General features: G+C 43.5%; 2 protein-coding genes across 6 annotated transcripts; both read right to left on the bottom strand.

The window, feature by feature from the left end:
• Positions 1-21,494: 21,494 nt before the first annotated feature.
• On the bottom strand, positions 21,495-81,909 carry LOC140471094 (uncharacterized). Of its 4 annotated transcripts, none has more exons than XM_072566955.1 (6): positions 79,212-81,909; positions 77,660-77,926; positions 48,176-48,262; positions 27,664-27,834; positions 25,027-25,116; positions 21,495-23,183 (listed from the first exon to the last, which is right to left on the bottom strand). In XM_072566955.1, exons 2-6 carry the CDS (start codon positions 77,744-77,746, stop codon positions 21,690-21,692), a joined length of 1,929 nt encoding a protein of 642 aa, XP_072423056.1. In that variant the 5' UTR covers positions 77,747-77,926; positions 79,212-81,909; the 3' UTR covers positions 21,495-21,689. The 4 variants fall into 4 exon arrangements, with proteins under 4 accessions (XP_072423056.1, XP_072423057.1, XP_072423059.1 ...); XM_072566956.1 differs by lacking the exon at positions 79,212-81,909 and adding an exon at positions 78,424-78,965; XM_072566958.1 differs by lacking the exon at positions 79,212-81,909 and adding an exon at positions 50,452-50,540 and having other exon boundaries at positions 77,660-77,676.
• Positions 81,910-83,853: 1,944 nt separating this feature from the next.
• LOC140471095 (ras-related protein Rab-5B) lies at positions 83,854-97,070 on the bottom strand. Of its 2 annotated transcripts, XM_072566959.1 has the most exons (6): positions 96,961-97,070; positions 91,468-91,715; positions 89,441-89,592; positions 88,381-88,503; positions 88,200-88,293; positions 83,854-86,436 (listed from the first exon to the last, which is right to left on the bottom strand). In XM_072566959.1, the coding sequence occupies exons 2-6, from the start codon at positions 91,628-91,630 to the stop codon at positions 86,321-86,323; spliced, it is 648 nt and encodes a 215-aa protein (XP_072423060.1). In that variant the 5' UTR covers positions 91,631-91,715; positions 96,961-97,070; the 3' UTR covers positions 83,854-86,320. The 2 variants fall into 2 exon arrangements, with proteins under 2 accessions (XP_072423060.1, XP_072423061.1); XM_072566960.1 differs by lacking the exon at positions 88,200-88,293.
• Between the last annotated feature and the right edge of the window lie 8,465 nt (positions 97,071-105,535).

The following is a 105,535-nucleotide window of genomic DNA, read 5'->3' as shown; positions in this document are numbered from 1 at the left end:
ATGTTCTTTGTATCAAACCTATTGCTTCTTTGCACTGAATGTCATCTGCCACCTATTTGCCCATTCTACCAATGTGTCAATATCCTTTTGAAGTTCTACACTGTTCTCCTCTGTTTACAATTCTTCCAGGTTTTCTGTTGTCCACAAACTTGGAAATTTTGCTGGACAATACTTTCAGGGATATGGAGTGAATGAGCTAAGATACAGACATTCATATACCTAACACTCAGGAGGAAAATGGTGGACAGCCTTAAATTTCAGAATTAATTCCTCATTAGTTTATTTTTAATCTAAAAATAGTTTGTGTTCAATATTTGCTTTGATTCTGCAGGGCTTTTGCCCGAAACGTCGATTTTACTGCTCCTCGGATGCTGCCTGAACTGCTGTGCTCTTCCAGCACCACTAATCCGGAATTTTATGGTCAAGTAATATTCTGACATTGCAGTAAGTTTGTGTGCAGCATATCATAAAATATATGCATTCTTCTTGTGTTTCACTTTGGATTAATAGGTTAAGAAGTCATTTCTTATGGAATGTACTTTATTACCTTCAATGTCCTCAGTTCCATTTGGCATGGACTCAAACGATTGTGGTTCCAAGCTTTGTTGCAGAACTTCACCCTGACACTTCATAAATTATTTAATGAGTGCTGCAGTGTTAGAGATTCTAACTTCGGTTGAGATTTTTAAAGCAAAGGCTTCATGTATCTGTTCTGCGAGATGTAAAAGATCCCATAGTCTAACTTGAAGAATGACAGGGTGTCTGACCCACCACTGTCCCTTAAAACTTAAAATCAGGCAGACTGTTCTAACTAATTACATTAACTGTGTACTGCATTTTTCAAGACATTGAAAGCAATTGATTAGTTATAATGCATCTTGGAACTTCTAGAGGATGGTGACACAAGAACATAGGAACAGGAGTAGGCTATTCAACCCCTACAGCCTAGGCAAAAGTGAGGACTGCAGATGCTGGAAATCAGAGTCTAGATTAGAGTGGTGCTGGAAAAGCACAGCAGGTCAGGCAGCATCCAAGGAGCAGGAAAATCCATGGTTCGAGCAAAAGCCCTTCTTCAGTCCTGATGAAGGGCTTTTGCCTGAACCATCGATTTTCCTGCTCCTCGGATGGTGCCTGACCTGCTGTGCTTTTCTAGCCCCTACAGCCTGTTCCACCATTCAATGAGAATGTGGTGCTCAGTAAATAATCACATACAGGAAGAAAGTAAATATATGGCCAAACCAGCAACAGTGCATTTTAATGTCCTAATTTAAAGCTTCCACAAGAGTAGTAATTTGGTCAGGTCACCTGGGTGTGTGCACAACTCTTTTAAATCTAAGGAGAGAGGCAGGCAGCTGTCTTAATTGCAGAAGTGCATTTCCCTACCAAAAATTAATTAGGCTACATTTTAGGGGGGGGGGGGGAAACTTGCAAGCGGTGGTATTCCTTTGTGCCTGCCAGCCTTGTCCTTCCAAACAGAAGTGGCCTATGCTAATGTCTACAGTGCTTCTCGTGGATGGTACACACTGCTGTTACTGTGTGTCAGTAATTCAGGGAGTGAGTGTGGATGTGGTGCCAATCAAGTAACTGCTTTGTCCTGGATGGTTTCAAGCTTCTTGAGTGTTGTTGGAGCTGCACTAACCGAGGTAAGTGGGGATTATTCAATTGCACTCCTGACCTGTGCTTTGTAGATGGTGGACAGGTTCTGGGGAGTCAGGAGGTGAGTTTCTCGCTGCAGGATTCCTAACCTCTGACCTGCTCTCTGGAGGAGGCCAAGATGGACTCAGCACTTCTGGCTGAAGATTATTCAAATGCTTCAGCCTTGTTTTTTGCACTGATGTGCTGGCATCCCCCATCATTGAGGATAGGATTATTCATGGACCCTCCTCCTCTAGTGAGTTGTTTACAAATTCACAACTGGAAATGGCAGGACTGCAGTGTAGATCTGATCCACTGCCTGTGGAACTACTTAGCCTTGTCTGTCACTTGTAGCTTATGCTGTTTGGCATACAAATATTGTAGTCCTGTTTTGTAGCTTCACTTTTAGGTATGCCTGGTGTTGCTGCTGGCTTGATGGTTATGTTAGAATAGGGGATATGCCTGATCATGAGGTTTCAGATTGTGTTGGGAGTACAATTTTGCAGCTGCTAATGGCCCACAATGCCTCATGGATGCCCAGCCTTGATCTGTTCAAAGCCTGTTCCGTTTTTCATTGTGACAGTGCCACATAACACAATGGAGAGTATCCTTATTGTGAAGACGAGACTTTGTCTCCATGACAACTGTGCACCCTTACTATTGCTGTCATGGACAAATGAATTTGCAGAAGCAGAGTGGTGAAGATAAGATTATCTGTTTTGTCTGAACACTGCCACAGATTGAGTTTAGCAGTTATGTCCTTTAATCAATAGCAGCGCTGCCAAATCACTCTTGGTGTTGAACATTGAAGTTTTCCACCCAAGGTACATTCTGGCCTTTGCCAGAAGTGGTAATGAACATATAGGAGCACTGATTCATCAGCTGAGAGGGGATGGGGTACATAATTATCAGGAGGCCTTGCATTGCCCATGCTTGCCATCAGAGTTCATGGGGTCTACAGTCCTTGAGAAATCCTTGGGCAAATCCATCCTAACTATATATTAGCATCTTTCCACCTTTATTGGGTTTGCCTTGCCAGTGGGACAGGACATACAGAGGGATAGTGATGGTGTTGTCCAGGATATTAACTATAAGGTATGATTCCATGAGTATTGCTATTTCAGGCTGTTGCTTGACTAGTCTCTGACAGCTCTCCTAATTTTGGCATCAGCCCCCAGATGTTGAGAAGGAGGACTTTGCAGCGTCAACAAGGCTGAGTTTGCCATTGTTATTTCTGGTGCCTTCATCGAAGCCTGATGGTCCATCCTGTATCATTCCTTTTTGAGCCTTTTTAGTGGTTTATACAACTAAATGGCAAGCTAGGCAAAATCAAGTAAGGACAGATTTTCTTGCCTGAAGGACATTACTGAATCAGAGAGATTTTTAACACAATTGACAATGGTTTAATGATCATTATTCACCTTTAATTTCCAGATTTTTATTAAATTCAAATTCCACCATGTGCAATGGTGGAGTATCTGGAGTTGAAAACAGTGCTGAACAATTGTCAGAGAACATCCCTATTTCTGATCTTATGATGGAAGGTTCAAGACCCAAGATATTTGAGGTAACAAACAAGCCCAATTACAAAATCAAACCTTTCATTTGTTCAGATTTGTGTTTGCCTCAATTCCTGACCCCACACAGGTTAGGTAGACTATGAGGGTCATAAACCTGTTCTACTCAACAATTGCTTCATAGATTTGATAGAGAACAATTGGCTAGATTAGCTGAGTAAAATAGATTAGATGCAAATAAAGAAAACAATGTAGATCTTTGTGGCAGTGTAACATATGTGATGGCAGGTTGTTGGCCTGTCTCTTCTCTGGTCTCATTTTATATTTTTTATCCACCCTGAAATGTTTATGCTCTTCTGAAATGGTAGACTTGTCATTGCACTGCATAGGCACAGTTATGACAAGGTCCAAAAATGTGTTGTGCTTTTTCTGTACTTTCATGCAGTGTAATTTCCTCCAGTCAAGTGCTAATAACAGATAGAGAGGCTTTTTACACCTGTGTTACTCTGCAACCGGCCATTAATCCGAGATGGATTCTTAGAACAGCTGGTGCTGGAGCCTACCAGGGAGAAGGCAATTCTGGATCTGGTATTGTGCAACTAACCAGAATTGATCAGGGACCTCGAAGTGAAGGAGCCATTGGGAAATAGTGACCATTGGGAAATAGTGGGAAATAGTCTACAGGTGTTAGACTTGGAGGTAGGTGAGCACTTCGGGAACAGTGACTACAACTCGGTGACTTTTACTCTAGTGATGGAGAGGGATAAGTGTGCACTGCAGGGCAGGAGTTATAGCTGGGGGCAGGGAAATTATGATGCGGTGAGGCATGACTTAGGATGTGTGGATTAGAAAAATAGGCTTCAAGGGAAGGACACAAATCATATGTGGAGCTTGTTCAAGGAGCAGCTATTGGGTGTCCTTGATAAGTATGTACCAGTCAGGCAGGGAGGAAAGGGTCTTGTGAGGGAGCTGTGGTTTAATAAGGAATTGGAATCCCTTGTAAAAGGGAAGAGGGCGGCCTATGTAAAGATGAGGCGTGAAGGTTCAGTTGGGGCGATTGAGAGTTATAAGGTAGCCAGGAAGGATCTGAAGAGAGAGCTAAGAGCAGCGAGAAGGGGACATGAAAAGTCTTTGGTTGGTAGGATTAGGGAAAACCCTAAGGCTTTCTATAGGTACGTCAGGAATAAAAGGATGACTAGGGTAGGTATCGGTTCAGTCAAGGATAGTAGTGGGAAGTTGTGCTTGGAGGCAGAGGAGATTGGTGAGACACTAAATCAATACTTTTCGTCAGTATTCACTCAGGAACAGGACAGTGATTAGAATGGATGGCTTTGAGGTATGTAGGGAAGAGGTCCGGGGAATACTGGAAAGGGTGAAAATAGATAAGTCCCCTGGGCCTGATGGCATTTATCCTAAGATCCTCTGGGAAGCTAGGGAAGAGATAGTGGAGCCATTGGCCTTGATTTTTATGTCGTCGTTGTCTACAGGAATAGTGCCAGAGGACTGGAGGATAGCGAATGTGGTCCCCTTGTTCAAGAAAGGGAGTAAGGACAGCCCTAGTAACTATAGGCCAGTGAGTCTCACTTCTGTTGTGGGCAAAGTCTTAGAGACAATTGTAAGGGATAGGATTTATGAACATCTGGATAGAAATAATGTGATCAAGGATAGTCAGCATGGTTTTGTGAAGGGCAGGTCGTGCCTCACAAACCTTATTGAGTTCTTTGAGAAGGTGACTAAGGAAGTGGACGAGGGTAAAGCAGTAGATGTGGTGTATATGGATTTTAGCAAGGCGTTCGATAAGGTACCCCATGGTAGGCTACTGCAAAAATTACGGAGGTATGGCATTGAGGGTGCATTAGAGGTTTGGATTAGGAATTGGCTGGCTGGAAGGAGATAGAGGGTAGTAGTTGATGGTAAAGGTTCATCTTGGAGTGCAGTTACTAGCGGTGTTCCACAAGGATCTGTTTTGGGACCATTGCTGTTTGTCATTTTTATAAATGACCTGGAGGAGGGGCTTGAAGGCTGGGTGAGCAAGTTTGCGGATGATACGAAAGTCGGGGGAGTGGTGGACAGCGAAGAAGGATGTGACAGGTTACAGCGGGATATAGATAAGTTGCAGAGCTGGGCAGAAAGGTGGCAAATGGAGTTCAATGTAGCTAAGTGTGAAGTCATTCACTTGGTAGGAGTAACAAGAAGATGGATTACTGGGCTAATGGTAGACTACTTGGTAGTGTGGATGAGCAGAGGGATCTTGGTGTCCATGTACACAGATCTCTGAAAGTTGCCACCCAGGTAAATAGTGCTGTGAAGAAGGCATATGGTGTACTGGGCTTTATTGGTAGAGGAATTGAGTTCCAGAGTCCTGAGGTCATGTTGCAGTTGTATAAGACTCTGGTGCGGCCTTATCTGGAGTATTGTGTGCAGTTTTGGTCGCCATACTATAGGAAGAATGTGGAGGCACTGGAACGGGTGCAGAGGAGGTTTACCAGGATGTTGCCTGGCATGGTAGGAAGATCGTATGAGGAGAGGCTGAGGCACTTGGGGCTGTTCTCATTGGAGAAAAGAAGGTTTAGGGGAGATTTGATAGAGGTGTACAAGCTGATTAGGGGTTTAGATAGGGTTGACAGTGAGAACCTTTTTCTGTGTATGGAGTCAGCTGTTACTAGGGGACACAGCTTTAAATTAAGGGGAGGTTGGGATAGGACAGATGTTAGGGGTAGATTCTTTACTCAGCGGGTTGTGAATTCATGGAATGCCCTGCCAGTATCAGTGGTGGACTCTCCCTCTTTATGGTCATTTAAGCGGGCATTGGATAAGCATATGGAGGTTATTGGGCTAGTGTAGGTTAGGTAGGCTTCGGTCGGCGCAACATCGAGGGCCGAAGGGCCTGTACTGCGCTGTATTTTTCTATGTTCTATGTTCTATAATACAATAAGCTTCCATCTGCAATTTGAGAGGGAGAGGGTACAATCGGAAGTGACAATATTTCTGTTGAATAAAGGGAACTATGGAGCTATGAGGGAGGAGCTGGCCAACGTTCAATGGTGCAATACCTTAGTAGGGATGACAGTGGAGGAACAATGGCAGATATTTCTGTGTATAATGCAGAAGATGCAGGATCAGTTCATTCCAAAAAGGAAGAAAGATCCTAGGAGGAGGCATGGGTGGGCGTGGCTGACGAGGGAAGTTAAGAAACATAAAAAGTTAAAAGAGAAAAAGTATAACATAGCAAAGATAAGTGGGAAAACGGAGGACTGGAGAGCTTTTAAAGAACAACAGAGGATTACGAAGAAGGAAATACGCAGAGAAAAAATGAGGTACGAAGGAAAACTGGCCAAAAATATAAAGGAGGATAGTAAATGCTTTTTTAGGTATGTGAGAGGCAAAAAAATGGTTAAGACTAAAATTGGGCCCTTGAAGACAGAAACAGGGGAATATATTACAGGGAACAAAGAAATGGCAGAAGAATTGAATTGATACTTCAGATCTGTGTTCACTGGGGAAGACACAAGCAATCTCCCTGAGGTAACAGTGGCTGAAGGACCTGAACTTAAGCGAATTTATATTTGCCAGGAATTGGTGTTGGAGAGACAGTTAGGTCTGAAAGTTGATAAGTCCCCGGGGTCTGATGGTCTACATCCCAGGGTACTGAAAGAGGTAGCTCGAGAAATCGTGGATGCGTTGGTGATTATTTTCCAGAGTTCAATATATTTGGGATCAGTTCTTGCGGATTGGAGGGTGGCTAATGTTGTACCACGTTTTAAGAAAGGAGGGAGAGAGAAAGCAGGAAATTATAGACCAGTTAGTCTGACCTCAGTAGTGGGAAAGATACTGGAGTCTATTATAAAGGATGAAATTACGATACATCTGTATAGTAGTAACAGGATAGGTCAGAGTCAGCATGGATTTATGAAGGGAAATCATGCTTGACTAATCTTCTGGAATTTGTTGAGGATGTAACTCTGAAGATAGACGAGGGAGATCCAGTAGATGTAGTGTACCTGGACTTTCAGAAAGCTTTTGATAAAGTCCCACAAAGGAGGTTCGTGAGCAAAATTAGGGCGCATGGTATTGGGGGCAAAGTACTAACTTGGATTGAAAGTTGGTTGGCTGACAGGAAACAAAGAGTAGTGATAAACGGCTCCATTTCGGAATGGCAGGCAGTGACCAGTGGGGTACCGCAGGGATCAGTGCTGGGACCGCAGCTTTTTACAATATATGTTAATGATATAGAAGATGGTATTGGTAATAACATTAGCAAATTTGCTGATGATACTAAGCTGGGTGAAATGTGAGGAGGATGTCAGGAGATTACAGGGTGACCTGGACAGGTTAGGTGAGTGGTCAGATGCATGGCAGATGCAGTTTAATGTGGATAAATGTATGGTTATCCACTTTGGTGGCAAGAACAGGAAGGCAGATTACTACCTAAATTGAATCAATTTAGGTAAAGGGGCAGTACAAAGAGGTCTGGGTGTTCTTGTACACCAGTCAATGAAGGTAAGCATGCAGATACAGCAGGTAGTGAAGAAGGCTAATAGCATGCTGGCCTTCATAACAAGAGGGATTGCGTATAGAAGCAAATAGGTTCTTCTGCAGCTGTACAGGGCCCTGGTGAGACCACACCTCGAGTACTGTGTGCCGTTCTGGTCTCCAAATTTGAGGAAAGACATTCTGGCTATTGAGGGAGTGCAGCGTAGGTTCACAAGGTCAATTCCTGGAATGGCGGGACTACCTTACGCTGAAAGACTGGAGCGACTGGGCTTGTATACCCTTGAGTTTAGAAGACTGAGAGGGGATCTGATTGAGACATATAAGATTATTATAGGATTGGACACTCTGGAGGTAGGAAACATGTTTCCGCTGATGGGTGAGTGCCGAACCAGAGGACACAGCTTAAAAATACGGAGTAGACCATTTAGGACAGAGATGAGGAGAAACGTCTTCACCCAGAGAGTGGTGGCTGTGTGGAATGCTCTGCCCCAGAGGGCAGTGGAGGCCCAGTCTCTGGATTCATTTAAGAAAGAGTTGGATAGAGCTCTCAAGGATAGTGGAATCAAGGGTTATGGAGATAAGGCAGGAACAGGATACTGATTAAGGATGATCAGCCATGATCATATTGAATGGTGGTGCAGGCTCGAAGGGCAGAATGGCCTACTCCTGCACCTATTGTCTATTGTCTATTAAATCTGACTATTTGAGAGAATGATCAAAGTTGCCTCTGAATGAGAAAGGGTTGGCTTCCAAAGATATCCCACAACAGCAAGGCTGAGATTAGTGGCTCCCGTGGTAGGGAATCACATCATTTTTTTTAACATTGTGCCTTTAATACAAATGTTAGCATTGAAATTTCTGTTGTTGATGTCAACAGCTGATCAATGAATATGTCCATCCTGACAAAGTTGCTCTGTATCAAAGTTGCCTTATCAACTACATGGAGCATTTCATGCCATGACCTACTGAGTCATGTGATGAGACAGCTCAATGTCTCCTGGGGAGGATACAGAGAAGTCACATAATCAAACTCAGAGGAACACAGGGATCTTGGGGTGTGTTTTTCTATGGCAGAATTAATCTCCATTTGGAGAAGCAAGGTTTGACCAGGGATAGGGAGCATGACTTTGTCAGAGAGGGAGGTCAGGCCTAACAAATTGATTGAATTTTTCAAGAAGGCGACCCGGTGTGAAAATTAGGGTAGTGTAAGTGGATGTAGTTTATGTGGGTTTCAGAAAAGCCTTTGACAAGGTCCCACATGGGAGACTGATAAAGAAGGTAAAAGCACATGGGATCCAGAGTAACTTGGCAAGTTGGATCCAAAATTTGCTTAGTGGTAGGAGACAGAGAATAATGGTAGAAGGCTGTTTGTGTGACTGGGTGTGACTGGATGCCAGTGTCCAGTGGCATACCATAGGGATTAATGCTGGGTCCCAAAATGATTTTGAAAGAAATGTGTGTGTGTGTGTGTGTGTCTGTGTCTGGATGGGTGGATGGCGGGGGGAGGTGGGGCAGCGACTAGCGGTGATGATATGTGAGACTGCAGATGATGCAAAGATTGAATTGAACTGAATTTATTGTCACGCGTACTGAGGCACAGTGAAAAGCTTTGTCTTGCAAACAATACAGGCAGATCACAGAGTTAAGTAGCATAGATAAGTAAATAATAGGCAAACAGCGGCAAAAACAAAAACACAGGTACAGGCAAATGCTGAGAGTTTGTGAGTCCATTCAGTATTCTAACAACAGTAGGGTAGAAACTGTTTTGAAACCGGCTGGTGTGTGTGCTCAGGCTTCTGTACCTTCTCCCCGATGGTAGAGGTTGGAAAAAACATTACCAGGGTGGGATGGATCTTTGAGAATGCTGGCAGCCCTTCCTTGACAGTGGGCCTGGTAGATGGATTCTATAGATGGGAGGTTGGCCTTTGTGATTGTCTGGGCCGAGTTCATCCCTCTCTGTAACTGTCTCCGATCTTGAATGGTACAGTTGCCATACCAGATAGTGATACATCCAGACAGAATGCTCTCGATGGTGCACCTATAAAAGTTGGCAAGGGTATTCTCTGTCATGCCAAATTTCTTCAGCTGCCTGAGGAAGAAGAGACATTGTTGGGCCTTGTAACCAGTGCGTCCACATGAAGAGTCCAAGAAAGCTTATTGTTGATGACCACTCCCAGGAGCCTGACACTCTCGACCTGTTCCACCTCTGTGCTGTTAATGTGTAGGGGGGCATGAGTAACATCCCGCCAAAAGTCAATAATGAGTTCTTCGGTTTTGCTGGCATTGAGAGCTAGGTTGTTCTCAGTGCACCATTTTTCCAGGTCGTCTATCTCCTGTCTGTAGTCTGTTTGTTGCCATCTGAGATTTGACCGACTATGGTGATATCAACAGGAAATTGGAAAAGGCATTAATCTGGTGTTTGGCGACGCAGTCATGCATAGACAGTGAGTACAGTAGGGGGCTGAGTACGCACCCCTCGGGGGCTCCAGTGTTGAGTGTTAGTGAGGATAAAATAATATCCCCAATCTTCACTGATTGTGGCCTATAGGTCAGGAAACTCAGAATCCAGTTGCAGAGAGTGGGGCTTAGTCCGAGATCACTAAGTATAGTAATCAGTGTCACGGGGATAATAGAGTGTTGAAGGCTGAACTGCAGTCAATGAGTAGGATTCTTACGTAGCTGTTCTTGGTGTCAAGGTGTTCGAGGAAGGAGTGAAGGGCAAGTGATATGACATCTGACGTGGATCTGTTGGTCCGATAGGCAAATTGGAGTGGGTCAAGAGTAGTGAGGAGGCTGGACTTGATTAATACCATGACCAGTCTTTCAAAGAACTTCATGACCACCGAAGTTAGGGCCACTGGGCGGTAGTCATTGAGACATGCTGCATGAGCCTTCTTAGGCACAGGGATGATGTTGGCCCTCTTGAAACAGGCAGGGACAGTAGTCTGCTGCAGGGAGATGTTGAAGATGTCCAAGAAGACCTCTGCCAGTTGATCTGAGCATGCTCTGAGTGCACGGCCTGGTACTCTGTCTGGTCCCATCGCTTTCCTTGAATTCATATGAAGGAAAACTGATCTGACCTCTGATGCAATGACTGTTAGGATAGATTTGTCAGGACTTGTCGGAATAGGCGTTACCACTCCGCTGAAATTCTACTCAAAGCGAGCATAGAAGACGTTGAGACGATCTGGGAGGGATGTGTCATCGTCTGCTATCTTGCACTGTCTCTTTTTAGAACCTGTGATGTCATTCAGTCCTTTTCATAGTCGCCGTGTGTCTTTCTGGGTCTCGAGTTTGGATCGGTATTGGTCCTTGGCTTTCTTAATAGCTCTGCGAAGGTCACACTTGGATTTCTTTTAATTGAGTGGGTCTCCTTTTCTGAAGAGAAAGTGAGGACTGCAGATGTTGGAGATCAGAGCTGAAAATGTGTTGCTGGAAAAGCGCAACAGGTCAGGCAGCATCCAAGGAGCAGGAGAATCGACGTTTTGGGCATGAACCCTTCTTCAGGAATGAGGAAAGTGTGTCCAGCAGGCTAAGATAAAAGGTAGGGAGGAGGGACTTGGGGGAGGGGGGTTGGAAATGCGATAGGTGGAAGGAGGTCAAGGTGAGGGTGATAGGCCGGAGTGGGGGTGGGGGCGGAAAGGTCAGGAAGAAGATTGCAGGTTAGGAAGGCGGTGCTGAGTTCAAGGGATATGACTGAGACAAGGTGGGGGGAGGGGAAATTAGGAAACTGGAGAAATCTGAGTTCATCCCTTGTGGTTGGAGGGTTCCAAGGCGGAAGATGAGGCGCTCTTCTTCCAACCGTCGTGTTGCTATGGTCTGGCGATGGAGGAGTCCAAGGACCTGCATGTCCTTGGTAGAGTGGGAGGGGGAGTTGAAGTGTTGAGCCATGGGGTGGTTGGGTTGGTTGGTCCGGGTGTCCCAGAGGTGTTCTCTGAAACGTTCCGCAAGTAGGCGGCCTGTCTCTCCAATATAGAGGAAGCCACATCGTGTGCAGCGGATGCAATAAATGATGTGTGTGGAGGTGCAGGTGAGTTTGTGGCGGATATGGAAGGATCCCTTGGGGCCTTGGAGGGAAGTACGGGGAGACGCTTGGGCGCAAGTTTTGCATTTCTTGCGGTTGCAGGGGAAGGTGCCGGGAGTGGAGGTTGGGTTGGTGGGGGGTGTGGACCTGACGAGGGAGTCACGGAGGAAGCGGTCTTTTCGGAACGCTGATAGGGGAGGGGAGGGAAATATATCCCTGGTGGTGGGGTCTGTTTGGAGGTGGTGGAAATGATGACGGATGCGCCCACACCTCCCCCCTTACTTCCCTCCAAGGCCCCAAGGGATCCTTCCATATCCGCCACAAATTCACCTGCACCTCCACACACATCATTTACTGCATCCGCTGCACCCGATGTGGCCTCCTCTATATTGGGGAGACAGGCCGCCTACTTGCGGAACGTTTCAGAGAACACCTCTGGGACACCCGGACCAACCAACCCAACCACCCTGTGGCTCAACACTTCAACTCCCCCTCCCACTCTACCAAGGACATGCAGGTCCTTGGACTCCTCCATCGCCAGACCATAGCAACACGACGGTTGGAGGAAGAGCGCCTCATCTTCCGCCTAGGAACCCTCCAACCACAAGGGATGAACTCAGATTTCTCCAGTTTCCTAATTTCCCCTCCCCCCACCTTGTCTCAGTCATATCCCTCGAACTCAGCACCGCCTTCCTAACCTGCAATCTTCTTCCTGACCTCTCCGCCCCCACCCCCACTCCAGCCTATCTCCCTCACCTTGACCTCCTTCCACCTATCGTATTTGCAATGCCCCTCCCCGAAGTCCCTCCTCCCTACCTTTTATCTTAGCCTGCTGGACACACTTTCCTCATTCCTGAAGAAGGGCTCATGCCCGAAACGTCGATTATCCTGCTCCTTGGATGCTATCTGACCTGCTGCGCTTTTCCAGCAACACATTTTCAGCTCCTTTTCTGAAGGCCTCACACACTGGTTTTTAGTAGGTTCTGTATATCCTGATTCATCCAGGGTTTCCTGTTGGGGAACATCTGGGTTGACTTCCTCGGTATGCAGTCCTCCACATAATTGCTGATAAAGTCCGTGACAGTGGTGGTGTACACGTCCAAGGTACCTGTGGACTTTTTGAACATCGCCCAATCAGCCGATTCCAGAAAGCACTGGAGTTGATCCTCTGCTTCCTCTGACCAGCACTGAACCTGTATCTGTGAGGGGGTCTTTTGCTTGTAGGCCAAGAGAAGAAACACAGCATTGTGGTCAGTGTTCCCAAAATGAGACTGGGGGAATGGAGCGGTAGGCATCTTTCACAGTGGTGTCACAGTGGTCTAAAATGTTCAAGCTGCTGGTGGGGCAGGTAATGTTCTGGTGGTACTTGGGCAACACCTTCCTTAGGTTGTGGCTTGATTGAAGTCACCAGTTACAATAAACAGGGCCTCGGGGTGTTCCATCTCCAGGGTGGTTAGTGGTAGAGTACAGCACATCCAGAGCTTCCTCAACCTTTGCTTGTGGTGGTATGTACACAGCAGTTAGTATGGCAGTGAAAAATTCCCGTGGTAGATAGAAGGGGTGACATTTGATAGTGTGCAATTCAAGATTTGGGGAGCAATGGCTGTCCAGGGTTGCAATGTCCATGTACCACAAGTTGTTGATTAAAAAGCAAATCCTTCTGCCCATTGTCTTACACGAGGACACTACGGTCCATACGATGGATAGAAAAACCATCAGCCTGAAGTGCACAGTCAAAAATGGATGGGTTGAGCCAGGTTTCTGTGAAGCAGAGTGTGCAGCAGTCCATGCTGGAAGCTGAGCAGTGATCTGAGTTTGTCCATCTTGTTCTCCAGAGATTGTACATTTGCTAGGAGTAAGCTCAGAAGGTGGGGGTGGGGTCTTGAAACTGCATAGTCTCAGTCTTATTACTAGCTGGCCGGCACTCTTACCCCGCTTCCTCACAGGTTTCTTACATTTGAGTGGTCCGGTGGTCTGGTGGAGTGGATTGTGACTGCTTCCAGTTAAGTGATCCTTCCTCAGACCCTGTGGAGCAGCTAGGTTGTAGTTTAGTGTATTTTTGCAGAGGGTCTGCTTAGGACCCAGTATAGTAGGCAATTTACTGTGTGTGTTTTTTTTAGCCGGAGGGAGTTTGCTTAGGACCCAGTGGAGAAGTTCTTGGGTTTAGTTGCTGCCGATTTCCTGGTCCAGGTCCAGCCATGTATTTTGCAGAAGTGTTTGAGCTGCTCTCCAGATAAGTTTGATAGATTTTATGTCTTATGGGGCCAGAAGCATTTTGTGTCGGTTCTCCTTCCTGGGGCAGGTCTCTCGGGTCCCTCCATTTTCTGACAGGCCCCAAGCATGGGGCTCGCGTAGGCTGCGTTATGCTGGCCTGGCCTTCTTCTGGGGTGGTCGAATGGATCGGCCAGATTGGCCAGATAGTTAACAGTGAGGAAAAACATCTAAGGTTACACGAGGATATAGATGGATTAGTCGGACGGGCAGATCAGTGGCTGATGGAATTTAACATTGAAAAGTGTGAGGTGATGTACTTTGAAAGAAGTAACAAGGCCAAAGAGTACTCAGTGAATGGCAGGACACCAGGAAACTCAGAAGAACACAAGAAATCTTGGGGTGTTTGCCCATAGATCTCTGAAGGCAGCAGGATAGGTAATAGGGTAGTTAAGAAAGCAAATGGGACACTTGCCTTCATCAGTCGTGGCATAGATTATAAGAGCAGGTCATGTTGGAGCTGTACAAAACTTTGGCTGTGCCACAGCTGGAATACTGTGTACAGTTCCAGTCACTGCACTATAGGATTGATGTGATCACACTGGAGGGATGCAGAGGAGACTCAGCAGGACGTTGCCTGGGATGGGGCATTTCAGCGACGAAGAGAGGCTGGAGAAGGTGGATTTTTTTTGGAGTAGAGAAAGCTGAGAGGTGTATAAGATAATGATGGGCATGGGCAGGGTGGAAAGGAAGCAGTTGGTCCTCTAAGCTGATCAATAACAAGGGGGCATCGTTTTAAAGTGAAGGGGGTTTAGAGGGGATTTCAGATTTTTTCACCCAGAGGGTGGTGGGAGTCTGGAATGTACTGCCTGGGAGGGCAGTTACAGCTGGGAACAGTAATTGAATGAGCACGTGACATGTCATAACATTCAATGCTATGGGCCAAGTTCTGGAAAGACTGACTCATGCAGATTTAGAGTAGATTTTTTGCAAGTGCAGACCTGATGAGGCTTTTCGTGATTCATGTTCTGGATCATTTGTTGTGTCACTGTGGTCTTACTAGACCATAGGGGCTGCTCTTATTAGAGAGGAGGTGATTTAACCAGAGGGCTACCAGACCTCAGGCAAGGGAAGAGGTTGAGAAGGACAGTCCTTCACAGTCACCTCAAACCGGCGATGGGAATTGAACCCATGCTGTTGGCATTACACTGCTCTGTAAACCAACAATCCAGCCAACTGAGCTAAACCGATTCCCTTTGCGTCATTAATGTAGGTTCAAAATCCATTTCAAAGAAGTGCCATTGGACTTGAAACATTAGCTCTGTTTCTCTCTCCACATCTGCCAGATCTGCTAAGTTTTTTCCAGTGTTTTCTGCCTTTATTTCAGATCTCCGGCACTGCAGCATTTTGCTTTTAAATTATAGCAAGTATTGTGGTTGAAAGATCAAATTGCAAAAGTCAACACGTAATTTAGATATGCTAAGTAAACTGTGTAAGCATGAGATTAACTTTCCACATTCACATCATAATTCAAAATATATTGATTTTTTTTGGGAGTTACCCTTTACACCCATTTTACAGAAAAAGATATAAGAAAGTAAAAATAGCAATTGAGCAAGTTCAAACACTCAACAAGTCAGGCAATGCCTGTGCAGAGGGGTTGAGCTTTTGGGTGCAGACTGTGGATATGTTTAACTCCTTTAATAATGAATAGATCGGTGAAATCCTTCTATTATTGTGCCTGCAAGACCAAAGTTCTAAACAATTTTTGATCAAGGCTCCACACCCAAAATTAAAACCCTCCTCTCTCCAAATGTACTGGACTGTAGCCTGCCGCTTGTGCCCAGAGCACGTTGGAAGAAATTCTTCTTCTTCTTCAGGTGGGAATAGTGTTGAGGCTATGACATCTGCCATGTCCATCTCATCCTCAGAGGTTTCTTTGATGCTAGGCGGAGGGGGAGAACCCATGGGTTTTGACACTCCTGCTGGATGTTCTGCTCCTGCCCCATCTATGAGGTTACAACTTTCATGTGGTCAATGTGCTTGTTCAGACCACCTTTCCTACCCAAACTTTGTAGGTCACAGGACCTGACCTCTCTTCAACCATACCTCATACCCATGCAGAGCCATTCTCATGATTTTAACACCAAACCTTATTCCCTGAAGTAAACTGTCGCTCTCATTTAGAGGTGTCTTGTTTCCATTCCCTCCCTCCTTCCTAGGTCTAGGATTTAACCTGGTGTGGAGTCTTACCCCCCATTAGAAGCTCTACTGGAGCTGTCATTTAAGTTGTGTGATGGGTAGTCCTATAATCAAATAGGAACTGAGACAATTCAAGTGAATCTGTAGGCTGTTTCTTTAAGCCTGCCTTCAAAATTTGGATTGCTCTTTCCACTAGACAGTTGGACGATGGATGGTATGGAGCCCACTTGCTGAATTTGACCTGACCAGTGATGCGTGGCACATCCCTGTCCTCCTTAAGTAGCCCTAGCAGCAGGTTGTGTTCTTTTACCGTAAAGGTATTTGTGGAACTTTCTCACAGCAACGCTTGGTATCATAGTGTGCCAATATCTTCAATGGTGATAGCTACTTTTTCACTTCCTTCAAGGCTATGTCTTAGCTACAAGACCAGTTCTAAGGCTGCCCCCTTTTCAATAGCAGATGTAAGGGTTCCAGGATGGAGACCAGGTTGTATATGAACATTCTGTAATAATTCACCAATCTAAAGAAAGACCTAAGCTTTGGAACACACATTTTTCCCTTCTAAGGTATACGGCTGCCTTGGAGAAATATTTAAGGACTATGTGTAAGTTCTCTAAGTACTCCATATTGGTCTTCCTTGTTATTAGCACAACATCCAGATAAATGGTGACCTGGGGTAGACCTTGTAAAATGTTCTCCATCGTCCATTGAAAAATGGCATAGGCTGGCAATACCCCAAATGGCAGTCTCGTGTATTGATACAAACCCTTATCGGTATTCATTGTAGCATACCACTGGAAATCATAATCTATCCACAATTGCAGGTACACATGGCTCATGTCCAGCTTCGTGAAGGATAGCTCCCCAGCCAGCATTGTGTATAAATCCTCTGTGCAAGGCATTGGGTATTTACCCAGTTGTGAGAAGCGGTTTACCAGTTGTTTAAAATCCTCACAAAGGCGAACCGACCATTGGGCTGCGCAATCGGTATGTCTGGTGCTGCCCATTCCACAAACTGGACTGGTTTGATGGTTCCTTTTCTTTACAGCCTCCTGATCTCTGTCTCCACTTTTGCACATAAGGGAAATAGCACTGGACGGCCTTGCAGAATTGTGGAATTGCTTCCTGGTCAGCATGCAAGGTGGCCTGGCTGCTTTGATAGTCTCTAGGCCATGCTGAAAAAACCTCCAGGTATTTAATTAGGACTTCACTCAGGCAGCATTTACTATTTGAAAAATGTTGGGCCAATCAAGCTGAATCTTTCTCAGCCATTTGTGCTCCATCAGGCTTGGGCCTAAGCCTTTTACTACTGTAATGATTGGAAGGAGGGCCAAGTGGATTGCATTGAGTATGAGATCGCTGAGTGGATTGTAAACCTAGTCCAATCAGGGAGCCCTGGCTGACGGATATAAACAGGACTCTCAGGAATTCCCTTCATTCTTGGGACGGGCTCTAAGCTAGCTGGTCAGAGTGCACTTACTGTGCTCATATACATCAAGGGTGACTTGGTGACAGGATACCGACCTCCGTGGAGTTGTTTCAACTACAATCAATGGTAACAGAACCAGCTGCTCCTCATACAAGACCGGAATTGAAGTTATACCTTTAATCTATAAAAGTTCCCCAGTAAAGGTTCTCATTCTAGCTGAGGTCTTATGCAAAGTCCAGAGCGAATTTTGTTAAAGACTTGTTCTGCAATCACTGGTACAGGTGCGCTGGTATCAACGTCCATTAGAACCAGGTGACCATTTAACCAGATGCTGATGTTGATTACTTCGCAATATCCAAATTAGAACCGATTTAAATATTCCAAACCAGATGTAGATGCACTTTCCTGGAAACCGGACTATGAAGTCTCTTACTCAATTCAGTGGGACTCTTTTGCTGTCTCGAGTCCACATACCAGCAGTAACTACAATGGTTTGCTGGTCAGGATGCTGAAGAAAATGTTAACCATTTGGCCAAGGCTTGGCTTTGTTTTGGGGTTTTGCTGTGGGCTGATCTAGAGTCCCTCTGTTCAGGATATGTCCTGAGTGAGGCTATGCATTTGCCTTCACTCAAGTGGTGTTCCCCAAGCTTGGGGGGGCCTTGCAAGGGTGTCCACTTCCATTGGCATCCCTTGTAACTTATATACTCCACTTGCCAATTTTCTAACAACAAAGCCAGTTATACTGCCTGTTTGAAGTGAAAGGATAAGTCTTCGATAAAAGTTAAAATTTTTATTTGGAGTAAGGCAAATTTTAATGATATCAGAGAAGAACTTTCAAAAGTTGTTTGGAGTAGACTTCGCAGGTGAAGGGATGTGTAACAAGTGAGAGGCTTTCAAAAGTGTGACAAAGAGTCTTCAGAGGCATTATGTTCCTGTTCGAGTGAAAGGTTCAGCTGGTAGGATTAGGGGACAATGGTTGAGTAAAGATATTGAAGTTCTAGTCAAGAATAAAAAAAGAATCACATATTAGATGCAGGCAACTGAGTTCAAATGAATTTTTTGAACAGTATAAAGAATGCAGGGGCATTCTTAAGAGTTAAATCAGGAAGGCAAAGCAGGTATGTGAGATCACATTGGCAGATAAGGTTAAGGATAATCCAAAGCAATTCTACATGTACATTAAGAGTAAGAGAGCGACTAGAGAGAGTAGGGCCCCTTAAAGATCAATGAGATCATCTTTGTGTTGAACCTCATGAGAGGGAAGAGATATTAAATAAATATTTTGTGCCAGTTTTTACTGTGGAGAAAGGAATGGAGGCCAGGGAAATAAATATGGATGTTTTAAAAACAGTTCACGTTATAGAAGATGATATGCTGGAGGTCTGAGAAAATATAAAGGCCAATAAATCTCTGGGACCTAATCTAGTATATCCCAGGACGTTATGGGAAGTCAGGGAGGAACTTGCAGGGCCCCTTTCAGAAATATTTGTATCATTTATAACTACGGGTGAGGTGCAGATGACTGGAGGATGGCTGATGTTGTACCTTTGTTTAAAAAGGGATAAGGAGAGATCTGGAAAGTATCGATCTGTGACTCTGGCTTCAGTGGTCGTTAAGTTATTGGAGGTGATTCTAAAAGAGAGGATTTATATGCAATTGGAGAAGCAAAGTATGATTAGGGATAGTCAGCATGGTTTTGTGTGAGGAAAATAATGTTTCACAAAACTTGATTGAATGTTTTGAGGAAATAACCAAAACAACTGATAACGGCAAAGCAGTAGAGATTGTTTACTTGGACGTTAGTACAGCCTTTGATAAGGTTCTGCATGGTAGACTAATTAGCAAAGTTAGATCACATAGGATTCAGGGTGAGTTTGCCAATTGGATACAAAATTGGCTTTATGGCAGGAGACGTGGTGGTGGAGGGTTGTTTTTCAGACTGGAGGCCTGTGATCAGCAATGTTCCACAGGGATCAGTGCTGGGTCCACATTTGTTTGTCATTTATATAAATAATTTAGATAAGAATATAGAAGGCATGGTTAGTAAATTTGCAGATGACACCAAAATTGGTGGGAGAGTGGACAGTGAAGAAGGTTCTGGAAGTAGGTTTGCTCACTGAGCTGGAAGGTTCATTTCCAGACGTTTCTTCACCATACTAGGTAACATGTTCAGTGAGCCTACGAATAAAGCACTGGTGGTATAGCCTGCTTTCTATTTATACTTTTGGGTTTCCTTGGGTTAGTGATATCATTTCCTGTGGTGGCATCATTTCCTATGGTGATGTCATTTCCTGTTATTTTTCTGAGGGGGTGGTAAATGGGATCCAAGTCTATGTGTTTGTTGACAACATTTAAATAGAAAGCAGGCTACACCACCAGTGCTTCATTCGGAGGCGCACTGAAGATATTACCTAGAATGGTGACGAAACGTCTGGAAATGAACCTTCCAGCTCAGCGAGCAAACCTACATCCAGAACCTAAACCTGAGCTACAAATCTTCTCAAAACTTGCTAGTGAGGAAGGTTATCGAAGATCACAAAGAGATCTTGATCGATTCGGTTAATGGACTAAGTGGCAGATGGCATTTAATTTGGATAAATGCAAAATATTGCACTTTGGTAAAATAACAAAGGGCAGGACTTATACAACTACAAGTAGGGCCTCAGGTAGTGTTGTAGGTTCCCCATGGGAGACTGGTTAGCAAGGTTAGATCTCATGGAACACAAGGAGACCTAGTGATTTGGATACAGAACTGGCTCAAAGGTAGAAGACAGAGGGTGGTGGTGGAGGATTGCTTTTCAGACTGAAGGCTTGTGACCAGTGTGAACTACAAGGATTGGTGCTGGGTCCACTACTTTTCGCCATTTATATAAATGATCTGGATGTGAGCATAAGAGGTATTGTTAGTAAATTTGCAGATGACACCAAAATTGGAGGTGTAGTGGACAGCGAAGAAGGTTGCCTCAGAGTACAACAGGATCTTGATCAGATGGGCCAATGGGCTGAGGAGTGGCCGATGGAGTTTAATTTAGATAAATGCGAGGTGCTGCATTTTGGAAAAGCAAATCAGAGCAGGACTTATACACTTAATGGTAAGGTCCTGAACAAAGAGACCTTGGAGTGCAGGTTCATAGCTCCTTGAAAGTGGAGTCGCAGGTAGATAGGATAGTGAAGAAGGCGTTTGGTATGCTTTCCTTTATTGGTCAGAGCATTGAGTATAGGAGTTGGGAGGTCATGTTGCAGCTCCACAGGACATTGGTCAGGCCACTTTTGGAATACTGCATGCAATTCTGGTCTCCTTCCTTTTGGAAGTATGTTGTGAAACTTGAAAGGGTTCAGAAAAGATTTACAAGGATGTTGCCAGGATTGGAAGATTTGAGCTATAAGGAGAGGTTGATCAGGCTGGGACTGTTTTCCCTGGAGCGTCGGAGGCTGAGGGGTGACCTCATAGAGGTTTATAAAATCATGAGGAGCAAGGATAGGATAAATATTTCATGGATAGGGGAATCCAAAACTAGAAGGCATAGGTTTAAGGTGAGAGGAGAAAGATTTATAAGGGGAAATATTTTTATGCTGAGGGTGGTGCACGTATGGAATGAACTGCCAGAGGAAGTGATGGAGGCTGGTGCAATTACAACATTTAAAAGGCATCTGGATGGGTATATGAATAGGAAGGATTTAGAGGGATATGGGCCAAATGCTGGCAAATGGGACTAGATTAATTTAGGATATCCGGTTGGCATGAACATGTTGGACCAACGAGTCTGTTTCCATGCTGTAAAATGGATTCAAGGTTTGCTCATGACTAGGTATTTTTGTTCATTATCCAATGAGATACATTACACAGACTATTCTATAACAGATAAAGTAGCCTAGTAACATTACACTTTATAATGAATATTGGATGCATACTTAACTATTCCTTTGCCAATTAAACTTACAAACCTGAGACAAAGTATCAGAGAAACAAAAATAAAACTGTTTCCACATAATTTGGGTCTCTTTACTTTTATTAAGTGTGATTTAGCTTTCAAATAAAAATGGCTTTTAAAAGTGAAAGACTTGACATTAAGACGATTTAAAGATACCATTCAAACTTGTGCATAGTTCATGTCACCTTGAAGAAGCTTTTCCCCTATGCTGGGCTTCAATATGTTGGAGGTGAGAAACCAGAGTCTTATGAAACCAGGCAGGTATCACTGTGTTTAAGATGTCGCTTGATGCTCTCACTGGCGTTTAAATTTCTCAACTCTACGTCATCACTAGTTGTTGTGTTTTCAGGGTCTTGTTCATTCTTTGTTTTGCTTTCTTGACTGTATGTTTCCATTTTTTGTTCAGATATAGTACTTTCTACTGAATTGTGTATTTCCTCATTGGATAGATCCGTCACAAGTTGTGCAGCTTCATCAATGAGTTCTGTCATTGCCTCCTTTCTTTCAGGGATCAACAGCTCATGTCCACCATTGGCTAGCTCTTTCCGACACAACTCATTAGTTTCCTCCTCAATCTCAACACTTATTGATTCTCTCCCTTTGTTCTCATTCCCCCTGTACTGTGCTTGCTTTGCAAGGACATATTCTTCATCCTGTTCTTTTATTTCATCTCCTCTTTCTCCACTAATTTCATCCTTGGGACTATCAATATAATTCTCCTTGTTCATTTGCCTCTCACTGTCTGACAAACTCTTCTGTCGTATCACTACTTTTTTAAACAGTTGCTCCAACATTTCAAATGCTCCTTTTTCCTTCCCACCAGTGTTTTGTTCAGCACCACCCCCATTCTGTGTTTCTTCCCCATCTCCGTGTACTTGCCCATCAGTTACAGTTTGCTGCTTTCTCATGTCTAAATTTGAATTTGTCTCACTTCTGTCTTTATTGTCCTTTTGTGTTAGACTTTCTCTTGCATTTACTTCTTCTTTAATACCCTGTTCCTCTCTTGTTCTGCTGTCCTCTCTTTCATTTACCTTATTCACAGATAAATGTAGCCCACGGTCAATTTCTTCATTCTTTACAAGATGTTCATTGTCTAGTTCTTTCTCCTCTCTTTGACTCTGAGCTTCATATGCAAATTGCTTTCTTTCACCACCTTCCATCCCATTACTCAAAAACCCTTCATTGGATATTTCCTCTTTTGTTCTATCCTCATTTCCCTCACTTTTCTCTTCATTAATTTTCCCTTTGTGTACCGCTTCCCCTGAAGTAACTTCACTTACTTCCACTATTAACTTGTTCTGTTCTTTCTCCTTGCAGTCGTTGCTGTCCTGATATTCTGGGTCCTTTTCTTTACTCAGCAACTCCAACTGTTCTAAAGTTTCACTTCTATAGCCTTCCAGAGCTTTTTCACTATCCTGAACGAGATCATTAGATTCTTCCACATGGGTATCATCTGCACCCTGTTGTATGAATATGTTCATAATTCCCTCTTGATCATTTCCATTGGAGATGTCTTCAATAATTTTCATACTTTGCTGTTTGTTGGATTTGGTTTCAAAGTCATCATCAACTAAGAGTTTGAACTCTATATCTTGAAGGGTTACTGCTGAGCCCTGAAGTTTCTCCACACAGTGTTTCCTCATTTTGTCTGATTTAAATTCCATTTTCTTTGCATCCTTATGTTGGAGGTTACTCTGAATATTTTTATCTGTATTCTCTATAGCAATAATTTCAGTGCCCTGTTGAAAAATAAAAAATAGTTATAGTACATATTAGGTATATCAGTTGCAGTTATATTATAAAATTAGTTGTAATTAAATTTAAATATGCAATGTTGTTATGGACCAAACCAGACCCCCTCAAAATATATTAAGAAGATTAGCTTAGATTGCCTACAGTGTGGAAACAGGCCCTTTGGCCCAACAAGTCCACACCGACCCTCCGAAGGGTAACCCACCCAGACCCATTTCCCTCTGACTAATGCACCTAACACTATGGGCAATTTAGCATGGCCAATTCACCTGACCGGCACATCTTTGGACTATGGGGGAACACCGGAGCACCGGGAGGAAACCCACGCAGACACGGGGAGAAGGTAGCCTAGACCCTAACTTTTTTCTTATTTTGAAGGTAAGTGTGAGATGTTGTGTTGGAGATGCAATTTGATTGGTCAAACTACTTGAAGTTAAGCAAAACAATTTATTTAAACACTATATTAAAATAGAACAAAAGAAAGGAACTTGGAATAACTTAACTCAATTGGCAAACTTAACAGAATAATAAGATTATTTTATTACTAACAGTAATTGTTCCGATATAGTAACAACCCATAAAGACACCCTTGGCAAATGGCAAATTCAGAAAACAGAATTGTCTCACAAGCAACTAAAACATCCAGAGAAAACTCAGCAAGAGAATGTAACAGCGAAGAGAAATCCGCCTTCCAACCCTCCTGAGATGCAGCAACAACTGCTGCTAAAAGAAAACCTAAAAATTCTGGTTCTGTGAGAGCTCAACCCCACCCATTCAGGCTGGTTCTACTGTTCCAACTTTTAAAAAAAACCAAGGCCTCACAAGCTGTTTACTCTAGTGGTTTTGTTGACTACTATGTACCTCTGCTTTAAAACCTCTCCAAACAAAAAGGACAAAATAACCTGTTAAAGCCACAGCATCATCACAATATTGATGGCCTTAATTGCACATAACTAACATTTGTTTCTGACTGTACAAATGATCACCTACTGTCCAGTTCAGGTACCTGTCTCTATTTGGTAGGAAGTAGGTGGATGATGAGAAGGGTTAAGCCACAGACAGTACTTTCCCTCAGAGCAATACTGAAGAGCACTTTTCTCATAATAAGGACTAGGTTAGTTGGCTAGATTGCAAGCACACAGTTCAGAATAATGGCAACACAGAGGTTCAGTTCCTGTTCTGGCCAAGATAGACTTGGATTCTGCCTCATTGCCTTCAGACTAAAAGGCAATGGAAAACTAACAAGAAGAAAAAAAATCCAAAGGGAACAAGGCAGGATGAGGCATCACAAGACTTTGAATCAAGGACATGTCATTGGACATCTGCCATTTTTCCCCTGCAGTTTAGGTCATTGCAATACAAGAGAACAGCTATGGCGACACAGCCCCCAAACTGGGCATGTGGGAAGTAGTGTGGGAACCAACAAAAAGAAAAACCTATTAGAACTTGTCTCCGCCAATCATGGATTCCTGAAGAAGGGCTTATGCCCGAAACATCGATTCTCCTGCTCCTTGGATGCTGCCTGACCTGCTGCGCTTTTCCAGCAACACATTTTTCACTAATCATGTCATAGATGCATCTTTGCATGACACTACAGGCAGGAGTGACTAACTCATTCTGTATGAAGGTGAAATCCCATCTTCACGCTAAGCATACCTGAATGGTGTTGTGTCCCCAAAGGAAAATTTGGGTGAGTAGTAGGGGAAGAAAAAGTAAAAGACATTTTGGTTACATCCAGAAGTTCCAAGAGTGATGATTCCATTACCAAGTGCAATTTCCCTTAGACTCCGGGCACAGCATAAAGCAAACCTTTGTTTTAATTACTCTTACGTGGCTCTCCTGTCTCTCCTCCAGCTGCTCCTGCATGCAAGTAATCTTTTGCTGCAATAAGTGCTTGGCAACTTTCTCTGTCTCCAGTTCCTGTTGATGCAATTAAGAAAACAACAATTACTCAACAACTTTCATGTCAAACTATTTCCATTTTTATTTACTGCTTTTTTGTCCTCAGAAGTGGAGGGATGACGCTGCTTGGAAAGGAATTGTTTTTGTTCCTTTTTGTATTCAACACTTCCAGGTGACACACAAGTGTAAAGTTAGTTCTATACTGTCCCAACAATGGGCATTAACACCTACTTTCCGCAGTGCACCCTTATTCCTCCAGTGACAGGAGTCACTATTTTAATTTGTCTTATGTGTGATGTCAGTGCTGAACTGGTAAGGCCATTGGAGTGTTAATAAAGAACGTAGGACTATATGATGTAGGAGCAGTAGGCCATTCAGCCCAATGTGTCTGCTCTGCCATTCAATGAGATCATGGCTGATCCGACAATCCTCAACTCCACTTTCCTGTCTTATCCTTGTGACCCTTGATTCCTTTATTGATTAAAAATCTATATTTAATGACCCAGCTTCAACAGTCCTCCTCAGTAAAGAATTCCACAAATTTACTCCCCTCTGAGAGAAAGAAAATCCTCCTCATCTCTGTCTTAAATGCACAATTCTTTATTGTGAGATTATACCATCTGGTCCTAGATTCTCCCACAAGGGGAAACAACCTTTCTGCAAGTTGTCTCTCATTTTTCTAAATTCCAATGAGGACAAGCCCAATCTACTAAACGTCTCCTCATTAGACAGTCCCTCTGTACTTAGTATCTGGTATCAACTGAGTGAACTGCCTCAGGATTGCCTGCAATACCAGTATATCTTTTCTTAGATAAGGGACGCAAAACTGTTCACAGATTCCAGCTGTAGACCAACCAGTGCCTTGCATAGTAATAGCAAAACCTCCCTTTTTTTTCCCATTCATTCCATTTGCCTTCCTTAGTACCCACTGAACTTGGATGCTAGCTTTTTGTGATTCATGGATGAGGTCTTCCAAATCCTTCTGTTCTGTAGCTTTCTGCAGATTTCCTACATTTGAATAATATTCAGCTCCTCTATTATTCCTGTCAAAGTGCATAGCCTCACATTTCCCCATTTTTTTTTCATCTGCTAAGTTTTTGCCCACTCCATTAACCTGTCTATATTCCCTATGCAGAGTCTTTATGTCAGCCTCACCACTTGCCTTCCCATCTATCATCCGCTATCTTGGCTACAGTACAATCACTTTCCTCATCCAAGTCAATAATATATATTGTAAATAATTGTGGCCCCAGCATTGATCTCTGTGGCACACAGTTAGTTACAGTTTGCCAAGCTGAAAATGCATTCCCTCCACACCCTTGTCCAAACTCTGTCATTAATTAGTTAGCTAATCCTTGATCCACGCTAATGTAGCACCTCCACCACCATGGGCTCTTATATTATAAAGTAGCCAGATATGTGGCACTTTATTAAAAGCCTTCTGAGAATCCAAATATATCACATTTACTGTTTCACCTTTATTTATTCTGCTTGTTACCACCTCAAAAGAATTCTAGTAAATTTGTCAGGCATGACTTCCCCTTCATGAAGCTATGCTAACTCTCCTTAATCTCCATGTCTTTGTAAATGCTCTATTATTACATACTTTATCACAGACTCTAACATTTTCCCAATAACAGACATTAAGCTAACTGTCCTATGGTTACCTTTTCTTCATGTCTCCTTCCCTTTTCAAATAAAGGTGTTACATTGGCAGTTTTCTAATCCTCTCGCATTTCTCCAGAATCTAAGGATTGTGACTATCCCAATATAGAAGATGATTAAAATGTCATCCATGATTAACATACATAAGACACAGGAGCAAAAGTAGGCCATTCAAGGCTGCTCTGCCACTCATTGAGATCATGACTAATTTTCTGCTTCAACACCACTTTCCTGGACTTTCCTTGTATCCCTTGATGTTGTTAATATGTAGAAATCTATCAATCTCAGTCTGGAACATAATCAATGACTGAGCCTCTGCAATCCTGTAAGACAGCAAATTCGAAAGATTCACCACAATCTCTCCTTAGTCTGAGAGGCTGAGTCATTTGGATCTAGAACCCTTCCCACCCAACATAGGAACATAGAAAATAGGAGCCAGGCTGTCCTTCAAGCCTGCTCTGCCATTCATTATACCAACAGCCCAGCTTAATAGCCTGTTCTTGCTTTTCCTCCATATCCTTTGATCCCCTTAGCCCCAAGTGCTATATCCAACTCCTTCTTGAAATCACAATGGTTCGGCCTCGACTGCTTACTATGGTAGTGAATTCCACAGGCTTACACTCTCTGGGTGAAGACCTTTCTCATCTCAGTCCTAAATGGTTTATCCTGTATCCTTAGACTGTGATCCTGGTTATGGACTTCCCCTAGATTTGTTCCTAGGGGAAGTATCCTTCTCGCATCTGCTCTGTTGATCCTCGTAAAGAAAGAATGGGACAGGATTCCCAGCTTTCCATAATAAACAGCATTTTAATTATGGTTATTGTCTTGAAGACATATTGACTCTTTGGAGCTCCTTTCAACTGCAAGTAAAATTGAAAATTAAGATACAAATTATATTACCTTGTGCATTTGTGTGTGTTTCCTCTGAAGTTCTGCCAGCTCCTCCTCTGTGCTCTCTAGAATGTCCCTCAGTCGCTCCACCTCATACACAAGTAAAGTCTTCTCAGTTTCCAAAAGATCAATTGATTGAACTGCATCCATGTACTTGTCTTCAAGGTCTCCATGGATGTTCTAAACAAAAATCAATAAAGTAACTGCATTCTTTCATGAGGTTTACATTTTTTTTTATTCATTTGACGGATTTGGCTTTGCTGGCTGGGCCAGCACTTCTTGTCTATTCCTAATTGACCTTGAGAGGGTGTTGGTGAGCAACCTTCTTGAACTGCTGAAGTCCATGTGGTGCAGGTACATCTACAGTGCTATGAGGGAGGCAGTTCTAAGATTTTGATCGAGTGACATTGAAGGAACAACAATATATTTCCAAGTCAGGATAGTTAATATCTGTGTATCTTGTAGATGGTACACACTGCTGTTGCTGAGCATCAGTGGTGTAGGGGGCAAATGTTTGTGGAGATGGTGCCAATCAAAGTGGGCTGCTCTATCCTGGATGCTGCCAAGCTTCTTGAATGCTGTTGGAGCTGCACTCATCCAGCAAGTGGGGAGTACTCCATCACGCATCTGACTTGTGTCTTGTCGATGTTTTTTAATAGAATTCCCACAGTGTGGAAACATATCATTTGGCCCAAGAGGTCCACACCAACCCTCTGAAGAACATTCCCCTACCCTATCTCTATAACCCTGCATTTCCCATGGCTAATGCATCTAACCCACACAGCCCTGAATACTGTGGGCAGTCTAGCATGGCCAATCCACCTAATTTGCATATTTTTGGATGATGAACAGGCACTGAAGACACAAAAGGTGAGTTAGTTGCTGCAGGAGCTCTAGCCTCTGACATGCTCTGGTCAATGGTAACAGTGAGGATGTTGATAGTGGGGGATTTAGTGATAGTATCAAAACTTGAATGTCAAGGGACAGGGATAAATTTTCTCTTATTCGAGATGGTCATTGCTTGGCACTTGTGTGGTGTGAATGTTGCTTGTCATTTATCAGTCCAAGAATGGATATTGGATGTGGACTGCTTCAGTACGTGAGAAGTCACAAATGGTGCCGGACATTGTGCAATCAATCAGCGAATATCCCAACTTCTGACCTTATGATGGAGGGAAGGTCATTGTTGGAGCAGCTGAAGATGTTTGGAGCAAAGACGTACACAGAGGATCATAAAGGCTCTTGTGGTGCAGTGGTAGTGTCCCTACCTCTGAAGCAGGAGGCCCAGGTTGAAATCTCACAGCTCCAGAGGTGTGTAATAACGTTTTTGAACAGGTCAATCAGAAAATATCTTAAAACAGGCCATTGTAGAATTCACGGAATTCTAAGAGTCAAAACTTTTAAGATCTCAAAGGGCTCTTGTGGTGCGCTGGTAGTGGTAACATCTTTGAACAGGTTGATTAGAAATATCTACCCTGAGGAACTCCTGAAGAGATGCCCTGGAGCTGAGATGACTGACTTCCAACAACTGCAATCATCTTCCTTTGTGGCAGGTATTTCTCCAAACAGTGGACATATTACCTCTTCATATCCATTTACTCCACAGTTTTGCTTGGGCTACTGATATCATACTCAGTCAAATGTGGCCTTGATATCAATTGCAGTCCCTCTCACCTTATCCCTGGAATTCAGCTCTTTTGTCCATGTTTGAACCAAGGCTATAATGAAGTCATGAGCTGTGTGGTCCTGGCAGAACTCAAACTGACTATCAGTGAGCAGATTATTGTTAAGCATCCCATTCCCATCCACTTTACTGATGATCAAAAGTATAATGATAGGGTGGTAATTGGCTGGATTGGATTCTTTCCTACTTTTGCGCAATTTTCCATATTGATAAATAGATGCCAATGTTGTAAATGTATTGAAATAGCTAGGGGCCTGGTAAACTTTGTAGCACATGTCTTCAGTGTCGGGGCCCAGAGCCTTATCCAGTGCCATTTACTGCTATCAAGTGGAGTGAATTGAATTGGCTGAAGATTGCCATCTGTGCTGCTGGGAATCTCTGAAGGAAGATGAGATGGATTATCCACTTGGCATTTCTAGCTGAAAAATGCCACAAATGCTTCAGCTTTATATTTTGCACTAAAGTGCTGGGCTCCCTTATCATTTAGGATGGGGAGATTTGTGGAACTACCTCCTTCAGTGAGATATTTAGTTGTCCACCACAATTCACAAATGGACAGGACCGCAGAGTTTAGATCTGAACCATTGGTTGTTGAATCGCTTAGCTTGATCAATTGCAGCTTATACTGTTCGGCACACAAGTAGTTATGTTTAGGTATACTTGGTGCCGTTCTCTTGCTCCCTTGAATCAGGGTTGATCCCTTTGCTTGATGGTCATAGTAGAGTGGGGGAACATGTTGGGTCATGAGGTTGCAGATCAGATTGCAGTCCAATTCTGCTGCTGCCCCACAGTGCCTCATGGATGCTCAGTCTTTAGTTGCTTGATCTATTTGAAATCTACCCCATTTAGCATGGTGGTATTGCCGCACAACATGATGGACGGTATTCTCAATGTGAAGTTGAAACATTTTCTTCATAAGGACCGTCTGGTTGAGCTAAGTGTAAGATGAAAAGCTTTAGGAACCTGTCTCTCTTTTCAGTAAAATCCAAATAACAAGGAAATGGATAACATCGAATTCAGTAAATTTGTTGAAATAAGTTTTAGGAATGTGGGACAAGTGGATACAAATTCAGAATTTTGGAAATGCCTGAAGTGCATCACTGTACCCAAGAACATGCATGGATTTCAACCCTGCACATATTACTCATGTATAAATCAATCTGATGTTTTGCCTAAACACGTGCACGTATGGGCACTTCACTTACTTCAATGAAGTTAAATGTCTCAGTGGACTCTCACAAAGTAACACGTCTGCTAAAGCTTCCGAGAAAATTCAATAGTGCCAGTTAACTGCCCTTTAAAAGAAAGCTAAAGAAATATCTGGCTAAGGACTGAATTAAAACTTGTCTGTCACTATTTAAGTGCCACTGAAGGATATCAGAAATGGATTACCATTGACCAGAAACTTAACAGGACTCATCATATATATAAAACAAAGAACTGAGAATGCTGGAGATCTGAAACAAAAACAGGAATTGCTGGAGATAGTCAGCAGGTCTGGCACTATCTGTGGGAAGAAAGCAGAGTTAACATTTCGAGTTGGGTGGCTGAAAAAGAGTCACTGGACTCAAAACATTAACTCTGCTTTCTTCCCACAGATGCTGCTAGACCTGCTGAGTTTCTCCACAATTTCTGTTTTTGCCATATAAATACTGTGGCTATGAGAGCGGTTCGGAGGCTAGGAATCCTGCAGCAAGTAACTCACCTCCTGACTCCCAAAGCCTGTCCACCAGCAACAACGCACAAGTAAAGAATATGATGGAATACTCTCATTTGCCTGGATGGGTACAGCTCCACCAACACTCAAGAAGCTTGATACCATCCAAGACAAAGCAGCGCATTTGATTGGCACCACATCCACAAACATTTACTCCCCCCCGCTACTGATGCACTGTAGCAGCAGTGTGTACTATCTACAAGATGCACTGCAGAAATTCATCAAGACTTTGCAGACAGCACCTTCCAAACCCACAATCACCACCATCTAGAAGGACAAGAACAGCAGATACATGGGAACACTACCACCGGTAAGTTCCTCTCCAAACCACTCACCATCCTGACATGAAAATATATTACCGTTCCTTCACTGGTGCTGAGTGAAAATCCTGGAATTCCCACTTGAACAGTATTGTGCACGAAATTACACCAAGTGGATTATAGTAGTTCAAGAAGATAGTTCACCATCACCTTCTCAAGAGCAACTAGGACTCAGCCAGCAATGCCCACATCTCATGAGCAAAAAAAAAGTTCTGTGTGGAATAGCAATGGTCATAGATGAAGCATTTAGGCTGCAATAATAAAATTACCAGCTGGAATTTTCACAAAAGTATCTTCAAGGACCAAGGAGAAATTATAGAGAGTGTAATATTTGTGGAAATTATCTAACAGTTGGTGAATTTTCGTAATTAAGTCACAATAGCATAAATGTCCTTGGGAGGAATGGAAAGCTTAATGTCCTTCTCAAATCTAATATTTTCTTCATTCTTTAATAATTTAAGCCATGCATTATACCAATTACAATCAACAGATGTGTTCACTTTTCTTACAGAACTGACAGAACTATAAAACAAGGCATTAAAAATAGATTTGCATAGGACAGACAGCCTATAGTTTGTAATTAAATGGTCACATTAGTGTCCCATGTGATTCTCAAGGACTCCAGTAACTTGTAATAACAGGATAGTTTTTAGGAGAAAGTGAGGACTGCAGATGCTGGAGATCAGAGTTAAAAAGCGTGGCACTGGAAAAGCACAGCAGGTCAGACAACATCTGAAGAGCAGGAGAGTCAACATTTCGGGCATAAGTTTGTTGCCCAAACTCAAACTTTGTGATATCTGAGTTTTTTTTCTGAATGACAGGAACTGAAATTAATCACCTAGTATCTGTTACTGAATCCCAGGATACCCAATACTCTTGAAAGACCTCAAATAGTAATACACCTACCAGATTAGCTGGTTGTTTTTCCAATAACTCGTCAACTTGTGAAATAAATAAAGAAACAAATTACTGTATGCTTATTCAAGAACACATCTTATGTGACCAAGGCATGTTTCAAAGTAAATCCATTCATTCATATTAAGGCTTTCTCCTAGTCATTCACTTCAATTGACACAATAACTCTTCCCCTAAAGTCTCCATTTTGTTCCAATCCACAGAATTTGTGATGAGGAGGACAATGATATCAAAATAAGATTCATCCTTCTTTCATTTATCCAGAGTTTCTATAGAAGTTACAGCTGAAGATCAAGAAAACCTTGCAGAAATGTTATTCTGTTGTGTTTAACTATGTGACAAGTTGTGCTGTATCTTTTACAAAGTTGCTAGGCCACAGCAGTCTAGTGACACAGAGTGCAGAACTATTCCTGCAAATCCAGACAAAGTATGTTTACAATCTGTGTTGGGGCATGAATAGACAGTGAGAAGATGAACCTCTGCCACAGCAGGGGCATCAACCTGAGCTTCTCTCCCAGGGCCCTAAGGCATTGCACAAATTTGTGGGAAGAGAGTTGGTGACTTAAAACATTTTGAGGACATATGAAAGCAAAGGTACATTTGTTCAAGGAGCAATTATATATTCTAGAAGTTGCCGCCTCTTTAAAGTATTTGACTCACGAGCATCTGTCCCTTGCAATATTTACAAGTACACCAGGTAATAAATACTTCAAAGAGATACAAGGCTGTGGGGAAAGAGCAGGGGAGTGCAATTTATCAGAAAGCTCTGCCAAAGAGTTGATATAAGCACAATAATTTCCTTCTGTGCTGTAACATTCTGTGTTCCTGACTTCAACATGTTTGTTCCCCCTCAACCCATTATGGCTTGGCTTTGAGAGGCTTTTAAGCCTCACTGAGTGAGGGAATTGAATTGGCACACAACTGAAATGGCAATTTATTGGAAGACCAGAGTCATTTCTGCAGATTATGCAGCTTCCTCATACTCTCCTTGTTAACTCCAAATGATTGAAATGGACCTACTCTTTGAGCTTGACTTCAACCTAAGTTCAACTCAGAGCAAAGGTCAGTGAATATCCCTCCTTGCTGATAAGGTCTTGATCACATGTTTGGTCAATGTCTGTTATCTGTAGCTTTGAAACTCTTTAAGAGAAAGAGAAGTGGGTGGTTCAACAACATAACTAGATAGCTAGCTAAAAATATTGCAGTTACATTTCTATCCAACCCATGATAATCATCAATTTAATTCACTAAAATAAAACAATAAAATCGTAGAATCTTATTGCACCACAGAGGTCTTATCACAACTATGCCAGCTCTTCGAATGGACCACACACCCTAGCTTTTTTCCTTACCCTACAAAGGAGAAATCTGGCACAAATTATTCAAATTTTGAATTTTACTTTTATTGCAAATTCATTTTCTTTTCAGAGTTGTTTTCTTTATAATAACAAAAACATGCAGTCAACGAAATTCCAATCACAGTCGTCTTTCTGTCATTTAATATCAATCTGTACATAGATTATTGAGCAAGTGGGAGTTATTTAGGTTCACATTAAGGTACACTTTCAGAGCCAATTATTTCAGAGAACTCAATGATCAACAGAAAGATGGCTATCAGAAATGATAACTGGATAGACTGTAATCAAATGATTTTCCCAACTTCTCAGCAGAGACAATGAAGTTAGTTATCTCTTTCAGCTGAATTTTAAATTCAGACCTGACAGACAATAAGGAAGGAGACAATACCAATGCTGTATCTGGTTATCCTTCCCTGGCATTCAACAGTTGTGTCTTGTTGGTAGCATTTTTGCTTCTGCGTCAGATTGGTGGGAACTCAAACCCTGCTCCAGAGACATCAGCGCATAATCCAGGCCAACTGAGGGAGTGCTACACTTTCAACACTGCTGTCTTTTGGATGAGACTCAAAACTGAAGGACTGCCTGCCTTTTCAGTTGAATACAAAAGATCCCTATGTAAAGAAACACAACAGAGTTCACCTTGGCTAATATTTATCCCTCGATCACATAATCACTAGAAAAGAAAACCTAGAAGTAAGAGTCGACTGATAACCATGAAACCATTGTCAATTGTCAGAAAAACCCATCTGGTTCACGAATGTCCTTTAGGGAAGGAAATCTGCCATCCTTACCTGGTCTGGCCTATATCTGACTCCAGAGCCACAGCAATGTGGTTGACTCTCAACTGTCCCCTGAAATGGCCAAGCAGGCCACTCAGTTGTATGAATTGCTAGAAAGTCATAATAAAGAAGTGAAACCTGACAGACCACCTGGCATCGACCTTGGAACAGGAAAAGACAATGGCAAAAACACAAACAGGCCTGTCGAGCGTGCAGAGTCCTCCTTACCAACATCTGGGGGCTAGTGCTGAAATTGGGAGAGCTGTTTCACAGACTAGTCAAGCAACAGTCTGACATAGTCATTCTTACCGAATCATACCTTACAGATAACTCCCCAGACACCACCATTACCATCCCTGTCCCACTGGCAGGACAGACCCAGCTGAGGTGGCAGCACAGCGGTATACAATCAGGAGGAATTGCCCTGGGAGTCTTTGATATGGAGTCCGGACCCCATGAAGTCTCATGGCTTCAGGTTAAACATGGGCAAGGAAACTTCTTACAGGTTACCACATACCATCCTCCTTCGGCTATGAATCAGTACTCCTCCATGTTGAACAACACTCGGAGGAAGCACTGAGGGTGGTAAGGATGCAAGATATACTCTGGGTCTGAGATTTCAACGTCCACAACCAAGAGTGGCTCGGCAGCAGTATTACTGATCGAGCTGGTTGGGTCCTAAAGGATATAACTGCTAGACTGGATCTGTGGCAGGTGGTGAAGGAACCAACAAGAGGGGAAACCATATGTGACCTCATCCTTACTAATCTGCTGGCTGCAGAAGCATCTGTCCATGACAGTATAGGTAAAAGTGGCCACTGTACTGTCCTTGTGGAGACGAAGTCCTGCTTTCACATTGAGAACACCCTCCATTGTGTTGTGTGACACTATCACTGTGCTAAATGGGACAGACTTTGAACCAATCTAGCAACTCAAGACTGAGCATCAACAGCAGCAGAATTGCACTCCAGCACAATCTGCAACCTCATGGCCTCACTCAACTATTACCATCAAGCCAGGGGATCATCAACCCTGGTTCAATGGAGAGTGCAGGAGGGCATACCTAAAAATGAGGTGTCAACCTGGTGAAGCTACCAAACAGGACTACTTGCATGCCAAATGACAAAAACAGCCAGTGATAGACAGAGCTAAGTGATCCCACAACCAACGGATTAGATCTAAGCTCTGCAGTCCTTCCACATCCAGTTGTAAATGGTGGTGAACAGTTAAACAACTCACTGGAGGAGGCAGCTCCACAAATATCCCCATCCTCAATGATGGAAGAGCCCAGCACATCAGCGCAAAAGATAAGGCTAATGCATTCACAACAATCTTCAGTCAGAAGTGCTGAGTGGATGATCCATCTTGGACTCCTCCAGTGGTTCTCAGCATCACGGATAACAGTCTCCAGCCAAATCAATTCACTCCACGTGATATCAAGAAACCGCTGGAGGCACTGGATACTGCAAAGGCAATGGGCCCTGATAACATTCTGGCAATAGTACTGAAGACTTGTGCTCCAGAACTTGCTGCTTCCTTAGCCAAGCTCTTCCAGTACAGTTACAACACTGGCATCTACCTGACAATGTGGAAAATTGCCCAGGTATGTCCTGTAGATAAAAAAACAGGACAAATTCCACCCAGCCAATTATCACCCAATCAGTCTACTCTCCATCATCAGTAAAGTGGTGGAAGGGGTCATCAGCGGCGCTATCAAGCAGCACCTGCTCAGTGATGCCCAGTTTGGGTTTCGCCAGGGTTACTCAGCTCCTGACCTCATTACAGTCTTGGTTCAAACATGCACAAAAGAGCTGAATTCCAGAGGGGAGGCAAGAATGACAGCCCTTGACAGCATTTGACCGAGTATGGTATCAAGGAGCCCTGTCAAAACTGGAATCAATGGGGATCGGGGGTAAACACTCCATTGGTTAGAGTAATACCTGGCACAAAGGAAGATGGTTGTGATTGTGGAGGGTCAGTCATCTCAGGTTTAGGATATCTCTGCAGGAGCCCCTTAGGGTAGTGTCCTAGGCCCAACAATCTTCAGCTGCTTCACCAATGACCTTCCCTCTGTCATAAGATCAGAAGTGGAGATGTTCACCAATAACTGCATAGTATTCAGCACCATTCACGACTCCTCAAATACTGAAGCAGTGCGTGCATAAATACAAGATCTGGACAACATCCAAGCTTGGGCCGAAAAGTGGCAAGTGACATTTTCGCTACACAAATGCCAAGCAATGACCATCACCAATAAGAGACACTCTAACCACCACTCCTTGACATTCAACAGTATTACCATCACTGAATTCCCGACTGTCAACATTCTTGGGGTTACCATTGACCAGAAACTCAAAAGAACTCACCACATAAACACAGTGGCTACAAGGACAGGTCAGAGACTAGGGATAACGCACCTCCTAACACCCCAAAATCTGTCCACTAAATACAAGGCACAAGTCAGGAGTGTGATGGAATACTCCCCACTTGCCTGCATGAGTGCAGCTCTAACAACACTCAAGAAGCTTGACACTGTCCAGGACAAAGCAACTGGCTTGATTGGCACCACATCAACAAACATTCAATCCCTCCACCACCAGCGATCAGCACAGCAGTGTGTACTATCCACAAGATGCACTGCAGAAATTCACCAAAGATCCTTAGACAGTTTCCAAACCCATGACAACTTCCATCTAGAAGAACAAGGACAGCAGGTACTTGGGAACACACCACCAACTGCATGTTCCCCTCCAAGCCACTCATCACCCTGACTTGGAAATATACCGCTGTTCCTTCACAGTCGTTGGGTCAAAATCCTGGAACTCCCTCCCAACTGGTATTGTGGGTCAACCCACAGCAAGTGGACTTGAGCGGTTCAAGAAGGAAGCTCACCACTACCTTCTCAAGGGTGCAAGCGGGCATCAGAGCCGCCCTGCATTTGTCACGGGACTATGCCTACATCGGTAAAACTATAGGAATTCATTTTGTGTTTTAAATGGCAGCCGCAGCTTAAACCCACAGAACTCAGCAGCTGCCGGTCTGCCCACGTGACTGGGAGATGGGAGCCAGAGGACAGATCAAATCCACACTAGGCCAGACACTAACTGTGACTCATAGACCGAAACTCCGGAGCTAATTAATACGGAGACCCATCTCCTAATCAAATCAAGAGACTGACTGAAACACACCCATATTCATCAATACCGAACCATCCTGACACAAAGGACAGGCATCCACCAGACAGGAACGAACAGACTAATACACACCAGCACCCCAAGGGAACAAAGGGGGGTGCTAGCCTCCAGCCCTCACAGAGAGAGACAAGCAGATAGGAACCGTTTACATAATCCAATTAGCACCCTATTGTGTGTACACTGCAACTCTCCTGGGACAGCAGGAAACCCACCATTTGCACCTACACCAGCGATGATGGGGAACTATCATCCCATTCATACTCAAAATCCTCACATCCTGACAAAGAAAGGTATATAATGTGTAGCAGCGCACGGGAACAGCAGAACAGCCGAGATTCGGACCGCGGTTGGTCTCCGCCAGTGTTATTGTATCAATAAACGTTACCGATTGTTGAACTGCACTCTGGGCTCGGACTGATATCATTTCATCCACGCTAACAATTGGGGGCTTGTCCGGGATAACGACGGCTGCTGGATCCCTGCGACAGCACTGGGTGAGTATCTTTACTCTTTTACTTCTCGCATAAAAGTCTCCCAGTGCCCCGCAAGGGACTTCACTGCCGGCCGTTATCTGAACCTGTGAACAGAGTGAGTCCGGCAGCCGTGTAACAGTAGAGTACTCTTTAAAAGTGTGTGTGTGTGTGTGTGTGTGTGTGTGATCCTTCGCGGGCGGGCGATTGGGGTCGCGGAACACTAGTAAATGTGTGCATGATTATTATTATTGTCGTTTATTGTTAATGTGCTACTGTGATTGACAGACTATCCTTGGACCGACGACTTTAGGTACGAGACCCCGACAGATTGACCCCCCCCGTTTAAAAACCGACCAAACAAGCCTTCCTGGTTGACCTCTGCAGTGGGAGATAGGGGACCCCATTGTACGTTGAGCCCGGTTTTTGCGCCTTCCTTGCGTACGCGGTAGAGGCTGGGAGGTCTACGCGCTACAAGAAGGGAAGTCCTCCAAACCAGCCCGAGACGCGGAGCCTCTGGGCCAAGCGACGGTTATGCGCTCTGCCCATTGACTTTGCGGTCCCGAGGTGTTGGCCTCTGCAGGATCAGGCGCGGTTAGGTCTGCGTTCACACCCCCCCCCCTTGCACTCGGGCCCCTGGTTCACGCCCAGTGTTTGCGGGGTACACACGGCCGCTGAACATCAGGCGGTGAGAGAGAGACTCACGGTAACCCGGGGTCACACGCTCAGGAATCGACATGCGCCCCATCTGTAACTATCCCCACCCCTGCCCAGGTTGACCCGCGGGGCTAGGATTCGACTAACAGGGAGTGGGCTCCCCGACTGGGAGATTAATAAGCTTAGTGCCAGCGACATCCCTTAGCACGCCTGCTAGCTTTACTGTAGTTTAACTTCTGTCAAGTTACACCCGCTGCGCCCCTACCATGGGTGGAAGCGCGGCTGAAGACCTAGATTGGGGGCCAGAGAGTTCCCTTACCCGTTTTATAGCCGACGAGAATAAAAATGTTATTAAGGCTATGCTTCGTTCAGGCTGGCAACCCGCTGACCTGCTGGATGTACAGTGCGAGTGGTGGGCCCGCCAGAAGAAAGATAGGTACAAGAAAGCTTGCGTCCTGGTGCTACAGGCACACGTTAGGCTTGCTGGCAAGGTTCAGCTTTATGTCCAAGACAAGAAAAAGCTGGCCACAGAGCACCAAGAAGCCCAGGCATTTGCTGCCCGTACGGTTTTACCAACCTTATCCAATGTGCCCAGCGCCCCGCCGTCCCCCACCTGGGACTGGGAGGGGCTCACAGACAATCCGGACCCCCAGGAATCGCGCACGGGCTATGCCCGTGCAGTCCCGGTGAAAGTTGAATATACCCCCGGGGGAGGGGAGAGGGGACGGGCCACGACCCTTGCCCATAACCCCCACCTTAAGATGACCTACGTCTCCCTGACCCCGGGCAACACCATGAAACTCCTGGACAGGCTCCCCACCCTCAAGCCCCGCCACAATAACGCTGAATTTTGGCAGCGGTTTAGGGAGATGCAGATCTGCCACAACCTTCACAATATGGACGTGGCCGGTCTGGTCCAGACCAAACTCCCAGAGAACCTGTGGTCCAGGCTCCAGCCCACGCACCAGAATGGGTCTTGGTGCACTGACCTCAGCGACAGCCGTCGCGAACAGGAGGGTGCCCCCGCCGACTTCAAGGCTGATGTCAACGAGGCGCTCGGCCATACACCGGTCGACTGGATCTCCATTGTGGGTATCACTCAGAAACCTGGGGAGGGCGCCCAGGAATATGGGGTCCACAAGTTTGAGGCGTTCCGAGCACACAGCGGGGTTCCCGACGCTGATAGGCAGAACCTCGCATTCGTCCAATTATACAAAGACGGCCTGAGCCCCGCACATCAGGCAGTCCTACGGACGGGCCTGGTGCCCTATGTCACCTTTGTGGTGCTTGAGGACTGGGCCATGTCCCTTGACAACCGAGCGGCGCCCGCCGTCGCAGCAGTTTCGACGGACGAACCAGACGTTTGCTTCCGCTGCAACCGGACGGGGCACCGCAAAGCCCAATGCCCGCTCTCTTTCCGACGCCCCTGGGGTCCAGGTCCATAGGGGGACCAGCCACCTTCACAGCCGCACTCCTCGCACCCCCACGACCAGGATCGCCCCAGACAAGGGGTCAACAGCGACCCCAGCCCCCACAAACCCCACAGCCCAAGCCCGAAACCCACCACCCCCGACTGGGATCAATTCAGTCGGGACCAGCTGCTCGAGCTTTTACAGCTGCTCGCCCGACGCAAAGACTGAGTAGCGTCGGCCCCCGTCCCAGGAGCCGACCCCCATATCTGGGTTTCCGCATCGCTAGGGGGCCGCCAATTTTGATTGATACGGGGGCATCGGTCTCCTTCACCGACCTCGACCTTCCCTCAACCCACCACTCCATTTCCATTAAAGGGGTTGGGGGAAGCTCGGTTACTGCACGCCGAAGCGAGGCCGTCCTCCTAGAGGTAGACAACATTTTACTCCCCGTGCATTTCTGGGTTTGCCCAAACTCGGAGGGGACGATTATGGGTATCGACCTTCTGGGCGAACTGGGGGCGATGGTGGACACGTCCCACTGCTGCATCCTGTGGTCATCCCGCAAATTTCACAAGAGTGCCCACAAGGGTAGATGGGTGCCCACTAAATCCGTCACTGCGATTGCCCCCAGTGTGCCCATCGCCCGGGACTGGGCCAAGGACGGTGCCTTCGGGGCCGTCTGCCAACTAGTCCCGGAAGTGTGGGCCACGAGCAAGCAGTACTGCGGCCTCGTCCGCTCCCCTCCTGAGCGGATACCCGGTCCCATACACGCCCCGCACCGACAATACCCGATTAAACCCGAGGTGCTGCGTGCCACTGAGGCAATCGTTGCCGAGCTCACCCGGCACGGCGTCCTGCTCCCCATGGTGTCCACCACCAACTCCCCTATATGGCCAGTCCAGAAGCCGGATGGGAGCTACAGGCTCACCATCGACTACACGACACTCAATAGGGTCACCCCCAAAGAGCACCCTATCTTAGCCAGCCCGACCACCATCTTCAATGGCCTCGAACCCTCACACCGGATCTTTACTGTCCGGTGGCGAATGGCTTTTGGTCCATTCCCCTACACCGTGACTCACAGGACAAGTTTGCCTTCACGCTCTGGGACAGACAGTATACATGGACCCGCCTGCCGCAGGGCTTCCACAACAGCCCTAACATTTTTCATGGGGTCACGAGCCGGATCTTGGAGGGGTGTGACCTCTCCCCCTTCTCGAGCACCCTCCTACAGTATGTAGACTACCTTTTGATCGCGTCCACGGACGCGCGCCACCACCTGGGAGCCCTGGCTTCCGTCCTGCGGACCCTCGGCCGGGCAGGATTCAAAATAAGCCCCACGAAGGCCCAGGTCGGACTGGCTAAAGTCCGGTACCTGGGACACGACATCAGCCAGGGAAGCAAGACCCAACCCCCCGACCGCAAGTCGGCCATCGCTGACATGCCGCGGCTGGACACAGTCAGGGGAATCCGCCGTGTCTTGGGGCTTTTTAACTACTGCCGCTCTTTCATTGCACATTTCGCCACTATTGCCGAACCCATCCAGCGCCTGGTGAAGGGGGGGCAGGCCAGGAGCGGACAGGGTGGTATGGGGACCCGAACAGGATGACGCTTATTCGAAGTTAAAGTCCCATCTCCTCAGCGCCTCGGCCCTGCGGCTCCCCGACCTATCAAAGCCCTTCCACATCTTTTACGACCTCGAAGGGGGGTTTTACAGCGCTGTTGTCACCCAAACCTCAGGCGACCACATGAGACCAGTGGGTTACTACTCCACAAAGGAGTCTCTGGTCGTGAAGGGCATGCACCGCTGCGTGGCGGCGCTGGATTGCGCTGCATGGGCGGACCGGGTGTGTGAGCCAGTCACCATGTCTGGCCAGATAATGTTACACACTAGACACACGATAGTCAAACTCCTGAATACGGGCCGCCTCCGGACGGTCTCAGATGCCCGCAGGGCAACTAGGGAGGCCGTTCTCCTCCCTTGGGACCAGTCCATTCAGATCGTTAGGGACACAGGGCCAAACCCCGCCGACGGGATTATCGCGGTAGGGGAGCCCCACCATTGCCAGGCCACCAGCGACTTGGCAGAGGGGAACTGTGTGGCCGACAGCCTGGTCCCTGATCCCGACCTGACCTTGTATGTGGACGGCTCACATAGGCTTGTCGAGGGGTCCTACCAAATGGGATGGGCAGTGGTTGACCATACCGGGGCCACCCGAGCACAGGGAACGATGGGGGGGGGGGGTGGGGGGGGGCGACACTTCCGCCCAGGTCGCAGAGCTGGTCGCTCTCACCACCGCACTCTGCCTGGGAACAGACAAGCGGGTAAACATCTTTACCGACAGCCGGTACTCTTTCGGGGTGGTCCATGATTACATGGCAGCGTGGAGCCGCCGGGTCTTTATTACGGCCGGGGGTGGCCAGATTAAACATGAAAATACGGTCCGCGACCTGGTGGCGGCCGCACGCCTCCCCCTGCTCGCCGCGGTGGTGAAAATCAAAGCACATCAGCGGGCCACCACAGCTGAACAGTTAGGGAATCATTGGGCCGATCTGGCCGCCAAGGCCGCCGCGGGCGCGGTGCAACCACCTGCACATGCAGCACCGGCTACTGAGGTCCGGGACGTGAACATTCTGGATGTCCAGAATTGCGCACAGCCCGGAGAGGTAGAGGATTGGCTGGCAAAGGGCGCAGCCCGCGACCCCGATGGAGTGTGGCGGCACAGCGGCAGGGTGGTGGCCCCCGCGACCATCAGAACGACCTTGATGCAACTACACCACGAGCCAGACCACGCGGGCCGCGACGGAATGCTTGCTAGGCTCCAGACCGACTGGTGGTGGCCTGGCCTCGGCCGCGACGTGGCCAAACACTGCCGCCGATGCGTTGTCTACGCCCAGCACAACCCGGGGCAGCCCCTACGCATTCCCCTGGCGCACCAGCCACGGCCCAAGGGGCCCTGGGAGTATTGCCTGGTGGTCATTGACCATTTCACGCGCTGGGTAGAAGCCTTCCCTACACTGGACTGTACATCCGCCACCGTGACCAGGGTGCTGGCCTTCGACATCTTCCCGCGCTGGGGGGTCCCCCTCCAGATTGACTCAGGCCAGGGCATGCACTTCACCGGGCGCGCAATGAAACTGGCCTGCCGCCTCCTAGGCGTCAGACAGCGCTTCCACGTCCCGTTCAATCCCCAGAGCTCCGGGATGGTCGAGCGCATGAACCAGACCCTCAAAGCGGTGATCGCGAAGGCGATCATCGAAACAGGGCAGGGCTGGGTGGACGTTCTGCCCTGCATACTGATGCGCTTAAGGGCCACCCCAGGCCGCTCCACTGGCCTCACCCCCTTCGAGCTCATGACGGGGAGGGCCATGCGACTACCAGAGAATGTCATGGTCGGGGGGGAAGACATGGCCCCCCCTGAGGGACAGGATGACGCGCTATATCAGGCAGCTGGACGCTCAGCTGCGGGCCCTTAGACAAACTGCGTGCGACCAGTAGGACATTAGGGACCAGACAAAACTGCAACCGCATCTGCCCGCCCAACCCCTCCCGGCATTGGGGACAAAGTCCTGGTCAGGGCTGTCCCCGACCGGCCCGGCTTCACCCCCCGGTGGCTGGGACCGCACGAAATCATCCTCACCAGTGACACTTGTGCCTGTGTCGACATGAAAGGAAAGGGCAGATGGAAACACTGGTCCTAGCTTAAACCCTTCCCTTAAGCCCCGACTGGACAGACATTTCCCCCCCCCCCCACCCCCCTCCCCCTTTGACTTGACTCTAACCGCCTCCTTTCTCTCCTTACAGCGCGACGGGCGGACTGGTCCGGGGAGGCCTGCTCCTACACACACTAACCCTACACCCTTGGTAAGGATGCCTCTCTCTCTCTCTCTCTTCCCACAGATCATGCTTCACTGGTGCACCGCTCTCCTCCCTGCTCTCCTCTTCGCCCTACAACTGAGGCCTTCTTTCCCAGAGATATATGACAACTTCTACCGCCACAGTGTTGCCTTCAACGCGTCCGACGCCATCTGTATTTCCTGCAAGGGACAAGCCCGACGAGATTGACGCGTTCTATGACGCCAGGCTGGAGTCCTCCCGGGCGTACAGACACTCTGTTTATTCTGCACGTCGGAGCGCGACCCGCGGCCGACCTGTCTCCGGCGTGCTGAGGCGATGGACTTGGGGGGGGTTGCATGTTCAGGACAATGTGTGCCATGCTGGAGGACCTCGCCTCTGCCCCAGCCTTTGATGCTTTTACTTTACAGTATCTGTATGTTTCCAGGTATTATGAGCCCACCAATGCCGTGGTAATCTCCTTGTATTTGTGCTTTCCACCCACCCCAACCACACCACCCCCGACCACGACTCCCGAGATATTACCATGCCCCTCTCTGAGGCCGGGGTCCACGGGGGGACTGGTATTGTGGGATGAGGGAGAGGCCCTTTATGACAACGTCCGACATGAGGTCGTGCCCGTGCTGGTCAATATATCGGGCATCCGGGTACCGGACTATTGCACAGCACAGGTACGCAACCTATACGCCATGATGGGGAAGGAGGTAATAGAGAGGGCCATAGACGCCATGGGGGCAACCCACTACCGGACCGACATACACAACACACACACACAATGACACAGTGGGACATAGTCAACGATGCTCTCACAGGACTCAACACGGGGATATCCGTAGTAAACTCCCTAGACATCCAGGGCCTTAACGAAAAGATCGAGCAACTAAAAGGGGTAATGAGGGACCTGCTACAAAGGTCTCTCACAAATCAGGCAGACCAGGCACTCCTGGGGTAAGAGGGAGCATACATCCAGCTCGATGGCATTGCAGTCCTGGAAACACACGCCCACACCATTAACCGCCTTATAGACCGGGAAAGAGAAAACACGGCCCATATCCACGAGGGGCAGCTGTGCCATGCGTATGGCCTGTGGATGGTAGCCCAGATCCGGCATAATCTTGACCAGGTCCAAAGGGGGGAGGTGCCCGACTGGATCGACAGCGCCAAACTGGCCTCACTCGCGGGGCGCTCCGGGCCGCTCAACAGCCGGACTCTGAAGGGTATGACCAGAGTATACCCAGTGATTCCCGACTGTGAGGTCAGTGAGGCGATAGGAGTCGGGATTGTCCTCCTGATTCCCGTGGTCACCCCAGGGTCGGGGCCATTTGCCCTGTTTCACATTGAGAACATCGGAGTCATACGGGAAAACGCTTCCCTCAAATATCGTTTAGCTCACCACACAGCCATATCTCGAAACGGCGCTGTGTACAGGGTGCTGCTTACAGGCTGCAAGCGGCGGGGGGCAATTACCATCTGCCCTCACCCCTTGCGAAGGAGTGAAACAGCGGAATGTGGGTTCAACCGGACACAGGGCTGCACCCAGGAGATCGAACCCACGGGCCCCCACAGAACTCAGCAGCTGCCGATCCGCCCACGTGACCAGGAGATGGGAGCCAGAGGACAGATCAAATCCACACTAGGCCAGACACTAACCGTGACTCATAGACCGAAACTCCGGAGCTAATTAATACGGAGACCCATCTCCTAATCAAATCAAGAGACTGACTGAAACACACCCATATTCATCAATACAGAACCATCCTGACACAAAGGACAGGCATCCACCAGACAGGAACGAACAGACTAATACACACCAGCACCCCAAGGGAACAAAGGGGGGTGCTAGGCTCCAGCCCTCACAGAGAGAGACAAGCAGATAGTACCCGGACCCGTTTACATAATCCAATTAGCACCCTATTGTGTGTACACTGCAACTCTCCTGGGACAGCAGGAAACCCACCATTTGCACCTACTCCAGCGATGATGAGGAACGATCATCCCATTCATACTCAAAATCCTCACACCCTGACAAAGAAAGGTATATAAAGTGTAGCAGCGCACGGGAACAGCAGAACAGCAGAGATTCGGACCTCGGTTGGTCTCCGCCGGTGTTACTGTATCAATAAACGTTACCGATTGTTGAACCACACTCTGGGCTCGGACTGATATCATTTCATCCGTGCTAACAAGGGTAAATAGGGATGGGCTATCAATGCTGGCCAGCCAACGACACTCAATTCCCACAAATGAATTTTTTTAAAAAACTAGATCACTGAATTTCCATGCTTCCTTAAATTATAACAGTGGATTACAACATTATAATACTTCAAAAAGATACTTCATTAACTGCAAAGCACTTTGATGTCCTGAAGTTATGAGTGAGACTGGAAACATGTATGGCTGTTTTCAACATAATAGTAAGTTAGTACACTCAAAGTTTGTTTAAACTCGAATCTAACTGTTGAAACTGTGACACTTTATATACATTCTTGCCTTCTTGTACAAATTGCAATTTAAAAAGTGCAAACTTTCTGTCAATTGCATGAGTTCACTGGGTGACCACTTATTCAAGAAAGGAATAGCCATTTAATTAGTAGCAGTTTAATTATCCAGTCACGTTTCCCAGAATTCTGAGCTTGTGCCCACTTGTCCTACATTCCTGGAACTTACTTCAACAAATAGAGTCATAGAGATGTACAGCATGGAAACAGACCCTTCGGTCCAACCTGTCCATGCCAACCAGATATCCCAACCCAATCTAGTCCCACCTGCCAGCACCCGGCCCATATGCCTCCAAACTGTTCCTATTCATATACCCATCCAAAAGCCTCTTAAAGGTTGCAATTGTACTAGCCTCCACCACTTCCTCTGGCAGTTCATTCCATACACATACCACCCTCTGTGTGAAAAAGTTGCCCCTTAGGTCTCTTTTATATCTTTCCCCTCTAACCCTAAACCTATACCCTCTAGTTCTAGACTCCCTGACCCCAGGGAAAAGACTTTGCCTATTTATCCTATCCATGCCCCTCATAATTTTGTAAACGTCTATGAGGTCACCCCTTAGCCTGTATTGAATTCTACTTTATCCATTTTCTTATTAATTGAATTTTACTGAAAAGAGAGGCAGGTTGCTGAAACTTTTCATCTTGCACTCACCAGGACAAACACAAGAGTGACAAATTTTAACTCTGGTGCTGAATGGATTACAAGATAATTTTGATTGGTTGAGGCCTGGCCATGGAGGAAGAATTGGAGAAATAAAAGTTCCACAAGTTTCTTGGTAATTCAAAAAAGGCACAAGGCTTGAACATGTTCCTTTTTTTGGCAGGGAATGGGTCCCTATGTATGAATACATGCCGCTTAAAGCAAGCATAAGTGATCCATGTTAAAACCATGACTGATTATCCTAAACCAGACATGTAGTTATTAGTGCACTCAGGGTTGTTCAGCAACAGTGGATGTTTTTGTCTTGGGTTTTGCAAGCGAGTGTGGTTGAGTCCAGTCTGTACTCCATTTATTGCAAACAACATAAAGAAAATGCTGTTTGATTCAATCAGCTAACTGCTGAGATGTACAGGCCAAATCCCTGGCATCTCAGCGACACTGAAATTCATACACATTCATATTGCTCAATCATGTGCTATTATTTGGACACTGAGTTATATCTCTTCTCAATTTTGCTTTTGAATATCAATCTATCTTCATATCACAACAAAGTTCTTCAGCATGATATGGGATTTATTTTGGAATAAATGAATATCAGATCACAATTTAACACATTTCATATTTTAGTTACTGTGCTGTTTTGTTCAGGGAGATTAACACTGGGCAGTGGAACACTCTTGTGCCCAATGGGAGCATCATGCTTGGAGGTAAAAGTCGAGATCTAGTCTAGACTCTGATTTCCAGCATCTGCAGTCCTCACTTTTGCTGAGTTGAAGGTAAAACTGTCTATCCTATTAAAAGAAGTGCTAGCAAGGGATTCTTTCAATGTCCTGTGACTCAATCCAAAGACTTATTTTTAACTATGTGCTTTTATATCATTATTGTCCAAGCATTTGTCTCAACAGAAATTAACAACAACTGCCATTTATTTTGACAGAAACATCCTTTTGTTGATGAAGACAAAGATTTAACTGTGTGCCTTGATCTTATGTATTACCTCTTGCTGCTGTTGCACCAGTTTCTTTGTACAGGCCTCTTTGGCTTCAGCAAATGAAACCCTCCTGGCATTGAATTTTGCATCTGCCTAAGGAGAAACAGGAGAGGAGTGAACCAGATCATCTACATCGGTCAACAAAAAATCAATAGCAGAAAGATTGAAGCGATTGGTCAATCTTGGTATCAGCACTAGCAGCAACAAACCACCAGCTTATTAACAAGTCTTTTTGGGCTACCCAAAATTGAAATTCTACCAGCAGCAATGCTATCTTGTATGCATCTTCCTTCAGCATAGTTATTATAATGATCAACAGGCTGCATTCCCTTTTGCCAACAGGAGGCAGTGGCATAGTGGCGATATCATCAAAGACACCTCCCACCCCAGTAATGTTCTCCGACAACCTCTTCTGTCATGTTGAAGATGCAGAAGCTTGAACACACGCTCCAACAGGTTCAAGAATAGCTTCTTCCCTAACATTACTAGACTGTTGAATGGAATCACTAACTTCAAAAAGTGTTGATCTTGCTAATATTGATCTGTTAATCTTGCTTCACGCACCTCCTGTGCAGTGTAACCCTGTACGCCTCGATCGATGTAAGCACCCTTTTATATGTATGTCCTTGTTTGCTATGATCTGCCTTTTTCGCAAAACAAAGCTTTTCACTGTACCTAGGTATCTGTGACTACAATAAATCAAATCAAGTCAAATGTCACTGGACTTGTAAACCAGAACCCCAGGTTAACATTCTGGGGATAAGGGTTTGAATCATACCATGGATGATGGTGAAATCTGAACTCAACAGAAAACTCTGGAATAAAAAGCGTGCATCGTGATAACCAGATAACTGATGTCGATTGTTGTGAAAACCCATCTTGTTCAATAATGTCCTTTCAGGAAGGAAATCTACCATCCTGATCTGATCTGGCCTACATGTGACTCTAGACTCAAGCAATGTAGTTGACTCTGAACTGCCCTCTGGTAATTAGGAATGGGCAATAAATGCAAGCCTAGCCAGTGATGACTGCACTCCATGAATGAACAATTTTTTAAAAATCCATTCTCAGACGAATTTGCTGTTGGGTTACACTAAAAGCTGGATTTCTTTTAGACAATAGACAATAGACAATAGACAATAGACAATAGATGCAGGAGTAGGCCATTCTGCCCTTCGAGCCTGCACCGCCATTCAATATGATCATGGCTGATCATTCCTAATTAGTATCCTGTTCCAGCCTTATCTCCATACCCCTTGACTCCACTATCTTTAAGAGCTCTATCCAATTCTTTCTTAAAAGAATCCAGAGACTGGGCCTCCACTGCCCTCTGGGGCAGAGCATTCCACACAGCCACCACTCTCTGTGTGAAGTAGTTTCTCCTCATCTCTGTCCTAAATGGTCTACCCCGTATTTTTAAGTTGTGTCCTCTGGTTCGGCACTCCCCCATCAACGGAAATATGTTCCCTCCTGCCAGAGTGTCCAATCCTTTCATAAGCCTATACGTTTCAATCAGATCCCCTCTCAGTCTTCTAAACTCAAGGGTATACAAGCCCAGTCGCTTCAGTCTTTCCGTGTAAGGCAATCCTGCCATTCCAGGAATTGACCTCGTGAACCTACGCTGCACTCCCTCAATAGCCAGAATGTCTTTCCTCAAATTTGGAGACCAGAACTGTACACAGTACTCCAGGTGTGGTCTCACCAGGGCCCTGTACAGCTGCAGAAGCACCTCTTTGCTTCTATACTCAATCCCTCTTGTTACGAAGGCCAGCATGCTATTAGCCTTCTTCACGACCTGCTGTACCTGCATGCTTGCCTTCATTGACTGGTGTACAAGAACACCCAGATCTCTCTGAACAGCCCCTTTACCTAATTTGATACCATTGAGGTAGTAATCTGCCTTCCTGTTCTTGCCACCAAAGTGGATAACCAGACATTTATCCACATTAAACTGCATCTGCCATGCATCTGCCCACTCACCTAACTTGTCCAGGTCACCCTGTAATCCCCTAACATCCTCATCACATTTCACCCTACCACCTAGCTTTGTGTCATCAGCAAATTTGCTAATGTTATTGCTGATACCATCTTCTATATCATTTACATATATTGTAAAAAGCTGCGGTCCCAGCACGGATCCCTGTGGTACCCCACTGGTCACTGCCTGCCATTTCGAAATGGAGCCGTTAATCACTACCCTTTGTTTCCTATTAGCCAACCAATTCTCTATCCAATCTAGTACTTTGCCCCCAATCCCGTGCGCCCTAATTTTACTCACTAACCTCTTGTGTGGGACTTTATCAAAAGCTTTCTGAAAGTCCAGGTACAGTACATCCACTGGATCTCCCTCATCCATCTTCCGAGTTACATCCTCAAAAAATTCAAGAAGATTAGTCAAGCATGATTTCCCCTTCATAAATCCATGCTGACTCTGTCCTATCCTGTTACTATTATCCAGATGTGCCGTAATTTCATCCTTTATAATAGACTCCAGCATCTTTCCCACCACTGAGGTCAGACTAACTGGTCTATAATTTCCTGCTTTCTCCCGCCCACCCTTCTTAAAAAGTGGCACAACATTAGCCGCCCTCCAATCCTCAGGAACCAACCCCGATTCTATTGAACTCTGGAAAATAATCACCAGCGCATCCACGATTTCCCGAGCCACCTCCTTCAGTACCCTGGGATGCAGGCCATCAGGTCCCGGAGACTTATCAACCTTCAGACCTAACAGTCTCTCCAACACCAAATCCTGGCAAATAGAAATTCCCTTAAGTTCAGGTCCTTCAGCCACTGTTACCTCAGGGAGATTGCTTGTGTCTTCCCCAGTGAACACAGATCTGAAGTACCCATTTAATTCCTCTGCCATTTCTTCGTTCCCAGTAATATATTCCCCTGCTTCTGTCTTCAAGGGCCCAATTTTTGTCCTAACCATTTTTTTGCCTTGGACATACCTAAAAAAGCTTTTACTATCCTCCTTTATATTCTTGGCCAGTTTACCTTCGTACCTCATTTTTTCTCTGCGTATTTCCTTCTTACTAATCCTCTGTTGTTCTTTAAAAGCTTCCCAGTCCTCCGTTTTCCCGCTTATCTTCGCTAAGTTATACTTTTTCTCTTTTAACCTTATATGTTTCTTTACTTCCCTTGTCAGCCACGGCCGCCCATGTCTCCTCCTGGGATCTTTCTTCCTTTTAGGAATGAACTGATCCTGCATCTTCTGCATTATACACAGACCAGACCAGTGGTGCTTTTTTTCAGCTGACTGATGTTTTACCTTAAGGAGGTGTGTTAGCAGCTCTGCTGAGAACAAATGAAATTGATCTTTCTTTCTGTAGGCCCCTTGTTAATCATTCAACCAAAATGCTACATGATATGATTGCACAGCTGGCATCAAGCTGTACTCAAACTAGCCAGCAAGGTGACTATTGAAATGCGACAGTGATCCAGACACATTTTTAGTGGTGCATATAGTCAAACTGAGATTTGTGTAAAATTTCCAATAAAGAGAAAAGCAAGCACATAGTTTTTTAAAATTTTCACAACAGTTCTTGAAATCTGGTTGGGCTAAGTTTCTGATGTTAAATATTCACTATGCAAAGTGCTTATGGGGAACATTCATTATGCAATATGAAATGGCTCTTAGCCAATTAAATGCTGTCCCCCTTGGAAAAAATGAAACGATGTAGCTACTTCACAGTTTTGATATCCCTACAATACAAACATCTACCTATATTCTTCAATTCTTCACACTCTATTCTCTCGCTCACTTTACTAGACAAATCCCCTTCTCCATCGTGTATAACCTCTGAGTCCAAAGTGGCTAACTTTTAAAGTTGCTGTTTATTTGCCTTGAAGCACACGCAGATTGTTTCATGTAGTTAAGTAATCTTTTCGTGCCACATTTTCATGGTGCAACCAAGCTTATCTTCCAAAATTATCAATGTTCATTTTAACAAGGGTCAGGGAAAGGTCTTTGAAACCATTTTTGCTTTTTGCAAATCTCTTATTTTAAATGTGGGTCCATTCATTTGCCCATTTCTTTACCCATTTATCTTTTGAATTTGTCTGCACACAACAATAAACTATTTTGGAATTTATCTTGAAGTAAGTCAAAGCCAACATAGTATTGGATGACTACATACTTTAATTAGCTATTGTGCTAATTTAGATTTGTGAAGTTACTGCTGTGCAGTGGGACACCTCCACATTTTGCATCCAGTGTCATTCTCACATCAAACTGAAACTGTTAATGCTAATATGAAAGATCCAGCAAGGGTTGTTTCAAATCACTGCCTCAACCTTATTTGTTCTCAAGGTGAGAACAGGCTCTCTTATAAAATCAGGGGGGCCAGAAACTGCACTCCCAAAGTAACTCTATCAAAAGCAAGCAATATTAGTCATAATGAGCCTCTCATTCCATTGATGCTATCGCACAGTAACATGGTGTACTGTCAAAGTTTTTAATACTACTTCTCGACTACAATTTCCCTTTATGAAGACATTTTATGCAAGCTTGGTTCATTTGTAGAATAGAAAGAATCAACAATTCCCGAACAATGCTTATGCCCGAAACGTTGATTCTCCTGCTCCTCGGATGCTGCCTGGCCTGCTGCGCTTTTCCAGCACCACTGGTCTGGTCTCCTGCACCTGCAGTCCTCACTTTCTCCTCATTTGTAGAATACTCTTGCCTCAAGGCAGAAGGTAATGGTTTGAAAACTCATTCCAAAGATCGTACAAAGGGAATTCTGCACTGCTGGTGGTGCCATCTTTCACAAAAGACCTTAAATGAATGCCATGTGAAGATTAAGTTTGGTTTCTGCAGTTTCTCTTGCTTATTTATTGCAATATTGATGGAAAACCAATAGAAACCCTGGACAAAATGACACACAAAAATATAATCTCCATACTGCTTCACAATGGTCCCTGTGGCTCTGTTTTTACTCACTCATGGAACATTGCTGGCTGGCCAGCATTTTTGTTGCCCATTCCTAGCTGCCTTCGAGAAGGTGATGGTGAGCTGTCTTGAACCGTTGCAGTGCACAAACTGTAGGTAGAACCACAATGCCCTTAGGGAGGGAATTTCAGGGTTTTCAGGACCCAGTGACAGTGAAGGAACGGCAATACATTTCCAAGTCAGGATGGTGAATGACTTTGAGGGGAACTTGCAGAAGTGATGTTGTCTGCTGCCCCTGTTCTTCTTGATGGGAGGGTTTGTGGGTTTTGAAGGTGCTGTCTAAGTATCTTTGGTGAATTTCTGTAATGCATCTTGTAGATAGTACATGCTGCTGCTACGGAGAGTCAGTGGTGGAGGGAATGGATGTTTGTAGATGCAATGCCAATTAAGTGGGTTGCTTTATCTGAAATGGCGTCCAGCTTCTTGAGTGTGTTGCCTCTGCACTCATTCAGGCAAGTGGGGAGTACTCCATCACACTACTGACTTGTGCCTTGTAGATGGTGGACAGGCTTTGGAGAGTTACTCACTGCAGTATTCCTAGCCTCTGTTCTTGTAGCCACTGTGTTTATGTGGTGACTCCAGTTGAGTTTCTGGTCAATGGTAACCCCCAGAATGCTGATAGTGGGGGATTCACAGATGCTAACACTGTCAAAGGATGGTGATTAGACTGCCTCTTATTGGTGATGGTCAATGCCTGGCACTTATGTGGTGCGAATGTTACTTGCCACTTGTCAGCCCAAGCCTGGATATTGTCCAAATCTTGTTGCATTTGAAGATGGGCTGCTTCAGTATCTGAGTCACAAATGGTGCCGAACATTGTGCCATCATTGGTAAACATCCTCACCTCTGACCTTATAGTCAAGTGAAGGTCATTGTTGAAGCAGCTGAAGATGGTTAGGCCTTGGACAGGACTCCTCCAGACTCCTGGAGCGGAGATGACTGACCTCCAACAACTATCTTGTGTTATGGACCAGACCAAACGCCCTCAAAACATATTAAGGAGGTAGTCTAGACCCTAACTTTTATCTTATTCAAAGGCACTATGCTCCAGATATAATTCGATTGGTCAAATGATTCAGCTTTAAGTAAAACAGATTTTATTCTGACAATGAATCTAGCAGCAGAGAGCGAGGTCAAGCTTTTAGCAGCAGCAGATAGAGAGCTGTATCTAGCAGCTTCAATTCCAAACACCCCAACTTCAACAACTGAAAGCAAAACTAAAGCCCTGGATCTGTGTGAGCCTGACTCCACCCATTCATGCTTCTTTTGTCTAATTTTTTAAAACCCCAAAGCTAATTACTCTGCTTTCCATGGAGCAGACACCTCGTTACCAGGTTTACAACACCTCTCTTCAAAAGAGACAGAACAAACCCCTCTTAAAGGCATGTATCATCACATTTCTTATGTGCCAGGTATGACTCCATCAGGTGGAGAATTTGCCCCCTAGTACCCATTGATTCCAGTTTTGCCAAGGCTCCTTCATGTCACACTCGATAAAATGCATCATTGATGTCAAGGACTGTCACTCTCACCTCACCTGTCTATGTTTGAACTAAGGCTGTACTGAGGTCAGGAGGTAAGTGGCCCTGGCAGAACCCAAACTGGGTGTCATTGAGCAGGTTATTGCTGAGCAGGTGTTGCCTGATAGCACTGTTGATGACACTTGCCCTCACTTTATTGATGATCGAGAATAGACTGATGGGGTGGTAATTGGTCTGCTTTTTGTGTACAGGACATATTTGGGCAATTCTTCAAAGTCAGGTAGACGCCAGTGTTGTAACTATACAGGAAGAGCTTGGAAACAATAAATCCCTACAGTTTGGATGCAGGCCATTCAGCCCATCAAGTCCACATGGATCCTCTGAAGAGCATCCCACCCAGACCCAATCTTCTACCATATCCTTGTAACCCTGCATTTTCCATGGCTAATCAACCTAGCCTGCACATCTTTGGACTGTGGGAAGAAACTGGAGCACACAGACACAGGGAGAATGTGTAAACTTCAAAAGATGGACACCCAAAGGTGGAACTGAACCCAGGTCCCTGGTACTATAAGGCAGCAGTACTAACCACTGAGCCACCGTGCCACCCTAAAGACATTGTATTTTTCTATATATCCTCTTGCAATAATGCAGTTGGTAGACATTACAGTTTCTTCTGGATTTAGAAACATAGAAAATAGGAGCAAGAATAGGTCATTTGGCCCTTTAAGCCAACTCTACCATTCAGTATGATCATGGCTGATCATCTATCTCAGTACCTTGTTGCCACTTTCTAACCATATCCTATGATTCTTTTATCCTCAAGAACTATATCTAACTCCTTCCCAAAAACATTTAATGTTTTGGCTTCAATTGCTTTCTGTGGCAAAGAATTCCACAGGCTCACCAATCTCTGGGTGAAGACATTTCTCCCCATCACAGTCCTGAACGACCTACCCCAATTCCTTAGATTGCAACCCCTGGCTCTGGTTTGTCTTAGAATCATAAATTAAGCCAGAACAGAAGACCATTCAGCCCATCATGCTTGTAGTTCTGCTGCCTCTTTAAATATTATCTAATTTTGTGCCACTCTGCTATCCTTTTCCTGTAGTTCCATAAATATTTCCCATTAATATACTCAACTAAATGGAAGCATTTGCACTTACATTGTATTTTAACAAAGCAGAGAATTCCAAGCTGCTTCACAGAGAAGCCATCTGTTAATTAACTTTAGCAAGGCCTTCGACAAAGTTCTGCAATGGTAGTCTGGTTAGTAAGGTTCGGTCACATGGGATCCAGGGAGAGCTGGCCAACTGGATACAAAATTGGCTTGAACGTAGGGGACAGAGGGTGGTGGAAGAGGATTGTTTTCAGACTGGAGGCCTGTGACCAGAGGTGTGCCACATGGATCATTACTGGAACCAATGTTGTCCATCATTTATGGAAATGATTTGGATGTGAACATAGGAGGCATGATTAGTAAGTTTGAGGATGACACCAAAATTGGTGGAATAGTGGACTATGAAGAAGGTTATCTAAGTGTGCAATGGGACCTTGATCAGATAGGCCAGTAGGTGGAGGAATGGCAGATGGAGTTTATTTTAGATAAATGTGAGGTGTTGCATTTTGGGAAGACAAACCAGGATGGGACTTCCACAGTTCATGGCAGGGCCCTGGGGAATCTCGTCAAACAGAGACACCTTAGGGGTGCAGGTGCATAGTTCCATGAAAGTGGCATCATGGGTAGACAGGGTGGTGAAGGCAGTGTTTGGCACTTTTGCCTTCATTGGTCAGAGTGATAAGTACAGGAGTTTGGATGTCATGTTAAGGCTGTATAAGACATTGGTAAGGCCACAATTGGAGTACTGTGTACAATTCTGTTTGTCCTGCTATAGCAAGTTATTATACTGGAAGGGTGTAAAAAAGATTTACAAGGATGTTACCGAGATTAGAAGATTTGAGTTATGAGAAGAGGCTGAACAGGCTGGGACTTTTTTCCCTGGATCATAGGAGGCTGAGGGGTGACCTTATAGAGGTTTATAAAATCATGAGGGGCATAGATAAGGTGAATAGCAAAGGTCTTTGCCCCAAAACTAGAAGCATAGGTTTAAGGTGAGAGGGGAAAGATTTAGAAGGGACCTGATGGGCAATATTTTCATGCAGAGGGCGGAGCGTATACAGAACAAACTGCGAGAGAAAGTGGTAGAGATGGGTACAATTACAACATTTAAAAGACATTTGGACAGGTACATGGATAGTAAAGGTTTAGAAGGATAGGGGCCAAATACAGGCAAATAAGACCAGTTCAGTTTAGGAAATTAATTGGCACAGACAAGTTGGGCCGAAGGGTCTTTTTCCGTGTTGTATGACTATAACTCTCTGAAACATTCTGGTCTGAAATCAAATGCACCATTTAAATATTAACTATTGTATCAGAGAATCCAGACTTGATGACAATAGCTGAGAAAGAGCAAATAGCCTGTTACAAGACCCAAGGTCAGCTACAGTTCTGCTCAAAGCTCCAACATGACAGTCCACCTCCCAGTTGGTGACTTACTCGTTTAAAAATTAAACCAAGATGAGGCAATACATTTTGCATAATTATATTCTAGCTCATATAGTTTAAAACAGGGATGGCAACCTGTCTGGCTGACTGTAAAACTTGAAGAACTGGATTGTTGAGCTACATTTATAAACATCTGAAGGTGGTTGGGACAAATGAACAAACTGGGTATATGATTTAAAGGTGTAATCACATTGAGGGTTTTCCAAGTAGGTTTATTTTACATAAGGATCATATTCTGCCTGGGTGACTCATTTCAGAGTAACTTGTTTTCTGTTTCTTCTATTCATCTCCTTTTAATTCTTTTCACAAGTGCTGACATCTGCTGGCTATACTTCCAGATATCTCAGCCATCTTCTAGTATTGCACCCAAGTTACTATTCTTTATGTTTGAGTCTAGACTGTTAATAGGCATGATGTAATTTTAATAAACTTCAGGGCCAAGCTCAATCCTGTTTATAGTCAACATCAACAAGCAAACACTTCCAACACTAGTTGCTGAACTTTGTCTGAATTTAAAGTACTTTACTTCCATCATCCCCAAACATTCGCTCCCTCTGCTACCAACACTCAATAGCAGCAGTGTGTGCTATCTACAAGGTTCACTGCAGAAATTCACCAAGGCTCCTCAGAGAGCATCTTCCCGTGACCATTACCACCTAGAAGGACAAGGGCAGCAGATACACGGGAACACTACCCTCTAAAAATTCCCATTCAAGCCACTCACCATCCTGACTTGAAAATATATTGCTGTTTATTCAGTGTTGCTGGGTCTAAACCCTGGAATTCACTCTCTAAGGGCATTGTGGATGTCCTGATACCAAATGAACTGCAGCGGTTCAAGATGGCAGTTCACTTCCACTTTCTCAAGGGCAACTAGGGAGGAGCAATAAATGCTGGCCATTCAGCAATGCCCACATCCTAAGAATGAATACAAAAAAACCTAACTGATATAATGACTTCTGGGCTCCCTACCCCGAAAGATACACATCAGTTTTTGGACTGCATAGGAATTCAACAGCCAGTGTTTGGGAGGAACACCAACTGGAAATCCCACACATTGGTGCTTCAGCAAACTTAAGCAATGGGCTATTACAATATCCAGCAGTCTGATACTTGTGACAATACTACAGCTTGCAGAGGTGTATTTTGTACTTTTTTTTACGAAGAAAGGTTGAAACAGAGGCGCCGAGCAGTTTGTTCAAAGCCAATAGAATAAATAGCTTGTGAGGCCTTTTGCTTTTTTTAAAGTTGGAACAATGGAAGCAGCCTGAATGGGCAGGGTCAAGCTCCCACAGAACCAGAATTTTTAGTTTTAGCTTTCTGCAGTTTGTTGGCCAGAGGCTGCTCATACATAACGACAGTAGTTATGAACTGACGTTACCCAAGAGAAAGTGAGGACTGCAGATGCTGGAGATCAGAGTTGAAAAGTGTGGCACCGGAAAGGCACAGCAGGTCAGGCAGCACCCGAGGTGCAGGAGAGTGGACGTTTCGGGCAGAAGCCCTTCATCAGGAATGTGGGGTAGGGAGGGGGAAGGGAGGTTGGGAGATAAATAGGAGGGAGGAGGGGGGGGTGGTGGAAGGTAGCTGTGAAGGCGATAAGTAGATGCACCACCAGAGATATATTTCCCTCCCCACCCCTTTCAGCATTCCGCAGAAATCATTTCCTCCACGACCCCCCTCGTTTGGTCCATGCCGCCCAATAACCCACTCTTGGTATCTTCCCTTGCCACTGCAAGAGGTGTAAAACATGCGCCCACACCTCCCCCCTCATCTGTATCCAAGGCTCCAAAGGATCCTTCCACATCCGGCAGAGATTTTCCTGCATACTCAAACACCTCACCTACTGTGTCTTTTGCTCTTGATGTGTCCTCCTACATTGGGGAGCCAGGATGCCAACTCGCAGAAGGTTTCAGGGAACATCTTTGGGACGCACACACCAAACAACCCCACACGCTTCAACTCCCCCTCCCACTCTGCCAAGGACATGCAAGTCTTGGGTCTCCTCCACCACCAAATCCAAGCCACCCGACGCCTGGAGGAAGAGCCTCATCTTCCGCCTTGGGACCTTTCAACCGCACGGCATCAATATCAACTTCACCAGTTTCCTCATCTCCCCTCCCCCCACCTCATCCCAGATCCAACCATCCAACTCAACACCGCCCTCTTGAACTGTCCCACCTGTCCATCTTCCTTCCTACCTATCCACTCCACTTTCCCCTCTGACCTATCACCGATAACCCCCACCTGTATCTACCTATCGCCTTCCCAGCTACCTAGCCCCACCCCCACCCTCCTATTTATCCCTCAGCCCCATTCCCCGCCCCACATTCCTGATAGTTGCTGGCTCGAGCCAGTTTGAGCCAAATCCGCTCTGAGGGATGACATAAGGTGGAAATTGCTAGTTGATGGAAGAATGAGGTAATCCAAAAGGGGTCCTTGGAGTGAGCCTATAGTGGAAAGACACCGGCTCTCAGATGAGCTGTGAACCAACAAGAATAAGACATCACAGTTCAGGAAATTAAGGAAAAAGGATAAAAATGAAGAATTTTTGCAATTAGCAAAAATTCCAGACAGCAACATTCACAAAGTTGTGGACCCCACACTTGGAAGTATGGAGAGGACCCAAGACCTGGGAGAAATTGCCTAGCCAGTGTGAGCTTCTATTCTTGGGTATCGGTCTTTATTTTGGTGACTGTTCAGGGAACGTCAAACTTACTGGCCGTGTGCTTGGATTGTAGCCTTGTACGAATTGCATGCCTGCTGTTAACCTTTCTCAAACCAAATGGTGTGAATTGTATGTCTGTTTTAAGTAAAGGTACTGGTTAGTTGTTACAGACTTGACTCTTGTCCACTTTGTGCCGAGCCAAAAAATGTTGTCAAAGGCAGTAACCAGGCAACATTAATTGGCAACCCTGTGGGGGCCTTCGACAAGAGGCAGCTTCACTGCTCCAACAGACCCAGACTGACTCCTTAAAGAAAACATCCAGCCTGGGCTGGAGAAGTAAGGAGAAGCAGTTAAAATAAACAGGGGAAATTCCACTGAGGCTAACAGCTGTCTCAGGAAGAGACAGTGAACTTGAGGACCGTTGAGTCAGTGGGAACTCAACTCAAGCCTGATCGGTAGAACATGGAGAGAACAAGAGTCTGAGATAAAGTTGGACTTAACCCAGGATGACGAACAAAGGGAACATTCGAGTCCTTGGGACATGGGTGCTAAATGTATGCAATGGGGAAGTAGCTGCAATATGGGGAGTATACTGATTTGATTTATTGTCATGTGCACCTAAATACAGTGAAAAGCTTTGTTTGTGAGTAGTCCAGGCAGATCATAAGCAAGGATATACATATTATGGTACTTGGACAGACTGCTACACTGCACAGGAGGTGTGCAAAGCAAGATCATTAACAAGATCAACATTATTTGAAGTTATAGAGTCCATTCATGAGTCTAATAACGGCAGGATAGAAGCTGTTCTTGAACATGTTGCTGTATGTGTTCAAGCTTCTGTATCTTCTGCCTAACAGAAGAGGTTGGAAGAGAGTACTACCAGGGTGGGAGGGTCTTTGATGATGTTGGCAGCCTTTATGCGGCAACGACCAGTGTAAATGTCCATGAATGCAAGGTTGGTTTTCATGGTGGTCTGGCTTCTGTAGTTTTTTATGGTCCTAGACAGAGCAGTTGCCGTACCAGGCTGTTATGCCACTGGGGACAATTAAATAATGCAAAAGGCTAGATCAGACAGCCTGTTGAAGGACTTTGCAGAAAGCCAGCAGAAGAAACTGCAGCTTTGAGCCGAGATAGATGACTTTCAAAAGGAGATAAACAGGCTTACGGAGAAAAATAAGTATGGGGAGGCATTTAAACACAATCATGTGGAGAAAGGGGCATTGAAAAAAATGTATAGTGATTTTAAAATCTGCTATGAACATGTTGTAGAGAGCAGCACAGGAAAAGAAAAGCAACACTGGAAACCATATGAAGTGTCCAAAGCAGATAGAAAAAGCTACAAAGCCAGCTCACCACTCAGAGAGTAATAGAGTGTGCTTTTGGACCTGAAAAGGGAGAGAAGCTAGTGGCAGAGATGTGGACTGGGGAGGTTTGGCATGTGGATTTGCTAGGTACAGCCAGGAAGATAAACAGGAATGGGACTCCTTGTTTCCTTTTGAGAGAAAAGGGAAGGACCCAGCCCCATCTACTCCGAAGACACCTGTAGAACATAGAACATAGAACATAGAACAATACAGCACAGAACAGGCCCTTCGGCCCACGATGTTGTGCCGAACTTCTATCCTAGATTAAGCACCCATCCATGTACCTATCCAAATGCCGCTTAAAGGTCGCCAATGAATCTGACTCTACCACTCCCTCGGGCAGCGCATTCCATGCCCCCACCACTCTCTGGGTAAAGAACCCACCCCTGACATCTCCCCTATACCTTCCACCCTTCACCTTAAATTTATGTCCCCTTGTAACACTCTGTTGTACCCGGGGAAAAAGTTTCTGACTGTCTACTCTATCTATTCTTCTGATCATCTTATAAACCTCGATCAAGTCACCCCTCATCCTTCGCCATTCCAACGAGAAAAGGCCGAGAACTCTCAACCTATCCTCGTACGACCTACTCTCCATTCCAGGCAACATCCTGGTAAATCTTCTCTGCACCCTCTCTAAAGCTTCCACATCTTTCCTAAAGTGAGGCGACCAGAACTGCACACAGTACTCCAAATGTGGCCTAACCAAAGTCCTGTACAGCTGCAACATCACCTCACGACTCTTGAATTCAATCCCTCTGCTAATGAACGATAATACTCCATAGGCCTTCTTACAAACTCTATCCACCTGAGTGGCAACCTTCAAAGATCTATGTACATAGACCCCAAGATCCCTCTGTTCCTCCACCTGACCAAGAACCCTACCATTAACCCTGTATTCCGCATTCTTATTTGTTCTTCCAAAATGGACAACCTCACACTTGGCAGGGTTGAACTCCATCTGCCACTCCTCAGCCCAGCTCTGCATCCTATCTAAGTCCCTCTGCAGCCGACAACAGCCCTCCTCACTGTCCACAACTCCACCTATCTTTGTATCATCTGCAAATTTACTGACCCACCCTTCGACTCCCTCCTCTAAGTCATTAATAAAAATTACAAACAGCAGAGGACCCAGAACTGATCCCTGCGGAACTCCACTTGTAACTGGACTCCATGCTGAATATTTACCATCTACCACCACTCTCTGACTTCTACCGGTTAGCCAGTTTTCTATCCAATTGGCCAAATTTCCCTCTATCCCATGCCTCCTGACTTTCCGCATAACCCTACCATGGGGAACCTTATCAAATGCCTTACTAAAATCCATGTACACTACATCCACTGCTCTACCCTCATCCACATGCTTGGTCACCTCCTCGAAGAATTCAATAAGACTTGTAAGGCAAGACCTACCCTTCACAAATCCGTGCTGGCTGTCCCTAATCAAGCAGTGTCTTTCCAGATACTCGTAAATCCTATCCCTCAGTACCCTTTCCATTACTTTGCCTGCCACAGAAGTAAGACTAACTGGCCTGTAATTCCCGGGGTTATCCCTATTCCCTTTTTTGAACAGGGGCACAACATTCGCTACTCTCCAGTCCCCTGGTACCACCCCAGTTGCCAGTGAAGACGAGAAGATCATTGCCAACGGTACTGCAATTTCCTCTCTTGCTTCCCACATAATCCTAGGATATATCCCGTCAGGCCCGGGGGACTTGTCTATCCTCAAGTTGTTCAAAATGTCCAACACATCTTCCTTCCTAACAGGTATCTCTTCTAGCTTATCAGTCCGTTTCACACTCTCCTCTTCAACAATACGGTCCCTCTCGTTCGTAAATACTGAAGAGAAGTAATTGTTCAAGACCTCTCCTATCTCCTGTAGTGACAAGCTGTACAAGTGGGGGAATACTTAAGCAAATACTGCCATGTTAGTAGATAATTTAATTTACGGGGACAGCCCATGAATGTCATGTGATGATAGCAAATTATCCCAAAGGACCATTTGTATCAAAACAAAAAGGAGGGAGTATTGATAAAAGAACATAGAAAATGAAAAATTATCCTTAAAATGTTTCTTGGAATGTGAAGCTACTGTGTGCTTCTCTCTCTATTTACAAGTCTTGGGAAGAAGAGAGAGCGAGAGCAAGAGAAAGACTATCTTTTATGTTTGACCAAGGTAATAACTCTTCCCCTTCAGGATGCGAATGTGAGTTCCCGTAGATGTATCTTTGTTTGTTGGTTGTTAAATGTTGTCTTCTGTAATTTGTGTGTTTTGTCTTAAAGCTCGAGATCTGAAAATACTTTGAATTTAATTTGTAGTTTGAGAATGTATGGTGATTTGAAATTGTGACATGTGCCTGTGTCAGTGTTAGGCCCTTTGAAGGAACTTTTAAGTGGTTGTGTATAGTAAACATCTGCGACAAAATGTTGACTTCAGATTTTGTTCTTCAAGCTTGATACAAATTTACCTCTTGGAATCGGCTACAATTGATTAAATTTAATTGAAGAAGTAAAATTAAGTCAAAAGATATAACTTATTTTCTCTTTCTCAAATTAATGTACTGTCTGTGTTGTGTTTGGATTGATGAAAGAGACCTGGGAAAATTTTAATTTTAAAAAAATTATGTTTAAATTATCATGTTTGGAATTTTATTTTCTGGCCTGAGCGAACTTGCAAATACTGTTTTAACACAAGTGGACCATTCATTCTGGATAAGATATGCTCGTTATAAATGTACTTTGGTGTGAAAGTGTCCAAGAAATAGAGAAATTGGGATTTTGGAAATGCAATTCTCTTTGAAACAAAATGATCTGATGATATATTCTAAAAATGGGAAAAAAAACTATTAGATTCTCCTTTTCTTAAAACTCCTCTAACAAAGAAGGACAGCTTTTCCTTTGGTAATTATAACACACTTATTTCTGTACAGGAGGAAGAAAGGCTGTTGATGTAATTGCATCCAGAGGTTTTCATCCTGCCCCCTTCAATCACTTTTGCACACTTACATCAGTATCCCAAGAATATGCCACCACTGCTAATTAACCCATTCCACATGAAGTGGAATAGATAGATACTGCTTGTTTTCTAGATAACTGAAGTCATTGGAGGCTTTTGCCAACAGCTTTGAATTTCTGAACCTGTCTGCAGACTTTCAACATCGCAACATAGTGATGGATGAGGGACCCTCAACCTATCAAGCCATTTGCTGATAATACATCTTAGCATTGGAGAACTACTGTGAAAACGTTAAATGTATGGAGTATCAGGAATTTCAAAACCACTACGGCTGGGGTATACTTAATATAATTTTTCTATCACAATATGCTTAAGACTCACTGGCCTGGCATTCGAAAACATTTAATGGGAATAGTTATCTGAAAATTTTAAATGATTCTGTAAAATGATAAAACAGATGCACACAGTCTCAGTGGTTTCAATGCATAAAAATTGCTAGTACCTTTGAAGGACACTTTCAATTTGGACAAATTCACATATCAAATATCTAGAATTACATGATAACTCACTTCAAAAAAAGGGAGTGGTCTCAGAGTAGAAACGAACAAAGTATGTTGTTGTCTAAATCAGACATAAATGTTTGACTTCTATTTTAAAAGGTTATAAGAATACATTCCATGGACTACAAATCTCCCTAGGTTTCTAGAATTAGATAGGATTGTAAATCGCAAAATTAGATGACAGGAAGAGATTAAAGGTGGAGAGTAGTGGCAGAAGACAAAAAAAAAGGGCTGAAACGGCAATTGAAGTTAAATGCATTTTAGTGAAAGGTTATGTTTAGATGAGAGCACTAATGTGATAGCTTTCTTTTGATGCTGTTTGTGTCCTTGTCTTTCCTTTTAAGTGAAATGAATTTGATAATTGAGCTACTACCTGAAGCATCTGGACCATATGTGGAGAAATAAGTAAAACCTCATAGATCTTTGATAAGACCATGAGAGTCAAGAATGTGTGACCATATCCCATGGTGTTGGGATACTAACGTAAGTGTGCAAAAGTGATTGTTACCTAGGATGTAATGAACATGAGGGAATGCGTGACAAAAAATGCACTGAAGAATGGGTGTCAGACATGTACACCTACTTGACAAAAAGATTACAGTGGCCTTGAAGAACACAAAACAAAAATGACGAGACACTGACACATAATCCATAGAGAAACTGACTTAAAAACAAATAAATTATATTAGTGGAGGTGAAAAAAACAAACAAAATAAAAGATGTGATTGGCTATTCTGTTAAAATGTTACAGAAATGAAAGAATGTGGACTCTGGGAGGCGCGATAGTGAGCTGGAGTGAAAGGGCCCATCAGATGACATAAATACCCTGGATAGAAAAGGAAAGCAGAAGCAAAAGAATAAAGCCTGATGAATGAGTTATAATTTCTCAGAGTTGTATTGTTTCCCACCATATATACATTGTAGCTCACTGGGGTATTTGTACATGGAGGCAGTTAACACTCAATGATACAATCATTCACAGAATTGGCAAGGAAGGAAACATATTGAATAAGTATCCTCAAGCCAGATACAGATGAAGAGAGCTGGAGAAATTTTTGAGTTCATGTATGATGTTAGTTTACTGTTATTGAGTGAGGTGATCTGCGGACAGAGAACTGTAAGATTTTTTTTTAAATTAAGGAACATGAATCTGAATTTATAACATTCATAAATTACAGAATTTGAATATAGTGAATTTTAGAACAAGATATGCAAATAGATTAACTGAAAAAAAAAACATGTAGACAATTTGAGTAGATCAGTCCATTCACAGACCTCAGACCTGGTTACTGGGAGACAAACTTTGCCTTGGCCAATAGTACGAGCAATAATGAAGGAAACACAAATTGTGAGAGAGGCAAAGAAGATAATCCATTAATGGACTAAACAAAGTAGAGCAATTAGAACTCATACCAATAAGGCAAATGAGGTATTGCATGACCCTGTTTTTGGAGTAAATTTTGAACTTGGGGATCTAATATTCAAATACATCCATGGGTGAGAATATTTTTGCACGCGACTGTAATATTGATCTTGTGTACACTGGTAATTGAAATACTCAAGGTGTATCAGCACAGAAGGTGGAAAAATGAAATTATGCAAAACTTATAAGTTGAAGTTCTAATGAAACAGAAAGGCCGATTGTAATTATAAAAGGGACGGTGAGAATTAAGTAGTTACTTTATTTTATTATTAAGTAGGCAGATGTAACACACCCACTGTCGGTAGATGGCAATCCCATGAGCAGTTAGCAGAGTGAAGGGAAAATTATGATCCGAAGAAAGGTATCTTTTGATCAAAAGAGAGAGGAGATGTTGATTAGAGGCTGCTCACACATAAGACAGTAGCTATGAACTGAAGTTACCCAGGCCTTAGCTGCTGGTTCATGCCAGATCAGCTCTGAGGTGATATAAGGTGGAAATTGTTATTTGGTGGAAGAATAATGAGGTAATCTGAAAGGGTCCTTGGAGTGGGCTTATAGTGGAAAGACACTGGCTCTCAGATGAGCTGACAGTTAACAAGAATAAGACATCACAGTTCGGGATGATAAGGAAAAAGGATAAAAATGAAGGATTTCATCGTGCCATCAGCGAAAACTCCAGACTGCAACCTTCGCAAAATCATGGACCCCACACTTGGAAACCATAATTTTATTAGTTTTAAAATAATGATGGAAAAGGATAGACCAGATCTAAAAGCTAAAGTTCTAAATTGGAAGAAGGTTAATTTTGACAGTATTAGGCAAGAACTTTCAAAAGCTGATTAGGGGCAGATGTTCACAGGTAAAGGAACGGCTGGAAAATGGGAAGCCTTCAGAAATGAGATAACAAGAGTCGAGAGACAGTATAGTCCTTATAGGGTGAAAGGAAAGGCTGGTATGACAAAAGAGATTGAGGTAAAAACATTGACTGCAGATGCTGAAAACCAAATACTGGATTAGTGGTGCTGGAAGAGCACAGCAGTTCAGGCAGCATCCAACGAGCAGCGAAATCAACGTTTCGGGCAAAAGCCCTTCATCACGAATAAAGGCAGTTAGCCTGAACGCTTCAGGCTCACTGCCTTTATTCCTGATGAAGGGCTTTTGCCCGAAACGTTGATTTCGCTGCTCGTTGGATGCTGCCTGAACTGCTGTGCTCTTCCAGCACCACTAATCCAGTAAAAGAGATTGAGGGTTTGGTTAAGAAAAAGAAGGAAGCATATGTCACATATAGACAACATAGATCGAATGAATCCATAGAAGAGTTTAAAGGCAGTAGGAGTATACTTAAGAGGGAAACCAGGAGGATAAAAAGGGGACATGAGATAGCTTTGGCAAATAGGGTTAAGGAAAATCCAAAGGGTTTTTACAAATACGTTAGGGATGAAAGGGTAACGAGGGAGAGAATGGGGGCCCCTCAAAGATCAGCAAGGCGGCCTTTGTGTGTGTGGAGCCGCAGGAGATAGGGGAGATACTAAACACGTAGTTTGCATCAGTGTTTACTGTGGAAAAGGACATGGAAGATATGGAATGTAGGGAAATAGATGGTGACATCTTGAAAAATGCCCATATTACAGAGGCAGAAGTGCTGGATATCTTGAAACACCAAAAGTGGATAAATCCCCAGGACCTGATCAGGTGTACCCTCAAACTCTGTGGGAAGCTAAGGAAATGATGGCTGGGCCCCTTGCTGAGATATTTGTATCATTGATAGTCACAGGTGAGGTGCCAGAAGACGAGAGGTTGGCTAATGTGGTGCCACTGTTTAAGAAGGGTGGTAAGGACACGCCAGGGAACTACAGACCAGTGAGCCTGACGTCAGTGGTGGGCAAGTGGCTGGAGGGAATCCTGAGGGACAGGATGCACATGTATTTGGAAAGGCAAGGAATTATTAGGGATAGTCAACATGGCTTTGTGCATGGGAAGTGATGTCTCACAAACTTGATTGAGCTTTCTGAAAAGGTAATGGTGGACGTGATCTATATGGACTTCAGTAAAGTTCGACAAGGTTCCCCATGGGAGACCGATTAGCAAGGGTAGATCTCGTGGAGAGGATAAACAGACAAAGTCTCTTCCCTTGGGTGGGGGTGGAGGGTGGGGGGGGGAGGGTCCAGAACTAGACGGCATAGTGTTTAGGGTGAGAGGGGAGAGATATAAAAGAGACCTAAGGGGTAACATTTTCATGCAGAGGGTGGTACATGTATGGAATGAGCTGCCAGAGGAAGTGGGGGAGGCTGGTACAATTGCAACATTTACAAGGCATCTGGATGGGTATATGAATAGGAAGGGTTTGGAGGGATATGGGCCAGGTGCTGGCAGGTGGGACTAGATTGGTTGGGTTATCTGGGTCGGCATGGGCGAGTTGGACCGAAGGGTCTGTCTCCATGCTGTACATCTCTATGACTCTAAGTTTGGAGAGGACCAGAGACTGGGAGAAATCACCCGGCCAGTGTGAGCTTCTATTCTAGTCAGGGAACGTCAAACTTAGAGGATGTGCGCTTGGATTTTAGCTTTGTATGGATTGCATGCCTGCTGTTAACCTTTTCCTAAACAAATGGTGTGAATTGTATGTCTGTTTCAACTGAACTAATAAAGATAGTGGTTAGTTGGTACAGACTTGACTCTTGTCCTTTTTGTGCCAAGCTAATAACTGTTGCTGAGGGCAGTAATCAGGCAACAAGTTACTAGGGTCTTGAAGCTGGACGTAGAAACTGTTATTCTCCTCTCTGTTACAGTTTAAAGCTGGGATTTTCTTCCTGCTATTGGAATTGAATGTGAGTCAATCTATGTTACTGAATTTGCCTTTGCCAACGGTGTGTTTATGGGATGTTACAATATTGGAACAGTTAATTAGTAGTTAATACATCTATGATTTACATCTATTATAATATATCTATTAGCGAGCAAACCTCCATCCAGAACCTCAACCTGAGCCACAAATCTTCTCAAACCTCGCTAACAAAATGTTTTATTTTGTTAAGCATTTTGATAGAATTTTCTTTTTATTCTGTCTGTATTTGAACTATAGTGTATAATAAAATGTGTTTTGCTTAAAGTTGAACAGTTTGACTAATTGAATTGCATCTGGAACAGAGCACCTTACACTTACTTTTAAAATAAGAAAATGTTAGCGTCTAGGCGACCTTCTTAATCCATTTTGAGATGGTTTGGTCTGGTCCATAGCATACTTCTCTTGTAGAAATACAAAAAGGGATGGAAGGAAATAATGATGCTTACAAGTTTGTCCTATGCTTATCAGATCAGAAGAAGGATGTAAGCCTAAAATTACAGCTATCTATTCTCTCCACGGATGCTATCTGATTTGCTGGGTTTTCTGTCTTTTCTAGTTTTGTTTATGTGAAAGAGTAGGGAAGAGATTAACAAGTGCAATTCCAGAAACTACAAGGTTACAATCTCACCATCAGGAATTAACCCCAAATGGAAGTTAATAAGTCCTGCAGTTGCAGTTAAGGAGAAGTAATAAAGTACATTTGTCTTTAAGAGTGTACAAGATAACCACTTGTAGAGGCTATTACCAGTACGTGCTGCAAATATTCAACAGAATAGTATTTATGCAACCTGCACAAGCAATGAATCATGAAATGTTGCTCTTTTATAGTCAGTAGCAAGAGGAACTTTAGTGATGGAGGTTTGCACACCCTCTCACCTGGTCCTCACTATGCTCTCCTAGATCCCAATGCTCCATGATATTGACTTGGAAATCCTTAACATAGCTTTCAAATTCCTCCACTTTATCATGCAGTTGCTTATTTGCTTGCTTTGGAGACAGCTGGATTAAAGTGTGGGGCTCTTAGATTGCAGAGACAAACATCACAGGTCTATCAAATGATTGCTCCAAATTTAAACGCAGTGTTGTGGGGTGTATGCACACAAGTCTTATCCTGTATCATTTCTGGAGAGATCAAATTCCACGAATAACGTTATTAACCTTTTCCATTTTCTCTAAAAGAAACTCCCCAAATCAATAACAATGACACTGGAACAGTTGAGAAAAAAATTGCTAACCTAAAGAACAGCAATTTCTTTAATAAAATTCAACACGCACAGTGCCAATGTTCTGGCACTTGGAAGATGTAATTAGTCATATATGGGATAGAGACCGTGCAGCAAAAAGAAAACATGATACAGCCATGATTGAGTTTGCACCTCCCCTTCAAAACAGTTTTGAAATCACACACACTGCTTATGTGTATGTTAAAGTTATGATGATGCTGCTCCTTCAACAAGGTTATGGTGTCCTTGGCTTTTTTTTCAGGGGACTGTAAAAGACACAGACTCCGAAAGGTCTGAGCTGAAGGGTTTTTAGGGCCAGTTTGATTATAGCTAATAGATACTGCCTCAAGAAACAGACTTTCAAGTTTTTGAAAAAACAACACTTGTGCAATGAAAGGAGAGTGGCCAGTTCTCCCAGCTTTTCTCTCATTTGGTTTGGTTTGATTTGAGCACAGTAGAGTGGAAAAGACTGCTGGACCCAAAGAGGCAGGTCCAGGCTGATTCTCCCCCTCTCTGACCTTTCTCCTGTAAGACCCTGGGTTTGATGTTACCTTTTGTGCCAAGGGGTATTTATGGGGACTGTTGCAAGTTTTGGGAACAGCATCATTAAGTTGGTATAGTCTGTTGGATTTTTGGATAGGTTAAGTTATTCGGTATTCTATTCTCTTCTGTTTGTGTTTCATTCGGTAATCTCATGAATAAATTCTGGTTTGTTTAAAACTAAGTGGTTTGACCAGCTGCATCCCTCCTGGAACATCCACATTTTCACCTGCTTAAAACAACGAGCAATGTTAGGGTCTGGGCTACTTCCTTGAAATGTTTTGAGGGGGTCCAGCCTGGTCCATGACAAAGTATGGAGTGTTTTCAGTGCAGCATATTGTCCTGTTTATTCCATGGTCATGATAATATTGCTCCATGACAACTCTACTACCTTTGAGCAGTTTTCAATAAAAATCTAAATCCATCCTTGATCTTAAGTTGCAGCTGAGGCTCAGCTAGAAGTAATTTTGCCTTAGGTCAGAGGTTGTTGGTTCAGCAACCAAAGCCTTAAACTCAAACTTCTTTGCTGACAACCCAAATGAGATGTTAAAGTGGAGTCCCATTTGCCCTCTAAGGCGGATCCCATAGCACTCACTCAAAAAGGAGCAGCACACTAAAGTACCTGTTCAAGACGGCTCAGGGAATCCCTGATGGACTTGACCTATGGCCTCTCTTGGTTCATCCCGGAGATCATACTCTGTGATAGTTTGGAATACGTCTTACAGACGTTTAGTTTAAATTATTACCTTTATTTACCAACGGTATCTATGTTATTACACAATAACATATACCTACAAGCCAGGCTTGAGCTAAGGTTCTAAAACAATGAGCAGAGTAGTGGCGTGAGCTCTTACCCCTAAGAGCTCGCTCAGGCTACTCCCCTTATTGCTGCAAACAAACTGGCTTTATACAGAAATTGGTATTAAAATTACAAAAACACCACATGTCCTTCATCAGATAAGCAGCAATAAAACTGCAAAAGTTTGCAGAGGAAGAGAAACGCATTGACAGGTGTGTGTACACTTGACTATTTCAGCTACATGCACATCAAAGTGGGAAACCTTGATCTAGCCAGGTCCAAATGGCTGATTGCTTTGGTTAGATAACCTTCCCTTTTAACAGTACATCATAACGAGGGATTAGTCTGAACACTATGTGGAAAGGTCATGGGGTCACCTCGCTCAGCTAACATGTCCAGTATCATTGTCCTACAAAATGGCTGTTTCTTGTAAAATCATCTTAGATTCCCAGAATGCAACTTAAATTCATAACATTCCCAGATCTCAAACTCAGGAAACAATACACACCTTCAATCCATAACAAACCAGTGTTCACTCAAATCGGACCATAAAGGGTTAATCCTTCCACCAGCTTCCATCCTGTCTGTCTGTCTCTCGGTGTATCTTGAACCCTTCAGTGCGTGAACATAATTTACAGAAGAATGTTTTTCTCCCTCTCACTCACACATGAACATCGTCCAACTTTCAGCCTTTGTGTTTTCCTAGCCTGTAAGGGTAGTGAGACATTCACTTCCCAGCACAGTCAAGATGAGGGAGCTGAGCTTCATAAATGCAAATCTGCTCAGTGTGGTATACATGAAAATGTATCAGTAGTGTTCCATTAAGTGCATATTCCACTCAGCTTATTAAATTACAAGTTATTTTCCTATTCAGTATGAGTTTTGTTAAGAGTCTTCGATACAAACCAGCAATTTAATCCGACATCCCACTGTGAAATATGCAGGCCTCCAGTGTTAGAAGGAAGTAGTGCCACACATTCCACAAATGAACAAATATTATCACCCTATTTACACCAATCCAGTGACACTAAGAACATATGTCCCTAATTCTTCTGCACAATAGAGTGGGCACCCCACCCTGTGGCCGAGCGCTTTCCTGCATCTCCTTAGCGGATGTAAGGCTACCAACTTTCTCAAGTGGGGTAATCTCCTAAATCAACATCGCAAAACAGTTTATTTTGTCATGTTAACTTGCCATTTGTAGAACCTTGTTGTGCCCCAAATGGCTGCTGTGTTTTTGACATTATAATAGTGACTACATTTCAAAATCATTGTTGAGGTGCTTTGACACATCCTGTGGTCATGAAAGATGCAGCATTTGTGCATGCAGGCCATTACTTCTTAATTTTCCCCACCCTCATGTAAACAATACAGACTGCCCGCATGTCTCTCAGAGGGGAAGGGGAGCATGAAATCCTTTCATCCACGAGACTGATGACAGCCCTGGGGATGCTCAGACAGTTTATGCATCAAGTGCTGCCAGCTGAGGCATAGCTGGGGTAAAGCTGAAGCGTTCAAGCAATCTGAAGGAGAAATTATGTTCCAGCTCAGTGGAGGAAATAAGGCAGCTCCATGTAACATCTGTGTTTACAATTTAGTCAGTCAACCTTCATGATTTATTTCTCAGCACTCCCAATATACCTGGGTCTCCACAGCCTGCTACAATTCTTTCCTAACCCATTGGTGACTTCTCATCTGTAACATTTTGTTCCTTTCTGAAACGAATTATCCAGGTTGTATTCTTTTCCCTTAGAACTGTTCTATGGCTACAACATACAGATACACATTCATAGCTTTCAGTGTACTTAGTAGAATCTAAACAGTATGTTGTGGAGGTGAGTAAAATTTACAGGGTAGATTGGATTATGGATGAACATTCAAATCAATTCCAGCAAACAGTGTTTTGTGTGTACTTGGTTTAAAAATTAACTAGCAATTCTGGATGAGTAACAAATTAGCACAAAGGGTTTTGTTAAATGAAAAGTCAAGCACTTAACAGTCAGGGAACAACAGGGAATTCAATAATTAGGAAGGCCAATTCTTCCCACGTTAGGTTCTCCGGCTAGAAAGACCCTTTAAATCCCCCATTGCAGCCATCAACCTCTTATGCTCCAACCCTACCAGAATAATCGAGTTGAGATATCACAAATCAGCCACCAAAAAGGAATGTGCCGTGTAATTTTAAAACCTAGTAAAATGCTGCTTTTGTGTATACTGTATCATGATTACTTGATATTTGCTTGGCTGGCACTCTATGTTTTGATCACTCCATGTGGAGATGAACTTCTACATCTTGTTTTCTTGGGTTTTTTTTCCCTGAAGGCAAGTCCGACCCACAGTGCCATGACCTCCACCATGGTAGGGCAAGGAGACAAGGTAAATCCACTCCAGTTGGAAAGAGGATAAAAGCCCATTTTGTTGCCACCAATCTCATCCATACTCACTGTCCAGCCAACTGGCTCTTTGCCATGACAATATGACATATATGTAAAATTGCACAATGTATAGTGATGGCAGAAGCTTCAATTTCCTTCAATCACATGATTGATGAGGAATCTCTCTTAGTCTTGTCACCTGTCATTGGCACACAGTCACAGAGGTGTACAGCACAGAAACAGACCCTTCAGTCCAACTCATCCATGTCAACCAGATATCCTAAATTAATCTAGTCCCTTCTTTTTGCAAGGTTTATAGCTCAGGTTGAGGTTTAGGGTGTAGGTTTGTTCGCTGAGCTGTAGGTTTGATATCCAGACGTTTCATTACCTGGCTAGGTAACATCATCAGTGGCGACCTCCAAGTGAAGCGAAGCTGTTGTCTCCTGCTTTCTATTTATATGTTTGTTCTTGATGGGGTTCCTGGGGTTTGTGGTGATGTCATTTCCTGTTCGTTTTCTGAGGGGTTGATAGATGGTATCTAGATCTATGTGTTTGTTTACGGCATTGTGGTTGGAGTGCCAGGCCTCTAGGAATTCTCTGGCATGTCTTTGCTTAGCCTGTCCCAGGATAGATGTGTTGTCCCAGTCGAAATGGTGGTTTTGTTTCATCCGTGTGTAGGGCTATGAGGGAGAGAGGGTCGTGTCTTTTTGTGGCTAGCTGGTGTTCGTGTATCCTGGTGGCTAACTTTCTTCCTGTTTGTCCTACATAGGACAAAACCAACGTCATCTACAAAATTCCATGCAAGGACTGCCAGAAACACTACGTAGGACAAACAGGAAGAAAGTTAGCCACCAGGATACACGAACACCAGCTAGCCACAAAAAGACACGACCCTCTCTCCCTCGTAGCCCTACACACGGATGAAACAAAACCACCAATTCGACTGGGACAACACATCTATCCTGGGACAGGCTAAGCAAAGACATGCCAGAGAATTCCTAGAGGCCTGGCACTCCAACCACAACGCCATAAACAAACACATAGATCTAGATCTAGATACCATTGATCAACCACTCAGAAAACGAACAGGAAATGACATCACCACAAACCCCAAGAACCCCATCCAGAACAAACATATAAATAGAAAGCAGGAGACAACAGCTTCGTTTCACTTGGAGGTCGCCACTGATGATGTCGCCACTCTGGATGTCAAACCTACAGCTCAGCGAGCAAACCTAGACCCTAATCTAGTCCCATTTGCAAGCATTTGGCCCATTTCCCTCTAAACCCTTCCTATTCATATACCCATCCAGGTGCCTTTTAAATATTGCAATTGTACCAGCCTCCACCACTTCCTCTGGCAGCTCATTCCTTAGATATACCAACCTTTGCGTGAAAAAGTTGCCCTCAGGCCCCTTCTAAATCTTTCCCCTCTCATCCTAAAGCTATGCTCTCCATTTCTGGGCTCCCCCACCCCAGGGAAAAGACCTTGTCTATTTATCCTATCCTTGCCCCTCATGATTTTATAAACCTCAACAAGGTCACCTCTCAGTGTCTGATGATCTAGGGAAAACAGCCCCAGCCAATCCTCTCCATAGCTCAAATCCTCCAACCCTGGCAACTTCCTTGTAAATCTTTTCTGAACTCTTTCAAGTTACACAGCAGCCTTCCTGTAGCAGGGAGACCAGAACTGCACACAATATTCCAAAAGTGGCCTAATCAATGTCCGGCACAGATGTAACACGACCTCCTAACTCCTGTAATCAATACTCTGACCGATAAAGGAAAGCATACTAAAAAACTATGCACTTATCTGCTCCTCTGCTGTGAGCTCTCCCACACACGTTCTTCCAAGGTCAGCTGTGAATTTCAGTACATGTGTCAGAAGAATATGAAGGCTGATATTCAACCTGTTTATCTGTAATTTGAATGCATTTGCTTTAGCCATTAAACTCTGGAATGGGACTGGAACCCAGAATTTCTGACTTAAAGTCAGGGATGCTACCCACTGCACCATATGACCTCCCTAACTTCTAGCTATCTGTTCTAAATTTAACTTTTTAACAGACCCATTGTCCAACTATAAAATCAGCCTTTAGATGTTTCTTTCCAGATTGAAATCCAAGCTTTTACAGCCTTCCCTCATAACCCAGACATTCGATGATACAAATGAACATTCTATAACCAGTCACTCCCTTGCTTCTCAGTGAGTAGAATTGAGCACAGTATTCAAGGTGTGGTCTGATCAGATCTCCACACAATTTGCTAATGACTTTTGCTGACTTCTATTCTACAACTTTGGTTTTAGGGCTTGATATTATATTTCCAGTGGAGCACAGCAGGCCAAAATAATTAACAGAAATTTTAAAACGATATGTTGAGCTGTAAGAAAGGTTATTTCTTCTGTTTGTGGAGTCAGTGGCACAGGTTAAACCTGCCAGTGAGGTAAGGGAGCAAAATCATTTGGAAAAATATTTTCACTCAAAAGAATTGTTCCAACAATGAATGTTTTGCGACAGGAAGTGACTGAGACAGAGAGCACAGTATCTTTTAATAGAAAGTCAAATAAACATTTGAAACAGGACAACAGAGACAAAGCAATGCAGTGAGATTAGCTTGGAAATGCTGTAGGAAAGAATCAGCATAAGCACAATGGGCTAAATAGACTGTGTAAACCTTCGTGGATCCTGAGTTAGGGAAACCATAAAATATCATGTCCTAGCTCTACATACAGCTGAATAATTTCTGTCTCCTGGCTAGGGAGGAATAAACCAAGGTTGCTTTGAGTCCTGATATTGTCTTTTTAAAACAGATAAACTGACTTTGCTGACATACTCCTGCAAGATGAAATTTTCCAGACAGTGCCTTCAGGAGACAAGAACTTTTATTTTAAAGAATCAACACGAAGACAAAGTTGAATAACATGACAGCCCATCACCATCTTCTCAAGGGTAACTAGGAAAAGACAATAAATGCTGGCCCAACCAGCAAACCCCAGCATCCCATGAATGAACATGATCAAAAAGTGTTATTTGTATTGCTCTAGAAATTAAGTGAATTCGATTGAATTCAACTCAGACGTTTGGGGAAGAATAAAGGTGTGTCAATGGTTGAAGAATTTTGTTAATAAAACAGTTTCAAATACCAAAGTCATGTTTTAACACCTCACCCATGAAATAAGTTGTACTTGTAGATCTGGAGCCTGATCCCCACTTGGAGCAAGTAACACAGGAGACACAAAACCTTTGTCAATGGCCTGAGGTCACCTCATCTGATGATAGTTCGATCGCAGCACGATCTAATTGAAGTTTTCATTATAAGAACCAATTTTGACATGTTTAGAAAAGTTACTTTTATTCTTTAAAAATGTGTCACTATAACTAGTGGGCGTTGTGGGCAGCACGGTGGCACAGTGGTTAGCACAGTGGTTGCCTCACACCGCCAAGGTCCCAGGTTCAATTCCAGCCTCTGGCGACTGACCGTGTGTAGTTTGCACATTCTCCCCGTGTCTGTGTGGGTTTCCTCCTCCACTCCAAAGATGTGCAGGTTAGGTGAATTGGCCGTTCTAAATTGTCCATAGTGTTAGGTGAAGGGGTAAATGTAGGGGAATGGGTCTGGGTGGGTTACGCTTCAACAGGTCGGTGTGGACTTGTTGAGCCGAAGGGCCTGTTTCCACACTGTAAGTAATCTAATCATAACTATTTAAGTCACTCGAAAATCAAACCGCGCCTTTTACCTCTCTGATGATGATCATCATATTTTCGTCGTCGGACATTTCTCTCGACATGATCCTTCGCCGGGAGTTGCCCGGGGTGCCCATCATTCCGCCTCTATACTAAACCTCCTGTTCCCTTTCGAAGATAAATTAATCAGAGTTCTTCAGGACGCCAGAGCCTTTGGAGAAACTCTCCACTGAGGAGATTTACTTGGCGCGCAGTCCGGTCAGGTCCGTGCCTTCATTCACTACAGCGTACAGTATTTCCCGTCTCTGGCCCGATTAAGCCTATTTAAATAACGAAAACAGTGACTTTAAAAGGCTCCTCGCGCAGCCACTCGAAAGGTATTTCAGGATTGCAACAGTACCAGCAGTCACGCCTGCGACGAGGCAGGCATTTGGGTCCTAGCGCCCGGAGTTTTTAAAGAGAGTTGGCCCCATATAATTTTTGGAAAAATACTTGCAGATTTTTGTCTAGAAATTTGAATGGGAGAGCCAGAAAAAGGTTGCAAAGCTGATTTTGCAACCCCTAGCCATTCACCCCCGCTCCCAAAATAAAACAGTTACAGTTCCTTCTTTCTCCAAAAAGGAAGGATGCGAGTCTTGACATGCCTTTGCAGAGTTCGGCAATAGGCAATCCAATAGATATTATAACGAAAGGTAAAATTACAAGTCAAAACTAAACTTACAAAACTACATTAGTACGCCTGAAAGTATGCAGCTGTCATAAACAAGATATACAATAATTAACGTGGGAACAGGAAAGTCGTCATTTAGCTACTCACACCATGATTCAACTAGAGTCAAAAACTATGACACTGGAAAAGTACAGGTCAGGTAGCACCCGAGGCGCTGGAAAGTTGATGTTTCGGGCATAAGTCCTTCAGCAGGATCTTGGAATGACCTTAACTCCATTTAATTCCGCATTCCTTAATGTCTTTTTAAAAATCTTCTTCGCCTTGTAAACGCTAACCCCAAGTATTTCAGGGGACGACGGTTTAGCTGTTCAGAAGCTCTGATCAGACGCAACTGGAATATTCATTCACATTTGAGATACCAAACTCAAGGAACAAAATGTGACAGGAAACTGGTTCATATCGTCCTGTCTAAAAGAATTATAGGTGACCTGGTTGAAGTGTTCTAAAGGGATTGAATAGTTTAAATATAGATAAACTACTTCCACGAGGAGGATAATTTGAGAATTTTAAAAAGGTAGCTAGGGGAGGGAGGTGGGGTCGGGGAACGGAGGAAGGGAGGAAGGGAAAGAGGCAGGAAGCATATTCAAGTTTGTAGAAATTTGGAAACTGAAATGGTAGGGACTTGTGTTTAACATTAACCATGTACGATTACAATGATTACTCGAGTTGTATCCATAATATTTACAAGAAACCAACTATCTACAAAAATATTTTGGACAACAGGAAGGGGGGGGGGGGGGGGGGGAAGAAGAGAAGAGAGAAGGGGGAACTCTAAAGACATCTTTCAGATTGAAGAATTTTATTTTTTTTTACAAATGCCATGATGTACCCAAAAAAAAAACAAGATACTTAAAAAAAAAAACTTTCCTGCATACCTGGCACATTATGAAGCAACTCTGGCAATCCACTCAGATGTATGAAATCCCATCTATCCAAACTTAATGCAATGTCAACAACACAGGAATGAATCTGGAATGTTATGACTTTAGGAATCTCAAAATCAATCCCAAGCATATTGGATTCACACCCAAAGGAGGAGATAGAAACATGGAAAATAGAAGTAGACCATTTAGTATATCTAACTCTGTAGCCTATTTTGCATTCTAACTACAGCAGAAGAGGAAAACAAATGGACTTTTACATTTATAGCAGAAAGGAAGAGTGTAAAGTTGGGAAGCTTTGCTAAACTATACAAGACCACATCTTGAGTATTGCATATAAAACACTCTACCACTTGGGAGGGGGCAGGTGGCACAGGGGGAAAGAAAGAGGAGAGGAGGAAGAGGGGGGGAAAGGAAAAGAAGAAAGGGGGAAAAGAAGATAAAGAATCACATTGGAGACCATTAAAGATAGATATCTATATCTAAAAACATGCTTAAAAAAAGGGAATTAACAGTAGACTTAAAGGACACATTGAGGCAATCTAGACTGAGAATGGAGATTCAGTATTAGGATCAGGTAACAGATATAAACAGTCAGATGTTTAGCACTGGCCCAACTTGTCTATACCAACTAGATAGACCAACCCAAACTAAATCCCAATTGCCAGCACCCAACCCATATCCCTACAAACCCTTCCTATTCAGGTGCCTTAAGTGTTTCAATTGTCCTCGCCTCCACTTCCTCTAGCAGCCCATTCCATACACGTGCTATCCTCTATGAAGTTACCCCTTTAGGTCCCTTTTATATCTTTCCCCTCACCCTAAACCTGCCCTCTGGACTCCCCCACCCCAGGAAAAAGACTATTTGTCTAAACCTCTAAGGTCACCCCTCAACCTCTGATTCTCCAGGGAAAACTGCCCCAGCCTACATGAAAAAGGAATTACTCCTCAAGGTTTGGAATCTGTAATTCACTGAGTGAGGTGCTAGGATGAACAAATTGGAGATAGAATATAGGTTAATGGTTGAAGGGTTATGGAGAACAGGCAGGAAAGCAAAGTTGATCTGTTTCAACTCTAATCATATTAAAATGACATAAAAGGCTCAAGGGGCTGAATTACCTAACTTGTGTCTAAACAGAAGGAGAAGTATGTTTAGACCTAGCAACCAATTCTCCTTGAAAACATTCAATGTTTTGGCCTCAACCGCAACAGAGAAAAAGAAATATAGGCTCAATTCTGAGTGAAGACATTTCTCATCAGGCCTAAATTGCCCACCCCATACTCAAACTGTGATCCCCTGATCCAGACTGGAGTCATCAGGAAAATCTTTCCACTTAATCTAACCCTGTTTGGGAGTTTATAGGTTTGAGATCACCTCATGCTTTAAACTCAAAATGAATGATTCCTGGGATGGAGGGACTAATCTGGTAAGCCTCCACAAACACTCCCATTGAGGAAGGATGTTCTGACAGAGACCAAAACTGTACAGAACACTAGATGTGGTCTCACCAAGGCCCTGCACAATTTCAGCAAGACATCAGTGCTGTTGTACACCAATCCTCTTGCTATGAAGAGCAAGATACCATATAGTCTGCCTTTTTGCTACTAGAAGCAAAAAATTTATCCAGATTAGACTTGATCGGTCCACTCAAACTGGTCTAATTCACACTGACCCATCTCTGCATTGTCCTACCGGTTCACCATCCCATCTAGCCGTGTCATCTGCAAAAAGATAGAGATATCCTCTTAAAGGAACTAAAGGTAATAAGGTTACATATATAACCCCACACCCAACATAATAGCAGGGGTCCAAGCATCAATCCTATAGTATTCCACTAGTGAGTCACTGCCCACCACTCAAGACTAATTTATGCCTAATGCTTCCTGTCTGCCAACCAGTTATCATTTCAGTAATTTCAATCCTATGCACTTTAATGGGAAGTCCTTGCTAGTCTTTCAAAGCCTCGAAGTCCAAGTAAACCACATCAACTTCTAATTAGACTGGTTGGTCAAATGTTGTTTCATAAAATGTAGACTCTTGACTGGGTTTCCAAGTGCTCCATTAATGTTTTGGATAGACTTAACTAATTAGGCTAAATGGTCTTGAAGCCCCAGCTATTAAATTGCTTTGGATACTTTGAGTTTTTTTACCAAAGTAGTGATTAGTAGCCCAAATCCACTAGAAACTTCTGACCCAGAGGCAAAAAGCATTAAGTCAACTAAGCCAATATGGTGGTTCCATTAGACACTAGAGACAGATCAACATTCTACAGAACTCCAGAAACAACTGGATTAAGCCAGTGCAATCAAAAAAAAAAAGCTAGTTGAGAATCCAAAACAATGTAAAAGATATGCCAAGATAGAGGAATCATGAGATTACTAGTAGAATATAAAACAGCAACTCGAAACTAGATAAGCCAACTGGCCTGTTTCAGTTGCCTTGTCTTTGATTTTACAAAATTCTATTTTTTAGTTAACTAATACCACCAGTTGAGAAAGTCCATATTTTCCTTCAATAAAAAAGTGTTAAAAATTGCAAAAGCCAGTTAGAGCTAGTGCTTCCAAGCAAGCCTTTTAGGACTAAGCTGGTTGCAATTAGCTTTGTCCACAGTCCAACACCAGCATCTCCACATCATGGCTTCCTTTGCAAGTAGAGGCTCACCATGAAAGCTGATGGACTAGTCTAGGTCAAGAATGCATTTTCCTTTTCTCAAACTCAGACTAATTGTATTTTAAACAAACTTAAGATCTAAGCCAGTATTCAAAATGCTCAAAACTGACAAATTAGTACAACTTCTCTGCCCTCATGGTAATTTTCTTCACTGCTTTAATTTTTTGCCTCAAAATTCTCTTCAAGTCAACTAAGGCAGGACAACTACTTCAGTCACTGAAGCTGATAAAAAAAAGGGTTGTTCTTGCAGAAACAGTTTGTCTATCAGCCTCCATTAGGAGTCTGACTGGCAAATTCAGTTTGAATCAGGCAAAGCCATGTATTTGGCCAAGATAGAGACTTCGTTGATCTTACATTTTCAGCACACTGCTCACTTTTACTTCACCTGCTGCAGCATTCTAGTGAAAATGCAACACAAGCTTGAGCAGCAGCACAACTTCCAGCTACCTTGACATTTTCCTAAACTGAAACTGCTGGTTTCTCCATTTCAAATTAAAGTGCCATTTGAACTGGTCACTTGCTTTCAAAACATTTGTTTGGCCATTCTAACCTTTAGCCTACTAGTTACCACTCCTTTACAACATTAGAATGAAAGCACACATTTATTCCTCCAGCCTGGATCTGGAATATTAAACTCCATACCAAGTGGAAAGGGACAAGTTGCTGCTGGCCCTGATTTTTCAGTACTATACACCAAAACAGGTCAGGTACAAAAGTAACAGGAAGTCCTGCTTATAGTAATGCTAGATATGCAGTTGGGTACTATCCAACAGTCCTTATACAGAAGGATCTTCCAAGAAAAAAAGCAGCCCCACACTGCAGCCACTTAGAATTGCTCAAACATGTCACCATTCAAAAACCTCTTGACACAGGACAAGTTAGCACAGCAACCAGTTAAAGAGACATGCAGAAAAAAAGGGCAAGGATAAAATGTTAACAATTTTCCTTGCTAAGTACCAAATTTAAAAATGTAATATTTAACTCCATAGAAGTCAAGATTTTTAGGTCAGTCATCCATTGCTTGCTGTTTGAAGCCATACTGGGAGCATTTTGGCTGTTGCATTTGCTGGAGATACAAGGCTGCATTTGGGATATCCAGATATCAAAATGCAAATTCAAGTGTAAATAAGCTGAAATACAGATTTAAACAGAACCCTAATTCAGGGTTGAAGTAGTTAACCTGAAAGTTTCAGTGTGCATTTTATTCACTAGCATTACAAGAGTGCTATGACTCAGGACCAGAGAATGCAAAAGTTGAACCAGGGAAGTAATCAGTTGGGAGGGGCCATTTTGGTTGGATTAAAAACAAACTGCATGTAGATTGCAAAATTAAGAACATAGGTTCTGGAATTTGAGTGGTTGACACTCAGATGCAAGTTTTTTCCCCTAAAAAAGTTTGGTGTTAGACATATTAAGTGAATGCTTGCAGAATAAAATGGCTTGATTTCTCCCATCCCAAGCTTAGTCATAATAATAAAAAAAGAGTAAATATAGTCGTGCAATAGTTTAGTAAAAAGGAAGACCAATAGCTTTGAGGCAGTGAGACTTTGTTTTTCCCCAGATCAGCCAAAGTTATCACAGACAAATGAAGTCAAACCACTTGGAATAGCTAGGTATATGTACAGGTAAAGCCTCGGTTAAGTTACTCAGTTATTCCAACTACCCAAAACAGTAGTGAGTTGAAATACAGTAGGGCTGGAATCACATGCAGGTCATACAGGGAGGGAGAAGTGGTTTCCTTCCTCTAATACACATTAGATTGACAATAGTCACATTGTTACTGTATTTTTAAAATGTGGGATTAAAGTTTAAATCTGCCATTGTGAGTTTCAAACCCATACTCTCAAGGCATTTGGCTTCTATTCCAGAACCCCAGTGAGCTTACATCAACACCCCACAAAAATTTGATACATTTAAAAAATTAGAAGTGTAGTCCATGTTTCCTCAAATAAATGCAAATTGCTGTTAGTGTATGACAATAATTAGTCATAGCACAAGATCTTTAATATAGAAGTTACATTAAATACATTGGTGAATCAGAATGAATTCCATTACCATGAATTAGTTGCAACATAAGCTTTAATAAAGCCTGGCTTAATTACAAAATATAATGACATTTTAGAAGAGACTGTTGCATCTATTCACAAGCAGTTTCTTGGCACCAAAATTTAACTTTACAGATCCTGCAGAGAACAATTGGAAAAAGGTTGCCCACAATTGCATCTTGTTCACTTCCATTTGAAGACAAAATATTGCATTACATGCATGTGCCAATTCACAACTGTACATACCCAAATATTTCACCAGCTTCAACTCAGACAAGCTTTTCAGCCACAGGAACTAGATCTGTGCTAAAGCAATGTACAGAGGGAAAATTTGGCAATCAGGCATTTCGTTTACAATTTAAAGTTTTGGAAGGAACATCTTGCAATAACTATACACACTGCAGGCTCAAACATGAACTTGATGTCATATTTGCACCTGGAATCAACTGCCATGGGAAGACCCAATTCTGTGTCAAGAGGTCAGATGTGACAAATTCAGTGCATGATTTATACATAATGTGGATGACAAGGCACCAGACTACATGAAATGCAAAAAAAACAGTAACAGTAAAGTGCATTGAAAAGAGAATTCCTATGCAAAGCCTATTCATACTCTACAGTGGCAGATCTAAAAAGTGCACTAAAAATTAAAATGCATTCTATTTGCCAGTAGTCAAAAACACCCAATCTCATGACAAAAACTGAAAAAAAAAATCTATTATGGACCAATCCGACAGGCTGATATGGTATCATAGCTATGAACTGCTCAAAATCAGATTTCAATTGTTTAGAAAAGAGATTTAAGTCCAGAAGACTGAGCACCTTTAAAAGTTGCTCAGTGAATCAGACAATGAAGCAGTATCTTTCAACCTGCCCCTGTCCTAAAAACAGCACTGAGGTCAATGACCTAAGTAGGCAGTCACTTGCAGTACAAGAAATTCTTTGTCATCTAGATTCAGGAGATCATGACTACTGTCATAAGCCTGTTAATTCATTGAGGGGACCTTGCACAAACCAAAAGAAAAATCAATGTCCAAGTCTGAATATCTTCAGGAAACAAGTGTTTAACTGGGGGAGGAAAAAAAAGAGACAAAGTAAACTTAAAGGTTTTCTTTAAAAAAAAACTTCAGAAGCTGGTGTATTCTACTACAGAGAATCAACCTTATGTTCCCAAGTTTTGCAGTCAAAAGCTGAATGCAATATTGGAATAAGGCTCACAGTCATGTCAGTTTAAGTTTTATCCACAAACCCACCCTCTCCAAAAAAGTAACAACCCACTTCCAAATGAAGCTGGACAAAAAAAAAAGTTGAACATCTAACTCATGTTAGAAGCTGGCAATACAGATGTCAACTTGCACCAGAAAAAGTGGAGAAGTTAAAAAGTGCTCAGCAAGTATTATATATATCCTATTGCAGGAACCTGAACAAGTTGGGAGCAAGGAGGTTTGGCCAAGTTATTCAGGATGTGTAGTGGTTAGTTGTTCAAGACCTTGCTCAATCTTACCAATATTCATAGCTAGCTTATTTACTGCACTCAACTTTAGATCACCCAGGAGCAAAAAGTATACTGTCCTACTGTAGCCCAATGTCAACAGGACTATTATGAAACTGCATTCCTCACGAGATTGTTTAACTTTACCATTATCCCCAAGCCTGCATGTGCTATTTGACTCCCAATTTCAAAAAAGGTGGGCATTGCCATGAGATCTACACAATTTATAAAAGTATAAAGTTAAACCCAATAGTTGTACAAACTAAAAAGCCAGCTTGGCTATTTAAAACAGCACCCACTGCTTAAAACATGGTAAATTCCAAAGTGTACTGCCTAGAGTTCAGAGTCCCACCACAGCTATTTACTGGTGTAGTTTTAGTTACTATCTTACCTGTTAGATTGCTTACCCTAGAGTGGGCACAACTGTTTAGTGCAGGATCTTTGATTTGTAGTTTTAATCCTAGAGGCCCAATTCCTACACACTAAGTGACAAAGGCTTCCCTGCCAAGGTTAAACAATGCAAACACTGACATGCAGTTTCAACATAAGGACAAACATTGACAATTAGAGGATACAGTTTGCAAATCAGCACAAGCTGCAAAGTTAGAACAATCTGAATAGAGTTCCAAATTATCTACAAGTCTTGTTTAAAAAAAGCTTTGAATAACTGGTATTCTATGAAACAGAGTGCATTCATATAGCAATAACATTAAAAAAGTGATTAAGTTGATTTTACATCTCTAGTAAAAATAAAGATGGTGTTAAGTCAAATCCCACATCCATTCTGCAGGTACTTTACTGAAACATTGCAAGAGGCATGGATGTAGAGATTTCATTTCAACTGGTTATTGAATGTGCAGTTGTCAACTTGGAGCAAGCTCCCTTCATGGTTTGCTTAGTTGCTACAACACTGGCTCTTGTTCTGCTGAGACTGTTCATGGAGATCCACACCTCTGTTACGGCTGGTGGTTCCACTGGCATTCTGAAGTTCAGTCTTTGGCAGCTTCTTGGCTGGAAGATAAAGATATGTGTAATGGTGCTCCTTGTGACACAGGCTGATAAACCACCTTTGAAAAAAGCAGCTTAAAAATCATTTTGAAACATTTCCAAGCTCCAATTTTAAAAAAGGAATATTCAGCTGGAACTGGAGAATTTAAGTTAGAAAGCCAGACATCTCAGTCCTATGTATCAAGTGACTACCACCTTTCTATAAACTGTTAGATTGAAGAGTTTGCTCGTGGAAACTAGGGTTCAAAATTAGTTGATTTAACTGCAGAACAGTCTAAACCTAGACATTTAAACTTTCCACAAGAGTTAAGCATGCATAAGTGGCAATCACAGGCAAAAGTCTCAAGTGACTCAAACTGGACTGCCAAAACAATCTTTGAAGCCAGCAACTCATTTGCGCAATAGTGATTCTCACCTTGAAGCGGAGACTTGAGGTGTAGAGTTGTAGGATACATTTAGAAATATTTAAAACAACCTCTGTTCTGCCTGAAGAGCCTGCAACTTTAACTGCTAGCAGCCTAGGTGGATTAAAACCCAAAAATGCTTGCATTTATATAGCGCCTCACCACATCTGTAGGGCATTGCCAAGCACTTTGCAACCAAGTAATTTTATAGTGCACTTATGCAGCCAAATGCAACAGCTAATTTGCGCTTGAGGTACCACAAACAGCAAGTAGAAAGACTGACCAGTTGATGTTGGTAGCTTTGGTGGAGGTGTCAATTACACACCAAAGATCCCCATTTTTGAATGCCACAAGATATGTACACTTTGGCTCACAAACCATCTGAAAAGACTGTGTAGCAGTACTTGATACTATATGGATGTAAACAGCATAAGTTGTATTGGAGGTCCAGAAAAAAAAGTAAATGAAACCATTAAAAAAATGCTGCCAACAGATTGTACCAAGCTATTTGTAACTTGAAGGACCATATGAATTAAAGTGATACAACTCATCCTGCCTATTTCAAGTGCTAAGGGATATGGCATTCTACAAGTTCTAACTTTACTAAGTGTTTTTAACACAGTTTTGGATACAAGTTATCCCTCACTTAAAATGGACTTTTTCCACACTAATTGGAACTACAAAATACTAAAGCTACACCAGTTTAAGTCTAGTATTTGGAAAGACAGGGCGTAGGAAAGACAAACCAGAAAGTGTACACCAACTAAAGTCACCATAACTGGAAAAAAGGTAGACATTTCAAGTTGCCAATGAATACAGAAGTTAGTCTACCCAAACACCATATGCTTATTTTAGGCAGCCAAAGTAAATAGGATTGCTCTTTTTAAGATAGTGGGGTTTGTTCTCCCTCAACTACTCAATTCTTTAAAAAAAAAAGAAAGATTATGTATTAAAAAGTTCAGAGAATCAAGTTATCCCTCTAGATCACATTTCCCAATTACCTGGATTATCTGCTTGAGGACTTAGTGTGGAAACAGGTCATTTGGCCCAACAAATCCACTGATCCTCTTGAGTAACCCACCCAGATCCATTTCCCTCTGACTAAATGCACCAACACATTATGGGCAATTTATTCCCAATTCACCTGACCTGCACATCCTTGGACTGTGGGAGGAAAATTAGTACCTGGAAGGAAACCCATGCAGACATGGAGAACATCTGTGGAGTTTGCAGTTGGAGATTAGAATCAAACCCAGGTCTCTGGTGCTGAGGCAACAGTGCTAACCACTGAGCCATGTGCCACCCTACTTCTTCCTACTCTTAAAGTTCACTTCAGCACAATTCAGATGTTACAAGTCTTACCTATTGCCAAAAATAGGTCATTAACATTCATTGCTGTTTTGGCAGATGTCTCCATGAACAACAAACTATTATCATCTGCATATCCTTGTGCTTCCTGTTGAAAAAGCAAAAATGGTGGCAGTGATGTTTGCTGTGACCTTACAGACCTACAAAGAACATTTTCTCACTAATAAAAACCCACCTCATATTCCACCATCCTTTTATTAGCCAGATCAGCTTTGTTTCCCGACAGGGCTATAACTATATTGGGACTGGCTTGTCGCTGCAACTCTTTTACCCATGTCTTTGCTCTTGCAAAGGTCTCCTGAAACAAGATACACATTTGATGCAAACAATTTAAACAGGTTAGATTCTTTTCTGCATTCCAAGTCGTATTCTAAGCAAGTCTAGGAAAGGGTAGGCAAAAGAATAAATTGTTGGTTACTTTTAGTAAAATTCATTATGCTTAAAACATTCAATATTACCATGTGAAAAATTACTCTACAGACTTGCAGAAACAGTAAAATTTGAAGTATGACTAAAGTACTCCACTGCAATTTTTTCATCCAATGAAAGGAAACAAGCCAAAACTGCAGTTGCTGGCTCCCTCCAGAGAGCAGCTTATTCCTCCTTTAAGGAGAGATGTTTGAGCAAAGGTCTGATGCTTTCATTCTTAAAGTACACTATATTAAGGTGTATCTAAAAATCAGACTGGAGGGACATGACAGTTTAAAAGGTAATTGAAAAATTTGTTCTAGTCAAAAGATGAATATACACAAAAGCACCAATTCTGAAATTACACCAGTGTTTGGAAACAGTTAAAAATAGTCAACTGGTGCTTCAGCTCCAGGTAGAGAAACTCTGGATTGGTCATTAGGTCTTGAATGTGAACTTGCAATTAAAAATTAAGTTTATATGGGTTGAAGTATTTAATTGTATGAAAGCTGCTAAGTTTTATGTGTGCTGTTTTACTAGTTATATGCATTGTAAGACAAAAAGCAGAAGCCCCAAGGTATCCTTGGGTCTTCTCCAATGCAAGAGAGCGCTAAAGGAACACTGGCTTGAATTGAAACTCAATTCATTTGTACAACTTAAAATGAAAAGTTGAACTGTGCCAATAATAGCGATTAGAGAATTACTTTGAAACAAATTCCCTAGCTTAGTTTGAGCTCAAGCAGGAGAGCGAAAAAATAGGATTAGCTCCAAAGTGTCAAAAAAAGTCTCGAACAAGGACAATAAGTCACATTATCAGTAGCTCAAACCTGATTGGTGATGTCATAAACCACAATGGCAGCTTGAGCACCTCTGTAGTACATGGGAGCTAAACTGTGATACCGCTCCTGTCCAGCAGTGTCCCAGATCTCAAACTTTACTGTTGTATCATCCAAGCAGACAGATTGTGTCAGAAATGCAGCTAATTAAGGGAAAAAAAAACAGTGTCAGGGCATTGCATTCAAAAATAAAAACTAAGTATTGAGGCTTTCAAGCAAAAGGTTAAGGCAGCAGGCAGGCATAATTGAAATTTAAAAAGGTTACTTTAAAAACAGGTGAGGCAACAAATTTTGGTAAGAAATGTCAGTGTTAAATAGATATTTTGCACCAGTCTTTATGAGGGCAGATTGTGAATGTTGATTACTGAAGAATAAGGGAGTAGGAATGAGGGTGTACTAAAGTAGTGTTAGACAAACGAATGGGACTAAAAAGGCAGACAAGTCACTTTGCCCTGATTGCAGGATCTGCAGATCCTGCAGAGGTAGGACCAAAATAGTGAATGCATTAGTTCTAGTTTTTCAAAAATTAGAATTCAGGGAAATGCCAGATTTTTGGAAAACTGTCAACGTGATACCCCTGTTCAGAGGGGAGGGTGGAAGCAAGAAGAGTGGGTAACTACAAGCTGATTAGCTTTGTTAAGTATAGAAATCAATTAAAAGGAAGCAATAGATTGTTTAGAAGGTCAGTGTAAATCAAGCAGTTAGCATGGCTCCATAAAGAGAAATACAGTGTCTGACTAACTTCTTGGAGTGGAGGAAGACTCACTACATAAAAGGGAACCAGTAGATGTGCTGTATTGGACTTTCATGGGGGGGGGGGGGGGGGGGGGGGGTGTCATATTGACATGGATAGAGAATTGGCTCATAGGCCAAGTGGAGTAAAAAGGGTTCTTTTTCAGGTTGGCAAAGCATGATCATGGGTTTCATAGGGATCAATGCTGGATAAGCAACTGTTTGCAATATTTAAATACTTACAGACCAGTTTAGTGAAAAGGAGGTGGAAATTCAAAAGAGTGGAGGGATATCAATAGGTTAAGTGGGCAAAAAGTTGTCAGGAGTAGGTGGGAAAGTGTGAAGTTCTTCACTTTGAAGAATAGGTTACTGGAAGTTACAAAGGTATTGGAGGATACTGTATGGGGGGGGGGGTGGAGGTGGGAGTTGGAGTGTGCAAGGAAGGAAGTCTTACTGTAACTGCAAGTGCTAGTGAGACCGCATCTGAAGTACTGTCAGCAGTTTTGGTCATTTCATTGGGGGCAGTTCAAAGTTCACTATGATCCCTAGTATGGAGGGATCATCTTAAAGGCTAAAAACAGGCTGGGACTCTATTTATTGGAGCAGAGAAGTGAGTTTCCCATACTGAAACAGGATTCTTAAGAGCCTCGTCAAGGTAAATGCTGAGAGGTTATTCCTCATGGGAAAGTCTAGAGCTGGACAGCAGTCTCAGAACAATGGGGTGTCAATTTAAGACAGGAGGAGGAATTGGAGGGCTGACTATCTTTGGAAGTCCTAGCCAGACAGCTGTGGGGTCAAAAGTCCCTTGTGGCTTGAATGTGTGATTAGGTAGGGATAGGGGAATAAAGAGTTTGGTTACAGGGAAAAAGTGTTAGGAAAGTAGAATGAAGAATGTCACATCAGCCATGATCCTATTGAATGGTAGAGCAGAATCAAGGGGCTGAACAGTCTACTCCTGTTCTCCCTCCCCCAGAAGCAGAGCATAGACTGATTAAGTCACTGAAACCCACTTCCACACAGAAGCATCCCCAACCAAAGCTGGAGATGTAGACTAGTTAAATTTGTCTTGTTGGTATTGGAGAATTGAAAAAAAAAAGTGTTGAATGACTCACACTGCCAATGACTGAAACAGAGGATTATGCCAAGAGGTAGCCAGGATTGAGACAACTCCAGCAGATTGTCAGAACCACAGTTTGGTTTGTTGAGATCAACAAAGGTCAAGAAATTCTGCTACAGCAGGATGCTTCTCAGGGGCATCATCCATTGGTACATTAAAAAGTACTTACCACCAATTGTGCTTTCCTGGTATTCATGGAATTGTCCTTTAACAAAACGTAGCACAAGACTGGATTTGCCCACAGCTGACTCCCCTAGTAATACAAGCTTAAATTGGCAGATTTTGCTGGTTTGGGACTGACCATTTGGCCTGGATACTCCCCTGCTGGCCATGGTCCTCAATAGTTTAATAGAATCCTATTTACGAGACAAGTTCGCCCACCAACTCAAGGGTAGGCACTGCTTTGAATTATGCAACCTAAAAAAGTGAAAAAAGAAATTGCTTTAATAAGTTGCACCTTATTTCTAGCAATTGCTCAAGTAGAAACAATTCAGTAGAAAAAAACTAAACCACATTGAACAATTAAAAGTGAAAAGTTCGTGAGGAGTCACTGGCCAGATCAGCTTTTTTTGCCCATCCTAGAGAGCAGTTAAGAATCAACCACACAGCTATGGTCTGGAATCCTGTATAGGCCAGGCAAAGATGGTAGTTTCTTTCCCTAAAAGGAAAAGAGGGAAAAATCCATCCAGTTCCCTAAATCAACAGTGGACACATGGTCATTATTAAACCATTAATTCCAGTTTTAAATTTAACTCCAGTTCCACCATCTGCCATTGCCTGGGTCCCTGAGCCAATAGTCCAACAATAATATTGCCAGGCCAACACCTCCCCAGCAAAAAGTAGCTGTCGCCAAGATTAACATGACAATTACATTCAGCTATGCTTATATCTTGGAAGTTTTTTTAAAAGTTGTGCTAAACCCTTGTGAAATTAAGGCCCATACCAAATCAGACCAAGTTGGAAAGATTTATTTTCACAAGCAAATGTTAAAATATTCTACTGTCAAAGAAAACTAAAATACAAAAAAATTCGTTAGTTGCTCACACCAAGTCAATGGGGAAAAATGCATGATTGCACAACTCGATTTGAAGTTGAGGTGACATTTTAGGAAGGAATGTTACTATTTGACAAATTAATTTTAGTTTAATATCACAATATCTCCTTGGAAATCACATTTCCCTCCTGATGGCTTTAAATCTTAATTTTTAGTCAGTGTTTATGTCACTGCTCAATATGACTGAAATTTTAAAAAAACTGCAATGGTCTCCAAAGCCACATGATTAACCATAAGTGCAATGTCTATGAAGGAGCATCAATAGACATTTGACCAAAACAAATTAAAAGTAGGTAGAAAAGGTAGGTGACAAAGTATACGGAACAACAATGCAAGGAATTGATTGTGAAAAATGTCAAAGCTTAGTCAGGAGTCATCCTAGAATGCTAGTTTAAAGGTAAACCATTATACAGAATAAGAGGTGGCCAGATTAGTTGGCAAGTTGACTGATGGGTGAAGAGGTTGCAATGAAGAATGTGCTCATAAATGCTCGTTGACAGGTAGAGCAAAGTAAAAACAACTTCGGACATTTTCTACACAGCTTGCTCAAAGATGTCTTACGTGCCTCTGGAGCAGGTGGAACTTGAACCTGGGCCTCCTGACTCAGATAGGGATACTACCCTTGCACCACAAAAGCTTTCATTCTCTGCAATGCATGTTTTATAGTGAATTGAAGACAAGGTTTAGTTAACTGAGCAATAATGTGGAGTTATTTTTGGTGTGGGGGTGGGAAGGAAGGAGAATTTCTTTTAAAAAATTCCTGTCCACTAAGTCTCACCACTTAATTCACCTCTGGTCTTTACAGATTTGCCTCAGATGAGTAGAGGTCATAGATGCAGCACTTGTCTTATCTAGCTTGTACATTAAGCAGTGATTAAAGATCAAATCTGAAAATATGCAAAACACCTCATTGGAAACTGCATAATTATACCTCAATTTCTGGTATTGCAGCAGTTTCTAGAAAAAAAAAGCTACACAATTGAGCATGTAATCTTCCTATTGAGAAGCCAAGCAAACAAAAAAGGTAGCATTACTGAAACTCAACATGCCTGTGCCACCACACTTTGGATGACTTAACAGCTCCTCCCAGCCACTCATACTGCTGCAGCCCTGGTCAAGCAAAAACTGTCTGACACATTAGAGATTAGCTCACCTTTTGTAAATAGACACTTATGAGCAACAGCACCAATTCATACACAATCTGACAAGATTAATAGCTACCTTGGATCAAGTAACAAGGCTGCAAAAACAAAACAGGTGAAGCTAAAAAAGGGGATATTGGAACTGCAAAGAATGACAAGTCACCAATGAAAGGTTTTGCTCTTTAATACATGTCACTTTAAATTTTCAAGGTTCACCATAAGTCACATAGTATTACAAGCAAGTTCAACCACTACTAGATGGAAGCACTGAACCTTGCTGGACTATACAGTTTATCAAACACTTCAATTTTTAGGTCATGTACAACTACTGAGTTTAAAGAATTAATTCACCTCATGAAATTAATCCAAAGACATTACCAGTGAATACTGATCACTTCATTGATAGGCTGAATTAGTCTTATATGACCAAGGAATCACAAGATCTACAGCTGCATTCAAACTTTCAACTGGTCACACATCAGAAGTGGCTAACTGAAGTCCAAGTCAAGTAGACACCTGGCTCGGATAACAGGTGGTTACATGCTGATGGTTAACTGGAGTCTATAGTAATGGGATGAAAGAACCCTTTACAGTCAGAGGATTAGAAATCATGTCCCAATCTTGACCTCAGTAGATTCTGGGCCTAATGTCCACAGACTGCCAATTACCGCTGAGTTAGCAGCGACAATACAGGATGGAAGTGAGCTTTAAAAATGTGCACAGTATGAGAGATCTTTTTCACATGTTAGATATGTACTGTGGAAGCCTAGTCAAATTTGAAGTTCAATTCTGAGCTCTGGCTTAATCCTAAAATCTATTAAGGTGATCTAGATCTATCATTGGGTCAAGTTTAAAAGATAAGACTGCACAAGTTAAGAAGTGCAAGTAAAAACAGAAGTCCTGGACTCGTCTACTAGATTAGTTGGGTTTAGGGACAAGCAGAACAATTTGAGAAACCAGAAGCCTTAAAAATTAGACCTGGAAAACATTGAGTAGACACCAAATTCCAGTCAAAAGCATAGTATTACCATAATTCAAGAATAGTGTTATGAGCCACTAGAGTGGCCAGGCAAGTAAAGTGGTCAAAACTAGCATATCAGAAGGACCTTCTGCTTCGAATCGGACTAAGAAGTCTTTAGTTCAATAAAAGACCTCCCAAACAAAAAACAAACAAACAGTTTGAGCACATTACAAAGTGCCTGTGCAAGCAAGGCAATTATTCAGATAGTCAGATGTACAGCATGGAAACAGACCCTCTGGTCCAACTTGTCCACACTGACCAGATATCTCAACCCAATCTAGTTCCACCTGCCGGCACCCAGCCCATATCCCTCCAAACCCTTCTATTCATATACCCATCCAAATGCCTCTTAAAATGTTGCAACCATACCAGCCTCCACCACTTCCTCTGGCAACTCATTCCATACACATACCACCCTCTGAAAAAGTTGCCCCTTAGGTTTAGGGAGAGGGGGGAAATATAAAGAGACCTATGCCCTCTAGCTCTGGACTCCAACCCCAGGGAAAGACTTGATCCTATCCATGCCCCTCAATTTTGTAAACCTCTACAAGGTCACCCCGCAGCCTCTGATGCTTCAGGGAGGACAGCCCCAGCCTGTTCAGCTTCTCCCTACAGCTCAAATCCTCCAACCCTGACAACATCCTTGTTAAATCTTTTCTGAACCCTTTCAAGGTTCAGAACATTTTTCCAATAGGAAAGAGACCAGAACTGCATACAATATTCCAACAGTGGCCTAATGTCTTGTACTCAATACTGAGTAAGCATACCAAAACACCTTCTTCACTATCCTATCTACCTACGACTCCACTTTCAAGGAGCTATGAACCTGCACGCCAAGGTCTTTGTTCAGTCCTGCTAAGATTTGCTTTCCCAAAATGCAACACCTCGCATTTATCTGAATTAAACTCCATCTGCCACTCAGCCCATCTGGTCCAGATCCTGTTGTAATCAGAGGTAACCCTCTTAGTTCAATGATTGCTTGCTTTGCTACTGCACTAAACAATTAATAGCTGAAGAATGTTTTGTTACTTACCCTAATTTCAGGCATTTGAATGAGTTTTTCCCCCCCCCTTGATAAAGATTTTACTCTCCACTCACCTCAATAGTAGTCTCTTGCATGTCAAGAGCAGTTAAGGTTAACAAAACCCAATTCCCCCCCCCAGGGCTTTGCTTAATTCAGGATTTGATAGATCAGCCCTTTGACTCAGGCTTGTTATTAGTCTCACCTAGACCTGATCAGATTAGAGCAGAGTTTCTACCTTACTGTATAGTCAAACACTCATTGGCAGCTTGCACTTGATCAGCAAGTCACCCTTAGGTGAGTGTGCAGAAAAGTACCTTTGAACTGAAGAAACAGTCTATACATAGAGTGAGACAAAACAGCCAGTCCATGTTGTACTCCTCAAGCAAAGCCACTAAACAATGGGAAACTTAGCCCAAGTGCATTCCACATCCACAATGGAAAGTGGAGCCAAAGGGGAATCATACACTTGAAGTTAAAGCAACTCAAAAAAATGTTGACTGTTAAACAAGTGTGAACTTGTATAGAGATCTAAATAGTACTTTGGAAGGAAAGCAAGCTATTAGCTTAGTTCAAAAGTTAATATTTCCAAAAAACCCTAGAAGTCACAAATAAAACAACAAATACTATTGAAGAATGCAACCCATTTTCTGCAGTTTGATTGTAACTGGTTATCAACTTTGAAATGTAGATCAGTTGACTTTTAAAATGAAAGCAAAGTACTGTTAATGCAGAGAAGGTTGATTATATTTGACAGACACCTGCCGATAGGCCCATAGTCTAAGAATATTGATTCGCTTTCCTCTAACTCCACTTAGAGTGAAAAGACATTTACAAATAAGAGAGTTTGCTCAGAGTACACTTGAAAAATAAAAATTCAGCACATATGGCAATTTATCCTTTTTGTTTTCAACTGAAACAATTAAGGTAGCCCTTGGGCCATCAAATTGATTTATATGCAAGACAAAGATTAGTGGGCTGAGCAACTCAATGACATCACGCCCAAGATATTGTCCCACACAAAAACACTGAAGATGGGTGTTGCGTTCTTTTGAACGTTGTAATTCAATTAAATCTGCGAACTGCACCTTCGTTTCAACAGGGTATTACCAACATGGTCTCCCACCCCCCCCCAAAAAAAAACCGAAAATAAAATCAAAAGCAGAATATTCAAGATTCGCTTCAAAACAGTTCAACCCTACTGTAAAATTACAAGCCATCGACTGACATCATCCACCTCATACTTGAAAATGAGGCTTTTCAAATGGAAAAACATTGAAGTCAGCTTCTGCCCACCCATTTGTCACACTCAGCAAAACATTTTGTTGAAAACAGGCTCTTCAACTAGGAAGAATCTACATTTACTTTTTATTAGGAGTAGGTCATTAGGAAACAACAATGCAAGAAGCAGATTTTTGTTTTACCTTCACGACGCCTTCAACTTCGCAGGCTTTTTTTTCTCCGCCAATAGTGTCGCAAGAACTGGACACCTAGCCAAGTCTGAACCACAGCCGCCTGCATAAGTTGATTGATAGCTCAAGAATTGAATAAAAAGCTGACAAACCTTATTGACGGCTACTTCCACCAATGATGAAATAAGGCGGGTACAGTTGTGCAGATGACCAATAGTGATAGGGGTTCCATATGATTGGTAGGAAATCCTGACCACTAGCCAAATGCTTCTAGGTAGACCTGATTGGTAAGTGAACCAATCAGAAAAGCGATCTATGTGAAGGCGGGACTTCCTGCAGCACGGTTAAATTGGTTGCCTCTTTGACATCAGGTGACAGAAAACAATGAGGTCAGAGTTGATTTCTATAATTGGAAAATATAAGCTTTGCATTTTAGCACAGCGCAATTAATATATCATAACAATGGACATGATATCATTGCATTTTTCAGGAAGGCCCAAAGTGTTCCCAATACCGAATTTGATTTAAATTCTTGTTGTTATTTCTAGCAAGGCAAAGTATCCCTATTTCCCAGTAATAATTTAAATTCGACCAAACTTGCAGCAGTTATATGAATACATTCCTATCTCTTGGGGGACACTTCAGAAAGAACTTGAACTTTTATAATGTTTTTCCACTGCCTCAGGACAACCTAAAATTTTTAGTAGCTAACAAAACATTCTTTAAACATTGCTGCAACATAAGGAAACATGGGATGGTATGGTGGCTCTGCTGCCTCACAGTACCAGGTCCAGGTTGGAATCCACCCTTGGGTGACTTGTCTGTGTGGAGTTTGCACATGGTTTTCCTCCGGGTGCTTCAGTTTCCTCCCACAGTCCAAAGATATTCAGGTTAGAGTGAATTGGCCATGCTAAATTGCCCATAGTTTCCAGGGATGTGTAGGTGTTAGATGGCTTAGCCATGGAAATGGGATGAGTCTGGGTGGGATGACCTTAGGAGGGCTGTTGTGGACTCAATGGATCACACAGTAGGGATTTAATGTGTCTATGACAGTCAATTTGAACATAATATGCAACAATAATTTGTAATTTTGTGTGCAATCTAGTCTTCACTGGCAGTAATAATTGTCTATCTCTAATTTGGTGAGCACCTTCAATTCATGTTCGATAGGTAAACCTACAGTGCTGTTAGGAAGGGAGTTCCTGAATTTTCCTGCATCAGTGAAGGAACTACCCATTTGTTTGCTGCCCTTGTCCTTTTTAGTGATTGTGGTTGCAGATTTGGAAGGTGCTCGAAATGTTGCTGTAATGCATCTTCTAGATAGCACAAACTACTATTAGTGTGGGCTGATGATGGAGGGAGTGTATTTTAAGATGATGGATAGGTGCCAGTCAAATAGGTTGCTTTGTTCAGAATAGTGTTTTCTGCTTTCTGGGGAAGGGAATTCCACAGACAAATGACCCTCTGACAAAAACTGCCTTAAACTAGCCAAGAGAAGAGTGTATGTATGTATGTGATTACACTCCAAGATGGTTTTGAAGAGTCAGGAGGTGAGTTACTCACAGCAGAATTTCCAGTCTTTGATTTAATCTCGTGGCTATAGTATTCATATGGCTGGTCCAGATAAGCTTCTTGGAGAAAGTTGGGACTGCAGATGCTGGAGATCAGAGTTGAGAGTGTGGTGCTGGAAACCACACCCTTCACTTCCTCCAAGACTTTCCTTACCTAGGCCCTCTATGCCTTATCTTCATCATGGACCTCCAGTCCCTGTACACATCTGTCTGCCATGACGAAAGCCTCCAAGCCCTCCGTTTCTTCCTTTCACACCGTCCCAACCAGTACCCTTCCACTGACATCCTCATCCAACTGGTTGAACTGGTCCTCACCCTTAACAACTTCTCCTTCCAATTCTCCCACTTCCTCCAAACCAAAGGGGTAGCCATGAGTACCCACATGGACCCCAGCTATGCCTGCCTGTTTGTTGGGTACGTGGAATAGTCCATGTCCGCATCTACACTGGCACCACCTTTTCCTCCGCGACATTGATGATTGTATCAGCGCTACCTCGTACTCCCAGCAGGAGGTTCTACAGTTCATCAACTTCACTAACACCTTTCATCCTGACCGCAAATTCACCTGGACCATCTCTGATACCTCTCTCCCCTTACTGGACCTCTCTATCTCTGGCAACTGACTAACCATGGACATCTACTACAAACCCACCAACTCTCACCTGGACTACACCTCCTCCCACCCTACCTCCTGTAAAAACGCCATCCCTTATTCCCAATTCCTCCATCTCCACAGCATCTGTTCCCAGGATGACCAATTCCACCTTAGAAAATCATAGATGGCCTCCTTCTTTAACGATTGCAATTTCCCCTCTCATGTGGTTGACAATGCCATCCAATGCATCTCCTCCACTTTCCGCACCTCCTCCACTTTCTGCACCTCCACCCTTGACCTCACTCCTTCCAACGCAACAAGGACAGAACCCCTCTGGTTCTCACCTTCAACCTCACCAACCTCCATATACATTGCATTATCCTCAGCCACTTCCACCACCTACAATCAGACCCCACCATGAGGGACATATTTCCCTCCTCACCCCTTTCAGCATTCCGCAGAGACCATTCCCTCCGCGGCTCCCTTGTAAGATCTACGCCCCTCAACAGCCAACATCCCACTCCCAGCACCTTCCCCTGCCGCCGCAGGAATTGCAAAACCTGCGACCACACCTCCCCCTTCACCTTCGTCCTCGGCCCCAAGGGATCCTTTCACATCCGACAGAAATTTACCTGGACCTCTACCAATGTCACCTACTATATCTGTTGCACCCGATGTAGTCTCCTCTATATTGGAAAGACAGGACGCAGGACGCCAACTTGCGGATTGTTTCAGAGAACATCTCTGGGACACCCACACCAACCAACCCCACTGCCCCGTGGCTGAACTCTTCAACTCCCCCTCCCATTCCGCCAAGGACATGCAGGTCCTGGGTCTCATCCATCGCCAAACCCTTGTCACCCGACGCCTGGAGGAAGAAAGCCTCATCTTCTGCCTTGGGACCCTGAAACCACACAGGATTCATGTGGACTTCACCAGTTTCCTCATTTCTCCATCCCCCACGTTATCCCAGTCCCAAGTTTCCAACTCGGCACTGCCCTCCTGACCTGTCCATCGCCTTTCCCATCTATCTGCTCCACCCTCCTCTCTGACCTATCACCTTCTCCCCCACCTTCATCTACCCTATCGCATTCTCAGCTACCTTCTGCCCAACCCTACTCCCCCCCTTCCCATTTATCTCTCAGCACCCTTGGGCCACAAGCCTCCTTCCTGATGAGGGGCTTATGCCCAAAACGTTGATTCCCCAGCTCCTCGGATGCTGCCTGACCAGATAAGCTTCGAGTCAGTGTCAACCCCCAGGATATTGACAGTAGGAATTCAGTAACGGTAATGATGTTGAAGATAAAGGGGAGATGGTTAGCTTCTCTCTTAGTGGAAATTATCACTTCCTGGCACTTCGGTGGCACAAATTCAACTTGGCACATCAGTGCTTAAGGAGTTGCAGGACAGGAAGCAGTGTTATGGATCAGGCCAGACCCCCTCAAAATATTTCAAGAAAGTACCCAGACCCTAATTTTGCTCGTTGTTTTAAGTAGGTGTAACGTGGATATTCCAGGAGCGATGCAGCTGGCCAAACCACTTAGTTTTAAACAAAACAGGATTTATTTGCAAGATTACTGAATTAAATACAAACAAAAGAGAACAGAATGTAGAATAACAACCGATCTGAAAACCCAACAGATTATCCCAACGTAATGATGTTGCTGTTTCTTGGATCAGCAGCCTCAAAACTGTCAGCCTGCTTTCAGTGAATAGCGAGACTGCCAAAACCACATCAAACCATAGAAAAGCTGAGCTGGGAGAAATGGCCACTACCCTTACATTGTACAAGTGTTTTTTTTATTTGAAAGCCTTTTGTCTGAGGCAGCATCTAGTTGCTATTATCAAACTGGCCCTAAAACCCTTCAAACCTAGACTTTTCAGAATTGCTGCTTTTACGACCTCTCTGAAAAAAAGACAAGGACAGCATAACCTTGTTAAGGGAGCAGCATCTTCACAACAGCATGGGGTTAGATACAGACTAAAGCTCCCTTTACACTGTCCCCCATCAAACACACCCAGGTCAGGTACAGCAAGGGGTTAGATATAGACTAAGGCTTTGGGAATTGGCAGGAAAGTGGAGTTGAGGATTATCAGATCAGCCATGATCTAATTTAATGGCAAAGTAGACTCAATGGGCTGAATGGCCTACTTCTGCTCTGATGTCTTCTGGTTGAAGCTCTTGTTAAAGACTAGCAAATCATCAATGACAGGTGTTTGTGCAGTACGAGACACTAGGGCAGTGTTGCATTGTTAGGTACATCGTTTGACCGTCCTTCCAGACCATATTTTTGGCTTTGAATATTTTCTTCATCCCATTTTTGGGCTTCTTGTATATTTGACAGCTTCCTTTCAATAATTGGTAAGTGGTTAGTTACCTCTAATGTGTAGGCTTCAAGCTCCTCAAAACTAAGGTTTAACCTTTTGTTCTGTTCCATTTGATGGTGTCCTTCAGAGAGTGTCTGCTGTTTGGCACTTTCCTTGAACATACTCAGTAATTGAATCATACCTCACAAATTTTAACCTGGACCACTGACTTCTAGGCAGCATCTTGGTGATTTCTTTTGTGTTCAGAAGAGAGAGTTTATGGTTGGTTTCAATTTTGAAGTGTAATCTTCATCTGCCCATGTTACTGCTCAAGTGTCTTTCTCAATTGTAATGTAATGCTGTTCTGTTTCTGTTAGTGATATAGTGGCATAATAAACTTGTGTATGCTTTCCATCTTTCTGCATTTGAAACAGTGCTGTCCCCAATCCCATAGATTAACCTGGATGATAGTTGCTAGGGTTTCTGATGAGATCAGAAGTTGTTAATTTTTTTGAAAACATTTTCTTGATCGATGTTTCAGCACCATTGACATACCTGTTTTAACAGCTGTTTCAAAGGCTTATTAACCTCTGCCAAGTTGGAAAATGTAGGGGGTGATGGATTCTCAGGGGAACGTAGCACGAACAGCCAAGTTTCTGGTATCGAGACTGGCTCTAATGCAACGAGGGGTACATCGGCTTCCAAGACATCAATTGTGTTAGGGGATTCTATAGTTCAAGGTACAGACAGACGTTTCTGTGGCCAGCAGAGAAAAAGCAGAATGGTGTGTTGTTTCCCTGGTGCCAGGATCAAGGATGTCTCAGAGAGGGTGCAGAATGTTCTCACGGGGGAGAGGGGCCAGCAAGAGGTCATTGTCCACTTTGGAACCAACGACATTGGAAGGGAAATGGTTGAGATTCTGAAGGGAGATTAGAGAGAGTTAGGCAGAAATTTAAAAAGGAGGTCCTCAAGGGTAGTAATATCTGGATTACTCCCAGTGCTACAAGCTAGTGAGGGCAGGAATAGGAGGATAGAGCAGATGAATATATGGCTGAGGAGCTGGTGTATGGGATAAGGATTCACATTTTTGGATCATTGGAGTCTCTTTTGGGGTAGAAGTGACCTGTACAAGAAGGATGGATTGCACCTAAATTGGAAGGGGACTAATATACTAGCAGGGAAATTTACTAGAACTGCTTGGGAGGATTTAAACTAGTAAGGTGGGGGGGAGCCAGGGAGATAATGAGGAAAGAGATCAATCTGAGACTGGTACAGTTGAGAACAGAAGTGAGTCAAACATTCAGGGCAGGCAGGGACAAGGTAGGACTAATAAATTAAACTGCATTTATTTCAATGCAAGGGGCCTAACAGGGAAGGCAGATGAACTCAGGGCATGGTTAGGAACATGGGAATGGGATATCATAGCAATTACGGAAACATGGCTCAGGGATGGGCAGGACTGGCAACTTAATGTTCCAGGATACAAATGCTACAGGAAGGATAGAAAGGGAGGCAAGAGAGGAGGGGGAGTGGTGTTTTTGATAAGGGATAGCATTACAGCTGTGCTGAGGGAGGATATTCCCGCAAATACATCCAGGGAAGTTATTTGGGTGGAACTGAGAAATAAGAAAGGGATGATCACCTTATTGGGATTGTATTATAGAACCCCTAATAGTCAGAGGGAAATTGAGAAACAAACTTGTAAGGAGATCTCAGCTATCTGTAAGAATAATAGGGTAGTTATGGTAGGGGATTTTAACTTTCCAAACATCAACTGGGACTGCCATAGTGTTAAAGGTTTAGATGGAGAGGAATTTCTTAAGTGTGTACAAGACAATTTTCTGATTCAGTATGTGGATGTACCTACTAGATAAGATGCAAAACTTGACCTACTCTTGGGAAATAAGGCAGGGCAGGTGACTGAGGTGTTAGTGGGGGAGCACTTTGTGGCCAGCGATCATAATTCTATTGATGGAAAATGATAGACCAGATCTAAAAGTTGAAGTTCTAAATTGGAGAAAGGCCAACTTTGACTGTATGAGGCAAGAACTTTCGAAAGCAGATTGGAGGCAGATGTTCGCAGGTTAAGGGACGACTGGAAAATGGGAAGCCTTCAGAAATGAGATAACAAGAATCCAGAGAAAGTATATTCCTGTTAGGGTGAAAGGGAAGGCAGGTAGGTATAGGGAATGCTGGATGACTAAAGAAATTGAGGGTTTGGTTAAGAAAAAGAAGGAAGCATATGTCAGGTATAGACAGGATAGATCGAGTGAATCCTTAGAAGAGTATAAAGAAAGTAGGAGTATACTTAAGAGGGAAATCAGGAGGGCAAAACGGGGACATGAGATAGCTTTCGCAAATAGAATTAAGGAGAATCCAAAGGGGTTTTACAAATATGTTAAGGACAAAAGGGTAACTAGGGAGAGAATAGGGCCCCTCAAAGATCAAGGTAAAAACAATGACTGCAGATGCTGAAAACCAAATACTGGATTAGTGGTGCTGGAAGAGCACAGCAGTTCAGGCAGCATCCAACGAGCAGCGAAATCGACATTTCGGGCAAAAGCCCTTCATCAGGAATAAAGGCAGTGAGCCTGAAGCATGGAGAGATCCATACTTCAGGCTCACTGCCTTTATTCCTGATGAAGGGCTTTTGCCCGAAACGTCGATTTCGCTGCTCGTTGGATGCTGCCTGAACTGCTGTGCTCTTCCAACACCACTAATCCAGTACCCCTCAAAGATCAGCAAGGCGGCCTTTGTGTGGAGCCACAGAAAATGGGGGAGATACTAAATTAATATTTTGCATCAGTATTTACTGTGGAAAAGGATATGGAAGATATAGACTGTAGGGAAATAGATGGTGACATCTTGCAAAATGTCCAGATTACAGAGGAGTAAGTGCTGGATGTCTTGAAACGGTTTAAGGTGGATAAATCCCCAGGACCTGATCAGGTGTACCCGAGAACTCTGTGGGAAGCTAGAGAAGTGATTGCTGGGCCTCTTGCTGAAATATTTGTATCATGGATAGTCACAGGTGAGGTGCCGGAAGACTGGAGGTTGGCAAACGTGGTGCCATTGTTTAAGAAGGGCGGTAAAGACAAGCCAGGGAACTATAGACCGGTGAGCCTGACCTCGGTGGTGGGCAAGTTGTTGGAGGGAATCCTGAGGGACAGGATGTACATGTATTTGGAAAGGCAAGGACTGATTAGGGATAGTCAACATGGCTTGTGCGTGGGGAATCATGTCTCACAAACTTGATTGAGTTTTTTGAAGAAGTAACAAAGAAGATTGATGAGGGCAGAGCAGTAGATTGATCTATATGGACTGTTGTTGTGGTTCTGTTCGCCGAGCTGGGAATTTGTCTTGCAAACGTTTCGTCCCCTGTCTAGGTGACATCCTCAGTGCTTGGGAGCCTCCTGTGAAGCGCTTCTGTGCTGTTTCCTCCGGCATTTATAGTGGCCTGTCTCTGCTGCTTCCGGTTGTCAGTTCGAGCTGTCCACTGTAGTGGCCGGTATATTGGGTCCAGGTCGATGTGTTTGTTGATAGAGTCTGTGGATGAGTGCCATGCCTCTCGGAATTCCCTGGCTGTTCTCTGTTTGGCTTGCCCTGTAATGGTAGAGTTGTCCCAGTCGAATTCATGTCGCTTGTCATCTGTGTGTGTGGCTACTAAGGATAGCTGGTCGTGTCTGGTCGTATGGACCTCAGTAAGGCGTTTGACAAGGTTCCCCATGGGAGACTGATTAGCAAGGTTAGATCTCATGGAATAAAGGGAGAGCATTGTCACCATCTATTTCCCTACAGTCTATATCTTCCAGAAGTAATTGTCAAAATCCACTGTTAGCATCCAGTTTGATGAATAGGGTGCTCTTGGCTAATTTTTCTAGACTGAAGCCATGAGATGAATTCATGCTCCACTGCTTTGTTGAATAGAGTTAAATCCACACAGAATCCTGATTGAAACATTTTTTGGAAACCTAACCATACAGTACTGGAATACCATCTTGTTGGCATGGTAACTGATGAAATCATTCCTTGATGTAGTACATTTTATTTGTTATCTTAAACTTTGCCCAGGACTGTCCTCAGCATTTATAAGCAAATTGGTTAGCATCATGTT

This window comes from Chiloscyllium punctatum, chromosome X (assembly GCF_047496795.1).
Source record: "Chiloscyllium punctatum isolate Juve2018m chromosome X, sChiPun1.3, whole genome shotgun sequence".
In the NCBI taxonomy this organism is placed as follows: domain Eukaryota; kingdom Metazoa; phylum Chordata; class Chondrichthyes; order Orectolobiformes; family Hemiscylliidae; genus Chiloscyllium; species Chiloscyllium punctatum.
The sequence above is the reverse complement of the archived record's forward strand: the minus strand, read 5'-3'. Positions and strand labels throughout refer to the sequence as shown.

Bases quoted from the DNA above. Each gene is read 5' to 3' on its own strand.
- LOC140471094 (XM_072566955.1), bottom strand. From the start codon at position 77,746: ATGATGGGCACCCCGGGCAACTCCCGGCGAAGGATCATGTCGAGAGAA. The intron at 48,263-77,659 runs GTAAAAGGCGCG...GTTTCTCCTTAG, and splicing joins TGATGATCATCATCAGAGAG to GCAGATGCAAAATTCAATGC. The intron at 23,184-25,026 runs GTAAGAGTAATT...ATTTTTCAACAG, and splicing joins AGGAGAGACAGGAGAGCCAC to GGCACTGAAATTATTGCTAT.
- LOC140471095 (XM_072566959.1), bottom strand. From the start codon at position 91,630: ATGGCCAGCAGGGGAGTATCCAGGCCAAATGGTCAGTCCCAAACCAGC. The intron at 89,593-91,467 runs GTAAGTACTTTT...TCCCTTAATTAG, and splicing joins CCAGGAAAGCACAATTGGTG to CTGCATTTCTGACACAATCT. The intron at 86,437-88,199 runs GTAAGACTTGTA...TTTATCTTCCAG, and splicing joins TGACCTATTTTTGGCAATAG to CCAAGAAGCTGCCAAAGACT.